General features: G+C 46.6%; 1 protein-coding gene across 1 annotated transcript; it reads right to left on the bottom strand.

The window, feature by feature from the left end:
- Positions 1–52,094: 52,094 nt before the first annotated feature.
- Positions 52,095–114,843, bottom strand: POLD2 (DNA polymerase delta 2, accessory subunit). The gene is made up of 11 exons (XM_085636119.1): positions 114,705–114,843; positions 110,386–110,640; positions 89,521–89,642; positions 80,928–81,051; positions 72,763–72,877; positions 63,842–64,040; positions 63,484–63,564; positions 61,282–61,439; positions 57,470–57,597; positions 56,939–57,040; positions 52,095–52,729 (listed from the first exon to the last, which is right to left on the bottom strand). The coding sequence occupies exons 2-11, from the start codon at positions 110,603–110,605 to the stop codon at positions 52,548–52,550; spliced, it is 1,431 nt and encodes a 476-aa protein (XP_085492245.1). The 5' UTR covers positions 110,606–110,640; positions 114,705–114,843; the 3' UTR covers positions 52,095–52,547.
- Between the last annotated feature and the right edge of the window lie 1,838 nt (positions 114,844–116,681).

Here is a 116,681-nt window from a genome sequence, read left to right as displayed (position 1 = left end):
GGAACAATTTTGTTTACCACAACCTTCATTGAAACTCACCGTCATTATTATGAAATCTTCCAAATTCTCTCCAAAGCGATATAGAGATATCATACTAAATAAACTTCAAATCTTACCAAAATTTAGCATAGGATTTATTCCCAGTTTGTTGAGTAATGTTTTCAATAATTATGTGAAAACCTCTGCAATATCAAGCCTCCCACAAATCCTCATCAAATTCACCCTATAATCACCATGTAATATTCCTAAAAAGCATAATAATGATCATTTCAAAATAATATTTTCATATTACTTAAATCCATGTTGCAATTTCTTCTGAAATTATCATACTAATCTCCAAGGTTTAGCGTAAAGTCCACTAAAACTTTCAATCTTGCCAAAAACCTTATTACATTCAAAACATTTTAAAATATTCCCCTATTCATCTTTTATTTTTGTGATTATTTATTATGGTGTTTAATAAAACACCAAATTGAGGCAAAATCATTCCAGAAAATAAGTGTTGCATCTTTTAAAATATTTTATAAAGTCTCAACTCAAAATCATTGTGAAATTCTCATCTGACATTACTTTAAAATCCTCATGAAGGATTCCTCAATATCATCCATCATTGCTCCCAAAGGCATCCAAATTCATCAACAATCTGATAATTCTGAAATTTCTCTATATTCATTAGGAAATCCTTCTAAATGTTCTTATGAGTTTTTCATCAGTAAACATATTGAAAACTCTACAGCGATACATGAAAATCTCCTGAAAAATCACAAGAAACAGTGATTGCAACATGAAATGTAAATTAATTACTTCAGAAAATAAATATTACTTTCTTTTACATGGACGTCAAATATCGGTCTAAGTACTGGATAAATGCCAAAAGTTTGGGATATCTGCAAGAGATAAATTGACATATTATTAGGCCTGGGTGAAAATTTCGTTCCGTTCGCGGAAATTGCGATAATTTGACATTTTCGTGTTCCGCGGAAAGCGCGAAAATGTAAAAATTTCCACATTCCGCAGCTTAGCGATAATTTGGTTCTTGCTCGCGCTGTAAAATAATACATTCTCGCGCGCGCGCGATCGCCTTACCTGAATCCCTGCGTTCGCCGATGATCCGATCGCGTTCTCCATGAGATGTTGTATTGTTTTTAGCCATTTGCGCTGTCTCGCGACAGTTCGCGCCCGCAGTGACGTCATGCGTCGTGCGATCACGTCTTTCTTCTCGCGATCATGCACCGCGAGACAACTGAAAACAAGATGGCCGCGCCCGCGAGCAACCACATGGGTAAGTTGGCGAGCCGCAACCATGCAGAAAATCTCGCGAACATGCGGGAAAAAAACTTCCGCATCTTCGCGATATTTCCACGTGTTTGCGATAATTTGTAACATTTTCGCGATAATTTGCGAAAGTGGATTTCGCAAATTTCGCCCACCCCTACATATTATGTGATTAAATGGAACTTATTTCAATATTCAAGGGATAACCTGAAAACAAGTCTTCTTTCAGCCTTCGTAGATGTATGTTACAAACCCCTGTTTGAGAAGCTTATCAACTGGTCAATGCAAACTAAATTTCTCTTGACCCAAAATAATTCATACCTGCCAATAAAAGTACAAATGATTACCCTTAAAGATCACAAATTTAGAATTACAGTTGTAATAAATGGCCAAAAAGAGTTCCTCTAATTAACCACAATTAGTTCCAGGAAATGTTCATTAACTACTTCTTGCAAGGCTCACCAATTAGTCAAGCTAGGCAACATGAATAAACTGGCTCTTCAAATACGTCTTACAAAAATCTCATTAAAACACTTGATAAAGATTAGGAGCATGCCCAAAGGAACACATAAAAGGCTTTATCTGAAAGAGCATTTTTTAATGTTGCACAGTAAATTTGCTCCCAGTATGTATCCAACTACAATGTCAAAAGGTCCTTTGAAAATCAGCTAAAAATATAATTCCAAACATGTTACCTGAGGGATCATAAATAAACTTTTAAAATGGCGGTAGTACACTGCCAAAAGAAGCCCAAGAGGGCATCTGAAATGTACCCAAAACGCCCCTAAAACATTACAAAATGTACTGTCAAAGTAGCTACAAGTATGTTGTCAACATTTATGAACCCGCTGATAAAAGTTGTCAGAGTATGCTGCCAATGTCCCCCAAATTATTTCCAATATTCCCTAATGTAACCAAACATGTCATTCTCTTGTATTTCAACATTTCTCTATAATATGCTAATCGGAGATTCCTGTAAATGTTATTTTGTTACTTCCTTAATTTAACCGAAATGTATCGAAATATAACTAGCATATAGTCCCCCAAAATATGCTGCCTATTATCCTAAAACATTCCAGGTTATTCGCAAGAAGTAATAACTATCACCCTTATGCATCAAGCCAAAATCCAGTCGGTAAAATACCGATTCCTTATTAGCTCCCGGTATTAAGTAAAAAATACCCAATCCCAATGCATCAACCCAAAAGCAGAAATCGGTATTTAAGGAATCCTTAAATAGCGATTCTTTAAATAGGGATTCCTTAAATACCGATTCCTTAAATAGCGATTGCATTTAAGGAATCCCAAAGTGAGATTCCTTAAATGCAATGCATCAAAGTTAAAAAATTAGCGATTTCGCTAATAAGGGGAGCAAATTACCATGAAGATGAACTGCATGGTAATTTGCAAAAACTTTGAAAAATGCACTTTTGTGCATTTTTCAAAGTGTCATGTTGCGCACACACATGCCCTTAGAGCATGTGTGTGTGCAACATATGTGCACATATCATTTTCAGGGGTGCAACAGGGTGTCCTTTTGACACCCTGGCACCCTTGAAAGTGCTCCAGCTATTAGCGATTCGGTAATACCGAATCGCTAATACAGAATGGCTTTACATTCATTCCTATGGGCCTCCAAGCCCATAGGAATGAATGGGTAGGTATTCCTTATTACCGATTCGGTATTACCGATTCGGTAATAAGGAATGTTAAGGAATCGCTATTTGAATAGCGATTCCTACATGCATAGCCTTTTGCTATTCCTTATTAGCGATTCCTTATTTTTCGCTAATAAGGAATCGCAAATGCTAATGTTGATGCATATGCCCCATTATTTCTAAAATACTGTTAAAATCTCCATACATACGCAAATAAAATGCCAAAAATACACCCCAAAAATATTCTCAAACACAATTGCAGAAAGTCCTTAAATATTCTTTGAAAACTTCCCCGTACAATGTCACCAATTGTCCAAAATATAGCCTTCCCCAACATGATATCCAATATCTCTGAATATAATACTTAAATAACCATAAACATGCGACCAAAGTTTCCCAAATATGCTGTAAAGTTGTACCACAGTATAGTGCCATAATGGTGCCAAGCATGGCTTAATGAAGGAATGGTTAAGAGTGTACTACTTAGGGGCGTGGCTAAGCATGGGCTGAAGATGGCCGTGCTGTGAGGGAGCTCCGTCCTCTCACCCAGCCCACAACTATCCTGAGTAAAGATCCGCTTTGCCCAGGAGTGGGAACATGAGCGGAGCCCATCTCGCCTGTTCCGGTGCTCGAGAGGTGCCCGGTGGCGGAGGAATCGCCTCCGGATGTACGGAATGCGGCAAGGCCTGAGGCCTCGACCCACAGTGTTGGGCCCGGCCGACTGTGGAGCTCCGCACTGTCCTCTGAGATCCGGCGGTGGCCCAGCGGTTGGAGGCGGGTGCGCTCTCGGTGGCGGTCGCCGCGGAGATTGTGGTGTGTGTCCACAGAGGCGGTGGCGGCAGCGGAGGAGAACTTGGAGCCGCGTCGGTGCTCCGCTGGAGGGAGAAACAAGCGGTAGAGGTAATACAGGGCGCACCTGCCGAGATGTGCAAGATGGCGGCAGCGCGTCCCTGACTGGAGCAGCCTCCCGCCGTCTCTACCATGGATGTTGACCTGTCTGCCCCCGGGAGAACTGGGGGCCGTTCAAACATTTAAGACCTACGCTCCCTGCTGCCTGCACCCCCCGGTGAGTTGTGAGTGGTGTGGCTCTTTCATTGCGGGGGCAAAGCACGGACCTGGTGCACGGCTGTGCTCTTAACTATGTGATCAATGAGCTGCGGAGCACTGGACTAGCAAGCTCTGATCTGGGACATACCCTGTTCGGACCATCCATTTCCCCCCCCCCCCTGTTCTGGACTGTGGGTCCCGGGCTGTGGGTGCAAGAGGAGCCACGATACTGGTACAGCCAAATAGGGCCGGGAGTGCTAATCGTGTATTACCAGCAGGATTGGTGGTGCTGCTGGCACTGGGGGTACGGAGCGGAGCGAGCTCGGCTGGACTGGGGCCAGGGGACAGTGTGGGGCCTGTGTTGGGGGCACCTCCCCCCTTTCCCTCTGAAGGTGCACAAAACTGCCCAGGTCCTGTGGAGAGGCCTGCTGAATCTGCTTCCTTCCGGCCCGTGCTGGCGGCGGTCGCAGACCTAGTGCGTAGACGGGAGCGTGCTCCCGTGACTCGCACAGGAGGATACATAACGGAGCAGTGGACTTTGGTGTCCGAGATCGGCTGGGCCGGGGGCAGTGAGGAGGACCGAGCCAGGCAGGGGCGTGCAGGTGGAGAAGCGGAACGCGGAGTAATTTGCCAGGTGGGTGTACGGGCCGTGCGGTGGCTATTGGTGGGGGCGCATTCCTAACGGCGTTGTTCATCCTCGGCGTGCATCGTCCAGGCCGCCCCTGTGTGCCCGTGTCAAACAGCTTTGCGCCATTCCCGGCGAATCCTCGACGCCTCTCTGGAGTTGGCTGGTAGGTGCGTGCTGGAGCGGGCCGCGATGAATCGCGTCAGGACCACGGGACCGCGTGGATCCAAGAGCACGCAATCAAACAAACTGGATCGCTACACTGTCCCTAAAGACGCACAACAGACCCGTGAGCCTAGGGATTCAGGCTCCGGAGGTCCGGGTGAGGAGGAGCAAGAAATCTCTCTCAAAGATGTTATGGCCGCCATCACTGGGGTCAAGACTTCTCTGGACACTTTGGCTATAGAGGTCAACCTCATTAGGGCGGATTTGGGCAAACTAAATGAAAAGGTCAAGCAAGTGGAAATGACGACAGCTAGCTTAGTGGACGATGTCACACAGCTCCAGGGCGCGGTCAAGGAACTGCAGGACATCCGTACCTTTGCAGCCCTCAAGTTGGACGATTATGAGGGTCACCTGCGTCGCAATAACATACGCATTCTTGGGGTTCCGGAAACTCCGAGGGACAAACGCCGGACCTTTTTGTTGAGGACCTGATTCTCAACCGCTTGCAACCCAAGGGCCTCAGTAAGTTCTTTGTTGTCGAGCGTGCCCACAGGATCCCGGGCGGCCGTCCCAAGCCGGGCGCTCCTCCGCGGCCCTTGTTGGCACGGGTCCTGAACTTTCGGTATAGAGACGTCATCCTTCAGAACTCCAGAGCAGGAGCCCCCCTGCGGTTTGAGAACTCGGACATATCCTTCTTTCCGGACTTTACCCAATGGGTGCAGCGACAAAGACGATCCTTCATGTCGATCAAGCGGGTCCTCAGAGATCGGGGAATGAAGTACTCCATGTTGTTCCATGCCCGCCTCTGGGTTGAGGCGGAGGGGAGAGTGTGGTTTTTCGAACATCCCGAGGCAGCTGCTGACTGGATTAAGAGTAGAAGTGCGAGGAATCCAGCCGATCGAGGTGGGGGTGACATTGACAATAGCCCATCGACCTGAGAATAGACCTGCCCAGGAGTCGGGCTTGTACCTTTGGCAGTACGTGGTGGGTGGGGGGTTTCAGGTGCCTCCGCCTTTTGGTAAGTGGACTTACATGGGCCAGTATGACTTGAGTAAAGTGGCTACACTGTAGATTTGCTGGGCTGGGTGGGGCGGACCACTTCCTCCCCTCCCTCCGAGGGTTTTTCTTTCTCTTTTGAATAGTTTCTAGGGCGACAGGCACTCTGCAAGTTTTTCATGGGCAGTTCTAAGCCCAGTGGGCAGGGCAGCGGGGTTGGGGGTAGTTGGGTGGGAGTGTTTTATGTTTGGTTTGAAGTAATGATTACGTCAGCAACTGCTATTGATACAATGCTCCGGGTAGTGGGCGTGACCGAGGGAAGTTTGGATACATTTCGACATGGCACCAGTGGAGGACAGAGGGGTTAAATTGTTGAGTTGGAATGTCAATGGGCTGGGGGATAAAATCAAGCGTAGTGTTGTTCTTCAAGGAATTAAGCGTCACGCCTCTGACATTATTCTGTTACAAGAAACCCATTTGGTCGGAAACACGTGCAGGGCGCTGCACAGAGAGGGAAATGTCTTATTGGCGCATGCAGGCTTTACCACGGGTTCCCGGGGGGTTGGTATACTGATGAAAAGGGCCTTTCCCCTTGTAGTGCAGAATACGTGGTTGGATACTAGAGGTCGGTATGTCGGGGTTTCGGGCATGTGGGAGGGCCACCCGATTACCTTTCTGTCCGTCTATGTACCCCCGGGCCTCCAGGCAACCACGTTCTGGAACTTGGGTACACTGCTGTTGGAGATCCCAGAGGGTCTCCTGGTGTTGGGAGGGGACCTGAACTCGGTGGTTTCGGGGGACCTGGACCGGCATCCCCCCCGGGCCTTACCCCGCTCGCACTGCTGGCTGCCGGACTTCCTGGAATCCCTGGGGATGGTGGATGTATGGAGGGTCTTTCACCCCGATGCTTTGCATTATACCTGCCACTCTGGGGCGCATGGGAGTCTATGTTGAATAGACTATTTCCTGGCACCTGAATCCCAAATTGCCCATGTTCGAGAGGTAAGACATCTGGCTAGGGACATTTCGGATCATTCACCGGTCTGGCTCCAGGTGGTACTAGGCCACCAGCAACAGGGGCGAGTCGCCCCCATCAATCCTTGGTATCTTCGCGATCCACATGTCCGCCGGGAGTTGTGTGGGGCCATGGATAGCTATTTAAACGAGAATGAAGGCTCGGTGGAATCCCCACAGATGCTCTGGGAGGCATTTAAGGCAGTGATACGGGGTCAGGTCCTTTCCCTAATATCTGGGAAGAAGAAGGAACAACGCAAGGAGTTGTTAGCGCTGGAGGTAGAGGTGGAAACACTGGAAGCAGATTTAAATGTAGCGGTCACGCCAGACAAGCTCCACATTCTCATACTTAAACAGCAGGAATACAGGGCAATTGCGACTCACCAGGCGAAGGCCACGGGGAGAGCGGTTCAGGGGCGTCTGTATGAGGTGGGTGATAAGGCCGGGAAACTTTTGGCCTGGTTGGACAAGAAAGAGTGGGCAAGCCGGCTGGTGCCTGAACTTCGAGGACGGGAGGGTGCTTCCCTGTCTGACCCGCAGGCCATAGCAGACTGCTTTGCGGCCCCCTACCAGACTGTCTATACTTCGGCAGCCCCCTACCCTATTGAGGACTCCCGCCAGGTGCTCACAAATATCACTTTGCCCAGGCTGTCAGTAGTCGACCACGATTTCATGGAAAGGGAATTGTCCGACGACGAAATAGTGGCAGCCATATGTTCGCTCAAGCCTGGTAAAGCCACCGGCCCTAACGGACTACCGATTGAGCTGTACAAGCTTAAGCCGGATAAGTTAGCCCCCTATCTGAGAGCCATGTATGAGGACGCGAGACAAGCGGGAATATTGCCCTTAGACCAACGTACTGCCACAATCATCACTATCCACCAAGAGGGGAAACCTAAGAACGAATGTGGCTCATACAGACCAATATCACTGTTGAACACTGAGCCCAAGATCTTGGCTAAGCTTCTTGCTACCCGGCTCCTGACGACGATTGGGTTTCTGGTCCACCCTGACCGATCAGGGTTCATACCGCACCGCAACACGGCGTTGAACCTGCGCAGGGTCCATGGGGTTCTGGGCAGGGTGGCCACCATATCGGAGCCGGCGGTGATAGTATCCCTGGACGCGGCCACGGCCTTTGACACCATCGAATGGCCCTACCTTTGGGCAGTGTTAGAGAAATTTGGATTCGGCCCTAAATTTATACAGTGGGTGTAGTTACTGTATTCCCAACCTATGGCCCAAGTAGTGGTGGTTAATAACAAGAAATCGACTGCCTTCGAGCTCGGCAGAGGGACCCGTCAGGGCTGCCCCCTGTCCCCGCTGCTGTTTGCCCTAGCTTTGGAGCCACTGGCAGCGTGAATACGCCAGGATCTGAGTGTACGGGGTATGCATTGGTTCCCAGACTGGGAGGACCGGATTTCTCTCTATGTAGACGACATCCTCTTGTACCTGTCCTCCCTGAGGAAATCACTGATAGTGGTCTTGGATATTTTCAGGACCTTTGGACGGTATTCAGGCTATTCCATTAATTGGACCAAGTCCCTCCTATACATGGTGGCGGGTGAGCCCCTGCTTCTACCGCCTGGGTGCCCACTGTAAATCTGCACCGAGGGGTTTACCTACCTAGGTATCTTTCTCAGTTTAGATTCCTCTCTTCGTTATTCTCGAAACCTTCAGCCCCCCCTGTTTCAGGTGCGCAAAGACATCACCAGGTGGAAGGCGCTCCCCCTCTCGATGCTAGGTAAAGCAGCCCTTTTTAAGATGATGTCTCTTCCCCGATTCCTGTATGCCTTTCAGAATTCCATGGATCTGATACCCCCATCATATTTCTGAGAGGTTGAGAGCCTCTTACGGGATCTGTTGTGGAACGGTAAACCGTGCATTGCTCTCAGTAAACTCTCCCTAAATTGGTATGACGGTGGCATCAGCCTCCCAGACATAAGATTGTATTATTGGGCATCCCATCTGTCTGCCATCAACCACAGCACATATGTTGTTCAGCCATGGGACCCGGGATATAACATGGATAGGTGGCTCCTCCCGGGAGGGACCTTTAGTAGAGCCCTTTATTCTAAGCCCCGGCGCTATCCTCTTACAGGCCCCACTAACCATTCAGTACACGTGTGGCATGCGGCCACCAATCGCTTAGGCTGGAGACGGAAGTTGACCCTAGCAACACTGCTATGGGATTCCGAGCAACTGGGTGACTTATGGAAGAGTAAGGGATTTGCCAAGTGGGATCTCACTGGTATTGCATGCATAGGGGATCTGTGGGATAAATCTGATATTAAGTCTTTTGAAGCGCTACAGCAGCAATATAGCCTGGCCGTATCCGAGCGCTTCCGATACATACAGGTTCGGCACGCGCTTCGCACACATTTATTGCCCGGCACCATGCTGCCGGAATCCTCTCCACTGGAAGATAGGATATTAGATGGCCATCTCCCAGACAGCACTATCTCTCTGATATATAAAAAGCTGGTAAATAACGTCTCGGATTCCTTCCTGGCGCTTCGAGAAAAGTGGACCAGAGATGGCATAGAAGTGGATGATGAGGAATGGCTGGAGGCAGTCTCCTCTCCCAGGGTGGTAGCAATATCAGCTCGCCTCCGTCTTGTCCAATTAAAACTCCTGCACCGTATCTATGTAACAGGGCCCTAACTGGTGCGAATGGGAAGGGCGGAAGAGGGAGCCTGCAGGCGTGGTTGCGGTCAGCTGGGGACCTTTTTCCATATACTTTGGGAATGTACACGGATCCAACCCTACTGGCATGCCATCCATGACATTATTAATACTGTTCTGTCAACGCAGCTTCGAGTGGCGGCCCGTAGGTGTCTCCTGAACATTTGGGAGCCGACTGATTTGAATGTCAGCCTGACGCAGTGGGTAACTCTGGGGCTAATGTTTGCCAAGAGGAATATTGCCCAACGGTGGGGAGCATCGGATCCACCCACAGCACGGGTTTGGGAAAAGGACATGGATTGGGCAATGTTCAGAGAGAAGACTGTATATGTATCACGAGGATGTCCCCAAAAATGGTCTCGAGTGTGGGGCTTGTGGAACTAACACCGTGGAGATATTTGTCAGCCCCCCTTAACCCCTGCATGTGATGATCCCCCTTCGCCCTAGACCTCACATCATGCACGATGGTAAGTGGTGTATTGCCTTCTGTACAGCTGATGCCCATTGGTCTGTTCCTCCTGTATGATCAAGCAACTGCTGACGTTTGTTTTTTGTTTGTTAAAAAATAAAAATATATTTAAAAAATAAGAAAAAGAGTGTACTACTTCACAATAAGCCACTTGCACTAAGTCTAATCATTGTGTCAATAAGATGAGAGGAGAAAAAGAAGAGGTAAATTCTATTAGCTGTTATCCTATACTTTTCACAATAGATGATGTTGATAGGTGCGGAGGATAGACAAGGTAGGGCTTTAGAAATCCATGTTCGAGGAAGGCAGATGCTCTTCCCCTTTTCCAAGATTGACACCATCTGTTTGGGGAAAGCAGAGTTTGAATGGCAGATTGGAAAAGAGCCACTGCTAAGGCAAGCAAAGGTGCAGGAGGAAGCACATAAAAGAAAACAAGCCTAGGCCCGGGAGCTAAAGTAGAACTTGAAGATGGGCACAGAGGCCATTGGGAGGCCTGATACCTAAAGCAAATGGGCATCCATATTCTGGACTAGTTGCAGTGAGGAAGAAGTCAGGAAGAAAAAATAAAAGGCATCCCCATAGCTAATGAAATTACTGCTTTGTTGAGCCAGAATAGCAAGCAGGTACACAGATTTGAAATGATGCGTGTGCAACTGTTTTTGGGCCAGATAAGCAAACTGATATACAATTTTGAAATAATGCTTTTACATGTGCTTTCGGGCCAGCATAGCAAGCATATATATAGTTTTCTTTAGCATCTAAGGGATGAAGAAATATAAAAAAGCCAATGTGCTAGTGTGAGGGCTTAAGAGCAAGTTTGGTATAATTTATTTAATTTATTTATTTATAATTTGTTACTGTCATTATAGAATCAACTTACATGTCACCTCACATTTAGCCATTTATCCCAGGCTCTTTACATTATCATACCAAGATTAGAAGCCTCATTCATCATATACAGGCTTCATAGGATCTCCAATATAATCCTTTTTTTCTAGCTGTATCATGTATCTCCATTAGCTGAAACCAGTTCTTTACAGCGGACATATATCAGTATGGCTCCCAAAAGTCTCTTGTGTGCGCTTTTGGGAGCATCTAATCACAATGGTCTTCCACCCTCACATTGCAGTGTGCCACATCTTGAGAGCTACTTACATCACCGCCTCTTCATCCCAGCTGCAGTTACTCATGTCCGCGCTCAGATTTCGGTCTAAATTGTTGTTGTTGAATGGGGCTCAGTTTTAGCCACTATTTTTATTATGCCCTGAGAGCTTGCCTAAAAGGCAGCCATTTTCGTTTGTTGCTCTCTAGTGTGCCCTTTCTGTATAATTTAAACACCAAATTCGTGACGGACAGGAGTAGTTGGAAGCCCCACATTGTTGAGCCAAGAGACCAATGAACGGAGGACAAACGATTACCATCACTTAGATCTTGTCTGAGTGATCTATTGAGAACTGGCCCTTAAACAAGATGTCATCACAGTTCTCCAGCATTGAATCATATATAGGATCATAAGAGTGTATCATTTCTTGTAATGGAGTTGGGTGTCCCCTGGTGGTATGGCTGTAGCAGAACAAATACATTGCATTAGTAAACAACTCATGACTACTGCATTTTAATAAATTCCTTGGTATAAATTCCCCAGATATGTTTGGAGAGTTGGCCATGGGAGAAGCATCAGGGCATTCAATTTAATGGCACCAAGGGAAGAGGTGACATCCACCAGATACAGCCTTATCCTGAAGAAACAACGATGTGTAGAAAGAGCCGTCTATATATAACAAATTTAAATATCAACACCAAATTTATTATACCCTATGACGCATGACCTAGGGGCAAAACTCAGTCTGCCTCAGGCGGTTGACATGGAGGAGGGATTTCCACCATATAACCTGGTCATGCAGAATCCACCCCTTCAGAGACGGAATAGCAACAGCATTCCTGGACGACATGTTGAACTTACGTCAAAGCTGGCACTACTGATCACTCAAGAAGATGAAGGCTTAACATGGTGTAGGAAAACTCTGCTTGGCTTTGGGATGGTATTGATAAATTGTGACATTGTGCAAAACTGAAGGATAACAATGGTGCCTAGTGCTGGGAAATGGAAGGAAAGCCTACATACTTGCCATTCGCTGCAGCACCCAGTCTGTGAAGCTCAAGGTTGACCCCCAAAAAACACAAAGATTTGGTAAAAAGGGATCCAGGGAGGAAAATGCAGATTAGCTAGACAAATGCATGGGAAGTTCTAGCAGTAAATAAAATGGTCATATTGACTGATATTGTGAAGAAATAGACTTGGAGAACTGTTATAAATGGTGATCTGAACAATCACCCTGGTATGTTGACCCGTCAACTATTATTATGTACTTTACTTTAAGAAATTATATAGACAGTAAAAATGACACAACTTTATTAGCACAATCACCTTGTTCGAAAAGTTCCAAACTTCGACTATTGAGAAGAGTGCACTGGTCTCCAGTTCCCCTAAACGCAAAAATAATTCAGATTTCTATGGCATGTCTTGGGGAAGGGAGTGCTATATAGAGCTATGCAGGAAGCTCTTTTTACACATCGTTTTTTCTACAGAATTCACTGAATTCCAACTATTTCCCCATTTCCTCCACCTCTGTCCCTGGAATTTGGTCCAATGGCCGCTGAAAAAATATTTTTCCTCTTCAGAGAATGGATGCCTCAACAAGGTCATGTGTCTTGTTTGGGACTAAAGTTTGGTTGCAGATTACCCACATACTGATGGTATTTATTGTCTTTGCCTGCAACATAAGCCTGACTATTGCATGATATGCAGGAATTTCTAGACACAAACCTTGAATCACCTGGATAGGTTTTACTTTGTTGGCTAGAGAAGAAGAAGGCCAATTCAGGGCTCATGCACCGTCTTCTCATGGCAGTCTTCATGAGGGAAAAATATCTTCAAAATGGCATTTGGAGGGTGAGTAACCTCTCTGTAAGGTGAACTCTGAGAAGAAACTACCTACCACTTCTGGAAAACCTCCTCAAAAGTCTTTGAAGAAAACCAACAGAAAGCTTTATAACTCATCTATGTTGTCCGTCATGGCACATTCTGAAGTCAGGTTTCTCAAAGCTACTGTCAATGACCACAAGGACTGTCCCTCCATCAACGGATACAACCATCTTCAGCCTGTCTACCTTCAAAGTGCCAGAAGTGTCCCCTGCCGTTGACAGCTCGTCAGCGACTGCCTCATCAATGACACCTCACATAATATCAACAGCGCCATCCTCGGCGACTCTACTGACAACCACTTCAATATTGATGACCAGAACTCTGCTGACAACATAGGCATCATCAAAGACAAAACCACAGTTGGCAGCTCCACCGTTAATGACATCATCAATGACACGAAATGTTGGCGCCATGCCCCTGCATCTTCTAAACATAATTTGGTCCCTGAGGATAAGTCTTCTAGAAAGACACTTCCACATCTGCCATGTGGGATCCTGGATGGAAAGGCCCTTTGGAGCGGCCACTGCGCAGTATACAGCTGAAAGTGCAGTATAATCAGAGTAAACAAGAGGAAAGACGAGAACAATACGAGAAAGGGAACGAGGATTCACGATGGGGTAACAGACCTTCCCTCAATGATACGACTATAATTAATATTATACAGGAGTTCTCTGTTAGGAGCAACCTTAATGTTCTTATTGGCCTACTTAACAACCTTCACCAGATGCTGCTAGATTGTTGTAAACAGGTTTCCTCCTGACACAGTTCCATCTCCGCCTTAGCTGGCTCCAGTACTACTGCCTTCTGTGGTACCTCTGCCTCCACATCCAATGATTCAGTCATATCACCCTGCACAGAGAGAGGCTAGCTCATCATATCAGTAAGACGCACAGGAGGTAGGAGACTTCCCAGGACAGCCACAGACCAGCATGGGGCGATTATGTGCCCCCCTCTACCCCAGACTCTTCCACAATTGCATTCTTTTGTAGAGAGAGCTTTGAAATACTTTGATCTGCCTGTATCCATCATGGATGTGACAGTTTCCTGTATGATTTTAAGGCAGCCCCCTGAAGTTGATTAACCCATTTCTCATTATTGGCCATATACGAAAAGAAAGGCTCAAGATTATGCTAGATGATACGTGGAAAGCAGGGGTGGCGGTTGGACCCCTGGAAACTTCATGATAATGAGGTAAGCAGAGGGCTCCAAATAGGCTCCATCCTCGTTTCTACATAAAAACCTAGGTACACTTGGCCCGGCCATAACACTGCAGGAGGCATACAAGACCGTCCCTTCGAGAGAAGGTCCAAACCTAATTGCAAAACATAAGAGACACAGGGTAAGACAATAAGGGAAACTCAAGGGAGAAATGGCTGAGAAACAGTGTACCTGGAATTTATCATACAAGGCACATTGACACACCACGAGAACTTGAGGGCTGGATACCACAACACAGCTCATAGCGCTGGCAGACAGTGCTACCTTGCAACAGAAATTAAACTCTATGGTGACTAGATGGGCTGCTTACCAGTGTGGCTAGGGAAACAAGTAGAAGAGAGCAGGTGGGTGGGGAAAATACCACAGGAAGATGGGACAGAGATTAGCGATGATAGGGAAACCACACAGACATTTGTAAGATACTATCAGACGCTATCCAAGACAAGGAAAACTGCCACAGAAAGAGATATTTCAGATTTCTATGGGGAACTGATTATGTCGACGCTGGGAGCAGAGGATAGAGACATGCTGAAAGAAGAACTAATGCTGGAAGAAATCTCGGAGGAAAATTCCTGAGACCAGTGGCTTCCGGTCCCAAGAGGATTCCACAAAAGACTGGCGAAACCCAGGAGGAGCACCAGCTAAACATCTGTAAAGAGGCCTGAGACTCGAGAGTCCTACCGCCCAACTTAAGAAATGTCATAATTGTGGTGCTACATAAAGGCAAAGCAAAAACCAAATGACTCATAAAAAACCATTTCACTTTTAAATATCGCTCTCATAATTCAGGCCAAAACAATTACTATGTGCCTCGTAAAGGTCATTACCACCATTGTACACAGGGTTTTTGCTGGTTGGGGCAACCCCGTTGAACATTAGCCGTTTACATACATGGTTAAATGAAGTTACAGATGTTAGGGATCCACTTGTCACCATATCATTAGACGCAGAAAAAGTGTTTGTCTCCATTGATTGGTCATACGTGCTTGTGACATTGAAGAGATCTGAGTTCGGCCCCAATTTCTGTAAATGGGTGACATTGCTATATAATGCACCAACAGCTTCAGTAAAGATAAACAGGGCGCTCTCGGGACCATTCGAGCTCAAAGTGTGGGATTAGGCAGGATTGCCTGCTCTCCCCCAAGCTTTTCACCCTCTGTGTAGAACCGTTGTCCTGCTGTGTTAAGACTTAAAGCGGACATAACTGGGTTTCCAGAATTACTGGAGGAACCACAAAAGATCTTTCTATATGTAAATGACATTTTACTCTGTCTCATGACCCCCGAAATGTCGATCCCATCTACCCTGTTAGTGATCCAGTGTTCAAGAAATATTCTGGATATTGCATCAATTGGAATATATCCATACTACATGGGATGGGGGGCTGCCAGGGGTGGAAATAGAGGCGATTTACGGTATAAACACGTCTGTAGATGGCTGTAAGTTCCTGGGTATAATAGTTGCGACAAACAGGCGCAGTTTCCTCGACAAGACATTAAAAATGGTTCTGTGAGATTTCCAAGTAGATGTGGGGCTGACAAAGAATAACTCAATTTTCAAAATGATTACTTTGCAGAAGGTACTATATGTGCTCCAAAACACCCTCTTTGTGACTCCAGAATCTTATTTTGTGAGGATTGACAAATTGCTCCAATTACTCCTGTTGGACGGGGGCACACCCAGATTAGGTGTACAGGCACTGCGTAGGTCAGTGTATAATGTGGACTTGCACTTCTAGACATAAGGGTGTGCTACTTACTTACAGACCATTAACGAATGGAGTTTTTCCCGAGAACTGACCGGGTGCTAAGACTAGAAAGATCCCATATGGAAGCAACCACATAGATCCAGTTTATATATGTAGGGGGTTCACGGGGACAAGCTTTTAGAACCCACCCAAACGACCCTGAATAGTTGGATATGGTCACAAAATATCTGAGTTGTCAAGGGGAGGTAACAAAAGAGACGTCATACTTCGAAGAAGCTCTAATAGACCTGGTAGGGGAATGAGGGACCATAAGAAGATATAGACTGGGAAGCGGCACTAATACATCCCAGGGAGGTGGCCATAAAAGCCATACTTGGATTCATCCAGTTAAAATCCTACCCAAAGTCCTAGAATTATCAGATTATTATTACTCACCAGTTGGGTCATGCAAGCTACAAAAAGGAGTAAGATATTTTTCTTATGCTTGGAACTTAATTGTAGTGCTGATCATCAAGATACTTTTGCTGTTACTAAGCATTCATGTTGTACCCTCTTTGTAAAAGGTTACCTGTTCTGCAATGCTAGTTACCACAGCAGTTCTACTATACAATAATAACTGTCCTTCATAATGTTCTCTGAATTGCTAACACTTACATGGTCACTGAATGTGCCCTTCAGACAATATTATCTCTGTAGGAAACTTGACCCCACTTACACTCATTTTAAACACTTCACTCCAACTAGATATGGTCATATACGTAAGTATAATATTGTCTTTGGCTCTTTATTCTTCAGAATGTTGTCTTTGATTGTTTACTTATCTTTAACTCTTTAACTGCTATGGATTTTCCACACCCACTGCGGAGCCCTTTTTGTTTTTTTGCTATTTGGGGTACTTCACACTTACGCCTCCATAACTTTCTTCCACTTAGGGTATCCATGCCAATTGTGCGTCCTTTTTTACCCAATATCCTTGGAATCCCATTGGTACCCATGGTTTGTAGATTCCCTTAGAGGGGACCAAGCAAATTACCAAAAATATAGCAATTTGTTTCGTTTTGGGGGGGAAAAGTGCGGTGCAAGAAAGTGCATTTTCCCCTAAAAATTGTATAAACAAAGGGGTTGCTGTGCTAAAATCACCAGCTTTCCAACTTTCAGGAACAAACAGAGCTGTAGCAAAAACATGTTTTTACCACAGCTTTAGCATTTTTCTAAGAGGAAATCCATTTCCCCTCATTTTTGTGATTTCACCCTATGTCCAGTTTGAAGTGGAACCAGGTGGGAAACTCATCGGTGTTACTGGAAAGCTATATGTTTCTGAAAATTAGAAAACATATTTAATTCAGCTAGGGGTCATTTGTGTAGATCCCTCAAGTTTTTCACAAAGAAACTAACTGTGGAAAAAACAGACATGTGTGATATCTGTAACTTCTTGGCATGATTGCTGATTTACAAAAGCAATACAACGTTATAGCCGCTAGACCCTTCTTGGCGTGGGTATATATAGGGTTTGTAGGTTCTCCAAGAAACTGAAGCACTCAAGGGCCAACAACTGAGCTGAACCTTACAATGGTTTTTCATAGCATACCAAGTATTCAGCAATTCTTATGATGAAATATAAAGAGTGAAAAATGGCAATAAATGTACACCATTTTCTGAGTTTGGAAGCAGTCGTTGTTTGTACCTCTCTGAATTTATAGGTACCAATTCTAGCATGTGATTCAGAGGGCATTTTGCAAAATGGCTTCTTTCTTGCACACTGGCTTCCCTCTGGAAGGCATACAGGCAGAAAAGCACAATTAAAATGTTTCTTCTATTTTTTGTTCCCACGTCTCCCGATAGGTACCTCACTTGTGTGGCTCGGCCTTCCGCCTGCGACACAATACACGCCAAAGCACAACTTGGAGACATCATATTTTGTTCAGAACGCATGGTGTGGATAGCTGTGCATTTTGGGTCCTAACTGAGCCACCACTCAGGAAAACCTACCATACCCAGACATTTTTGAAAACTAGACACCCAGGATGTTCAGGGTGGTGTGACTTGTGTGGTTCTAACATGCTCTTTTTATTTGTTTATTTGTTTAAACTGAAGCCCTTGCAATTTGCAAACCTCAAATAGTGCCCAAAACACACACACATTACCTGACATTTCTGTGAGGTCAAGTTCTGGAATATGGAGGGAGCCACAACATTTCTCACCACCCTACCTAGGGGTGAGCCTAGTGCATGTGACAGGCAAGGACCCAAAACGCAACATGGACCTATCAACATTTTTCACTGAAAACCAACATTTTTTTCCAGTTTGAGAAGCTGTGGATTTTGGGCCCTAGCTAGGTCGATACTCAGGAAAGCCCACCAAAACTGCACTTTTCTGGGAACTTGACAATCAGGGGAGTCCAGGGTCGAGTGACTTGCATGGTTCTCACCAGCTTGTTTTACACCAAACATTACCTGATTTGGCAATTGGAGTAGCTGTAGTATATGGGCCAGGGCTTGACAGCCACCATGTATCAAACCCAGACATTCATGAAAACTAAACACCCATGGGAGTCCAGAGTGGTGCGTCTTGCATGGGTCCCATGAAGTGTTCTAACCCACAATGGCCTGCAAACCTCAACCTTCGCTTAAAACCGCACATTTTCCTTACATTTCTGTGATGTAAACCTCTGGAATTATCAGGGTTCCGCAAAATTCCTATCAGCCAGCGTTCCCCTTACTCCACTTGTCCTGATAAAAAATGTGACCCTGGAGGAGGAGCCAAGATGGCGACCGGGACGGCAGCGTAGGCTCCCGGCTCCGTGAACCTCCGCGTCCCGCACAGATATCCTGCATGAGATCCTTAGCCTGCGCTATATGCCCGTGTTGGTGAATGAGAGCGGCAACCGATCGTGTGACTCCGAAGTTTCTGGCGGCGGTATCGCCGGAGAACTGTCTATTTGAAGTTTGCGGCCTGTGCAACCCTGGAACCGGGACCTCGAGTGGACAACATGGCCGGGCGGCAGTTCAACAACAGCGGCCTTTGGTGACTGGGTGGAGTCGGACTACCGGAGCGGTGCGAATATCGGCCTGCATTTCGCCGTGGTCGTTCCTACCACTAAGCGTGGCGGAGCGAGTGCATGCCCGAGGTGGCTAATCCAAGAGTCTCCGGTGATTGCCTCAGCCTTCGCCGGTGAGCTGCCCGGCCGCCGCCCGTAACTCGCCCTGATTCTTGCGGGCTGCTCCCGGATTTTCGCGGGCGCAGGTCCGTGGTGGGGATGACTGTTGCCCGGGACCACACACCGGATATATTTTTTGCCTGCCCCCGAAACCCTGTTTCCAGTGACATGGAACCTGAGGCGCTTGTCCCTGAGTCCTGGTCCCAATCTGGATTGGACCTACCCGGCGGCCATCTTGACAGGACGAAGTCTTCCATCCTGTACGCTGGGTCGCAGCACGATTGGAAGTGTGCGACTATGAGGAGCGTAGCGGAGCGAGCGCCGAGAGCTGTGCTGGGGTATGGTGATCTTCTCGAGGCTCTCGGTGCCCTTCATTCCACCTTGGTTCACGGCGCCTGGGTATTGGGGAGTAAGCTTGATGGGGTGGCATCAGCGTCGGGACAGTTGCTGCCTGCCTGTCCCCAGGTACACAGGGACTTCCTACACTGCACACAGGAGGACAGTGTCGTGGCCGCCCCTGTGAATAGTGACCAGCTGGAAACTCCGGACAGTATACTAACGTGTGATCGGCTGGCTGTGGGTCTGGTCTGTTCCGGAGGTCTTGGACCTGAGTGGGGGGTGGTGGCCTTGTCCCGTGCGCGGCCTCCGGCGACCCAGGCAATATTCAAGCAACGGTCGCCTGCTCTGGCTGATTCCGCCTTCTTGGACCCTGTGTGCAGTGCAGATCCTGGGGCAGCACTGGGAAAGACGACCTCCATACTGCTGACTGTGTTGGTATTCAGAGACTTCCACCCTACCTGTGTGTGTCGCTTCCTGTTCTTTTTTGGACGCTCCTCTTCTTGGTAACATTGGACATGGCACTGGGTCGATGGGTATGCATGGGTAGATTCGCAAAGAGTGGCCAAGGATAAGGCTGATCCTTCAGAGGTGGTCATCTAATAGGCGGGCGGGCTCAGGGGTTGCGTGCTCTCACGGCATAACTGTTAGTGTAATAGGCGCATAATGCTCCCCATTTTTCTTTGACATGATCGATTTTGTGTTGCTTATTGTTTGCTTTGGGGGAAAACATATTGTGCGGGAGGGAGAAGCCGGGGGCATGTTTTGAAGGCCCTCCTCCAGTTTATTAATATTTTCTCTACCCCCCCGTCTGGTGGGGTTTCTTTCCTTACTCCTCTTTCTCTGTTTCTTCTATATTTCGGGTCTGGTTCCGGGGCGACAGGCACACTGCTGGGGGGGGGGGGGGCCGTACTCATCTGCAGAGGTGCAGGGTGGGGGGTTGGGGGAGGGGATCCTTTAGTCTTTAAACCGTTTTTTTCCATGGCCTCCTTTTTCTTCTCTTATTCTTCGTTGTCTTTCTTTTCTGGGATCAGCATGGTAGAACTCCTTCGTTGTTAATCACTGCGTTTTCATGTGTGCCACAATTTCCGTGGTGTTTTCTGGGTTTTAGGGCAGGGGACTGCAGGCGCAAATGGCCGTGATATTCCTCCACATCCTGAACTTCCTGTTTCAGCGCCATTGATTAGATAAATTGCTGTTTATTGTTGACGTTTCTTATTCTGCCTGCCATTTTTTTTTTTTTGCTGCTGGGAAACTGTTTGGCACCTGATCCTTCTATCCTCTTTTATTATAAAATGAAAACCTTTTGTATCCTGGTCTCCTACTTGGGCTGTTCAGTGGCCGAGAGTATACTAGCATGGAGATTCTGCTCCCCGAGGTGCTGCCTGTGATGAATATTGATTTCTGTTACTCTGACTGCTTAACGGCCGGCCCGGGGGTTGTAGGCCCATACTTGTTATTGGTTGAAATGTCAATAAAGGTTTTTCAAAAAAAAAAAAAAATGTGACCCCACTGTGTTGCTGGGCTAGTATCGGCAACAGAAATGGATCTAACCAGGATCAATGGGAGTCAGTACTCTGAAACTGGTATTATCAATGGCACTCCAACTGAGGCATTAATAGCGTGGTGCCCCAAGGAGGGGAACGATTCGTCACAGGCAAAATAATTCAGGCCAGTATCTGTTATAAACATCGATTGTAAAATCTATGTGAACACTTCAGCGATCAGATTAGACTATTACTCCCAAACTGATGAGTCAATCGGAGGTTGGCTTTCTGAAGAACTGTCTCTCTAAAGCGACAATCTAAGACTGCTCTGTGGGTGTTACCTGGATGCGGAGAACAACATTCACCAAAGTATCATGGATCTTTCTGAGAACAGTACTTCATAGGTTTAATCTTGGCGATAACTTCATTAGAATGGTAATGTCCCCATGCTCTGATCCCAAAGCTAGGAGTCAGGACAGGCGGTCACATCTTAGACCCCTTTAACCTCAAACAAGGCACTTGAAAGGGTTGCCGTATATCCCCTGCGCTATTTCATCTAGCTCGCAAATCACTAATATAAAACATTCAAAATAATGACAAGATCTCTGGTATAAACTTCAATAACAGTACTGGGAAGATTATTGCCCATGCCGACGCCATTTTTATAGTCCCAGAAAATGCAGCTTCCTCAACCAGTGCTTTAAAGGGTACAGTAAAAATCATATTTAGTCATATCTAGATATAAATTAAACTGAGATAAATCAGAAGTCAAGTGATTAAATCATCTAGGGTCATTAGAACTACTGGGAGGCTCATGACAAGCATTACAAAGGAAACACCTGAAATCCTGCGTAAAGAATTTGCTAACAATCTAATAGACACATTTAGGTGTAATCAAGACATAACACTCCAAAAAGTAACAGACTTAAGAGAAATAGTCTCAAAAGCTCTTCTCTTAGTTGGGTAGAGGGGAAGCCCTAAAAATGATGGTCACAACTGTGATACATTACTTAAGTATGATTTTACTCATCCCATCAGATTTCCACCTTCAACTCGATCTTCAACCAATTTCGATGGCAAGATAAACACCCCAGAATTTCACTTAAAAAGCTTAGACTTCCAAACAAACTAGGGGGTGTTAATCTAGAAAACTTTAAGAACTTCCAAACCGTCTTCCTATTTAAACAAAGTTGCAAATGGTGCCCACCTTCACAACCATATGCCCCTCTATGGTTAGAGATAGAAAACCCTTCATCTAATGGTCCCAATAATACGTCATTCCTAACAATGAATATGCTAAACATTACTCGTTCTAAATACATCATTCGCAAAACTAAAAAAGCATTCAAGCAAATTGATGCTTTCTCTGGAATACAAATAAAGAACTCCAACCTGGCTTAGCTCTAGTGTAACAAAAACAAAAGAATTGATGGCAAACTTGGTCCAATTGATCAACCAAATGAATCTTTCTCATCAAACACCTAGGCACCAACAAAAATCCACTTATATTCACCAACGTACAATAAATTCATAAGCTTAACAATCTTGGCTCCTATCAATTTTAAAAAATAAAAACATCTGGGAATATACTCCCAAACCTAGATAAAAAGCCCTTCCTCATCCAACTAACAAACATATTAAATAGGAAGGCCATTTGGTCCCAAAGACTTACAAACATGTACTACCCAAAATAATGAAACTTCTACAGAATACACTCTCTAAACACAAAACAGATAACGTAGATCCAGATCAAAACAGTGATTGGCAGATCATCTGGCTATCCCTGTTCAGACATAAAATCACCCCAATACTAGCCAAAACTCAATTCATGCTTTTACACAGAGCCTTATATACGCCACAATGTTTACACACACTAAACAGACAAAGGAGCTCTCCAACATACAATATTCTATTGCTCTTTATTTAAACCCTTTTGGACCAAATGTTTCAACTTATTACCGACTTATTTAAAGTTCGCCCCAAAGAAGAGTTTGCATACCCAATATTGAGCCCTTTGGATCCTAATATCAACAATGATACTGCCAGATACCTCCTAGACTTACTACTCACACTGGGATGCAAGTTGATCCTTAGTAACTGGATAAACTCAAAAAGTTTAATTTCAAGCTTGGCTCTAGTTCACCGGAGTAGCAGCTAGCATTACCTTACAACAGTCCTCGTAGAGTCTCACATGTAACAGATGCAATCTAGATGAAGGCACGGTTATACACATGAAGTGGTAATGCCTAGCCATCAATGCCGTTTGGTAGGAAATAGTTGCGGAGTTGGTGGCAATACTGGAATCAAATATATGATTTATCCCTCAATTTGTTATACTCAGTATGCCTAGTGAGGTAGACTCTCCAATGGTTGGAGTTCTGTTTTCAATGTGATTCATAGTTGTTAAGAGAGACATAGCAAAAATGTGGTGCAGTCGATCAGCCCTGAACAAGCAAAAGTGGAAAATGGGTATGAACATATGCATGGACGCAGAAGGAGCAGTGTAAAAGAGCAGAGGATGGCCATGCAAATTGGGACAGATGGAGGGGGCAAAACAGACTGGACATATAGTGCACCAGGGGACGACAAGAATTTAACTGGAGGTGGGGGGGGGGGCACTTGTAGAGACGTGGGGAGGGGGTTGCATAGTCAATTAGAGTGGAAGATTTGGGCAGATGAAGATTTGAAAAGCAAGATCAGAATGATTTCCAGAATCGAAACTGCACTGTATTATAATGTTACTATACAGACACAGTAAATATATATATTTACTGGAGCTCTGTTCATCTTATCAGTGTACTATAGTTGAAACTGACGCCTGCGCTAACATTTTTTTAAAAGACCTTTTGATCTTTTAGAATTAGCATATATATATATATATATATATATATATATATATACTAATTCTAAATACACTTATAAGATGAACAGAGCTCCAGATGACACACGCTGGCCAGTTTGATTGGTCATCCTAAAGCGGACTGTGGTTATGCAGGCTGCACGGTGCGGATCCCGAATCCTGTTTCCACTTGCATGGATCCTCCAGATTGAGAGCCCTTAAACTGACAATTTGGGGAATTTAGTTTACATGCTTTCAGTGCCTTTCATCAAGGCTGCTAACTCTCTGTCCATTATTGCACATTTCAATTGTCAGATGTGGGCAGACATGGCCCTGTGCCTTAAGCTTTTTTTGCGGCTAGTGGAAAGTTTTGGTGGTCAGGATTGATGGATCAAATGAGGTTGTTGGCACTAGCTTCGGCATGGAAAGTACTGTGGTTGTAAGACAGCAAGGGTGGCTATGCTGTACTTCATTCAGACCAGAGGCGCAGCGCCAGATTTTGGATATATCGTCAAACACAGAAAACCTCTTCTTAGACATGTGAAAGATGCCCTGAAATCAATGTAATCAGATACAGACCTGCTTTGTTCTGAGTGTGCTGCAGTATCAGAAGCAGATCCACTTTCATGGGCCAAGAGGCAAAGGTGTATCCTCCTATTGAGGCAGTTTTTAAGCCTTATCACGTTACGCGGTACAAAAGGGGGTGGTGATGGACGGAGCATCAGAACCAATCAAACACTCACACCCAGTCAACAGATCTGGGTTTGATCCATCACCGTTCTTTAGCCCACTCTGCCACCCCAGTTCAGACATGGCCATATGCAAATCAGTCTGACCCTGTGCCTCATGGGAACAGTCCAGCCCGAACTGCCAAGCCATGCCTTCCCTGGACCGGAAACAAGCTTCCTAGGACCGGTTTCTGGAATTTCAGCCGTCTTCAGCCAGGCTTGCTTGAATCCAGTGGCAAAGTGAGCAAGGGACTCACGTCTGAGCATACCCTGCCAACTTATGGCGAACAAAGCGGTACAAAAGGGGGTGGTGATGGACGGAGCATCAGAACCAATCAAACACTCACACCCAGTCAACAGATCTGGGTTTGATCCATCACCGTTCTTTAGCCCACTCTGCCACCCCAGTTCAGACATGGCCATATGCAAATCAGTCTGACCCTGTGCCTCATGGGAACAGTCCAGCCCGAACAGCCAAGCCATGCCTTCCCTGGACCGGAAACAAGCTTCCTAGGACCGGTTTCTGGCATTTCAGCCGTCTTCAGCCAGGCTTGCTTGAATCCAGTGGCAAAGTGAGCAAGGGACTCACGTCTGAGCATACCCTGCCAACTTATGGCGAACAAAGCGGTACAAAAGGGGGTGGTGATGGACGGAGCATCAGAACCAATCAAACACTCACACCCAGTCAACAGATCTGGGTTTGATCCATCACCGTTCTTTAGCCCACTCTGCCACCCCAGTTCAGACATGGCCATATGCAAATCAGTCTGACCCTGTGCCTCATGGGAACAGTCCAGCCCGAACTGCCAAGCCATGCCTTCCCTGGACCGGAAACAAGCTTCCTAGGACCGGTTTCTGGCATTTCAGCCGTCTTCAGCCAGGCTTGCTTGAATCCAGTGGCAAAGTGAGCAAGGGACTCACGTCTGAGCATACCCTGCCAACTTATGGCGAACAAAGCGGTACAAAAGGGGGTGGTGATGGACGGAGCATCAGAACCAATCAAACACTCACACCCAGTCAACAGATCTGGGTTTGATCCATCACCGTTCTTTAGCCCACTCTGCCACCCCAGTTCAGACATGGCCATATGCAAATCAGTCTGACCCTGTGCCTCATGGGAACAGTCCAGCCCGAACTGCCAAGCCATGCCTTCCCTGGACCGGAAACAAGCTTCCTAGGACCGGTTTCTGGCATTTCAGCCGTCTTCAGCCAGGCTTGCTTGAATCCAGTGGCAAAGTGAGCAAGGGACTCACGTCTGAGCATACCCTGCCAACTTATGGCGAACAAAGCGGTACAAAAGGGGGTGGTGATGGACGGAGCATCAGAACCAATCAAACACTCACACCCAGTCAACAGATCTGGGTTTGATCCATCACCGTTCTTTAGCCCACTCTGCCACCCCAGTTCAGACATGGCCATATGCAAATCAGTCTGACCCTGTGCCTCATGGGAACAGTCCAGCCCGAACTGCCAAGCCATGCCTTTCCTGGACCGGAAACAAGCTTCCTAGGACCGGTTTCTGGCATTTCAGCCGTCTTCAGCCAGGCTTGCTTGAATCCAGTGGCAAAGTGAGCAAGGGACTCACGTCTGAGCATACCCTGCCAACTTATGGCGAACAAAGCGGTACAAAAGGGGGTGGTGATGGACGGAGCATCAGAACCAATCAAACACTCACACCCAGTCAACAGATCTGGGTTTGATCCATCACCGTTCTTTAGCCCACTCTGCCACCCCAGTTCAGACATGGCCATATGCAAATCAGTCTGACCCTGTGCCTCATGGGAACAGTCCAGCCCGAACTGCCAAGCCATGCCTTCCCTGGACCGGAAACAAGCTTCCTAGGACCGGTTTCTGGCATTTCAGCCGTCTTCAGCCAGGCTTGCTTGAATCCAGTGGCAAAGTGAGCAAGGGACTCACGTCTGAGCATACCCTGCCAACTTATGGCGAACAAAGCGGTACAAAAGGGGGTGGTGATGGACGGAGCATCAGAACCAATCAAACACTCACACCCAGTCAACAGATCTGGGTATGATCCATCACCGTTCTTTAGCCCACTCTGCCACCTCAGTTCAGACATGGCCATATGCAAATCAGTCTGACCCTGTGCCTCATGGGAACAGTCCAGCCCGAACTGCCAAGCCATGCCTTCCCTGGACCGGAAACAAGCTTCCTAGGACCGGTTTCTGGCATTTCAGCCGTTTTCAGCCAGGCTTGCTTGAGTCCAGTGGCAAAGTGAGCAAGGGACTCACGTCTGAGCATACCCTGCCAACTTATGGCGAACAAAGCGGTACAAAAGGGGGTGGTGATGGACGGAGCATCAGAACCAATCAAACACTCACACCCAGTCAACAGATCTGGGTTTGATCCATCAACGTTCTTTAGCCCACTCTGCCACCCCAGTTCAGACATGGCCATATGCAAATCAGTCTGACCCTGTGCCTCATGGGAACAGTCCAGCCCGAACTGCCAAGCCATGCCTTCCCTGGACCGGAAACAAGCTTCCTAGAACCGGTTTCTGGCATTTCAGCCGTCTTCAGCCAGGCTTGCTTGAATCCAGGGGCAAAGTGAGCAAGGGACTCACGTCTGAGCATACCCTGCCAACTTATGGCGAACAAAGCGGTACAAAAGGGGGTGGTGATGGACGGAGCATCAGAACCAATCAAACACTCACACCCAGTCAACAGATCTGGGTTTGATCCATCACCGTTCTTTAGCCCACTCTGCCACCCCAGTTCAGACATGGCCATATGCAAATCAGTCTGACCCTGTGCCTCATGGGAACAGTCCAGCCCGAACTGCCAAGCCATGCCTTCCCTGGACCGGAAACAAGCTTCCTAGGACCGGTTTCTGGCATTTCAGCCGTCTTCAGCCAGGCTTGCTTGAATCCAGTGGCAAAGTGAGCAAGGGACTCACGTCTGAGCATACCCTGCCAACTTATGGCGAACAAAGCGGTACAAAAGGGGGTGGTGATGGACGGAGCATCAGAACCAATCAAACACTCACACCCAGTCAACAGATCTGGGTATGATCCATCACCGTTCTTTAGCCCACTCTGCCACCCCAGTTCAGACATGACCATATGCAAATCAGTCTGACCCTGTGCCTCATGGGAACAGTGCAGCCCGAACTGCCAAGCCATGCCTTCCCTGGACCGGAAACAAGCTTCCTAGGACCGGTTTCTGGCATTTCAGCCGTCTTCAGCCAGGCTTGCTTGAGTCCAGTGGCAAAGTGAGCAAGGGACTCACGTCTGAGCATACCCTGCCAACTTATGGCGAACAAAGCGGTACAAAAGGGGGTGGTGATGGACGGAGCATCAGAACCAATCAAACACTCACACCCAGTCAACAGATCTGGGTTTGATCCATCACCGTTCTTTAGCCCACTCTGCCACCCCAGTTCAGACATGGCCATATGCAAATCAGTCTGACCCTGTGCCTCATGGGAACAGTCCAGCCCGAACTGCCAAGCCATGCCTTCCATGGACCGGAAACAAGCTTCCTAGGACCGGTTTCTGGCATTTCAGCCGTCTTCAGCCAGGCTTGCTTGAATCCAGTGGCAAAGTGAGCAAGGGACTCACGTCTGAGCATACCCTGCCAACTTATGGCGAACAAAGCGGTACAAAAGGGGGTGGTGATGGACGGAGCATCAGAACCAATCAAACACTCACACCCAGTCAACAGATCTGGGTTTGATCCATCACCGTTCTTTAGCCCACTCTGCCACCCCAGTTCAGACATGGCCATATGCAAATCAGTCTGACCCTGTGCCTCATGGGAACAGTCCAGCCCGAACTGCCAAGCCATGCCTTCCCTGGACCGGAAACAAGCTTCCTAGGACCGGTTTCTGGCATTTCAGTCGTCTTCAGCCAAAACCGGTCCTAGGATGCTTGATTCCGGTCCAGGGAAGACATGGCTTGGCAGTTCGGGCTGGACTGTTCCCATGAGGCACAGGGTCAAGACTGATTTGCATATGGTCATGTCTAAACTGGGGTGGTGTAGTGAGCAAAAGAACGATGGATTTAACCCAGATCTCTTGACTGGGGGAGAATGTATGCATTGTCAGCATTCCGTCCATCATTTGTTTGTTGTAACGCTTATCACGTTACGCAGCCGCAAAGCCCTGCAGCGTCCCTACTATAAGCAGCCAATTTCTCTCTCACCCTTAACAGAGTGCCTCCTCCCTCCTACATGAGGCAGCAGCCATAACAAACAGCAAGACCAAACACAGTCAATCAAATGGAGCCAGCCCCTGCTTGCTCAATTCTTTCTTCAATTTCTCTGTGTCTGATTGGTGAAAGGACACCTGCCTTTTTAAATCATAACTCCCGACAGGTGGGTTTTTGTACTTAATAAAGTAGCAGCATGGAATCAATTTTGTTCAAAGACCCCCACAGGTAAGACAACAGAAATTGACTCACCAACATCAACAAATTTTGCAGGCAGTACCCTGCCTCTGCTGAAGAAGTGGGCCCTAAAGCCCGTCCCCAAATCACAGTGATGCAAAGTATTTTCTTCAGCTTTTTTTCCTGATCAAGAAAAAACAAATCGCTAGAATGGTGTTCAAGTCAGGATGATTTTGGCCAGCTCACCAAGTACCTAAGAAAACAATTATTTTGGATGGTAATGATGCAGGAAGGGGAGTTTATGATTTCTCTGAATCTGCAGGACACTATTTTCCATTTCAGCATGCATCACAAGCACCACATGTTCATAACATTTGGCGTAGACGGTTGCCATTATCAATTTACGGTACTGTCCTAAGGCCTCAAGTTGGCTCCAAGGATCTCCACAAAGTGCCTGGCCCAGGTAGCAGGTTTCTTACGTCAACAATGACACAAAGTTTTGCAGCTCAAGAGGAACACCTGTGTTGATATGTGTGCACAAAGCTGTTCAACTGAATAAACCTCTTACTCAATGTGTCCAAATCACATTTGGGGCCCACAACATTCTTCCCATTCCTTGCTACCATCTTGAACACCAAGAGAGGAAAAGCCTATCTGTCACAAGAGAGAGTCCAAAATGTGCCGTTCCTTACACAGGGATCAAAAAACGAAAACTCAATGTCTGATCATCTCAATAAATCCTCAGAGCACACAAATCTTCCTTTGAGCTGGTGGTCCCATATTACAGGTTGCAAATATGCCCCCTACAAGAGGAAATGGACACCCAATGGCTCCAAGTGTATGGATCCTTTGACAATCACATTCTTGTGTCAAACAAGATAAAGAACACTCGTCACGGTGTAGAAAATAGGCCTCAGCTAGGCCTACCAGTGCAAGGGGTTCGCCCTTCTCTGCACAGAGTCCTCAGACTATTAGAAAGAAGTTGGCACAGAAACTGAAATAGAAAATACATAGTTTATTAAACCTCAGGAGGTGGAACCACATTCACCCAGCACCCTGTGGTGCTGAATGAAGGTAGCACCCAGAGTAGAAGAACCATGGGTCTTTTATACCCACACAGGGGCTCAGGAAAAGGACGATGCAAGCATACATGAGAAGAGTTACATACATAGATGGTCATACAGAAATGCACCGTAAATAGTATAGGAGGAGCTAGCAGTTGCTGACTCTGGTAGAAACAACCTCATAGTTACAGACTAAAAACAGATGCATGGACAGTTAGATATTCCTGCGCATGTGCAGGGTAGCAGAGTCTAAGTATAGCCAGTCCTTTAAACAGAGCACAAGGGAAGACAAAATGGCTGCCAGAAATACAAAATGGATTCCACAAAATGTACAGGATAGCCTGTAAATACCAGATGGATTCTGCTAACGCTAATTTAATCGCAGCCAATTTACGACAACGGTGGCTGGAATGAACCCATTTTACACCGAAACATAATTTCCTTCCTTAAGTTTCTCACTATGTCACTACAACAGATGTATTAAAAAAAGTGAATGCTTGAATTAATCTAAGCCACTGATAATTACTCTGGGCCACATCCCAGTCCATAGTTATTTTGCACACCATGCCACCTCTGTTTGGACCCAGACAGTGCTTAATCTAGGCCAGTGTCATCGCCACTTAGGACAGCCCTCAATATGGTGGCGCTGCTTGCAAAATTTTCAGCCAAACACAAAAACAGAGAGTTTAAAAATTCAAAATACATTCTTATTTTGGGTGGCCTGGATTAGTCTGAATTGTCACACTAACAACAGTGTAATAGTTAATAGTTGTCTGTACTGGCGCTTGCAGGGGCAATAGGCGGTGCAAGCTTCACTGGCCTCCTGAGAAGAACTCTAACACTTGCTTTTATACAAATAAAGCACTGGACCCAGCTATATGCAAATCAGGTTTGACCCAGCTCCAATAGAAACAATCAGGCCCAAACTGTCCTGCCAGGTCCTACCAGACCCGTAACAGAAGCAACCGAAGACTGGTTTCGCCCTGGTCGGGGCTCTTTAGTTTGGTGAAGCTTGGTTCCAGTGACATAGTGAGCACGGGAGCCTCCTTTGGGCATACACATCGTACTGAAGTATACAAAAGTAGATCTCCCAGGAATAAAGTCAATGATGAACATCTTTAGCATGACCTCGAGTATCTCCCACGAATGGGAGTTGCATCAGTACCTGGTGAACAAGATCTTTTGGCAGTGGGGCATCCAGCGGTGTGCCGGTTTGTGACATCGAAAAATAAATGCTGGTACTTCGCTAGCAGGTGGTGACACCAAGTATTGAGGAGAGATGCATTTTCAGTGTTATAGTCCAAGAACTTTAAGTCGGTCATTCCACTGCTTCCACTCCAGCTGAGAGATTTCTGCAAAGCCAGGAGAGAACTCTACTGGCAGGTAGTCTTAGTCACTGCTAGGGCATGTCCTTGTGAGGTCACCAACTTCCTTCACCTTTCTGAAGCTGAACCCATTCCCCTGGGACCATGTCGTAACCTCCTATCATAGAAGCATGGATGGATTCTCCATCCACAAATTGGCCTTCGTAGAATTATCAACATGGCTCCTGAGAAATCGAAGTTTGGACAGCTAGATACTCCTCGGGATTATTGGTAATTCTATTCAAGGCTAGATATGTATTTCCCACCGTCACCTATGAAAGAAGTGCTACTGCATCAGGTGTCAGGACAATGGCTTGCACCTAATATCGCCAAAAAACAAAGAAGGGAGTGAAGAGGTATAATAAGTTGTGGACTCGGCCTCCTCTACAAGTAATGAAAAAACAAAGGGAGTCCACTCTCAATTCCAAAGAACCGTGCTATCCTTACAAACAGTGACTAAACCTGAGAGAACCATTTAGTTTCTAGCATGGGATAAACAATATATGTTATAAACTAACCCTCACCCACTAAAAGGGCCCATTGGTGGCATGTTTCATCATCGGGTTCTTCCCGCCCCCTGCGGGACGGGGCGTGCTATGACCTAAGGATACATGGGAGCACTTTCAAGTGAAGTGAAATAATGTGTTTGAGGTGAGAGTGGAAGGGTCTGAAGATAAGTGAGTTAAAAAATACCTGGCTGCATGAAAAACTAAACTTTGATACTCCCTATAGCTGGTATTAATAAAAGTAGGGAAAAAGAGGAAAAAGTGCTATAATGGGCAGTTTCCTCACGGGTCTACATGTTTCGAAGGCTACCACTAATCTTCTCTTCAGGACCTAGGATGTTGATCCCTTTTACCACTCTGACTGTTACCTAGTGTGGTTAGCTTAGTCAATGTCAAAGGCTAATATGCATCTTTGTCAAAAATATATTCATCCAATACCTACTTGGTATTCTCTTTAAAAACGATACTTAGGTTGCCTAATTAGGGCCCCATGAGCTCCAACATGGGAGGGGAGGAGCGCTTGTAGTCAAACATTTGTCAAAGCATCTCCCTTGCCCAAGACACTGCCTGCCCGTGGCTCTGAAATCCAGATGCCACCAAGGGACCTTTTGGTGGGTGAGGGTTAGTTTAGAACACATATAGTTTCACCCATGCTAGAAACCAAATGGTTCTCTTGGGTTTAGTCACTGTTTGTAAGGACAGCACGTTTTTTTGGAATTGAGAGAGGACTCTTTGTTTTTTCTTTGCACCTAATATCTGCACAACTACATTGAATATGACTTTATGTACACTCTCCTGGTGACTCCACTCTGGGTAATTTCAAGATTTGTTCTTCTGAATTAGTAAGGATTATCAAGGAATTTCATATAGGCCTGTTCAGGGTGTTTCCACCTGTGCAATTCCTAGCTCCACATTTGGAGCTTACTACTATCCTCAGCCACCTAATGATATAGCCAGTACACAAGGCAGGTATCAAATTTGTGTCAAGGAAAACTGCTCTGTTGTCTTTAACGCTTCTAGACGAGTGAGCAAACTTCAGCCTTTCAATCAAACACCTCTCTAACGCTTTTGCAAGGACACTGTATTCATATGCAGCAATCCAAAGACCATCCCTAAATGTGGACTGTATTTCACATTATGAACTATTTCTGATTAACGCGTTCGTTCAGAACTTACCACATGCACAGTAAGTCTACTACATACATTAGACATACGCAAATGCTTGTAGTTCTACATCGTCCATACCAAGTCTTTGCAGTGATTAGATCTGTTCATTGTGTTTGCAGGTGAATATACAAATGTTACCAAAGCTTGCGCACAGTAGTTACAGATAACAGCTAACTAATAATTTCAAGTAGAATATTGGAAATGGAAATCCACTGCTGCAACGGTACTGTTCAAAGTGAGAATTTAAAGATCAGCAGATGCCTAAAAAGTAAGAGAAGTTTGAAATTTGTATTTGGATGGTAAAAATTTGCAAAGGTGATACATTTTCAAAACATTTCATCTGCAGCCGATGTTTCCAGAACAACATTTTTGTGGAATCATTCTTTCCTATAAGTAAGCTTTGGAGGGATGGAATGTTTTGAAACTTCTTTGACAATTCCCAACATAGCAAAATTTGCACATCTCAAATCGAAATATTTCACAGGACTCACTGAAGAGCCCTGAAAGACCCCACAATGAACAGGCCAATAATGAGAAGAGCGGTAGAGAAAGTGGCTGAAAATGGTTCTTTTAAAAAGAAGTAATCCAACAGTGTTGTGTCCTGAATGAGTAGGTTAAAGAGACCGTGAGCTGATATGGGATGGAAAAGCCACAGGAAAGCAGGGGTACAGCCACCTGCTACTCGAGTCAACCAGGAGAGTCATAAGCACTGATCAAGCGCCAGTCTGAAAAGGCCAATAGTTGCTTGGTAACAGCCTTTCTTCATCAGCAAAGCCACAGTTGGTAAACAAAAGTTACAACAGTAGTTTTAGATCTTATGGCCCATGAAAGCCTTCTCCAAGACAGGAGTAATCACAGCCCTCATGAACTCAGTTAAAACAAGACCCGTGGATAAAGGTCAATACAGAAGAAGGCAGAAGGAACATGCAACTATTGTACATACTATTTTAAGATATTTAATCAGGCAGGTCTCAAGAAGTGAACACCACCACTGATTAGTAGGAAAGAGAAGCGATCTTGGTCACCCTTGGGAGTGAAGGATTTATAGATTACCGTGATTGCATTCTGACAGCCAGAGGCGTGCCAGAGTGACTGCCAAATGTTGTGGGTCACTGAGAATTATTAGCTGGAATTTCATTGCATATAAATCACAGTTTTGGAGAATAAATATTTAGATAAGTATTCACAAATACCCATGGAAACTAGAATTCTATTATTGAACCATCAAGGGAATGGTGCTTCTTTGACGAATGAAAAATGTTCTTTTGTCCAACATGGAGGAATGGAGGATTCTATTTGAATTGTACCTCTCAGCAACCTTCCATACAGTCAACCATCCAATTCTCATTAACACATTGGAATCTCAAATGGGATTCACTGGCAAAAACTTTCACTGGTTCTCCTCCTACCTTTCCAAATGACATCAGATTGTTCAGAGGAGCCCATCCAGGTCCCAGAGGTCCCATTAACCTAGGGAGTCCCCCAGGATTTTGAACTGTCTCCTGTCATCTTTAAACTCTACATGTCGCACCTTGGTGCTCTAATCAGAGGAAACAGCATTAGGACTCATCACTATGCAGACAATGCACAACTCTACCTGGAAGTCTCCTCTGCTTCTAACAGCAAACACCTAAAACACTGCTTGCACTTCACCCGACCTGGATTACCAGCACCTACTTTAAGCTCAACGCACTCAAGAAAGAATTACTGTAATTTCCAAAAAACAGCAGCAAGAATTAGTATAAACTATAGCTTAACGGTTCGAGGATTAACAGCTTCAAGGTGTCACAACTTCGATACCCAAGTTTCAATGAATGCCAAGTGACTTGGACATCAACCTCTAACTGAGTTACTGAATACGTTGCCAATAAAACAACAAAAAAACAAAGACAGTCTGGTACTAAATTTCTCTTCTAAAGAAAGTGAAACTTCAGGACCCTTGAACATTTACATCTGGATGGTAGAAGTGCCCTGCTCCATGCCCTACCACCTTCCACACTGGCCCTTTAAGGGAATCAGACATCGCTGTGCATCTCATCCTGGGTCGGAAGAAATATGATTACATCACCTCATCCTGATGGAACTCCACTGGCTCCCTTTGTTGGCCCGCACCATCTTTAAAACCAGCTGCACCATTTACAAAGTCATCATACACAGCACCCCCGCTAAACTTGCAGGCAATCTCACCATCTCTGGTGGCTCTCAGCACATCCACATCCGCGCCACAAAGATACTGCTGGCTAAGAAGTTCAAAAATTAAAAACCAAGGCACCAGACCTTTTCTATTTAGGCATCCATGATCTGGAACACCATCCCTGCATCCATAAGAACTGCCTTAACGTTGCTCCCGTTTTGGAAAGACCTGTGGACACACCTTATTAAAGAAGACTACATAACAATGCAGAAATAATCAAATATGAAGCTACCTCTGGTATCACTCATTCGCTGTATTCTTGCCTTTGAACCTGGACACTGCCTGTTTTGGCTAGGTTTGCCCTACATAAATAGAACAAACATACATACATACTTTTTCTATACAAGGGAAGCAAAGACTTGTACTGCATAATTAGCACAGCTTAGCTATCCATGTCTTTATATGAGTGACATCTCCTCCACTCCCTTTCCCAATCTTTACACACTGATTTCAGAGCTTCAGCTATTACAAACGGTGAAACAAGGCTTTCCCTGCTCTTTTTTTGGAAACTAGAAATACTAAACGGCCCAACATAGTGTTACAAGAAATCATCATCTTTCACTAATATGTATGTCAGAATTTCTTTAACGGGGGTTAGAGTGTTCAAGTGGTCATGCTTGATCAGTATGTGGTCACTTTATGTCTATCAGAGGGCACCTTCCATATTATTGGTTGGAGTGGTTTGAATCAATTTCCCAAAATTGATATAAATAAGTATGCTCATATCTTAAGACCACTTTTTCAAATTGTATGTATCTGTAGATCACCGCTACCTGTTCTGCTTTGTAAGGGGCCGGGGTCTGCCGAATTCATTAAAATGTCCCTTTGCGCAATTATTAAGTCTTGGGCTATAAGAGGATTAGAGTATCTAGTTATACCTGTTTATATGTCCAGGAACACTGATTTTATGTCATGTTCAAATTCCTATTCCAACACTTTAGTGAACTCATCCAGAATAGTCTCCAAGTATATGTGTAAGTGTGTGGACCAAACTACTATGAAGGATATTTCCTTTCAGTTGTACTCCAGGGGGCAGCTCTCATTTTCAGTTCTTTCCATCTTATAAAGTCTATTCCTTGAGCATATATTTAATTGGACTGGGCCTCGTCTTCCTTCTCCAATTGCCTAGGATCTCCCTTTCATCCATTTTTTATATCTTGAAAGCTGCCCATATGGAAAATGCTACTTACCAGTATGCATCTGTTCTTGGCATGTAGAGCTGCAGAGTTGTACACTATGCATAGATCGCCATCTGGTGTTGGGCTTGGATGCTTGCCCGTTGTTGTCGTCTTGGAAGTCTTTTGTAGTCACGAGATAGGTGACTCCTCCCTTGGACGATAGTGCGCATGAGCATCGACTCCATCCTCAGATTGTTTTTCGCCATAATGGGAAATTATGGAGTAAGGAAGAAGTAAGAGATGTTCATGTGAATGTATCTAATTAAGATAATACTGGAACAGATACAGGTCCCGGGGAGGTGGGTGGGCGTGTACAACTCTGCAGCTCTACATGCCTAGAACAGATGCATACTGGTAAGTAGCATTTTCCGTTCGAGGCATATGAGCTGCAGATTGTACACTATGCATAGACTGTACAGCAGTGGTCACCTGAGTCTGTTGCAGTTGTTTGAAAAAGTGTTTTAAGAACAGCCTGGCCTACAGAAGCTTGTTGCTTAGCCTGCACGTCAACACAATAGTGTTTGGTGAAGGTGTGTGGTGTAGACCATGTTGCTGCTTTGCAGATGTCATCTAAGGGAATATTCTGTAAGAATGCCATGGAAGCCCCTAGTTTGTGTGTTGAATGCGCTCTAGGGGGATTTGTCAATGTGCGTTTAGCCTTTTGCTAGCATATTTGAATGCATTTTACTATCCATCTCGCGATCCCAGCTTTGGAGATGGGGTTACCTTTATGAGGTGGGGAGAAGGCTACACACAGTTGTTTTGTCTTTCTAAAGGGCTTAGTCCTGTCAATGTAATAAAGTAGGGCTCTTTTGACGTCTAGTGTGTGAAGAGCTCTTTCTGCCACAGAGTCTGGGTTTTTGTAAAACACCGTAAGTCAACTGACTGGTTAAGATGAAAAGCGGAGATTACTTTGGGAAGGAATTTTGGATTTGTTCTGAGAACCACTTTATTACGATGTATTTGTAAGAATGGTTCTTGTATGGTTAAAGCCTAGATCTCACTAACCCTTCTGAGAGAGGTAATTGCGACAAGGAAAGCTACTTTCCATGTGAGGAACTGAAGTTCACATTTATGTAGAGGTTCAAATGGGGGACCCATGAGCCTGGTAAGAACAATGTTTAAATTCCACACCGGAGAGGGTGGCAGTCTGGGAGGAATTATTCTTTTAAGGCCCTCCATAAAGGCTTTAATTGCAGGTACTCCAAACAGTTACAAGTGTTGTCAGTTTTGTAAATAAGCAGCAAGTGCTGCTAGATGTAATCGTATGGATGAATATGCTAGATTACATCTTTTTAAGTGTAGCAAATAGCAAATGATGTCTTGGATTGAAGCATCCAGCGGATTAATCTTATTGTTATTGCAGTATATGACAAATCTTTTCCATTTTGCTGCATAGCAAGCTCTAGTAGAAGGGCGTCTGGCTTCTTTAATGATGTTCATACAGTCCGGCGGAAGGTTAAGGTAACCGAACTCTAGGACTTCAGGAGCCAGATCGCTAGAATCAGTTGACCTGGATCGGGGTGCCTTTTCTCTCCATGGTTCTGCGTTAGCATTGTTGGAGAGAGGCGTAGTTTTTGGTGTGGAACTACTGAGAGTTCCAGTAGTGTTGTGAACCACGGTTGCTGTGCCCATGTGGGAGCCACCAGGATCATCTTGAGAGACTGTTGTCTGAGCTTGCATACTACTAGGGGAATCAATGTGGGTGATGGAAAAGTGTACGCAAATCTGCCTGACCAGTTCATCCATATCGCATTGCCTTTGGACAACGGGGGTGGAAACCTGGCGGCGAAGGTTGGGCATTTTGCATTTGCGTGAGTTGCAAACAGATCTATGTCTGGTTGACCCCACATTTGGAAAAATGGTTGAAGAACTTGGGGATGAAGTTCCCATTCGTGTATCTGCTGTGTCAGTCGACTTAGCAGATCCTCAATTTGATTGTGAACTCCTGGAAGATGTTCTGCCAGAAGGTATATGTTTTGTGGAATCGCCCATATCCAAATGGATTGTGCGAGCTGGGACAGCTGCAAAGAAAGTGTGCCTCCTTGTTTCTGTATGTAATACATGGCTGTCATGTTGTCTGTCCGGACAAGGACAGTCTTGTGCTGTAGATGTACTTGGAATAATTTTAGTGCTAGAACTATTGCCAGTAATTCTAGGTGATTGATGTGGAGCACTTTCTGCTGTGTGGTCCATTTGCCTTGAATCGTGTGGTTTAGGAGATGGGCTACCCAGCCAGTGAGTGATGTGCCTGCTGTTAGCACTATCTGTGGAACCGGCTCGAGGGACGGCAACCCTTTGGAAAGGTTTCGTGTGTTCCACCACTGCAGAGAGCGATGTGTGCGGCTGGTCACCAACACCAGATCTGTAAGTTGACCTCGAGCCTGGTTCCACTGACGTGCTAGGCATTCCTGTATGCGGCACTTCTGAAGTCTTGCATGAGGCACGATAAAGTTGCAAGAGGCCATCATCCCTATGAGTTTCATGAATACCCTTGCTGGGATGGAATGCTGTGGTTGAAATCTGGAAATTAATGTTTGCATACTGGCTATCCTGACTGGATTGGGATATGCTAGAGCTTTGGAGGTGTTTAATGTGGCCCCTAGATACTGATGGATGTGGGAGGGCTGAAGATTTGACTTGGGGTAGTTTACTGTGAATCCCAAGTTGTGTAGCAGCTGGATGATTTGATGAGTGTGATGAACACACTGGTTGAATGACTTGGCTTTTATTGGCCAGTCGTTGAGATATGGAAAGACATGGATTTGTTGTGCTGCTACCACTGCAAGGCACTTTGTGAACACTGGGTGCGGTGGTCACCCCGAATTGAAGGACTTTGAACTGATAGTGATGTCCGTCCACTATGAGCCTTAGATACTTCCTGTGAGCAGAGTGTATGGGAATGTGGGAGTAGGTGTCCTTGAGATCTAGGGTGGCAAGGAAGTCGCCTTGTTGAAGTAGTGGGAGGACCTGTTGGAGAGTGATCATATGAAAATGATCTGATTGGATATAGAGAGTGAGGGGCCTGAGGTCGAGTATTGGCCGTAGGGTCCCATCCTTTTTTGGGATTAGGAAATACAGCGAGTAAACCCCTGTTCCTTGATACTGTAAGGGAACTAGTTCTATTGCCTGCTTTTGAAGCAGTGAGAGAACTTCTTGTTTTAAGAGCGTGAGGTGTTCCGTGGACATTGGACGCTGTTTGGGTGGTATGGTGGGTGGGGTTGCTGCAAGTTCCAGGCAGTAAGCACTCCAGAAAAAATATACTGCGATCTACTATCACTCCTTCTAAGGCCCTGGAAACTGCAGGTTTCACAGTTTGTTATTTAAATACCCGCTCCTTGGTGAAACATCAAGCTGAAATTTCCCTGTTGCTACAATCAGAAGCCCCAGATTTACTCTTATTAACAGAAACTTGGCTAACCGATGACTCTGCCCCAGACATCCTAGCAGCCGTCCCTGATGGCTACTATATCCTTCAGGCTAACCATCCTTTGGGGAGAGCCGGAGGCGGGGTTGCGGCCATTATCCGCAAGGAACATCAGCTTTCTAGCCTAGAGGCCACTGGTCTGTGTCTAAACTTGATTCCTCACCGTCACCTTTTATCTGTGCTCTTTTTTACCGACCCCCTGATAATATGCCCAACTTTCCACAAGCACTGGGAGAGATGATTTCTCATCTTGTCATTAACCATGCCAGAATCCTCATAATTGGAGACTTCAATTATTGGCCCTCCGATAACCGGGAGAGTCCTAGTTCAAGAGAATTCACCGACCTACTCACAGGGATGAATTGTACTCCTCATGTGAAGACAGCCACCCATATAAAAGGGCATATCTTGGATCAAGTTTGGACCTCCAATTTGGAGATCTCTACCCTTTCAACATCCCCGTGCGCATGGTCCGATCACTATTTGATCCAATTTACTCTCCGATGTATCCCCTCTCCTAAACCCCAACAAATCGAGAACCAACTATCTAGGAACTGGAGACGAGCAGACCTGGACCAGTTCCGGTCATATCTGAAGAGCTCGGCTCCCTCTGGCCTAGAAGATTTCCAGACCCAGGCAACGAGTATAGAACTCTGGCTGAAGTCAGCTAGTGATCAAGTCGCCCCCCTAAAAAAAATCAAGTCTGTGAAACCCTATGACGCTCAGCGTTGGTTCTCGGAAGATCTCAAATTAAAGAAACTGGAACTTAGACAAGCTGAACGTCAATGGCGCTGCCATTATCTCTCTGAAAAAAAAGTTTGTTGATGAAAGAATACAAAAATTTGATCACTCTTACCAAGACTAATTACTTCTCGCAAAAAACAATAATGGCCTCCAACAAATCCAGAGATTTTTTCTATAGTGGAGCAACTCTCTAAACCCGATAGAGTCACGCCTAAACCTGTCCCCTCTCAACTTCTATGTGACTCTTTAAATTCATTTTTCATTGAGAAGATAGCCACTATTAAGGCTAGTATCTCTCATGATGCCAATAGCAAGCGGAGCCTACATCATCTTGACCATATTCCTCTTATCCCTGAGGAGACCTTCTTGACATTACTAAATAGGGTTACCTCAGGCTCTCCCCTGGATTGCTGCCCCCCTCATATTCTTCGGGAAGCATTCACTATATGCCCTGACCCACCCAGATCATTTTTGAACAACTCGTTGGAACAAGGTACGGTTCCAGCCTCCTTTAAAAGAGCCGCAATTATTCCTATCTTGAAAAAACCGGGCGCTGATCCTGCAGTTCTCAGCAACTATCGTCCCATCTCCCTGCTACCCTATTTAGGGAAGGTCCTAGAGACCTATGTAGCCAACTGCTTGAGCTCCTTTGTTGAACAGTCTCAGATCCTGGACCCCCACCAGGCCGGATTCAGACCTGCCCATTCAACCGAGTCAGTCATCCTCTCTGTTATGGATGTGCTCAGGGAAGGGGCAGACTCTGGCACTTCTCAAGCCCTGATTCTTTTGGACTTGTCAGCAGCATTTGACACGGTTGATCATGATGTCCTGATCGACCGTGTCGCCAATGTTGGAATTCGGGGCATGGCCTTGGGGTGGCTTTCCTCCTTTCTGAGAAATCGGTCTCAAGTGGTGCGCCTCGCCGGTTTTTCCTCTAAAAAAAGGGACATCACCTGTGGGGTTCCCCAGGGTTCCTCTCTCTCCCCGCTTCTCTTCAACCCCTATCTTCTTCCCTTAATCCACCCACTGAGGAATAAAAATGTTGAAATTTTTAACTACGCAGATGATCTCCAATTGGTGTTTAATATTAATACCTCCACCTCATCTGAAGCCAACGTCCAAGACACAATGGTTTTCATTAGTGACTGGATGAACAATAATCAGCTGAAGCTGAATCCAGATAAAACGGAGCTGATCCTGACAGGAGGTACTGCAAACCCTTGGCATTCCAATTTTTGGCCCCCTAAACTTGGTAATCCTCCTATGCCTATTGCCTCCGCCAAGAGCCTGGGGATCATTATTAGTAATGATCTCTCGATGAAGGCTCAGATCGGCTCGGTGGTTTCAGCTGGCTTCTTCCAGTTGCGTAGACTGAAGAAGATTAGTAAATTCTTGAGTAGGGAGGCTCTGATCCTGGCCACCCTCGCCCTCGTGATCTCCCGATTGGATTATGCAAACTCATTATATGTGGGCATTCCAGCTTATCAACTCAAGCGACTCCAACTGGTTCAGAACCAGGCAGCTAGGCTGATCTTCTCACAGCCTAAATGGCATCATGTTAGTCCTCTTATGAAAAGCCTACATTGGCTCCCAGTGAGCATGCGCGGCCTCTTTAAGATGGGTTGTACCATTTTCAAAGCTCTACAAGGCTTTGGTCCGATTTTTATCACGGCACGTTTGCATCGCTATATCCCCTCCCATAATCTTAGATCCTCCCATCGTAATTTGTTGAAAGTCCCCATCTCCAAGCGAAAGAAGCACGGTGGACTAAGAATCTCCTTTCTTGCTCCTCAATTCTGGAACTCCCTGCCGGTTGAGATTAGGTCTTTGACTTCCTTGGCCCAATTCAGAAAACAGCTTAAGGCCTGGTTGTTTACACAGGCCTATACCGATTGAAGCAATCCTTCTGCTCACTGTTGTGACCTTTTCCCCCGAGTGCCAAGAAACCGTTGGTGTATGTGCACTTAACAAATAATTTTAACATAACATAACAACCATACTGGATAATTTGTCTTACCCACTTGTCTGTTGTGATAGAATCCCAGACACACGCAGGAACTGTGAGAGTCTCCCTCCGACTGGAGTGGAATGGTCTGGAGGGAGTGGAGGGAAGTCACTGTTTATTAGTGGGGGAGGCGCGAGTGTTGTTGTTACCTCGGCTTCTCCCTTTGTTGTTATTTCCCCTGTATCCACCTCTAAAATATCCTCTGTTGGGGGATGTTTGCGTGGTGTTTTTGTAGGAAGAGGAGGCGGTGTCTATTCCAATGTTTTTGGATGCTCCTCTATAGAAAGAGCGACGAAAGGAACCACGTGTGGATAGAGACTGTAATGCTCCCATAGATTTAGCAGTCTCCGTGTCCTTTTTCATCTTCTCTAGAGTGGTATCTACAGCCGGTCCAAAAAGTTGTTCCTGACTGAACGTCTGGTTGAGGATAGTTGTTTGGACCTCCTGTTTAAATCCTGAGATGCGTAACCAGGCTGGGACGCAGCAACCTTAAAACAGTATATAAAAGTAAAACGAGTACCTAGGGGTTTAAGATCCCAAATCATTCCTACCTATGAAGATCTAGAGGCAGACCTGCTAGCAGAATGGGAGAAAGAACTTAATAATAATTCTAATAAACTCATGGGAATATTGATAGAGAACTGCGAGAGGAAAGTTGCCCAATTACAAAAAGACATTGAGAAACTAGAAACGGAAATCAAAGACTTGAATCTTCCAGAAATCATGGAAAAGAATTATGTAATCTTAAAGGACATCATACAAAAACATGTAGCGGATATCAAACAGCGCAAGATGAGGAAGCTTAAAAGCGATGAACGAGATTACTCCAGTGGCAGAGTATTTACTTTTGCCAAAAAGTATGATCACTTGGTGCCCAACACAATGCCTTCTAAAACAGGAGATGGTAAATCCACTAACTCCAGCACAACCTCATTAGACACTGTGCACACCAGTGATAGTGACTTAGATAGAACAGATGGCGCTACCAATATTTCCAGCAATGAGAGTAGTTTTTTTAATGGAGGTCAGGAGAATAAAGAAGGGAAATATAGAAAATCGCAGACCTATACAAGGAGAAAAACAATGAGGGGAAAACGAGGGGACAAGAGAAACGGAATGTCCAGGAGTGAGAACCAGATCATAGAACATGAGAAAATAAATGATGTTTCTGTTATGAATCTTACTGATGTTGATTTAACTGATGAAATGTTGTCTGTGTTATCCAAAAGAATGAATTTTTGTCTCAGTAGCCCTGGTGACGTCTGTGAAACAAAAATAGATTTATTTAAGTTCATAAGACGCATTAAACTAAAAAAACATTTTGAAATGAATAAATGTATGAATAAAAACACTCAGCAAAATCTTGGCTTACTGGTATCTAGCGAACAATCTATACAGGATATACTAGACACTAAGTTGTTGATATCCCTAACAGACAGTGAAGATGAAGTCATAACATCTGATTTAATCATGAGAGACCTTAACATAAATATGGATTATAGTATCTCGAGCAACTTAAAAGAAAAATCCAAATGGACCCCAACATTCTCAGCAGGTAACAATATAGATCTTTTCTATAAACTGGTAATTTCAGAGTTAGATAAACATGACAACAAAAATACTGCCTCTAGAATGAAAAAAGATAACATTACACATAAGGAAAGGGCAGCACTTAGAATACTTAGTGACAACAGGGATTTAACTATCAGAGAGGCGGACAAAGGGGGCAACATGGTGATTATGCGTAGTACAGACTACGAACAAGAGATATTATCACAACTTAATGAGGTGGACTGCTATGAGATTCTAACAGGTAATCCTATTTGGACGCTAACTAACTATATCAACAACCAACTGAGACGATGGCATGAACAGGGACTACTGGATGACAACGAGTTAATGTACCTAAAAGTAGATCGACCAAGATATCCCTGTATCTACACGGTACCTAAGGTACACAAAAATCTTCCCTTTCCCCCTGGTAGACCCATCATATCAGGAATAGACGGACCAACAGAGAGGATATCTGAATACGTGGATATCTTTCTAAAACCATTAGTGACAAATTTACCATCTTATATTAGAGATACAAAACACATCTTGGGCACCCTAGCGGACTTAGAAAGGACTAATTTCTGCTCTATATATATGTCTATTTGTGTTAACATACTGTACGTACCTTTTGTTCAGAATCATTACGTGTGCTAAGGATTGATTTCTATTGAAATTTTTAATCACGCAGATGATCTCCAATTGGTGTTTAATATTAATACCTCCACCTCATCTGAAGCCAACGTCCAAGACACAATGGTTTTCATTAGTGACTGGATGAACAATAATCAGCTGAAGCTGAATCCAGATAAAACGGAGCTGATCCTGACAGGAGGTACTGCAAACCCTTGGCATTCCAATTTTTGGCCCCCTAAACTTGGTAATCCTCCTATGCCTATTGCCTCCGCCAAGAGCCTGGGGATCATTATTAGTAATGATCTCTCGATGAAGGCTCAGATCGGCTCGGTGGTTTCAGCTGGCTTCTTCCAGTTGCGTAGACTGAAGAAGATTAGTAAATTCTTGAGTAGGGAGGCTCTGATCCTGGCCACCCTCGCCCTCGTGATCTCCCGATTGGATTATGCAAACTCATTATATGTGGGCATTCCAGCTTATCAACTCAAGCGACTCCAACTGGTTCAGAACCAGGCAGCTAGGCTGATCTTCTCACAGCCTAAATGGCATCATGTTAGTCCTCTTATGAAAAGCCTACATTGGCTCCCAGTGAGCATGCGCGGCCTCTTTAAGATGGGTTGTACCATTTTCAAAGCTCTACAAGGCATTGGTCCGATTTTTATCTCGGCACGTTTGCATCGCTATATCCCCTCCCGTAATCTTAGATCCTCCCATCTTAATTTGTTGAAAGTCCCCATCTCCAAGCGAAAGAAGCACGGTGGACTAAGAATCTCCGTTCTTGCTCCTCAATTCTGGAACTCCCTGCCGGTTGAGATTAGGTCTTTGACTTCCTTGGCCCAATTCAGAAAACAGCTTAAGACCTGGTTGTTTACACAGGCCTATACCGATTGAAGCAATCCTTCTGCTCACTGTTGTGACATTTTCCCCGAGTGCCAAGAAACCGTTGGTGTATGTGCACTTAACAAATAATTTTAACATAACATAACAACCATACTGGATAATTTGTCTTACCCACTTGTCTGTTGTGATAGAATCCCAGACACACGCAGGAACTGTGAGAGTCTCCCTCCGACTGGAGTGGAATGGTCTGGAGGGAGTGGAGGGAAGTCACTGTTTATTAGTGGGGGAGGCGCGAGTGTTGTTGTTACCTCGGCCTCTCCCTTTGTTGTTATTTCCCCTGTATCCACCTCTAAAATATCCTCTGTTGGGGGATGTTTGCGTGGTGTTTTTGTAGGAAGAGGAGGCGGTGTCTATTCCAATGTTTTTGGATGCTCCTCTATAGAAAGAGCGACGAAAGGAACCACGTGTGGATAGAGACTGTAATGCTCCCATAGATTTAGCAGTCTCCGTGTCCTTTTTCATCTTCTCTAGAGTGGTATCTACAGCCGGTCCAAAAAGTTGTTCCTGACTGAACGTCTGGTTGAGGATAGTTGTTTGGACCTCCTGTTTAAATCCTGAGATGCGTAACCAGGCATGTCGTCGGAGTAGCACACTAGTGTTAATGGACCTAGAGGCTGTGTCAGCTGCATCAAGGGCACACTTGATTGATGCGTTGGTTATTACTTTGTCTTCTTGAATTAAATCATTTGCCTGGGTTTTGTATTGGTCAGGTAAATGTTGTAATAGGGTTTCTAGTTGGTCATAGTGAGCCCTATCGTACCTAGCAAGTAATGCTTGGGTGTTGGCTATGCGCCACTGATTAGCTGCTTGGGCAGCAACTCTTTTGCAGAAGCATCTAGGAAATTAGATTCCTTATCCGGAGGTGATGCGTCACCGGAGGTTTGTGAGTTGGCACGTTTCCTAGCGTTAGTTACCACTAGTCAGTCTAAGGTAGCTGCCCTTTGATGTAGGTGGGATCATCGGGGGCAGGTTTATATTTGTCAATCCTGGGATTAAGAATTCTAGTTCTCACAGGGTCTTTGAATATGTCAGGGGCATGTTTAATGACCCCTTTTAGCATTGGCAGGATTTGGACAGTTTTATGTGACTGTTCAAAGGTGTCTAGGAGGAAGTCCTCGTCTGCAGGGTCTGAATGCATATGAACACCATGGTAGACAGCAGCTCTATTTACAAGCTGACCAAAGCCAATATTGTTATCTGGTGGAGATGACTTTGTTGGATATGGCTGGGGATCCGGGAGGTCTGGGGGATTAATTGGGTCATTATAATCGTCCCAATCGTCCGGTGGTACGTCCGTGTCGTCATCAGGGTCAGTGCAAGGGTCATTGTTGCCTCCCACACCCCCTAAATCATCATCGTCATCCTGCGGTAGCGGTGAATGTGGTGGAAGTTTTGGAGGCTGTGGAGGAGATACAGGCTTAGGAGAAAGAACAGGCTCAGGTGGAAGGACAGAAGAAGAGGGTCTTATAGGTGAAGTGGCACAGTCTTTTTTCTTCACAGGCACTGCAGGAATGTCTTGTGTGTCCAGCTTCCTCTTTTTGTGTGGAACAGCAGCCACATGTACTGTTTTGGGGTCTATATGGAGTTTTTTCTGCTTTGGATCGACAGGATCCGGTCGAAAAAGTTCTTCCTCCTCGGTAACCGCTTTTGGCGCCAACTTCTTTGGGTCCGAGCTGGGTTTGGACTTGTGCTCGGAGGCCTTAGGAGGTGTTTTGGGGTCCTTTGGCTTGGCTATGGAGACGTAAATCTTTTTTGGTTCCGAAGGCTTTGGTTTCGGATCCAATGGCTTTTTTTTCGGCGTCGAGGTAGTAGGTGCCGACTTGTTTTTGGGAGTAGGTTGCTCTCCCGTCTTCGGTGCCGAAGGCGCCTGCGGGACACTGAGATACAGTTTGCTCAGTCCCGAGCTACCGGAAGGCTTGCTCTTTATCTTCGGAGCCGGGCCCGGGGGCGGGGCTTCTGAAGCTTGTTTTCGGTCGCGACTAGGGCCAGCAGGCGAAGTCTTGACCAGGGTCTTCTTTTTTTCGGGTGGAGTTGGGGTAGGGGCAGTTGTACTCACTCGTTGACCAGGAGTGATGTGGTCCTCTGAGTCGTCTGCTTCGGACACGATTGCCAGGTCCTCAGAATCCTCCTCTGGGACATTGGGGCCTTCGTCGAAGATGTCCACTGGTGCCGGAGCTGCTCGCTGCGCCATGATGTGTCGTTGGGCTCGGCGATCACAGATGGTTTTCTTGGATCAACAGCAGGCCTGGCAATTGTTCTCGTCGTGCTCGGGCGAGAGGCACAGGTTACAGACCTTGTGATGGTCACTGTGTGGGAATTTCGCTCCACACTGGGGGCATTTTTTGAAGGGAGTCCTTTCCATGAGCTGTAGGCCCGAACGGCATCAATAGGCCCAGCGGCCCGCGTCGACAACTGGAATCGAGTAGCTCAGATGCACGTCGAAGATCACGCGATCAAAAACAATACCGTCGGGTTGTAGATCGTTTGCGCGTCAAAAAGGTTTGGAGAATAAGGTGCCGAACCAGAGCGCAAAAGTTACATCCAAACCCAATGGCGGAAAAAAACAATCTGAGGATGGAGTCGATGCCCATGCGCACTATCGTCCAAGGGAGGAGTCACCTATCTTGTGACTACTAAAGACTCTTCCAAGAAGACAACAACATGCAAGCATCCGAGCCCAACACCAGATGCCGATCTATGCATAGTGTACAATCTGCAGCTCATGTGCCTCGAACAAATATTTTCAATTTTTTTTTAAAGATTTTAATTTCTGCTGTAGTTTTTAATGTTGATCAATTTGTTGACTGTTGTATTATCTATATGTATTTCCCGCAAATAAATGTTTATGACAGGATATGGGTATAAGAGATCGTATCTGAAGATGAACTGCAAGAACAGTATGGCTATTATGACACAGAGAGGGGATCGGTTCCAGAGACTATAAAAACAAGCATTGCAATACAATGGGTCTTGCCTTTGGGACCTTATATGTTTTTAGCAATGAAGCACATTATCTTAGGAAAAGCAATTGTGGTATGTTACTGACCTCTGCTGGTTGTTTTCTATCAAGACAGTTAAATAGAAGCAGTTACTAGACCTTTTTTAGGTCGAGCCTAGCGGCAGCGCGCATGCTCTGCTAGACTGCTGTAGTAGAGTATGAGAGAGAAGCCGCACCTAGTCTCCTCCATTATTTTTCATTGGCTTGTGTCATTGTCTTTCGTAAATGCTGCCTTCGGATTTGTTAATAGGCTTGTTAGTCCCTCCTTAGTTCGGTCGTGTCCTCATTCGATTGTTAAACGGGACCGGTTATTTAGTCTGTAAGCACTATTTACTTTATTGAGTTTCTCTTACTGCAGGCCGGACATGCGCTGCTTCAGCTGTAACAGCTTGTGTTTTTTTAAGCAGCACGGCCGCCCGCGTAACACGGGCACCTGCTTTCAATCACTTTAACCCAACATAATCTCATGTCTATTTCAAACCCCGCCCCCCCCCCCCCAGTAAAATGGGCTTCAAGATGATTAGCAAATGAGGTCATGTGAATTCCAGGTAGCACATAATCCAGTGCTAATGGGCTGAAGCTGACAGCAGCACATCTGTGTTTCATGTCATCTACTAAAGCCACCTAATGGGTTGTTTTCAAAAGCCTGTTTCATTAACCCCTTCGGTGCTCATGACGGAATGGTTCCGTCATGACCCACGGTTGAGCTGTGCTCATGACGGAACCATTCCGTCATGACCACGCCCGCGCAAGATTCCGCCAGCACAGCGGCGGAATCTGCGCAGCATCGAAGGGGTTAACACCACTACCAATACCTCCACCACCAATACCACCACCACCACAAATACCACCACCATCAATACCACCACTAATACCACCACTGTCAATACCACCACCAATACCACCACCACCAATACCACCACTGCCAATACCACCACCGCCAACACCACCTCCACCACCTCCACCAATACCATCAACACCAATACTACCACCACCACCAATACCACTGCCATCACCAATACCACCACCACCATTAATACCACCACCAATACCACCACCAATTCCAGTACCACCACCAATATCAAGACCACCACCACCAATACCACCAATACCACCACCACCACCGCAAATGCCACCACCACCACCAATACCACCACGTCAGCGCCTCTCACTCACTAGTAATAGCAGGGGCCACTGTATGAGGCCGGAGCTGCAGCCGAGACCATCCCTCCCTCCCTCCATGCCTGCCATAAAGCACAGCCCGCCCTGCACCAGGAGGTGAAGCCAGGGCACTACTACAGCTGGAGTGTTTTTATTAGGATAAGATAGCAATGACATTACGCAATGACACACTGCATACTCAAATCACGGAGTGCGCAGGAACTACCCCCTCCCGCACTTCCTCATGAGCTGCAACAGTGTAATGACAGAGCGAAAGGTGTTGGAGCGCTTTGTTAGTGTTTATAGCTGGGATCATATGTAACTCTCACTTCACACTTTGTGTCTGTGTAATTTACATCACTTACACATGTTCTTCCCTGCACTATTTATCACTACTTTGAAGACGTCGCAGGCCGATCTCTTCCTCTGATATTTACAATCTAACAAGCGGTCGAGAAGGCCCTCTATTGCAATGCTATAGGCCTTGCAATTGCCAGAGTTTAAGCTATTAGTATTGTAAATGACAATGCCTTTTATTTATGTTTTAGAAACCAAAAAATAAATATAAGGCATTGTAAATTACAATGCCAATAGCTCAAACTCGCGTGAATGCGAGACCTACTGCATTGCAAATGCTTGTTTTAACAAGTCCCTGAACAGAAAGTGGTTCTGGTATTTCACTGACCTTTGCTTGTCATTTTCTATCAAGACAGTTAAATAGAGGCAGTTGCTAGAAAAAAAGTAGTCCTGGGGTAATGCTCCAAAGTTCACACAAAGTACATACAACAGATCTTCCAGACAGCGCAATCGCTGTCTGGGCACGACATAATGAATAGTTTATACTGCTGTAAGATTTCCTCTACGCACACTAGGCCGGTGACTGCCCTGTGAAGTGTTCCATTCATTCGTCCACCCTTCAAAATTGCATATCTTCGTTTTCTTTTCCCATTGACCTCTCATGTTGGTATGCTTTGAGTGTCAGAATGTTATAAGACAGCAGGCCAGCCTCACAGCAAATGACGCGGGCCACGACAAAGAAACAGAGAGAGAATTTGCTATACAACTCATCTCCACTTCTGTCTCAGGGCCCCTGTGCCCAGTGTTATCCAACCTCATCCCATTCACATGTTTTTGTTGAGATAGTGACTCTGCCTCATTTTGCATTTTTGTGCCTCAGCCAGTATTTTCCTCCTCACCTCCATGTTGTTTATATATTTTCCACTCTGTATATGCCGCAGTGTAGTTCCAGTGGTAAAGTGCTGAGGGTAAGGTACCATCCGGGGGAAAGAGGCAGCCGAATGACTGCATATTATTACAAAAGACCTCTCTTAACACCATGTTCCAGAAAGGCTTGAACTACTAACTTCTGCTGGAAAGTTAAGAGAGTTCCCATGGCGTGGTGTGGGTGGACATACCCGGCTGTGCATAGTGTAGGCTAGCGCACAGGAAGGAGCCTAAGATGGCGAGTTGTGTGGACGTGCAAGGATCAATGGCTCGTTGGAGGACGTTTGCAAGTGTTATATTTGAGGCTGTGCAATGGATGGTGCTGATGAGGAAGCGCAATCAGTAACATGACCTATGATGTGTACAGGAGGAGAAAGAAACTGATTTTGCCTTTTGCACTCAGGCACGAGTCAGACAATTGCCTTGTCATGAGTAACATGCCGTTAAGCCGGTGCAGTGAGGAGTAAGGAGAAGGCCCGCTTCATTGACCAGCAGCTCCTATTGCAGAGAACAATTCGAGGTTGTTACTGTACTAAAAATCTAAAGATACTTTTGGTTACTTAAGGTTAGTTAAGAAGCCCATTTTGCTTGTCACTGCCAGTCAATCACATCCATGTCCATCATACTCCAGGTGCCTTCTCACAATTTAGCAACTACTGTTCTTTCACACAATTTGTGTTATATGTGTGGTGTCCTAATACACAATAGAAAGGTGGATTTATGTGACTAGAAGCAGAATCTCTTGAAATTAACCTGGGCTCCTACATCCACAACAGAACCTGTCTTCCAGTTACACTGTACTGGAGCCAGCAACACAGCCATACTCGTATATATAAGCAAGATCTTAATATTTTAAGACTACAATGAAAGAAAACAAGGTGTCAATTTCAATCTGGTCAAGTGAAGTTTTTTGCACAAATTCAAGCTTGCATTTTCTGTAATCATAATGTATTTAATTTTCCTTGAGTTCTGAAGAATGTTTCTCTCAGTGGCTACAAGTACAGATGTATTAACAGGGAAAGAAACTCCCTAGAACCAAACCACTTAAACCCAGTGTCGCAGAATACCTTTTCGCTTTCCATAGCCAAGAAACTCCTGTGAACGTGGTGATCAGACACTTCTGGGACAGGGCATGTGGTCAAGGGGCGCACAGGGTGACTTGATGGCCTGTAGCATTCCAGGCTGCCCACAGCTGTAGAACACAAGCCTCACACTCCTCAAGCCAATGAAAAACACGTTCAAGTGAATCTTTCATGGAATTTATTTAGGCTACTTTTACAAACAATAGTATAAAAAATAAGCACCGTCAATGTTTCTTTTATTCTGTACATATTAGGAGCTCTTGTTCATTCACTGACACAGCCCCAGTCTTCTAGCAGGCTACTAAACCAACACTCCTTGATTGTTCCTTACAAAACTAGGCTTCACCAACTCGAAGATGTTTTGTGCTACCCAGGACCCTTTTGAAAATGTGAACATGTCAACCAACTACCAACCCCCCTTGTGTTGACAGCAGAGGCGTGTGTTTCTTGTCACTGATACTTCCAGCAGAGGTGGTTGTCACTGTGGTTCATTTGGCAGCCATGTTGACATTGCATAGGACATCCTGAGCAGACAGACTGCACTTCAGTAATAGTGAAATAGATCCTTGAGTCCTGGCCTTCAGGTCTTCCTGATCCTACCCAATGGCGAGTCCTTAGTGGCCAAGGTTCACGGCCTTGTCTCCATCCTTTTCATCACCATCATCATCATCCTCACCATTGAAGCTGGAGAAACAGATGGGCTGGCACTCCAGAGTGCGAAGGTTCAACAGGCAGGCCACCTGCGAGACGCTGAATTCAGGGACGGCGAGCAAGAGGACCCGCTGTCCATCCATTCCTAGCAGCCAATGAAAAAGACAAAATCAGGCATCTTGGTAGTAGGGAGCAGCCGGCACCACAAGACCGCAGAGAGGCAAACAGGGAGGTGCAGCTTTAGGGCAGTGCGACTGGTGCGGCCGCACTGGGCCTGACCTGTGGAGGGGGGCGCTGACCTCAGTAGGGGCGCTCTTTTGAGTAATAACTTATGATTAGAGAGATGAGGGGCACTTTTGCCTGGTGATATGAGCAAATCCGAGGAGGCAGTCATGGGGTATGAGGGCACCAAAAATGATGATCGCACTGGGCGCCCCCAGCGCTAAAGCCGGCCCTGAGCACCAGTACGGCTGTGTGCGGGCCCCAGTGCAGGAGCAGGCAGGGGGTGCATCGGGGAGGAATGAGCTGCATTTGGATAGTGGTTCAATACTACAATAGGTGGTGGTGCTTCTGGTCAGGCATGAGGGGCAGAAGGGCACTGCAGTGGAATATTCAGGAGCGTTCACCAGTCTGTGTGTAGCTGCTGCATCTGCAGATCTGGGTGTTCGTTCTAAAGCTGCTGGCCAGTGTAGAGATGCATTAAAGGGGTGTACAGGGGTTCTAATGGGGAATGAGTACTGTGTTTCATAGAGTCGTTCAGTGTTGAGGTGCATTGAAGGGGTGTACATGGGCTGTAATAGGGGGAATAAGTACTGGTTCTCATAGTGTAGGTCAGTGTAGAGGTGCATTGCAAGGGATGTACATGGGTTCTCATAGGGGAATGAGTACTGGTTCTCATAGTGTAGGTCAGTGTTGAGGTGCGTTGGAAGGGACGTACACGGGCTCTAATAGAGGAATAAGTACTGGTTCTCATAGTGTACGTCAGTGTTGAGGTGCATTGGAAGGGGTGTACATGGGCTGTAATAGGGGAATGAGTACTGGTTCTCATTTTGTAGGTCAGTGTTGAGGTGCGATGGAAGGGATGTACATGGGCTGTAATAGGGGAATGAGTACTGGTTCTCATGGTGTAGGTCAGTGTAGAGGTGCGTTGAAAGGGATGTACATGGGCTGTAATAGGGGATCGAGTACTGGTTATCATAATGTAGGTCAGTGTTGAGGTGCGTTGGAAGGGATGTACATGGGCTCTAATAGGGGAATGAGTACTGGTTCTCATAGTGTAGGTCAGTGTTGAGGTGCATTGGAAGGAATGTATATGGGTTCTATTAGGGGAATGAGTACTGGTTCTCATAGTGTAGGTCAGTGTAGAGGTGCATTGGAAGGGATGTACATGGGTTGTCGTAGGGGAATGAGCACTGGTTCTCATAGAGTCGTTCAGTGTTGATGTGCATTGGAAGGGATGTACATGGGTTGTCATAGGGGAATGAGCACTGGTTCTCATAGTGTACGTCAGTGTTGAGGTGCATTGGAAGGGGTGTACATGGGTTGTCATAGGGGAATAAGCACTGGTTCTCGTAGTGTAGGTCAGTGTTGAGGTGCATTGGAAGGGATGTACATGGGCTGTAATAGGGAAATGAGTACTGGTTCTCATTTTGTAGGTCAGTGTTGAGGTGCACTGGAAGGGATGTACATTGGCTGTAATAGGGAAATGAGTACTGGTTCTCATTTTGTAGGTCAGTGTTGAGGTGCACTGGAAGGGATGTACATTGGCTGTAATAGGGAAATGAGTACTGGTTCTCATTTTGTAGGTCAGTGTTGAGGTGCACTGGAAGGGATGTACATTGGCTGTAATAGGGAAATGAGTACTGGTTCTCATAGTGTAGGTCAGTGTTGAGGTGCATTGGAAGGGATCTACATGGGCTGTATGAGGGGGATGATTACTGGTTCTCATAGTGTAGGTCAGTGTTGAGGTGCGTTGGAAGGGATGTACATGGGCTCTAATAGGGGAATGAGTACTGGTTCTCGTAGTGTAGGTCAGTGTTGAGGTGCATTGGAAGGGATGTACATGGGCTGTAATAGGGGACTGAGTACTGGTTCTCATAGAGTCGTTCAGTGTTGAGGTGCCTTGAAGGGATGTACATGGGCTGTAATAGGGGACCGAGTACTAGTTCTCATAGTGTACATCAGTGTTGAGGTGCATTGGAAGGGGTGTACATGGGCTGTAATAGGGGAATGAGTACTGGTTCTCGTAGTGTAGGTCAGTGTTGAGGTGCATTGGAAGGGATGTACATGGGCTGTAATAGGGGACTGAGTACTGGTTCTCATAGAGTCGTTCAGTATTGAGGTGCCTTAAAGGTATGTACATGGGCTGTAATAGGGGACCGAGTACTGGTTCTAATAGTGTACGTCAGTGTTGAGGTGCATTGGAAGGGGTGTACATTGGCTGTAATAGGGGAATGAGTACTGGTTCTCATAGTGTAGGTCAGTGTTGAGGTGTGTTGGAAGGGATGTACATGGGCTGTAATAGGGGACTGAGTACTGGTTCTCATTGTGTAGGTCAGTGTTGAGGTGCACTGGAAGGGATGTACACTGGCTGTATTAGGGAAATGAGTACTGGTTCTCATAGTGTAGGTCAGTGTTGAGGTGCGTTGGAAGGGATGTACATGGGCTGTAATAGGGGACTGACTACCGGTTCTCGTAGTGTAGGTCAGTGTTGAGGTGCGTTGGATGGGATGTACATGGGCTTTAATAGGGGAATGAGTACCGGTTCTCATAGTGTAGGTCAGTGTTGAGGTGCATTGGAAGGGACGTACACAGGCTCTAATAGGGGAATGAGTACTGGTTCTCAGTGTAGGTCAGTGTTGAGGTGCATTGGAAGGGACGTACACGGGTTCTAATAGGGGAATGAGTACTGGTTCTCGTAGTGTAGGTCAGTGTAGAGGTGCATTGGAAGGGACGTACACAGGCTCTAATAGGGGAATGAGTACTGGTTCTCATAGAGTACGTCAGTGTTGAGGTGTATTGGAAGGAATGTACATGGGATCTAATAGGGGAATGAGTACTGGTTCTCATAGTGTAGGTCAGTGTTGAGGTGCATTGGAAGGAATGTACATGGGTTCTAATAGGGGAATGAGTACCATTTCTCGTACTGTAGGTCAGTGTAGCGGTGCACTGGAAGGGTTGTACATGGGCTCTAATAGGGGAATAGGAAATAGTACTGCAGGTCAGTGTTGAGTACTGGTTCTCATAGTGTAGGTCAGTGTTGAGGTGCGTTGGGAGGGGTGTACATGGGATCTAATAGGGGAATGAGTACTGGTTCTCATAGTGTAGGTCAGTGTTGAGGTGCATTGGAAGGAATGTATATGGGTTCTAATAGGGGAATGAGTACTGGTTCTCATAGTGTAGGTCAGTGTTGAGGTGCATTGGAAGGAATGTACATGGGTTCTAATAGGGGAATGAGTACCGTTTCTCGTAGTGTAGGTCAGTGTTGAGGTGCATTGGAAGGAATGTACATGGGTTCTAATAGGGGAATGAGTACCGTTTCTCGTAGTGTAGGTCAGTGTAGAGGTGCATTGGAAGGGATGTACGTGAGCTCTAATAGGGGAATAGGAAATAGTACTGCAGGTCAGTGTGGAGTACTGGTTCTCATAGTGTAGGTCAGTGTTGAGGTGCGTTGGAAGGAATGTACATGGGATCTAATAGGGGAATGAGTACTGGTTCTCATAGTGTAGGTCAGTGTTGAGGTGCATTGGAAGGAATGTACATGGGTTCTAATAGGGGAATGAGTACCATTTCTCGTACTGTAGGTCAGTGTAGCGGTGCACTGGAAGGGTTGTACATGGGCTCTAATAGGGGAATAGGAAATAGTACTGCAGGTCAGTGTCGAGTACTGGTTCTCATAGTGTAGGTTAGTGTTAAGGTGCATGGACCATAGGTCCTCATATTGGGATAGCCTGTGTCACTTCTGGGTTCTAATACTGCAGGTCAATGTTGAGGTGCACTGGCAAGCCTGCATGAGCTGTGTGTGGTCTCTGTCCTGGAATAGCAGAGAGTGCTGTAGACCAGGTGAGATGTATTTGCTGCTCTACTTTACTACATGTGTAGAACATCTTATCCTAGGTACTAACCTTCGCACTTACTATCACACATGTATGTTTCAGTTCCAGCTGCTGGAAAGGAAGCCACCGCTCCCCCCAAGCCCAGAGCTGCAGCAAGCTGAATACATAAGATGCCTATGATCACTTTGTGCCCCCCACCCCTCTTTTTGGTAGGTCCAGTACCCCATGGATATAAGACATTATAAAGCTTAAGGATTATTAGCTTGGCAGCAAGGTCACTGACAGGCCTGGTTCCTCACCTTTGACTTCCTTGGATTTGAAGGTCGGTGCATTGCCGCAGAAATAGACATCTGGACAGTCTTGCAAGATGAACGGGTCGGACTTATAAAAAGGGTAGCACCCTGGGGAGGAGAAAACATACACCAGAGTCAAATCACAAGTGCCAATCTCTATTCTACCCACTGGATGGATCAGGTAACTCATGAAGGTGAAGAGGAGAGCTTGATGTACAAGCCTGGATCAGCAAAAGGTTTTTAGCGAGGCCTCTCTATGAAGGGGCAGGGTGGTCACGGTTGGAAAGGAGAGAGTTGGGTGTAAGTAGTGAGGCCCTGAGGTACATAGTGAGATCCAAAGAGAAAGGAAACTGGCCTCTAATGGGAGGCGAGAATTTGAAGGGTAGAAGAGAGGCCTTTCACAAGAGGGAGGGAGACCAAGGGACTTGAAAGAGGATCAATGATTGGTCCCGCTGGCAACAGGGAGATAGCCTGTTCCAGTGGCTAGAGGATGGGAGGCGAGGCGGCGAGGCACTGTCCGCGCCCCTTGGACCTCACCTAGTGTGTCTGGAGAAGTAGGGCTCAGGTGTCCGATTCTCAGAGTCCACTCCAGGATCTCCAGATGGTCCTCCATGTTGCTGTACTTGTAGATATCGCTGACATTCTGTCCTGAAGTTCCAAGGAACCTAAGGAAGCAACAAAGAGGCATGATTACCAGGACCATGGATGGCAGGCGTGCTCACTTAACCTAGAGGCAGGATCAGCACATGCATGTAAAAACAAGTTCATGCGACAGAGGGCAGGATTAGCACATGTATCATGTGAAAGAGGGCTTGAGGGACATGTAGGAAAAAAACCAAGTTCATGTGACGGAGGGCAGGACCAGTGCAAGTATGTGCTCAGAACACGGGGGTTGAAAATATGGTCATGTGACAGATAGAAAGGATCAGAACATGGCAGCAGAAAGCAAACTTGTGACAGAGAGCTAGATCAATACATGAATGCCGAAAATAAGCTTTTGTGACAGAGGGCAGGATTTGAACAAGGACGCTAAAAACATTATAGGAACCTGGAAGTAGACAACAAGCTCAGGTGACTGACCACAGGATGAGCACATACGTGTAGAAAACAAGCGCATGTGACAGAGCAGAGAATCAACACATGCATGTAGAACACAAGATCATGTAACAGAAGACAGGATCGACACATATGTAGAAAAATAGTAGAAGGGTAGGAGAGGGAGAGGTAGGCAATGGTGGTCTTATTGCTGGGCCCAAACAACTAGAGTATCTATGAGCTATAGACATGTGCGACTACACGGCAAGTATTTGCTTCACGTTAAGTACACACAACATTTCAAACTCAGTATAAGCCACGAAATGTGGGAGGGCCAGATGGCACATTTATACACTTGGCACAGCAATGCCCAGATGGGAGCACATAGTGGAAACAAGATTTACTTGCGATGGTTGAATACACCGTAGAGATATCAATACTGTGGCGCGCTTGGGAGGGGTCTACCCTCCTCCAGGATCCATCAGGTGGTCTGTGGCAATGGCTTTACTGGTTGCTAAGCATACGGTGGCACTAACATGGTTCAAAGGCCCCGCACCCCAGACCGGACTAAGGATATGAGCACATACCACGATAGGGCGGAAACATGTTACACCCCACCCTGTTAAATCCAGACCAAAAGACATATGTGGACTCTTGAGATTCTACCTTTCATCCAAACAGGAAGTGACCGGCCTTGCAGAGCAGGAATGGTGTGCTGGAGGTCTGGTGGGACCCCTCCCAAGCAGAGACCATGCATTTACTATACTGACGGGATTGGGTGTGGGGTTAGCTTGGGGGCAGTAAGCCGAGTTAAAAGGTCGCCAGTACGGAGACAAAATAGGGTCTACATTATGGAAGCGCTGATGCCAATGAGGTAGAGGGCAGGGATATTGCATTGAGGTGTTCCTATACTCTCCATGCTTATGGATATTGGGACAAAGATATGGGCTGTCAACATGCGACTATTGTTAGAGGTACGATCCTTAGAATATGCGCGTCAACAGTTTATCATATGGCGACATGTTTGTAATAGTGATTTTGATGATTAAAGGAAAATAACATTTTTAAAAAACGTATCTACTGAATATGCTACAACTGCAACTATAGGACCGATTATCTTCCTCTGAACATTACAGTTCAGTGGATGACAGAGGAGGAAAGCATTAAAACATGCATTTCCGACCCAAAATATGCATCTGTAATTTAGAGATAAAACGATCTGCAACGAGGGTGATTTCACATACTGATTAATGCAGGTCAAAGACAGGGACGCTCAACTGCAAAGGAGCCTTGGGGAAAAGGAACCCTGGAGACAAGAGCTGTGGTGGAAGAAGGAAAATGAGGAGGCAAAATACATGGGTGCACTGGACATGGGTTGGCCTAACGGCTAGGGCGCTCGGCCTCGGACCTGGGTTCGAGTCTCGGTAATGACGCTAAAACATCCTGTGATTCTGGGCAAATCACTTAATCTCCCTGTGCCTAACAAAAAAAAAAAAACAAAAAAAAAAAAATTATGTGTGTCCTCATGTAACGTAACTGGTGTTATGTAAAGTGCTTTGCTACCTGGTTGGATTCGGGTCAAGTTTGCGCTATATAAAACTTTGCAAAAAAAAAATCTAGACATTCAGCCTGGCAATATCAGCCACAACAGGGAGTGAAGACAATATATCTGCCCTAACTAGGGATACAGCGGGGAATGAAGAAACCAGGACACTAGTAGCCTCAGACACTAGCCTTAGAATTCAAATCAGGAACAATACAGGTCAAATACGATACAAGATGGCCATTAATATTTTACTACAAAGAATGCCACACAGCCACTACGGTTGCTTGGAAGGGCGCAGGTTAAATCGCTTGTACAATAAATCACGGCCATAGCTGGATTAGGTCAAATGCAGGATCTAAGACACAAACCCATCCTGCAAAGCCCGTAGTGGGTTAATCCATGGCATAAGCAGTACTCACAAAAGTTAGGGTGGGTCACAGAAGATGTGTACCTACTCACTGAAACAGAAACCGAGGTCAAATAAACACCCTACAAGCCACATCGTGCAAACCATCATCTTCTCCCACGGAAAATCTTGGTGTTGTAAATCCAAAAGGCAAGTAAAGAAGCTGTGAATGAGGACCCAGCCCCGTCAAGCGTTGTAAGACCCTGGAACTGGGGCATATTACTCATATAACATAACGCCGAATCATGCGCAGCCTGTCTTCAGCTAAAACATTACTCTGACCTCTGCGGGTAAATTATTTTTTGTTGTTGCTTAAAAAAGACACTGGAAATTTTACTGAAAATTATAACACTCTACAGGTAATATTTCGTTCAAATATCTGACATTCTCTGATCCACAAGATAAAGTTATGTCTTGTGAACCCTTAGGTACAACATTATTTCAGAGAAAACATTTTCATGAATAAAGAGAAAAGCAAACATATAATAAAAGGGGAACTAACTTTGCACTAAAAATATCACACAAGTTGAAAAACGCAATGGTACATTTAGAAAGACCCATCTGATTCATATTTACTTTTTGTGTTTTTTCACCCGCACAACGTCTTAGTACACCATGGTAATATGTGGTGTCACATCAGCTAGTTCTGTGGCTAACGGGTTTTGCCACAAGGGGGCAGTAGGTGACGGCAGCAATTAACTCGAAAAGACCAGAGCAAGAGCCAAGGTGACACCAGCAATAACCAGACGTTACCGAGCAAGGGCATAAAAATAACCAATTGCCATCACCAATACTGAAAACAGCTGTTTTAGTGTCTTCACAACTCTTAATGTGACTTCATGAAACAGAGATGATATAGAGACACTGGTATCTCTCAGATGAGAGCAGCAGACGTTGCTGTGCCTGCAATCATGTCCATGATGTATAGTTGTTGCGGCAGTGATAAAAGATAGAAAGCATCAAGCATTTTAGAATATGTTCATCAAATATATTAATTAGAGAATCAGGCTCCCATAAGCCAACTATTATACCAGGAAGCATGCACCATCAGAAAGTGATTGCAAAAGTGCAAGTAATCAAACACCCATTAGATACTTATAGTGTTGGTAATTATGTACCCAGCAGAAATAATTTAGGAACAATAAACTGATGCATCAACATTACTTGTTAAATTGTTTTCTGTAAGTATTTTAGAGTATTTATCAATTGTGGTGAAACAGACAGATCCATACATAGATTAGAGTGAAATGGAGCTGTGGGCTGTGTGTGCTCGCCGGCCGTGGCCAGAGCTTTCCGTGGCAGAGCTGTATGCGGAGTGAGAGAGTTCTAGGTACCAGTGCGGTGAGTGGTGGGTCTCCTCACCTGACGCCATCGATGACTGCCTGGTAGGGGTTGGTGACCAGCTGCAGCGTGGAGTACACCGCAGCCTGTGGGAACATGCAGTGGTGCAGAGGCTGCTGGGGGAGAGTGTAATTGGTGGGGTCATACTGCCCGGGCATCACGTCCACGGGTACGGAGGCCTGAAATGTAAAACAAATACATCACAATAACCACAAACTCAGTCACAGCTCTGAGTGTCTGCAATGACAGCTACCAGCTTACTACAGAACTCAACCTCAAAAACAAATTCCTGCCCTTGGAGTGTGAGAGATCTCAGCCATGACATGTCCTTGGTGCAACAGCAGTGCCAATGTCCATAACGCACCACACCGACTGCGATGCCCTGATGCAAGGAGAGCACCACAGCTAATGGCAATGCTTTAGCTAAACAAGTGGGGTGAGGGGGATGTCCTTACCTCTGCAGGCACCTAAAAATAAACAATGCTATTCACTGTTTTTGATCTGCTCGTTTCATCAAAAAGAAGCTTGGTGGTCATACTTCCGGTCATCCTCATATTCTGATGTCACTGCTCAAAGTTACCCCTCTCCAGCCATTTCCAAAAACACAGAATTCTTTTAAGTCATGAAAAGATTTTCCCATCACTATGTCCAACTAATTGATAAAGAATATTGATTTACTAAATGAAACCAGAGAAGAGTTTTCTATGTTTGATAAAGGCCTAGATGGAGCATAAAAGAGGTGACGAGCTAGAGACTGACAAATGGCTTGAAAGGAAGAGGCCCTCACTGCCCAGTTGCCCAGATGTTAGTAGAGTGGGTACTCTGAATCTTGAGGAAGGCTGCAACAATGCCCATCACCTTGATGAAAACTTTGGGAGTAGTGTTAAAAGAGAACCGCAGAACCTTGTACTGAAAGTGCTTACTGCATTCCAAAAACCAGATGGATTTTCTCAATTGGTCATACGGAAACATGCAACATAGATGCCACTAAGACTGAGAACAAATAACTTACTTACCTTCAGTAACCCCTTTTCTGATAGAGACTCTGTGTAACCATAGCTTTCTCACCTTAGAATATTCCCCAGGCGTCAGACTGGACCCGGAAAACTTTGAAGCAGTACCCCGATGTGCCAGGAGGTGGCGCCTGCAGCTATGCATCAAAGTTGTGTGGGCCAATGGCGTGTGCAGGCCTATATAGGAGCCACCCATCCATGCTAACATGAGTTGCTGTCATGACTCATGCCTGCAGACACAGAGCAAAATCAAGTTGGTCTTGACCAATGTGTGATTCTCTTTTTAGGGTACAGTCCAATTCACAGAATGGGGAGGATGGGTGGGTCGGTGGAGAATCTCTACCAGAAAAGGTGCTACCAAATGTAGGTTAATTGTTCTTCTGATAGAGGCTTCTAACCGCAGATTCCTCACATTACAATAGTTAACAGGGTAGTACCTCCCAAGGGGTGGGTCTGTAAAGTGGTTCAAACCAAAGTGTGCTGCAGACCGTCCCAGTGAATATGGCCGATGAGGGGTCTTTCAGTGTCACTGATAAGCTTCGCCTCCCGCTCCCGGATGGCTTTCGAGTGAATCTGGGCGCACTTGCGGAAGGCCGCAGAGTCGACGAACCAAATCACAACAAACAGACCAAGTGGGGATCAGTGACAGCCATTTGCCAATGGCATTTCCCGCAAGGTTTAAACCCTGCTGACCTTCTGGGGACAGGTCCCTTGCACACTGGTTTGAATTTGGAAATTTAGAACAAGAAAATCTCACAACTTCAAGGACAAAAACTGTCTCTGAGAGACCAGGGGAGCTCCGGATCCACGTCTGTAGCCGCAGACAGAAAGGAACTGATGTCAGCATGTATGGGTGGCTTCTCCATAGGCTCGCGCACAACATATCCAGGGTGCAGGAAGTTGAACGGAGCCGCAATCTCCCACGCACAGGGGTTCTGCTTCAAAGTTTCCTGAATCCAGTCAAACCCGTGGGGAATATTCAAAGGCGAGGAATCTGCCGTTAGAAGTCTCTATCAGAAAAAACAATGTACCAGCCTGAGTGTTGACTGATGCCAAGCCAAAGGCGTCATTCGGAATTGCCCCAGGCACTGCCCACGCCCATAAGCCCTAGTACAAGTTTGGGCATTGAATGTCGGAGTCCAGTGCGGAGTGAGACGCTCTTTTAACAGGCAGTAGAGGACCAGCATCTACCGGCCGGGCCTGCACTCACACTCAGCTGCAGCAGAATCTCATCCAGCATCTTGATGGACTCCACACTAGCAGCCTGGGTCTTTTTTGTCAAGTACTTGGCCTGAAAAACACAAGATGAGGCCACTTGGTAAATACATAGACACTTGTGTCATTACACACAGCTGCCACATAGACACAAGACACTCAAACACACAGGACAGATACTTCAGCAGCGGTTATCTGCTATGTATCACTCACACAGAGCACAATCACAACAGATAGCAGAAGTGTGCCTAACAAATGGACACAGTACAGTCACTAGCAGTGCGAGCTACCTTCAAAGAGTGCATGGACCGAGGCACAAATAACCGCGATTTCCATGCCCCGTCGAGGTTTACCTTATTCAGAGTATCCTTGCTCTGTGTGCTCTTGCTCAGCAGGTTGCCTGCCAGGATAACGCGGGAAATCTGGGCGGCACTGGTCTGCTCCCCTTCGTCGCCCACCTGGCCAGTGACCACATCCAGCAACAGCTGCAGGCCGAGGAGGCTTTCTCCACTCCCACTGCCCAGTCCCAGGCCTGAAGCCAGCAGCACAAACCTGTTCCAGCAAGAACAGAGAGTGAATGAGACCCAACACCAACTCTCTGCAATGTAGCTGCTCCAAGGGCACATCAAAGTCTCTGGTACTACGTGGGTCCCTCTGCACTCTTTTCCATCACGAGGGGAACCCATAAAGAGAATAGAGACCAGTGATGGTTGGGCGTGCTAGTTATCTTTCTACCTCTCTCCAAGACAGTGAGTCAGTTCAAGTCCTGCTTTCCTTAACACAACCACAAGTGCAGGAAAAGGCTATTGACCAATGTTAGAAATGAAGAGGAATTCTGACCACGTCCAGACTGACCGGACTGCCCAATCGAGTCTATATAGAGGTATTCTCTTAGAAGACATGAGTCAGTCATGCCCACATCTGGGAACATGTTAAAAGCAGAACTTTAAGCATTCGATTTTAACTTGAGCTCTTAATGAAACAAGTTGCAGTGGACTCTCCCAGCTCATGCCGCTTTGGCTTCTCCCTAAAAATGATGCATTTTGAAAGCTTTGGTATTGTTCTCGATTACTCCACATGTACCAGACCAAAGTTGACTGTAGTATTACACACTGTCCTCTCCATCTAATTAGAACTGTGTCCAGTTTCGGTCTTATACATGTTTTAAAGTATATCCATAGTCCAAGGGTGTTGTATAACAAAGTTTATGAGAAAGGGTTCCCTGAGCAGCCTTCAGTCGAGTGGCAGGAGTAAAACTGCCTTACAACTCCAATCATAATAGAATTTGCCATGTTTGTTAAAGACACAATCCAAAGACTGAGTTCCTCAAGGCACTTTATAAGCACCTGAGAGCACTACAATATGCAAGCATCTCAATAGTCAGTAAATAAGTATGTGTTTTTCTTAATTTGTCAGAGACTAATGTCATTGGTTTAAACGTGTTCATATCCATTCAATATTCAGCCCCCGGGACCTGACGGGCGCCTGTTGAACTTTTCAAAACCAATTTGGAGTTATGGGGACCAATATTGACTCCTTAATTGTCCCAATTTTCGAGAAGGGCGAAAGGGGCGATCAAACCTGCTCCCGGCCAATCTCCCTTCTGCATTGACTTGTGAAGGTGGCGGGAGAATAATACTCTCAAGCTTGGAGAATTGGGCCGAGGAAAACACAGTTAAGGCAGCGACTCAGCATGGTTTTAGGAAAGGGGTGGGAAATGTAGAACAGTCTCTTAATTTAAATTTACTCAAACACTGTAGCGGGAAGAGGTCCGGTATGTGTCGTTCATGAACCTCTCCAGTGCTTTTGACTGTGAAAATCACGATACATTATGGTATCTGATGATTAAAATGAGTAATGATTTTACTTAAGTGAATTTTATTAGTAATATCCATTTGGATGCCAAGGCCAGAATTAGGTTTGAAATTAATGTTAATGTACAGAAGAAATCGATATCAGACAAGGGTCCGGCAGGGTTGTGCTTTGGCCCCATTTTAATTTACTCTTTATATTAATAACCTCTTTTGTTTTTTAAGAAGAAAGAAGTTATGATGTTCTCCAGATTGGATATACAGCTTTAGCAATATTACGGTATGTGGATGATGCAGTGCTCATGGCCCGTTCCCAGAGACCTACAAACCGTAATTAATCACATTGTGGACTATATGGCCAAATTAGATTTAAGAGTTAATTTGCCCAAAACATTTATTATGAAATGTGGCTTCAAGGTGGCTAAATCCTATCAATGTAGGGTAGAAGAAATTAAACTCGCAACACTTAAAGAGCTCTGCACCATTTACTAAGCAAAATGTTCCTCTCTTGGCCCAACATGGGGCTGATGTATGGGTTACGCTAATTTAGAATAAATACAGCTTGTGGAAAATGGCTAAGAAAGTATCGTGCAGTCCCACAAAGTGTATCGACTTATGTCAGCCATAAAGGAGTTGGGTTGTCTTTTTTAGAAGATCTTATTAGGATACGCTCTCTTTTATTGTGGCATAGAATTAAGTCACAACCTGAGACAGTATTAAATAGGCTAATAATTACAGACTGTCTGTCTCAGGATTATGCCTTCAGAATTCCATGATTTAAATATATCAAGGCCTTTTTCATAAACAGGGAAGATCAAATTTTGATTATGTTAATGGCCCATCCTCCCTACTGGAGGTCTCTAAAGCTGAAATTAAATACCTAGCAAGAACATGCACGAGGAGGATAGATTTATTAAGGAATGTGGAAAGTCTAATGTTGCAGATTAGACCTTGCTGCTTGCAAATATTGATATACAATTCTATCTGGAGCATGTGCACAACCTTCAGCATAGATTTGTGTTAATGTGTTTTTGATGCTAAATTATCAACCGTTTTGTTTCTTTTCCCAGAGTAAATGATTGGATGGCTAAATTGGTCAGCTGCCTGTGTGAAGGTGTTTCGGAACATCCACTTTGCACTTTACTCTGTTTTTGTAAATATTATGAAATTCCTCGACCACAAATTTGACAGCCGATATTGCGGAAATTCAATTTTAGACACTTTAGACCAGCACTGCTTTTTCTGCAACAACTGCATTCTAATGAAGACTGTTTTGCTGTATCCAAGTTTTTGTGACAGGCTATTACAATACATTAACAGATGGGTGTGTAAGCTGTTTTCAATGAATGCTTCTTGATCAAAGCTTGTTCTTCTGTAGCATAATATTTTAAATGTTATGACCGCTTATGGACATTTTTATCCTTTTTAAACACCTTCGATGGATTTGATGTGTTATTGTATTCTGTTAACCTTTATGTTTTTATATGAGAAACCTAATAAAGCATGTTTTGACTCTGATTCAGTCGGAAGGTGGGGGCGGGGGGTTTAGGCATGGGTTGCTTCATAAGTAAGAGGACTGGGTGAAAAGATAGGTTGCAAACAGGATGGAGCACATGAGAAAAAAAGACCATTAAAGGCACCCCTTTCAAATAACTGCTCAAAGTTGTTATAGGCCAAAGTTTAAAGTGCATGGATTCCCAATCCCCTAACTCTAGCCTTAACAGTGTTTTCACCTTTTCATTTGGAAAGGCCCATGGTCTTTGCTGACATTTACCATAGCAGATACATCAAACCCAGACAAGAGGTAGGTGTGCTAAAATTACATAGATGATGTGTGGGCCAAAAACGATGCTCTAAATAAGAGGAGAGAACTAAATTAGCCATTTGATCTTTTTCAGCTTGGATACGGTTTAGTGTGGACCAATGGAAACAATGGTCTACAGATTTCAAAACATCCAGGGCAATCCAAATGCTTTATTTTTTAATTTCAATTGCACCTAAAATGGGGAAGTGTATTATTGTTTTTGATTAACATAGCCAAACCTCTGCATGAGGTTGTTTGAGACACACCGTCACAGTGATCTCACTCAAAATATCCTGCACCCAGCTACCTCCTTTCTTTCTGTTAGCAGGCTTTTCCAGTGACCCTCTTTCAGTGATCTTTCGCCCCGTCTGGTATAACACCACCTTGCTATAACAACCACAAGTATGCGACAATAAAGCGATATCTGTTCACAAGCAGGTGCAGAATGCAACTTATTCCAGTAAAAATTAAGAATGCATCTCAGAAATTGTGAGGTATTATTCCATAATTTCTGAGATGCCTACATCACCTTGCATGTCATTATGAACGAGATACCTTTAGAATATGCATGATATATATATGCATGAATGTGTATCCCTAAACCTCATTATTTGCTGTCAAAACACAGATCTATGCCTTATTTTAAATACACATTAAGCAGAATATAACAGACAAACAAAGGCATTAAAAAAGCCACCACAACTAGAATCAACATGATAACTAATACTCATTTGCAGAATGGCCTGGGAAACAAAACAATGGATACAGAACTCCTGCTATATTTCCAACATTTTGACCTTATCCTCTTACAATAAATCTGTCTAGACCAACTTTTGCATTTACATGGTTTCAAAACACACCATCTGCCAGCAGTAAACAGCGCCAAATTTGGGCACCTAAAAGGAGGACTTACAATTTACTTCTCAATTAAGAGCATAAATGTGATCAAGGATGAGGATGCCAAGACAACTCCAATAAATGCAAGAAAGTCACTCAGAGTGGACATAGGAGGTGGCATCAACAAGCAACAACTAATATTGTTAAATATATACCTCAATCCACATGACAAAATCAATGGAGTTAAACTTTTGGGATCTGAAATAACAAGCCTATCAGAAGAATCAACATCTAATTTTATGGTAACGGGCAATTTTAGCATGCATCTAATGGTGCCCCGAGAAAGAGATGAATTACTGGAAGAACAATTTTTGGCATGGAACATCCCCCAACAGTAAGAATGTAACTGGAGAAAGCAATCTAGGCTAGCTCAGAAATTTATAAGGGATATGGAACATCTGAGCTTCTGTGCACTAAACGGGCGTTTCACAGGAGACCAACCTCCGGTGGCAACATTTCACAATGCATCAATCAGCACGTTAATAGATTACACCTTTGAAACTTTACCCCGATCAGTAAAATCGCAGAGTTTCAGATAGGTACATCAGATCAAAGTGAGCACTTACAACAAGAAATTACAATGAACATACAAGGCACAACACTAACTCACCCAGTGGAGGACCCTAGCTCTATTCATACAGTCAATTACAGAAGGATAAAATGCAAAACTCGTCAACCAGAAAAATTGCTTGCCTCGGCATAGACACTTTGGGATGAATTCAAGGGTGCAGATACAAACGTGCCAACATGCTGGAAGATTTTTACCAAAAGGTTAGGAGACACACACTCAGAAAGAAAAGGGCTTCGCTCATCGTTAAGAGAAACTCTCTAAAAACGGATTTCTCCTCTACCGTCAAATAAGCCAATCAACCACATATCCACCTTGCAAAACTCCCATTTAAGGAATCTCAAGAAAGCAATAAACAGAACTTACGGAGGATCCGGCGAATCGGCCCAGCCCCTAACATCCAGAAGTAGCTAATGCAACTAAAAATAAACAAGAAAAAGATAGTCTGGCAAGTAAAAAGGGAAGCGGTGAAGTTGAGGGCCAAGCTCTTGCACGATTCAAAAACTAAGATCAGCGCAAGATTCTGGACACGATAAAAAGCTTACAGAATCCCAGTGCGCACGGAGTCAATTCACATCTGACTGAAGAAGCCTGGGCATCCTACCTCTGGCACCACTTCAACAAAGAATCTGAAGGATTCACGATTGGGAAGCCCAGACCCATTTATATATCTGGGGATAAATTGCCTGACCAAAACAAACCATTGGCATCGCCTCTTTCGTATTTACAGCCAAACAGATTAGAAACAGTATAGCAAAAGGCAGGCTGGAGGACGCGCCGGAACCAAACGAGATCACTCCAATCCTGTTTAAACAAGTCCCGGTCTGCTGGGCGGCAGTAATAATACCACTTTTTGAAGAGATCTTGGGAGCAGAAAGAATACCGGCTTCTTGGAGGGGGTCCATCATATCCCCACTATCCAAGAGAGGCAATAAGAACCAATCAAAAAGCTACAGGCTGGTAGCATTAATAGATGACAATGCTAAATACCATGCCGGCCTTCTCTTGGAAGAACTTACAGATTGGGCAACCGAAAAATCAGTTAATCCCCTTAACCAGATGGGATTCTGCAAGGGCATAGGAGAGGATGTAACCTAACTGCTAGGGCGGTCGACCTCTAATCTGGGGAACCGGGTTTGAGTTTCGGCAACGACGTTCAACATCATGTGAAATCACTTAATCTCCCTGTGCCTAACAATAATTAATGTATCTGTCTGTAACACAACTGGTGCTTACGTAAATCAATCTGATACCAGATACCTTTGGGTCGAGTTCGCGCTATATAAAACTCAGAAGAAAAAAAATAACAAACTACTACTACCTCTCTCTTCTAATAGATGCTTTAAAAGCCGCAAACCTGCCACTTTACGTGTGGTCCATCGACTACTCATCGGCCTTCGATAACATAGATAGAAAGAAGCTGTGGGCTAAACTCACCAAGAGAAATATACCATCTGCTCTCTTGAATCAGCTGATCCTTTTACATACCGACACCTGGGTCCAAGTGAAGCTTGGAGTTGGCGACTGCCTGCCCAGAAAAATACCAACTACAAAGGGGCTGAAACAAGGGTACGTCCTGCCCCCGACTTTGTTCAACCTCTTCATGGCAGACTTATCTACAGAGTTGGACAATTGTAACTCACACGCCCCAAGGATGGGTGAACTTGCTCTCTCCAATCTACTCTACACGGACGACCTTGTACTGATCAGCCGAACTTCGACTGGTCTCCAACCTTTACTAGACACCACTCAAAACTTCTCTTCTAATAATGGTCCAAGCATCAACTTAGGCATGTCTAAAGTGATGCGATTAAACCAAAAAAGAACACATCTAGTTCTCGCTGGCATCTGTCAGGTCAACCATTAGAAATAGTCAAAGAATCCAAATACCTGGGGGTCATACTAGATGACAAAGGCACGTTTAGGCCACAAAAAGAGGCCATCAAGAGAAGAGGAAACTCAATGGCGGTAGCATTAAGAAACATCAAACACAAAACTGCTGGCCCGAGCCTTATACTTCTGCTCCAGGTGTTCCAAGCAAAGCTCATCCCAACCATCACTTATAGGAGCGAGTGTCTGAGGGGAAGGGATGCGGGCACGCTGGAAGGTATAGTTTCAAGAGCATTAAGAATGATATTCAAGCTACCTAAATATACTTCGCCAGCCCAAATATGATTGAAATTTGGCCTGCAGATGCAAGAAATTACCTGCAAAGGTGCCTATGTCAAATGCTGGCATAAAAATCAAAAGTGTTCAGTCTGGGTCACAGATTGCACATTTAGGGAAGGAACTACAGTCAAAAACGAAAGTGCAGCCATGACCTACTTGCTAGCATCGATAGACCGACTGGGCCTATGTGAACTTTGGGAGGCCTTGGGACGCATAACAGCTTCAAACATCTCGTTAATAAGACAGTGAAAAGGGTCTCCTTAGTGTAAGACAAGGCAGCGATAAAAGAAAGGACCCACTCATGGTTCATCATGCAGAGCTACAATAATCCCTCCTTCCAACCTTACTTAGGAGCAGGATTTACAAAGGCAATAAATGAAAAATATCTTCACTATCGACTGAGTATTCTTCTGACCATGCAACACCTTGGAATCGAATACAGACATCGACTAACTGTTGTCTATGTGGGAAAGCAAAAGAGGATGTGCTTCATCTATTGTGCATCTGTGGGAAGTTAGAATATGAATGCCGACTGCTATTAAAACCCATTTTTAAGATCAAGGGGATAAGAACATGCAGCCAGGCAGTGAAGGAATGTTTTGAAGGTGGAGAAGTTCAGTTGAGCTGCCGTTTTGTACGATTCACAGCTACAGTGGGGAAAAAACTTTAATGACTAGCAGCTGATGGGTTAATATCTTTCTGCTATGCAATTAAAGGTTCTCTGCAGAGATGCTGATTTGACAACAACTAGCAGCTAAGCGGAATGATCCATCCTCCTTATCAAGCTGCATAACCCTTATGCTCATTTCCCCCATCCCATATCTGATATACGCCCCTTTCTCAGCAATTGGGATCCATGAGTCTGCCGTCTTCACTTTTATGCTCTGGTCAACTCACTCTGAGACTCTCAAACATTCAACAGGACCTGGAGCTAGAGACCAACTGAACTGTGGTCACCAGCAAACATCACCTCGGTTGTCAAGAGAACTATTTAGCACAATGCTGGCTCTTTATCACGTACTGTTTACCGCTGACTTCTACATCATCACATATTGGGGTTTTCTATTCATCTCCTTTTTTTTTAATGCAGATTTATATAGCGCAAACTCGACCGAAGGCATTGGAGTGCTTTACATGAGCACTGGTTACGTTACACAAGGACACATTCAGGCACGGGGAGATTAAGTGATTTGCCCAGAATCACAGGATGTGGACGCGACCCCGAGGCTCGAACCTTGGTTTCCAGCACCAAAGTCGGCAATCTAGCCGGCGGACCACATCCTCTTTTTAAAACAATTTTAGTTACAACAAAATTCTTTTTTAACAACTTCTTTTCATACAGGGTGCAAATCCAGTATAATCTCTGGTATAAAAATCAAATTGTAACTTTTGGTCTTAATTTTGGAGAAGTTAAGGCACTACTGTTTCTCTTTTACTGAAATGGTTTTAAGTAATCATGCAAATAAAGTTATCTATGTTTAATACTCATTTGCAGAATGATGTTCCTAACAGTGTGACCACCCCCCAAACAAAATATTGCCATATATGGAATGTGCACAATTTTACAATAATATTTATGAAAATAAAAGAGTAAATTCATGACACTGAGTGCACACAGCATGACTAATTAAAGCATTTATAAATGACTAAATCACCAACACTGACCTCCCACAAAGCAGTGTGCTATTATTCTGAAAATGTGCTTCCGCACCTCGTCAGGTGTAGTAAGCACTATATAAATAGCAATGCAATATTTGTAATCCATCTATTATCTCATTAGACCCAGGATTCTTCAATTCCTCTAGTCCCAAGAGTCTCAATCTGTTATTTATTGTCACACTCCTTTTGCATATCCTGGCAGGCTTCTTCTCTCGTTTGCCTGCAGTATCCTTTCATCCCCCTATTACCAATGGCAGTCTCATCCCATCGCCTTCTGTCCACTTCAGACAGTGGCAGGTATCTTGCCCGTTAACCCATTTCCTGAATCTTTTTCTCCTCTCCATATGTACACTTCTGACCTCTCACCTGTCACTCTCGAGGACTGGTCGTGGCACCTGAGGGGCCATGTCCGCAATGCAGTAATCATCCACCATGAACCGCCCAGCTTCGTCCTCTTTACCAAACACAGCGAGGATGGTACCTGGGTAAGAGAAAGCAAACAGCGTGGACACTAGATCCCACGGGCAAAAAGGCAGCAGCACAACTGGACCAAGAGGGAGTTTAGTTAGGATTACAGCTTCCGGTTTTATGTTTAAACGGATCTTTACATATAAATACAGACGGAAAACAATTTATCTTTTGTATTTATAAATTAGAAATGGGAAAATACTGACAAATTGTGCGGCACAGCCCCGCTCCAGCCCAGGGTTACCGTGCCACGCCCCTCTTCCTGATCTACACCATTACGGCCTATTTAAGATAAGCTGCTCGTACTGCGCGTCAGCAGGTGCTGCATGTTAAGGGGTGAGAGATGCTGTAAGTAGTACAAGTACCTGATGTTTAAAGCAGCACTATGTACCTCCTAGAATGCCTAATCGCAGAGCGCGAGGGGCTAATATGTGCATTAGCAGTCCGTATCGCTGATAGAAAGTTTTAGTCATCATCTGGCAGGGCCTGCTGGGGTCAGCGCTAATAAGGTAGCCTGTGAATCCCAGTGGCGGCAAGGCGGAGGCCTGTTAGCAGGAAGAGGTGTGCTCGGCTGCAGATGGCAGGCGTTGAGGGAATTAAAAAATGAACATACCAGAAGTGTACAAACATGATGGTGATCCCATTTAAAGAAAACATGACATTCTTTCATTTTTTTAACTATTTGCATGTGGAATGCCAGCTGCTTCTGTGCAATTAGCCCTCTCCAGTAAGATGTATGGATCGCAGTCTCTTTCCTTTCTACTGTTTCCTTTGCAAAAGTAATTTCCCATTTGCTTTCATGCCTTCTTCATTCTTCTTCCTCAATACCGTTGCGCTTGCTCTTTGCATCACGAAGGATGCGAACAGGTTGCAGGTAACTTTGAGGAGAGATTTTGTAACAGTGCTTGTTTGATGCCATCACAATAACAAATATTTTAAACATTCCCAAAAGAGAGTCTGCATTTCCCATCACCCCTTCTCAGAATGTGCTGCTGAACGTGCCCCGGATGTCGGTACAATAAATGTGCACTTTTTGTTTAAAATAGAACATTCTGGTGCCGATTACGATCCGGTAAAAACCGGGTACGAATCGTCGGTCGGAGCGTTTTCCCCGTCCGACTCGTACCCGGTCGTAAAACTTTACAAACATGGAATTACGATTCGCACGGAAACACCATTTCCGTACGAATCGTAAAAAACACCGACCGACGAAAACATACATACGAATGTGATCCGGGAATGCTGCGACGTGACGTCAGGACGCTTTCAGGCAGCGTTTCACGACCCAGGAATTACGATTCGAACCGACAGCAGTCCGGACGGCAATATTTTCACGGCACCCAAAAAGTGCCGGAAAAGCGAAGTACGGCGCGAATCGACCAGAGTAGGTGGCCCGGTACGCACCGTACCCCCCCCCAGCCCCGGTACGTACGCGCCGACCCCCCCAGCCCCCGTACGTACGCGCCGACCCCCCCCAGCCCCCGTACGTACGCGCCGACCCCCCCAGCCCCCGTATGTACGCGCCGACCCCCCCGTGTATGTACACCCGTGTACGTTCGAGTCGTACCCCCACCCGTGTATGTACGGTGCGTACCTCCAGCGCGTAGGGGTATGCACCGTACATACACGGGTGGGGGTACGACTCGAACGTACACGGGTGTACATACAGGGGGGCTCGACTCGAACGTACACGGGGGGGGTTCGACTCGAAAGTACACGGGGGGGTTCGATTCGAACGTACACGGGGGGGTTCTACTCGAACGTACACGGGGGGGGTCGGCGCGTACGTACGGGGGGCTGGGGGGGGGGTCGGCGCGTATGCGGGCACGTCTCCATGGTTGCTATGGGAGTTCGGTGCGGACGGTGTTTTTTCCATCCGGTTGTAACCTCGGACGCACGGGATGGATCGTGATTCCTCGGTCGGACTTCACCTTTCACATTTGTACGGTAAATCGTACGAGGACGTGTCGGACACATTTTCCGACCCGAGGACGTGTGGGGAATGATTCCCAATGCGGTTCGTATGGACTTTTTACCATGCGAATCGTGATTGCCAGTTCGTACGGCACTTGTACGATTCGTACGGTAAAAAGACCGGATACGAGTCGCACGGGGAAATTTTTTACCGGATCGTAATCGGCACCTCTGTCTTTCAGTGTTTTCAGTTTTGTTTGGTAACTTTGACAAGTGCGTGCAGTCTTTAAAATGTCTCCATGGTCCCTCTCTCGCATGCATTTCATTTGTTTATTGCGCCTCTCTTACCAGTGTAGGGTGCTGGAGGACTTCACATCACACACACAAAGAAAGACAATGCATCATACATGTGTAAATCAGTGTATAGACATGCTATATAAGACAAAGAGTGTAGGTGAGGGATTCACATGTCAACCATACTGGTAGGCATTTTTTAAGAGTGCTTGGTAGGGGAAACCTAAACTCAGCATTTTTAACGTAAAACAGTGGTTAGGGTTGACTTTACTAATACAAAAATTATTTCTACCCAAACAAACCCTTAGTAGCAGAGTTAGGATAATCAAAGACTGATAAAAAACACAGATGAATGCATTTTCTTTACTTAATTTGGTGTATGTATAGGTATAGCTTAACTCTTAACACACAAGTGCAAGTGTAAATAAATATGAACAAATACTAGCTGCAGCGTCTTCTTTTGCATGGGACAAAAATAAATGTGGATAAATACAGATAAAATGAACAAAAAATAAATATGGATAAAATACAAATGGAAATGGTAAAAAAATAAATACTATAAACCGGGACCCCTTGTTATTATTACTGGTAACAGGGACATGAAGGAGAGAACTGCATCAGACAAAGGGACACTTTAGCACAGGGCTGAAGGAAGCCAAGAAAGCCAGAACTAAGCTGAGGGAAGCCTGGGCACTGGGCTGAGGGAGTCAGCAGTAATTAACAGTTATAGAAAGCAGTAGAGACGAGACCGAGGAAGGAGCAGGACAGGGCAGAAGATGCTGGGTGTAGCAGAGGCAAAAAGCTGAGTAGGGCAGTGTCACTGATTTGTGAATGGACCGAGCCAAACACAGTGCAAGAAGCAATGTGGAGCCTATATGGCAGCAGCACAGAGTGGGTGGAGTGGCAGAACTGGCATAGCTCAACAACAGAACTGGATCTGGCAAAGTAGTGGCACAAGGCAGCAGGTGGCACTAGCACTGGATCAAGGATGATGGCAGTACCAGCCGGCAGCGAGAGCCAGGCAAAGGGTAGAAGCAATATGGGTAGAAAAAAAACAGCAGGTGAAGGGAAAAAGCAACGCTGTGACAATGAAGGACGCAGGACTTGAGGATTACAATCCCACTAGGATAAGGGATGGGACAGCACAAGGCTAAGGAAGGTGGCCACCCGTCCGGCAACCAGCACGACAGAATCGAGGAGCACAACAAAAGGGTTTGATGTCCACATTACCACCTCAGGGTGGCAGCAGCACCAGCCTGAGAGGAGGCAGCATCAGTGGGTTTATGTCAGCTGTATCGGGACCACGACTGCAGCAGCACAAGGCATAGAGCATCAATATTGGGATTTGGTAATAAGAACACAAATGGCGTAGATTATTCATCAATCTCCAAGTTTGTTTATTCCGCTAACGCAAAATAATACTATTTTAAAATAAACAAGACCTACCTTTTCCTTCAGGTAACGGAACACGTCCAATCTACCTAAAGGACTCTACACTGTCATTAGGGAGCTCCAAAATCCTATTTCATCACCGGCTCAAGTCCGTTTAGAGTTTGGTTTGACCAATCAAATACATCGGCGCAAAAGTGCTTTGATTAAATTACGTGGAAGGCTTAGAGCAGCCACAATTGATTGTATTGAGAATTTGTGCTGGAAAGAAATAGAAGTTCAGAGAGAGAAGAAAACACAAGGTTCCTGGGGCTGTTACTTAGCAAAAGTTATTGAGGATCTTTGTGTTCAAGAAATTTGGAACTCGGGCATGGAGAAACAGCCCTTTAACAAAGCATTAAATCAGTCAACAAAAATCCTGTCTAACATAACAGATGAAAACAGCTTATTACAAAGACGTCATGCATGGATGGTGATTAATTCATATGGCACCAGGAAACCGCAGGTTTATTTATCAGCGTATTTCACAAAAATTTTAAAGAACCAATTTATGAATTTACGCTTTGGTATGTGGGAAGCAAAGAATTTGATCCCCTCCAGGAAAGACCATTACCAAAATCAAGTCTGCAGATTGTGCAACTACAAACGTGAATCTCTATCACATATTCTCTGTGCATGTCCGAAGTTATTAAAAGAAAGAAAGATACTTCTGAAAATAATATTCACTAATATGAACATACGAACATGCAGGGAAGCGGTAACCACCTGGTTAGGTGGGTCTTCGATTCCGATGGTCTGCAGGGGGGTTAAATTCATACATTTGTATCTGAAGGAATTAAGAAGAATTGTAGAAGAAAACCAAACAATTTAATATACAGTTTTAGGATGATAATGGTTTTTAAGATGAGGATGATGTTATGGTGCAGCACTTTTTGGACAGGTATTTGATTTTAAGAAGTGTAGAACAATGAATGAAGATTTTAATCTTTTTACTAAATGTTCTTTTTTTACATATAGGATGCTTTAAGTAATGTAACCGATATTATATAGTGTAATGGTTTTAAAAGACCGAACATTTAAATAAATTTGGCTTTGACTATTTCAATGTAAAACGATATTCCACCCGCTCATGAATTAAATGAGGTACCCTCTTAATATTTTTCAGAAAAAATCACTATCAGTAGGGAGTGGATTTACGTTCTAACCCTTTACGAGACTATTTTGTTATTGATTCTGGTTTCCCTAGGTAAGTAAGGCTGATGCAACACTAAAGGAGTTTTATCCTCAAAAAGGTTCATATCTTGATAATCTGATTTGAACCCCCACCCACCCCAACCGTAGCAAGCTGGCTCACTATACAGTGTACCAAAGTGAGGTGCACTGGGTAGAGTCCAGGTATCCATTACTAAGTGTAAAGGGGCTTGCTTTAACAATCCCAAGGTGCTCTATTTTTAGCAGTGTAGTCGAACAGCCTTAGGCTTATCAGAGGAGAGTGTTAGACATTTGTTACTCACAAAGAGTCAATAAATGATAAATACACTCATTAAGACAATCTGACACCAATTTGTAAAAATAACACAGAGTTTTATATATTTTTAGATACCAAGATCTTTGGGGGTCAGTACTTTCTAAGTTAGAGATTTTAATAAACACAGAAAATACAGCTGTCAGATTTGAGGCATGAGCCTCAAACGCTGTAATGTTATCCTATGGGAGAAACATACACTGCATAGGGTCACTCGCAAACAACTTACAAGACTGTTCTTCTAGACTTAAAATAAGTAGGGACCAAGGTCCAAGTAAGCACCAACAATTCAAGTTTATCCGGCCCTGGGGGGTCTGGATGCAGAGGTTCACTACACATTGAAGTCAATGAGGAACAGTACCTGAGAAGAAAGGCTGCAAGTGGGGACTGGGGGACCAGAGGGTAAAACCCAAAGGGGGGCTCTGATCTTGAGGGTCTCAGGAACACGGAGGCACCGTTTGTTTCAATGAACACAGGCTGGGGGGCTAGGGTGCATTGGTGTTTTGTCTAGCGGGTCGCATCTCTCAGAGTTCTCGGTGCCCCTGCAGAAGAGGGAAAAGAAACAAGGCAAGACAACTTCTGGCGTGGAGCTGGCCTCTGTCGAAGTCTCCCGACGTGCAGGTAAGTTTTGGTGGTGGTGGTGTTTGGAATGGACACAAACAAGCCTTGGTACTTGCAACAGGCTTCGGTAGCCTAGGTATTGGTGCAGGGAGCCTCCGGGGTGGATCAGCATCTTGAGGACTTAGAGGATCGACAGGGATGACCCACTGGATACTCGGTGACCTCCTCCTGGGCTGCAGCTGAGTCAATGAACCAGGTGGTCAGCAGATCGGTGAACCGCACTGTGTGGTCGGTGCCTGCAAGCAAGTGGCTCCTGCACTTCAAGGGAGATGCTGGCTGATTGGCAAAGTGCTAGCAGCTCTCCAAGGCTTTGGGAGGATGCACAGATGCAGGACGAGTCGGATCTTTGCAATTGTCGGGACAGGAGCATGCAGACAGGGTTTGGTGCCAAGTCCACAGCTAGTCCACAGTTCTCGCTTCTTCGGCTCTTCTATGTCCTTCTTTGTCTTTAGTCAGTCGAATCTAAGTTTCTGGTGTCAGGGGCCACCTAAACACTAAATTTAGTGGTGTTAAGGGGAGTGCAGGGTAGTGGGTTACTTAACCTTGGCGTCTCTATACCCCCTAAATGACCATTTCCTGCGGGGGATGGGCATAACTCGGTCCCATAGTTCCTTATCCCACCAAAAACAATATGGTGGAAGCCTTCTTTCGTGGAGGACATCAGGTAGCCCACTGTAGGGGTGCGACTAGCCTGATGGTGCAACATGCCTAATCGCATAGCTAAATTTCCACCTGTCCTGGTGCAAAATAGCATTCGGGCAGGGGGTGGCCTCTTCCAGGTCTGGGGGAAGCCGGGGTCGCATATCAAAGGCGGCAGGGGCTTTGAAGCCCTTGGCCTTGATATGCTAAATCACTAGCCGTCCTACTGGAGGAGGTGTGAACACATTCCCCTGGAGCAGGTATTGCTTCTGACCTCTTAAAGCGTTGGCTGCCCCTAGCAAGGGGGCAGAAACGCATCTGTGGTGGCAGGCTGGAAGAGTCCGGTCAGCCAGCACACTACGAGACTAGTCAAAGTTTCAGGGGGCACCTCTAAGGTGCCCTCTGGGTGCATATCATAATAAATCTAGTACTGGCATCAGTACGGATTTATTAAGACAATGTATTTGGTACCAAAAAACAGTATTTTCAGTGCAGCCATCATGTAGCTGGGTAGTCGTAACAATCAGTGCCCAGTACATGTCTTAAGATGGCTTTCCTGAGCACCAGCAATATCTAGTAGTAGAACTAGGCACCACAGGGGCATATTTGCTTATGCAGATATGTCCTTATGCATATTATAATGCGCCCTGCCTTAGGGCTCTATGGCCTCCTCTAGGAGTGACCTACATATAGTACACGCAGTGCATTTTTGCATGGCACAGGGTGAGTGTGCTATGTCATGTTTTCAGAATGGTTTGCCCCATTTCACGTAGCCTGCAATGGCAGTCTGCATGTAATTTGTGTGTGGGTCGCTTAGGGTGGCATAATACATGCTGCAGCCCGTAGGGACCCTCTTTGGTACCCATGCCCTAGGAACCAGGGGTACCATTTTCTAGGGACTAAAGTTCTTGATAAATGGATTACAAACTGAATTTCATTTACTAGGGACTAAAGTTCTTGACAAATGGATTATAATTTGAATATAACTTGTTTTAGGGGAAAGAGCACTGGCACGGAGGTCTGGTTAGCAGGCCTCGGTGCACTGTCAGAGTTGAAAACCAGCAGCTAGTAGTAAACAAATGGGGTAAAAAGTGAGGTGACAATTCCAACAAAATTGTACCCCCCCCCCCCCCCCCACGCAACTCCTTTTGGGTCACCGTAAGGTCTTATCCCAGCAAAACATATGCATTAACTTGCAGATGTGCTGGCAAAATGTAGCCTTTTGAATGGCTGTGTTTTCCTGCCAGATACTGCTTCCATGCACTGCATGCAAACTGATTTTTTTTAAAGTTCTGCTGAGAAGGCAAATTTCAAGACAACACAATCCTACTTCTGTACCCTCTCAAAATAGAGTGAAAGGCACCCGACTGACTGCTAGCTTGAACATCACAGAGTTACTATTTTAACATGGCAGTGACTGAGTGAGTAAACATTCAACACTGGATTTTCTTTTGGTTGCCCAGTCAAGGGCATTCTTCCATGGTAGTGCCTGCACTCCAGAAATTAGACATGGTCTACGCTTCATTATCTGTGTAAAAAATACCTTCGGCAAAAGCCTACTTATAAAAAGAGTTAAGTCAATTTTAAAATGGGCCTTGCAGCCCACAAGGCCTAGATGCAAGATGGTTAGAACAGAAGCAGGCTAACCCCGATTAGCATCACCTGCATCCAGAAAACGTACCTGTGACAAACTTCTGAATGTCTATGTTTCCCTCCAGCTTGATGCGCTGCAGCTCATCCTCCAGGATCAACTCATCTGTGGAGCTGATGTACTTTGAACGAGATGGTTGTGGCAGTAGGTTGTGCTAGATACAAGCATGGAAAAGGAATTTTATACATTTGTTTCCTCCAAATCTTGGTAGAAAAAAAATACTATGGGTTATATTTAAGGCTCCCTGTTTTCCGTTTTTACAGATTTTTACAGATAAATACAGACAGAAAACATTTATTTTTTTGTATGTATTTATTTCTAAATGTGGATAAAAACGGAAATTGGGGTGCCTTTTGAGTAATTCTAAACAATGTTTGCCATGACTGCCAGGCCAATAGATGTGTGGACTGATAGATAAAGGGGTTAAAAAAGAAAGGAATTTTAACAGCAGTAGATATGCACAAGGTTGATACTGAAATTCACATATTTTCATATAATGTACTGATTTATCTCCTGGAGGTGTTCACAGCACTGAAACCTGGCAGACATTCAAGCAAAAGCGCATATTTATTGATTAAATAAATGTGGAAATATACTAATTTCAGCTTAATTTTTCCCACGAAACCCAAAATAAATATGGATAAATACAGATAAAATTAGCAAAAAATAAATATGGATAAATACAGACGGAAATGGCAAAAAAATAACTACCATAAAACCGGGAGCCCTAGTTATATTGCACTTTCACAGCCCAGAATACAAGGGTGAGTAGTGAGAAAGCACTCTTCAAGCTGAACTACAATTCTAGGAAGCCCACAGTGCTGCTCTCTAGCTACCGGCCTCCACTCAATGTCCGTGAAACCTGACGCAACCAGGTTTATGGTTTAACTCTCTTTATTAATTTCTCACATACAACAGAAAAGAAAATCAAATCTCGACTCCTGAGTACAATATAGATCAGACACAAGTGCCGCTACTATTCACATTACCAAGGTAAAGCATGGAGCGAGGTCTCGGTGAAAGACAAAAGAAGAAATAAAATATGAAAAGTAACAAAAACATTAAAAAAAAACCCCGAAACATGTCCCGCCCCCACCCCCTTCTCGTCCATCCCCTATACACCACACTAAGGAAGGGGAGTGCCTGTACCCACAATGGATCATCTCCGCCTAGCAGAGCTGCCTGGGAGGGCCTTCTGCGGTATCTGAGTATCTTCCAGCCGCAGCAGTCTGAGATATCGAGGGCATGTTAATTCCCTGAATTCAGTTCTGAGGAGCGTGAGGAAGGGACGCCAGAGCTCTGGGAATTCAGAGCCCCTGCCTGCAAGAGTGAGAGTAAGCTTTTCCATCCCCAGCACCATCCACAATCTATGCAGCCAACCTAAGCCGGATAGGGGTGAGGGAGAGCGCCAGTGCGCCAGTATGTTCTGTGTGGCCGCCCCCAAGGCTATAGCGATCAGGCGCCCCCGTCGGGAGTTAAGAGGGTACATCAGTGGATTCGGTAAGCCCAACAGTATATAGGCAGGGAAGCGGGGGAGCTGTGTGTCCAAATGAGTATCTATGTCATCCAGGATTTGGGCCCAGTACGGCCGAATATGTGTACAACTCCACAGTAAGTGCTCTAACGTACCCACCTCCCCACAGCCCCTCCAACAGAAAGCACTCTGGCGGGGTCAAAACGATGGAGGCGCTCCGGCGTGTAATACCAATAGGTGACTACCTTGGTCATCGTCTCGGTAAGGCCTGCGTGGTGTGCTGAGTGCCGGGCTCTGTAATATATGTCGTCCCACTCCTTGTGGGTGAAAGATCTGCCAATCTCGCGTTCCCAGCGTGTCCAGCCCGCATTATATGTGTGTGCGGTAGTGATTAGGAGATGCTTGTAAAGATCAGAAATAGGTTTTTTATCTGATGATCTAGTGATAAGCCATTTCTCGAAAGCGGTGAGGGAGCGCTGGGCACCGGACTTCACCTGGGGTTGCAGGACCCAGTGTCTGAGCTGGAGGTAAGGAAGCCTCTCGGTCTCAGGGAGGCCATAGTCCATACGAATCTGTGGGAAGGGGAGAATGCCCTCCGTGTCGAACAGATGTCCGAGGCATCGACACGGAGAGGGCCGCCATTGTGCGAAGGCCTTGATTGACAAACCTGGTTGGAAGTCTGGGTTGTTAAAGAGTGGCATCAAAGGGGAGGGAAAGGTCGTCAGAGCATGCGTGACAGCGGTGCGGTCCCACGCCTCCAAAGTCGTACCCGTGATATAAGAAGCATATAGATTGGGTGGTCTGTGCGCTCTACGTAGGAATGGGATCCCCTGCAGGGTCGTGGCCGCAACCGCTTGGTCTTGGAACAACCAATGCTTCTCAGACTCCAACCGACTCCACTCCACAAGGTAACGGAGCTGTGTGGCGTAGAAATAAAGCTGCAAATCTGGGACCCCCACTCCTCCCCGGTCGGGCGGTAATATTGCTAAGGCATGCTTAAATCTGGGTTTACAGCCCTGCCAAATGAATTGCGCCAGATCTGCCTGAGTCTGCTGGATCCAACCAGCTGGCGGGCGAAGAGGAAGCGTCTGAAAAAGATATAGGATCTGGGGGAGAATGGTCATTTTGGTGGCCGCGATTCTGCCCAACCAAGAAAGAGTATGGTGCTTCCATTGTCCCAATTCCCTGCGGATGTGCGCGCGGAGCCGATTATAATTAGCGGTAACTGTGTCTCGAATGGTAGGGCCCAACAGCACTCCCAGGTAGGGGACCGTAGAGTCCGCCCACTGTATCGGGTGCTCCTCTTGTAGTCTAGCCAGCGTGTGTTGGGTAAGGGAGATATTAAGCGCCGTCGATTTCCCCATGTTAATTTTAAAACCGGACGCCTGCCCAAAACTATGAAGTTCAATGAAGAGCGCGGACCGGATCGGTGAGAGATAAAAGAATATCGTCTGCATATAGGCTGATGGTGTGTATATCTCCGCCAAATTTAATGCCCTTTACAAGGGGGTGGTGCCTGATCCGGTGGGCTAACGGTTCCATATATAACGCAAATAGGAGGGGGGAAAGGGGACATCCCTGCCTCGTGCCCTTGCCAATGGGAAACCGGGAGGAAGTCTGTCCATTTACCCGGACCGAGGCCATGGGCAACCGGTAACAGTTCAGAATCCGCGTGCGCAGTTTCTCCCCTAGTCCAAACCTCTGCAGTACCTGTTCGAGATATGGCCAGTCCACCCTGTCGAAGGCCTTCTCGGCGTCTATGGCCAATAACATGTATTCTCCGTCCGTGTGCGACGCTTTTTCAATGATGTGGAGGACTCTCTTGGTATTGTCACTCGTCTGTCTCTGCGGTATGAACCCTGCCTGATCCGGTTCCACGAGCTGGGGCATGTATGGACCCAGTCGCGTTGCGAGGATACTCGTATATAGTTTAAGGTCAATGTTGAGCAGGGAAATCGGCCTGTACGCACCACTCACTGTCGCGTCCTTCCCAGGCTTAGGAATGACCACAACCGATGCCTCCAACATCTCCGCCGGGATGGCGCCATCCTGGGAGAAGGTGTTAAACAGGTCTCTCAACAAGGGAGCCACCTGTGCGCAGAAGGTTTTGTAAAAGGCTGCCGAATACCCATCCGGACCAGGCGATTTGCCTAATTTTAGGCGCGAGATTGCCGCTATGCCCTCCTCCGTCCCTATATCGCCATCAAGGTGGCTAGCCTGCTCCGGGGTAAGCGCCGGTAACTGCGCTGCATCTAGGTAGGCAGAGCAGAGGGACGGGTCCAAGGAGTCGCCTGCATATAGAGTCGCATAAAAGTCCCGGAAAGCCTCCGCAATTTCCCCATCCTCCGACGTGAGGTCGCCCCCCGTACCCCGGCGGATGGACCGCACTCCCTGTTGCTGTCTGGCCGCCCGCAGCCTGTGGGCCAATAAACGGCCGCATTTATCACCGCCAACGTAGAAGGATTGGCGCAGCCGCAGGGCCGCGTATTCGGCTCTGTCCTGGTCCAATGCCGCTAGCTGCTTTCGCTCCACACACAATCGCCGCCAGGCTCTGGCTGCACCCGTTCGCTGGTGCATCTGCTCCAACTTCGCCACCCTCTGGGTGAGCTCTGCCCGTTTGCGGCTGCGTTCCCTATTACTGGCAGTCGAGATAGCTATGAATTCCCCTCGTAGGACGGCTTTAAGGGCCAGAGACGTATCCGAGTTCGCGTTAAGGGTGAGGTAGTTGGCAATAGCCGTCTTGATTTGCTCGACCGTAGCCGCATGGTGGAGTAGCGAGTCGCGGAGGCGCCAATGCCGCACCGGTTGTTGGGCCTGGGGGAGCTGGAGGGTGGCCACCACCGGGGAGTGATCTGAAAGGGACGCAGTGAGGATCTCGGCGCCCGTCGCGAGCGCCTGCAACGGTAGGGAGCTAAGGAAATAATCAAGTCTGGCATATGTTTTGTGTGCTCCCGAAAAGTGTGTGTATGCTCGGCTGCGGGGGTGAAAATGGCGCCAGAGGTCAACCAGCCCCAGCTCGTCGAGGCGGGCCTTTCCCGACTGGGAGAGAGCTCCCACCTGGGACGTACGCTGCGCCGATCGATCGCATATGTTATCGAAGACTAAATTCAGGCCCCCCCAGCAACAGACGTCGTTCTGTGTTGGCTGTGGCCTCAGTGAGAGCAGTGTGGAGGAATGTATCCTGACCTTCATTAGGGGCATAAACCGAACCAATTACGAGGGAGATCCCCGCAACCAGGAACTGATAGGTAAGTAGTCGACCCCTTATCTCAGCCTCCCTCTGCAGGACCCTACCCGGAAAAGAACGAGACACTAGGATAGCTACTCCGGCTGTTTTGGTGGGGTTAGAGGAAAAGAGTTGTGTGGGGAAGGCGCGCGATTTCATTCTGTGGTGATCTTTGGGGGTGAGGTGTGTTTCCTGTAAGAGGCATATGTCTGCGGCTGAGTATTCCAGGAAAGAAAGGACCGCCCTGCGCTTAACCGGATTGTTAAGTCCCCGCACATTAAGGGTCAGGATGTTAAGTGGTTTCTGGGGCATTCAATGTGTGAGGGGGAGGCACTCCAAAGCGTAGCGCGTAGCGCCTAAGCTGGATTACAACACCGAGACATCTAGGATACCGCGTAGGACTGGAAGGACACCCCGCTACGGAGGGGAGGAGGATGGACGAGCGTAGCAGTTCCCAACTCAACCCCAAAACCCCAACAAAATTAAGAGGGAAAGTCCTCCCCGACAACCTAAATAACCAACAACCAAAATGCAACAAGAGATCTAGTCCGTTGTCCCAGGACAACTGGTCAGTCAGTGAACAGGGGTCCATCTCGTAGCCTCTGGAGGAGCACACTCCCCCCCGCCGCCCACCCAGCACCAGCACAGAAGCTGAACAGGAGCTCTCGCCAAAGGCGCACTCTAGCTACTCGTGGCCGTGTGGTCGCTTCCAGCAAGCGCCTCCGTCGCAGCGGTCAGCGCCGCCCGCTGACTCAGTACGATCTCCGAATGATCCGGCCTGCGGGAACGCCGCCGTCTAGACTGCCTCTGCCATCCAGATGAAGGAAGCTCTGGGCCCGACGCCTCCCCACCGTCATCATCCGCATCTTCCAGCGACGCCAGGCCCAGCAGTCGGCACGCCTCCATCAGGGAGCGCATCTGGTGGAGCCTCCCTTCGTGACGAAATATGAGGCGGAAGGGGTGCCCCCATGAGTACGTGATCCCCCGCTGTCGGAGGTGCACCGTGACGGGGCGGAACTGCCGGCGCCTCTGGAGGGTGATCAAGGCCAGGTCCTGATAGAGGACAGGGGCATGGCCCTGTAAGGAAATGGGATGAAGGGCTCGGGCCTTGGCCAGAATCAACTCCTTGGATTTAAAGTCCTGTACACACACCAGGATATCCGCCGGCGGAGCGTTGGCACCCCGGTGCGGGCCCACCCTATGAGCTCTGTCTAAGACTACGTCTGTGTCCGGGCCGCTCCCCAGGACGTGCCGGAAGAGGGCCGCGGTGAAAGCCAGCAGATTCCTGGTGTCGTCAGTGGTCTTGACCCCCCTAATTCTGATATTATGTCTCCGGGACCGGTTTTCGAGGTCCTCCAGATGCAGTTGAATGTCCATGTTCTGATCCCGCAATCTAAGGACTTCCTGTTGAAGCAGGGCTGTGTCGTTTACTGCCACGTCGCTTTTCTCCTCAAGGGTGGCCACTCGTTCTCCCACGCCATCTACATCCTTGCGTAGGTCCTTGAGCTCAGCCGCAAATTCTGCTTTCACTGATTGGATATCTTCACGTAGGGTGAGGAACAGAGACTCCAAAAATGCCTTCGTGATGGGCTCCTCTCCGGTGCCTGAGGGAAGCCCGGCGGGCGCAACGGCAGGTGTCGCGCCGGCCATCGTCGCGGGCGACTGAGGCCGACCGAAAATGTCCTTCGTAGGCTTCCCCTTGGGGGGTCGGGTCTTGGACATGCTCCCCTCCTCCGCCGCCTCTCCGGGGTCCACGATCAAAGCCGTCGTCAGGAGGAGTGCGCGGGGGGGGGTTCCCGCCGGGGCACCCCTAGGGGCTCCCCTGCCGCGTGCGCAGACCCCCAGCAGCGGGACCCACCTCAGCCAAGTCCAGCGCTCAGGCCGGTCGCCGGCAGCGGAGTGCAATCCACCACAGTATCCCAGAAAGTCCCCCTCCACTATGAGGGCCGCTTCACCCCACCGCTCGACTGCAGCGGCCGATCCTCTGGGCAGTAAGGCGCACGTGAGCACGGGGTGCCCCCGTCCGGCAAGTCCCGGGGCGCCGCACCCCGGTGGCCTCCTCGGTCCGAGCCCTGCCCCGACTGTGTCTCCTGCCGGGTGAGCTCGTCGCAGCCGGCGCCACCAGCTTGGCCTCTCAGTCTCTGCTCCCCCCTCCTGTGGTGTCCGCCCTCCTGCAGCCGATGCGTCCCCGCGCTGCGGCTCCAGCTCACCCAAGCTCCAACGGTCGCCACCTCCGCTGCCAGCACCACGTTGCAGGGCCGTTCTCACCGCTCCTCCGGTCCCGATCTCCTCACCTTGACTTCGGCAGTCGCGCTGAGACTTCGCCGCTCCCAGAGCCTCCTCAGACCCCAAAACCGTCGTCCCACAACTTCGGGGGAGCCCTTTCAAGGGTCCGAGGGTCTGCCGCAATCGGCGCGCTCACCTCCGCTTTCGTTTTGGCCAGTGCGCCACTCCTCCATCCAGCGATCCCCGCTGTCACCGCAGGCCGGCTGAGTGCTTCGCCGCACAGTCCGGCGACCCCCGGGCCGGGCAGCACGCCACAGGCGCCCGCGCTGCTGGGGCCCCCACGGGCAGCCCCGCCGAGAGGTAGAGCCGCAGCCGCGAGCTCCGACGCTGGCCTCGGCTCCGCCCAGTAGGGCCCACCGCTATGCTGAGGCCTCCCAACACCGGGGAGGCCGGTGCTAGCTCCGCTTGGCGCCGCCGGGTCTCTGGCCCTCTGTCCGTCTCCTGAGCGCCGGAGGCCCCCCACCGGCCCAGGGCCCAGGTCAAAGTGAGCGATTCGCACGCCTCACCGGCCGCACGGTGCCTCTCCGGGCGGACGGCGGGCAGGAGCAGGAGAAGCCGCGTCCTACCGCTCCGCCATCTTGGCCACGCCCCCTATAAATATATTTTTTAAGTGTTAAAATGTTATCGGTGAACCTTTTAGAAGCATGTAGATGAGCATGTACATCTCATTGCAACTCAACACTTTAAAACATGCTCTCACATCATTAGATAAGCTCACTCATTACTGCTAAACAACATCCCCTGATATCACTCTGCAGTGTTTGAAAAATCCCTTTAAATGCTGTCTGTTCGCATGACATAAAGGGTCAAAAACCTTGAGGCTCTACTCAGTCTTTCACGTGGTGACTCAGAAAAATCAAAGAGACCATAGAATCTGACACGGTCCTCCTGAAAAGTGGACTTTTTCAAAAACTGTTGCTGTTTTTCACGTTTTTGTTGTATGCCCTGGGGTCTATGTTTCAGTCAAAATGGCTGATTGATGCCCTGAGTCAGCCAGGCCGTGGTAAATGCTAGCCAGATAAGAACCCGACAGGGCTGAGAGGTGACTGACATGGACAGGTTGATGCTATTGTCTCTTAAAATGCAGAAAGGCATTCGCAGTGCATATGATATGTCACTGGCACTGCCTGGTTGTTTAGAAACAGACCGCCTGTACCTTGGCCTAGCCATGCTGCCCAGTGATGTCTGGGTGTTTATGAAGAGATTACTGGTGGTGTGGTCTTGCCAGGCTATTATTAAAGGACCAAAGTAGGCTCAGAAGACCTGGCAAAGGCTTCTTGGTGGCCAGTATGCTTTGGCAAGGTTGATAATGGCAGAGGCTAGACCAGGCTGCCTCCCATTCTGTCTGAGTGTAGATTGGGAGTGTGGCATCTTTGGTAGAATACCTGCATAGCCCAAATGTAGAGGGTCTGATGTATTCAGTATCTCCTTCAAACTGCTAAAAATAAAGGACAATAGAGGGGCTGGTAGGGCTCCGGCTATGCCAAGCAGGCGACCTGCTGCTCTACTGTGGAAGAGCAGGAGGTCTGTGTGGCTTTGGCAAGCTCACTACACTTATGTGCGATTGTGAATGTGGTGATGAGTGACGTGGCTATGAAAAGTTGCCTTTGCTGTTCCCTGAGGGATGCTGGACTTACCTCCTCACTGATCTCCCTCAGGATAGAAGGCTGCAGCTCCATGGATTTGAACAAAGTACCCACAATACAACACTTCTCGGATCCCTGCAGCTCACACAACTTCCTCACCACAATATCGCTCCCTGGAATAGAAGGAGAAAATCAAATACATAATTTAACATAACAAAAAAATTACCAAAACCTTAATAGGCCTCCAATGCAATCTTGCTGGATGCTAGTTATTAACATAGATTGGCTTGCTGGATGTGAGAAGTTGGCCTGATGTATGATGTCACTAGTTCTAGTGTACACCTTATATCAGTCCAAATACCCTTATGGTGATTGGTTGTAAAGTCAACCTTATAGACCAGCTATCCTAGTGGTAGCATGGACAAGAGCAGTCTTAGGCTAAACTCTGAATGGCATGTGAAGCCAGCTGTGATACCATATATAATCCCTTGAATACCAAATGAAAGGACACCACACCAGATATATATATAAAATAAAGTGTATTTATTCTAGACAAACCCTCAGCACTCTTTATGAGATTAGAGGTAAGTACAACACAGTCTTATTTATGCATACATTAAGTCACACAGGTAAGTAATACAGTTAGGCCCTAGGGGCCACGCAAACCATATACTAAGTAAGTGGTATAAGGACCACTGTCACGGAAATAGGATAGGCCTAGGGAATCGCTGGGGCTACACTATACTACCAAAGGTTAGGAAGTGGGAGGCTCACGGGATTCAGGTGCAGAGTGGAAACACTCACGCGTAATGCGTAAAAGTCACTAGCAATAGTACAGTTTAGAAATAGATAGATTTAGGACACTTCCGGAGTAGCTAGGAAGTCGAGACTGGAAAACTAGACACTAGGATAGTCACTATCCTGATGAGCACCGGAGTACCCAAGTTACCTAGCCCACAGGCTGCGGGTGCATAGGGGTGAAGTTGCGTCGGGTTTCGTCGTCGACTCCTATGGATGCCTGTTCTGCTCGATTTTCCTGGCCTTCTTGTGTTAACAAGTGATTGAATGTGACTTCAGTCTCTTACCATTCAAGCCTAAGGGTTAGAGTAGTGAATGGAGCCTATTTACTAGGCACTTCGACATGATTCTGTGCTCTTCCCCATAGATCAGGGCTTGCACACATAGCCTAGGGGATAGATTCGTTAGTATTAGGGATAACCTGTCCTGTAGTGAGGGTATTTCATGGAGCTGTGCTGAATTCAGGCCTGGTAGGCCTCAAACGGGAGAGACTCCATCTTTCTTTCTGCTTCGACAGCTTGGGATGCTTCTAGGCCAAGAGTAATGTTTTAGTTATGAGGTGTTATTCGCTTGGAGAGAACCGGTTCAGGCCGGCCCTTATCGAAGGATTGTATTTTTCTTCATGCCGAAGACACTACATCAGGCCGGCCGGCTGGGAACGTGTCCTTGGTACGGGGAGGTACAAGAATTTGGTGGGCGGCAGGTTACGGGCCGGAATTTTCCATGGGGAAATGCACCTCTATATTAGTGAAAGTCTGAGGCAGTTACATGTTCAGTCTGTAGGCGGCATCTAGCCGTTAGCAGTAAAGCTACTACTTATTCCAGGGAAGACAGACGCCATCTTGAAGGCGGAGAAGAACCGAGAGACAGATGCTTTCCTAACAGAATAGCCAGAGAGGAGAGAGTAGCCGATAAGGAAGAGGTCCCAGTGACTCGGAGAAGGGTGATTCCAGGCGAGCCGAGGCACAGACGAGAAGGGAACCTAGATGACCACTGAGTGCAGGCTACATACTACTAAGGTGATGTCGACCCTTTCTTATTAAAGTGTACAACTTAATCTTTCACTTTTCTTTGCAGGTTATGTGTTATATCGTAATGTTATGTGATTGTGTATGTAATGAGTAATAAAGTATCCAGTTTGTAGTGAACCGACATGTGATGCGTGTTCTTGTATAAGAGGGTAGCCTATTCTTCTAGTCAGCTGTGGCTACATGAACAGATGTTAACCCTGATCAGGTAAGTGGTAACTGAATAGAGGAAAGAGGAGCCCCTCGAACCTGAGAACAGGCTATGCCCGAACTGGCAATCCTTGTGTGATCTGATGAATAGTGAGACTGATTCCCTTTTTGTATGTTATGGTGATCATAGGATGAACTGTCGTATGAGACTGCCGTCTAGGTAGAGAGGTCTGGATTCGTAGGGGATCGTGAGGCCGCCGATTGTGCTGATACTGTCGTATGGGCAGAGAGGTCTGGGTTCGTATGGGACCGCGAGGCCGCCACTTGTGATACTGTCGTATGGGCAGAGAGGTCTGGATTCGTAGGGGATCGCGAGGCCGCCGATTGTGCTGATACTGTCGTATGGGCAGAGAGGTCTGGGTTCGTATGGGACCGCGAGGCCGCCACTTGTGATACTGTCGTATGGGCAGAGAGGTCTGGATTCGTAGGGGATCGCGAGGCCGCCGATTGTGCTGATACTGTCGTATGGGCAGAGAGGTCTGGGTTCGTATGGGACCGCGAGGCCGCCACTTGTGAGACTGCCGCCTGGGTAGAGAGGTCTGGGTTCGTATGGGACCGCGAGGCCGCCACTTGTGATACTGTCGTATGGGCAGAGAGGTCTGGGTTCGTATGGGACCGCGAGGCCGCCACTTGTGATACTGTCGTATGGGCAGAGAGGTCTGGGTTCGTATGGGACCGCGAGGCCGCCACTTGTGATACTGTCGTATGGGCAGAGAGGTCTGGATTCGTAGGGGATCGCGAGGCCGCCGATTGTGCTGATACTGTCGTATGGGCAGAGAGGTCTGGGTTCGTATGGGACCGCGAGGCCGCCACTTGTGATACTGTCGTATGGGCAGAGAGGTCTGGATTCGTAGGGGATCGCGAGGCCGCCGATTGTGCTGATACTGTCGTATGGGCAGAGAGGTCTGGGTTCGTATGGGACCGCGAGGCCGCCACTTGTGATACTGTTGTATGGGCAGAGAGGTCTGGATTCGTAGGGGATCGCGAGGCCGCCGATTGTGCTGATACTGTCGTATGGGCAGAGAGGTCTGGGTTCGTATGGGACCGCGAGGCCGCCACTTGTGATACTGTCGTATGGGCAGAGAGGTCTGGATTCGTAGGGGATCGCGAGGCCGCCGATTGTGCTGATACTGTCGTATGGGCAGAGAGGTCTGGGTTCGTATGGGACCGCGAGGCCGCCACTTGTGAGACTGCCGCCTGGGTAGAGAGGTCTGGGTTCGTATGGGACCGCGAGGCCGCCACTTGTGATACTGTCGTATGGGCAGAGAGGTCTGGGTTCGTATGGGACCGCGAGGCCGCCACTTCTGATACTGTCGTATGGGCAGAGAGGTCTGGGTTCGTATGGGACCGCGAGGCCGCCACTTGTGATACTGTTGTATGGGCAGAGAGGTCTGGATTCGTAGGGGATCGCGAGGCCGCCGATTGTGCTGATACTGTCGTATGGGCAGAGAGGTCTGGGTTCGTATGGGACCGCGAGGCCGCCACTTCTGATACTGTCGTATGGGCAGAGAGGTCTGGGTTCGTATGGGACCGCGAGGCCGCCACTTGTGATACTGTCGTATGGGCAGAGAGGTCTGGATTCGTAGGGGATCGCGAGGCCGCCGATTGTGCTGATACTGTCGTATGGGCAGAGAGGTCTGGGTTCGTATGGGACCGCGAGGCCGCCACTTGTGATACTGTCGTATGGGCAGAGAGGTCTGGATTCGTAGGGGATCGCGAGGCCGCCGATTGTGCCGATACTGTCGTATGGGCAGAGAGGTCTGGGTTCGTATGGGACCGCGAGGCCGCCACTTGTGATACTGTCGTATGGGCAGAGAGGTCTGGATTCGTAGGGGATCGCGAGGCCGCCGATTGTGCTGATACTGTCGTATGGGCAGAGAGGTCTGGGTTCGTATGGGACCGCGAGGCCGCCACTTGTGATACTGTCGTATGGGCAGAAAGATCTGGATCCGTATGGGATCGCGAGGCCGCCGATTGTGAGATCTTGGTATGCATAGTAGGAATCCCCTGTCCTTAGGTGATAGATATATGTGGTTGTAGGATTGTAAATAGGTTCTAGGGAGGGGGTAACGTTCTGGCTGGGTTAGTAAGGCTCTGATGAGCGGGTTCTATCTGATCCGAAAACCCAAGCAGAACATTTGGCGTCACAAACCGTTTACGAAACCTGTGTGCGTTGTGGTTGTATCGTGTTTGTCTTCGGCGCGTGCGTGGTTTTGTTTCTATATTATTTGTATATACCTGCGTGTAGTTTTCTTTTCTCTTTCTTCTTTTTCTTTTTCTCTTTTTCTTTCTTTTCAAAGATGTTTTCTAGAAAGTCGAAATCTACTTTTAAGTTGCCCGTTGATATTCCCGGCTGGGATTCAACGCCTTATGAAGCCTTAGCCCGTGAGTGGGCTGATTCTACTGGTTTGAGTGAGAATTGGAATTCTTTTTTGGAGCTGGCGGAGCCGGCTAATGTGATTACTTGTTTACAGAAGGCGCCGGTATCTAAGGGTGATGAGCTTCCCGTTTTGGGGCGCAGAGGTTGGATTGTTCTGTCTGCGTACAGGATCCTGCATGAGAGGTTGTTGAAGTTACAGAATGTGCATAAGGATGTGGAAGCGAACTTTGTTGAGATTCAGAATGCTCATACTTTGTTGCGGTGTCAAAATAAGTTGCTTGCTGACAAACTTGAGACGTACCAAACTATTGCCGAGAGGGCGGCTGTGCGAATTGCTCGTTATAAATACAAGAATCGGCGTGGTCGGGTTTCGACGCGGAAGGTGCGTCTGGTCGTGGCGAAAGCCGGACTGGATTGGAATCCTGATGAATGGGATGGTAATATCTGGAACTCGAGTGATTCTCCTTCCTCGGGTGAGGAGTCTGCCAAGCGCGAGTCCTCTCGCTCCGGCCGTGCTTGTAAATCTGCTTCTTGCGCCTCTGATGGTGCACCCCGTGATTGCGCTCGTCCTTCGAGAGGGGTCGATGCTTCTTCCACTGATTGTTCCTCTACGTGTACTGGTCGAGCTCCTTGTGATGCTCATCCCGCGGTCTCGGCGCATCCAGTTTTTCGACGGAAGGTGCAGCAGGCTCCCGGTGCTCCGAATGGTATTGCTTTAGACTCTTTGGAGGATTTTACTCAACAAGAAATTAGTGATATTTTGCAGCGATTTCGGCAGCGAGTTGGTGAGCCCTTGCTCACATGGATGGTGCGCCTTTATGAACTGGGCGCTGCTGGCATTATGTTGGATGCTGGCGATTGTTTGAAGTTTTGTTCCTTGAGTTCGGATTCTACTGTACAGGATCATTTTCGTAACTTTAATGGTGGTGGTCAAATTTCTTTGCTTCAATTGGCGACTGAGGGTTGTAATCAAAAATATCCTACTGAGTCTGACTGGACTCTGAATGACAAACCGTGGTATACTTTGCGCGATGCTGCGCAACGTCTCAAAGAGGAGGTGATGAAAACGGCAATTTTTCTGAATACTGCTGACCGGTTGCTTGATGGTTTCTTGACATCTTCTGTGCGGAATCGTATTATTCGTTCTTCCCCTGTTGCTTATAAGCAGGTCATGATGACTTTATTGATTAATCAGACTGGTAACATGTTATCTGTGGTGCTGGAATCAGTACGCCAACTCGGTGAGTTGGGTGAGTGGTTTACACCTGAACGGCAATCCCGGCCTGACACTCGTACTCCTGGTGACAATAAACTTACTAGACGTGATATGTTTTTTGGTCTTATGGCCGATGGTGTGCGAAAGGAGGACATTGATGGTGAGACTACTTCTCGTTTGTGGGAAATGTTTCGCAAACGTGGCTTGGATCGAAAGGAGGGTGCCCGGCGTGTTCGGACAACTGAGTGTGATCGTGGTTTTTCTGACGGTAGCGGTGATGACGACCGCCGTGGGCGCTCTGATCGTCGTGATGATCGACGTTATGCGCGTGATTTGTCCCCCCGTCGTGACAGAGACAGGGAGAGAGAGGGGGAAAGAGAGAGGGGGAGAGATGATTATGTTAACAGCAGACGTAGAGATGATAGGGATCAATCCCCTGAGTTGAGAAGGAGAGAGGATCGCCACATATTGGCCGATCGAAACCCGCAGTACAATGCAGGGAACAGTAATCCATTTCGTAATGGAGATGGATATGAACAGGAGGTATCGATACCTAGGAACCGTGAGAGTCTTTATTCTGATTTATCCTGGTACACAGAACACAATAAAAAGGACTAGGAAATAGGTCAAGCTCCAGTACACAGATGGGCTCACAGAGATAATAGACCCTATGTAGATATTGATATTTATTGGAGACATCGTAATATCCAAAGGGCCCGAGCATTGGTAGATACAGGAGCGGAGGCCACTCTTATTCATGGAAAATCAAAGAAGTTTAAAGGTCAGCCTTTTACAATTACCGGATTAGGTGGAAAGGAAACTCCCGCAGTTCAAACCTTACTTGAAATGAGAATAGGTAGAATTCCTAGAAAAGAATACTCTGTATTAGTGGTGCCACTCTTAGAATTCATAATTGGAATTGATATTTTGAAAGGAATGACTTTGCACTTAGATGATGGATGTTACCAATTTGGAACTAAACATTATATATCGTCCAGGCCTGTACGGGTTGGTCGTTTAAGAATGCCCCCCATAAAAGTTCCCAAGGCGACAAAAGTGGTTCGTCAGAAGCAGTATCGTATTCCAGGTGGTCATGAAGAGATTAGTACCACTATTCAGGAGTTGGTGGATGCAGGAGTTATAACCCCAGTTACTTCTGCTTGGAATAATCCTGTTTGGCCTATACGTAAGAGTGATAATTCTTGGCGCATGACTGTTGATTATCGAGAATTGAATAGACACACACCCTCTTTGACTGTTGCAGTACCGGATGTTATTACCCTAATTGAAAGAATCCAGAAACATCCAGGTACATGGTATGCGTCCATTGATATTGCTAATGCTTTCTTTTCGATTCCGATTGCCCCTGAGTGTCAGGAACAATTCAGTTTTACGTGGAACGGGCGTCAGATGACGTTTAGAAGTCTTCCTCAGGGCTATGTGCATAGTCCTACGATATGTCACCGGCTGGTGGCAGAGCATCTGGCTGAGGTACCAGTTCATCCACAAATTCAGATATGTCACTATATTGATGATATTTTGATCCAAGGTGAATCACAAGAGGAAGTTCAGACCCAATTGGATAGAGTCATTGAGTGCTTGCGTGAGAAAGGTTGGGAAATCAACCCGGATAAATTACAAGGTCCGTCCCAGGCTGTGAAATTTTTGGGTATTAATTGGCATGAAGGGCACCGAGAAGTGATCCCTCAGGTTAAACAGAAAATTCTTGATTTTGCAGTTCCGAGAAATAGGAAAGAAGCCCAAAGCTTCATTGGTTTGTTTGGATTTTGGCGCCAGCATATTCCTCATTTGAGTCAAATATTGGCCCCTTTGTACCAGGTCACTCGTAAAAAGAATGCATTTGAATGGGGTAAACCACAGCAAGATGCGTTCAGTCTGGCTAAAGAACCAATTCAGCATGCTCTGGATTTATGGCCTGTATGTGATGGTGATGTGGATTTGAATGTGTCTGTACAAGGCCTTTATGCGAATTGGAGTTTGTGGCAGAAACAAGGCAAGAGTAGAGTACCGTTAGGTTTCTGGACCAAAAAGTTACCTGATGCTGGTGAGCGTTATACACCTTTTGAGAAACAGCTACTTGCATGTTATTGGGCTCTGGTGGATACCGAGCAGTTGACTTTGGGACATGATATAGTTTTGCGACCTGAAATTCCTATCATGCAGTGGGTTATGAGTTCGCCGAAAACTCACCGAATTGGACACGCTCAAGAGGCGAGTGTGATTAAATGGAAATGGTATATACAAGACAGGGCACGTGTGGGACAAAAAGGAGTTGCATCTTTGCATGAGCAGGTGGCACGGGCGCCATCAACTGAAACTGAGAGTGAATGTTCCGTACCTTTAGTACAGGAATCTCCTGTTAAGTGGGGTAAACCTTTTGATGATTTGTCCGCAGAGGACAGAAACCATGTCTGGTTTACGGATGGTTCAGCAAGGTTCATAGGGACGAAACGGCATTGGAAGGCAGTGTCCTATAATCCGATCACACAAAAATTGCTGAGTACAACTGGTGAGGGTAAGAGCAGTCAATTTGCTGAACTCTATGCTGTTTATCAAGTTCTGAAACAAGAGTTACCTGGCACATGTCATATTTTTACCGATTCTTGGTCTACTGCCAATGGACTGGCAGTTTGGTTACCGACTTGGCATTCCCATAGTTGGAAAATCCATTCCAAGGAATTGTGGGGAAAAGAATTATGGCAGGAGATTTGGGAAATGCTCCCACAGAGTACTGTTACAATCTTCCATGTGGATGCTCATACCCCGATAGACTCTCTTGACAAATTCTTTCATAACATTGCAGATGAGAAATCTAAAATTGCTGAGGCAGTGGTGGACACGCAAGATTCTGATATTGCGGGATTGGCGAAATGGGCCGACCAGAAAGCAGGACACTTTGGAGAGAAAGCCACTAGCAGGTGGGCTGCTGATCGAGGAATTTATATTCCCCTAGATTTAATTAAAAATGTTATTCTACATTGTCCCATTTGTCAGCATATCAGGCAGCGCAAAGTGCCCCAAATTGTTAAAGGTCATTTACATCGCGGGAAATTGCCCGCTCAAATTTGGCAGATTGATTACATTGGTCCACTTCCTATGAGTAGGAATTGTCAATATGTTTGCACCATTGTTGATACATACAGTGGCCTGTTGGTGGCCCTTCCCTGTAAGTAAGCTACCCAATTGAATACTATTAAAACATTGGAATTGATTATGATGTATTATGGTGTGCCATTCCAAATTCAATCCGATAATGCATCTCATTTTCGTGGAAGATTGGTACAGGAATTCTGTGTGGAAAACAATATTGAATGGGTGTTTCATATACCATATTATCCACAGGCCTCGGGTCTTGTGGAGAGGTTGAATGGCCTGCTAAAAGACCAACTGCGCAAATTAACAGATGACAAGTATAAGAATTGGCGAGATTTTTTGCCTCAAGCGCTATGGATTTTGAATAACCGTCCTTTTCTAAATGCTGAATCCCCACTTATGCGTTTGTTTCCTCCGAATGTTGTTGCTAAACCCAATGAGATCAGAGAGACTGTGATGTACTGGGAGATTACTCCCGGAGCTTTGGCTCCATGCAGAGCGACCCCAGGGTCGGCAGGTTTAGACTTGCATGCCATGGATGACACCATTATAAAAAGTAAAGATCGAGTCATCATTGAGACAGGTGTTGGTGTTCAGATACCACCTGGAAATTTCGGATTAATTGCCCCTAGATCGGGGCTGGCTGTAAAAGGCATTCAGGTGCTTGGAGGAATCATTGATAGTGATTATCAGGGAGAGATTAAGGTGCTCCTGCTGAATAGCAGTGAGGTTGACTTACTGATACATAAAACTGACCGAGTGGCTCAATTGCTAATAATGCCTGTGTTCAGCGGTGAGATCACAAAAGGCACTGCCCCAACGTTGCTAACGGTACGAGGCCAGAAAGGTTTAGGCTCCACAGATAATCCTGGGGCCAGAGTTTGGGTGCAGTCGCCTAAGAATCCCCCTGAACAAGCAGAAGTGATTGCAACCGGTCAAGATAATACCATTTTAGTTATGAGACCAGGGAAAGATAGCTGGGAAGCAGTCCCGGCTGACAAATGTTACTTACGAGAATGAATAATGCCTGTATTTGATTCTCTTTCAGATCATTCTTTGGACTGTTGCTGCAGGATGTGTCGGCGTTGGACTGTTTTTGGGCTGGTACGACGAGAGAGGAGGGATCCCATCAACCCGGGATGAGTTGAGAACCCGAGTGTCGCGTTCCTTCGCTGCGTGGGATTCGTCGTCGAACTTTTGGATTTCACTAGCGAAACGGGTGACTAACGCCCCTCATTTCTGCTTGACACCGATGAGATCAGTGAATGACATTTTGGCAACTTGTTTGGTTGCTGTCCCTGCTTCGTTGGAAACTCTGACTCATATTTTCAATATATCAACTGCTCGCCCCAATGTTCTTCTGGGCGATTTCGCTACCCACGAGTATTGCCCCTTGTGTACTGAACTGTCAGACCCGATACCCCCCATCCAGTCCCAAATAGTTACCTATAATATCACACAAGGTGATTTGTGTTTTTTCCTTACGTGTAATCCTAGTGCAATTTCGGAATGTATGCGTTTAAAATTGAAAGGGGCCACCTCATTCACCGCTCATGAACGAACTTTGTGCCTTCAAAGGACGCCGAAAATATGTACTCCTGTTCAGAATAACATGACTTGCAAGAGTATGGTAGTTGCCCCCAGCCATTATCGCACGATGTTACTACCTGCCGGATGGCTTTTCTCATGTGGTAATACTTCCTGGCCATATGTCCCCGCAAATATTTCTGGAGGCCCTTGTGCCATTACTAGGTTGAGTTTATTGATATTTTCCTCACATCCGAATGCCAACTCTCGTGTGATTCGAGATACAGTGAGGTTACAGGAGGATTGTGACTCATCTTTGCATTTATATTCTAAGTCCGAATACCTTAGCCTGGCTATTTCAATTATTGGTGTTCCTGCTTTGGCAGTTTATAATGCCAAATCTATTGAGAAAATGGCCTGCTGGATGGTGAAATCCATTAATAATACTTCTACAGTCCTGTCGGACATGCTATTAGACGCCCAGGGTGAACGAAGGGCTATCTTGCAAAATCGAGCGGCCATTGATTATCTTTTGCTTAAACATGGACACGATTGTTCTGATTTTGAGGGTCTTTGTTGTTTTAACTTGTCTGATCATACACAATCCATTCAAGCTCACATTAATAAGCTACATGACTTGACAGAAGAAGTTAGAAAACACATTGATCAGGGCTGGTTTGACTGGCTCTTTAATTGGTTACCTGATTTGCATTTGTTACGTCAAATATTAGGAGGTATTCTGATTACTATCGCCATTTTGATTTCCATCTGTTGCTTTATTCAGTGTATTCCTTCACTACTTCAATTCTGCACACCTGGTACTAGACATAGATCAGTTAGTTTTGTTTCATATTATTCTTCCACAGATGTTAGTTCTGTTTAATGAATGTATAATAGACTGAAGTCAAGGGTGAAATGTTCTGCTCGATTTTCCTGGCCTTCTTGTGTTAACAAGTGATTGAATGTGACTTCAGTCTCTTACCATTCAAGCCTAAGGGTTAGAGTAGTGAATGGAGCCTATTTACTAGGCACTTCGACATGATTCTGTGCTCTTCCCCATAGATCAGGGCTTGCACACATAGCCTAGGGGATAGATTCGTTAGTATTAGGGATAACCTGTCCTGTAGTGAGGGTATTTCATGGAGCTGTGCTGAATTCAGGCCTGGTAGGCCTCAAACGGGAGAGACTCCATCTTTCTTTCTGCTTCGACAGCTTGGGATGCTTCTAGGCCAAGAGTAATGTTTTAGTTATGAGGTGTTATTCGCTTGGAGAGAACCGGTTCAGGCCGGCCCTTATCGAAGGATTGTATTTTTCTTCATGCCGAAGACACTACATCAGGCCGGCCGGCTGGGAACGTGTCCTTGGTACGGGGAGGTACAAGAATTTGGTGGGCGGCAGGTTATGGGCCGGAATTTTCCATGAGGAAATGCACCTCTATATTAGTGAAAGTCTGAGGCAGTTACATGTTCAGTCTGTAGGCGGCATCTAGCCGTTAGCAGTAAAGCTACTACTTATTCCAGGGAAGACAGACGCCATCTTGAAGGCGGAGAAGAACCGAGAGACAGATGCTTTCCTAACAGAATAGCCAGAGAGGAGAGAGTAGCCGATAAGGAAGAGGTCCCAGTGACTCGGAGAAGGGTGATTCCAGGCGAGCCGAGGCACAGACGAGAAGGGAACCTAGATGACCACTGAGTGCAGGCTACATACTACTAAGGTGATGTCGACCCTTTCTTATTAGAGTGTACAACTTAATCTTTCACTTTTCTTTGCAGGTTATGTGTTATATCGTAATGTTATGTGATTGTGTATGTAATGAGTAATAAAGTATCCAGTTTGTAGTGAACCGACATGTGATGCGTGTTCTTGTATAAGAGGGTAGCCTATTCTTCTAGTCAGCTGTGGCTACATGAACAGATGTTAACCCTGATCAGGTAAGTGGTAACTGAATAGAGGAAAGAGGAGCCCCTCGAACCTGAGAACAGGCTATGCCCGAACTGGCAATCCTTGTGTGATCTGATGAATAGTGAGACTGATTCCCTTTTTGTATGTTATGGTGATCATAGGATGAACTGTCGTATGAGACTGCCGTCTAGGTAGAGAGGTCTGGATTCGTAGGGGATCGCGAGGCCGCCGATTGTGCTGATACTGTCGTATGGGCAGAGAGGTCTGGGTTCGTATGGGACCGCGAGGCCGCCACTTGTGATACTGTCGTATGGGCAGAGAGGTCTGGATTCGTAGGGGATCGCGAGGCCGCCGATTGTGCTGATACTGTCGTATGGGCAGAGAGGTCTGGGTTCGTATGGGACCGCGAGGCCGCCACTTGTGATACTGTCGTAAGGGCAGAGAGGTCTGGATTCGTAGGGGATCGCGAGGCCGCCGATTGTGCTGATACTGTCGTATGGGCAGAGAGGTCTGGGTTCGTATGGGACCGCGAGGCCGCCACTTGTGATACTGTCGTATGGGCAGAGAGGTCTGGGTTCGTATGGGACCGCGAGGCCGCCACTTGTGATACTGTCGTATGGGCAGAGAGGTCTGGATTCGTAGGGGATCGCGAGGCCGCCGATTGTGCTGATACTGTCGTATGGGCAGAGAGGTCTGGGTTCGTATGGGACCGCGAGGCCGCCACTTGTGATACTGTCGTATGGGCAGAGAGGTCTGGATTCGTAGGGGATCGCGAGGCCGCCGATTGTGCTGATACTGTCGTATGGGCAGAGAGGTCTGGGTTCGTATGGGACCGCGAGGCCGCCACTTGTGAGACTGCCGCCTGGGTAGAGAGGTCTGGGTTCGTATGGGACCGCGAGGCCGCCACTTGTGATACTGTCGTATGGGCAGAGAGGTCTGGGTTCGTATGGGACCGCGAGGCCGCCACTTGTGATACTGTCGTATGGGCAGAGAGGTCTGGGTTCGTATGGGACCGCGAGGCCGCCACTTGTGATACTGTCGTATGGGCAGAGAGGTCTGGATTCGTAGGGGATCGCGAGGCCGCCGATTGTGCTGATACTGTCGTATGGGCAGAGAGGTCTGGGTTCGTATGGGACCGCGAGGCCGCCACTTGTGATACTGTCGTATGGGCAGAGAGGTCTGGATTCGTAGGGGATCGCGAGGCCGCCGATTGTGCTGATACTGTCGTATGGGCAGAGAGGTCTGGGTTCGTATGGGACCGCGAGGCCGCCACTTGTGATACTGTCGTATGGGCAGAGAGGTCTGGATTCGTAGGGGATCGCGAGGCCGCCGATTGTGCTGATACTGTCGTATGGGCAGAGAGGTCTGGGTTCGTATGGGACCGCGAGGCCGCCACTTGTGATTCTGTCGTATGGGCAGAAAGGTCTGGATCCGTATGGGATCGCGAGGCCGCCGATTGTGAGATCTTGGTATGCATAGTAGGAATCCCCTGTCCTTAGGTGATAGATATATGTGGTTGTAGGATTGTAAATAGGTTCTAGGGAGGGGGTAACGTTCTGGCTGGGTTAGTAAGGCTCTGATGAGCGGGTTCTATCTGATCCGAAAACCCAAGCAGAACAATGCCTGAAGAAAGATGCTGACAGGCAGTCAGTGAAGAGTGTCCGGTGGATCCCAAGGCTGGGATCAAGAAGAGAGGAGACCTGCAAGCAGAAGGGACAGAGTCAAGGTCACTAGCCAGTGACCACGTGGAACCAGGAAGAAACCAGGCGATGTCGTGAAGATTGCAGGTGAAGGTGAAGCTTGTCGCTGCAGCCACGAGGACCAGGGAACGTCGAGGACGACCAGGACCAGGAGGCGAGCTGTCCCAGGAAGGCTCTTGCTGTCGGCGGCGTCGAAGTTGGACTAGGACTCACCAAGCCTTGGCAAGCGGAACCCACGAAGAACGGAGGACTTGCTTCTGGTGCAGACCAGGAAGGTCTGGGGTGCTTCTTCTTTGCAGAGAAGCGGGAGCCAGTCTGGAGGAGCCAAACCAGCGCTGAAGATTTCAGGGTGCGTCGTCTCAAAGTCCACTAGCCAGCGGGCAAGCAACCGGACAGACGCGGCAAGCAGGAAAATGCAGAAGGGCCCCACGCAGGACTCGTGGAGTGTGGGGGGCTGGTCTTCGGTGCAGATGGTGCTTGGGGTTGGGGCTTCTCAATCCCCGGTGCACAACTTCGAGGGTGCCTCAGAAGCTGCGCTTGAAGATACTAGCCACTTTTCCCAGGTAGCCGGTCCCACGTCTCTCGTCGCCTCCACGGATCTCAGCACGGCTGTGGATGTGGATCAGGGTCGGAGAAGTCTGGAAGTCAAGGCTCTGGTCGGGCTCTGCAGTCGGTCCCTCGTAGAACTGGAGCAAAGCAAAGGGTAGTCTCTTGATGGTGCCTGTTTGCACAGGGTAGCCACTCCTTGGCCACAAGGGAGATTCTTCAGTCTTCTTCTTTCGTCGAATGTCGAAGGTCCAGAGTTTCTGTTCAAGTTGCAGGTTCAGGATAATCCAAAGTCTTGAGGCCCAACTCCCACTCTTATACTAATCTGGGGGGTTGGGATACCTGCTAGGTCACGCCTTATGGGTGGGACCTGGGAGGGGGTGGTTACACCCACTTCCCTTTGTCCAGTTTCGCGCCAGAGCTGGGGCTGGAGTGCCCCAGCGCCGGTTTGAACTGGACTATGCAAGGAACACCTTGTGTGCCCCAGGCATGTCTCATTCCTTTCAGCCCACCCTGCCCCAATACACTAAAGGCTGTCTGGGGAGGTGCTAGCACCTCCCCAAGCAGGAAACCTATTGTCCAGGCCTCCCTGGCTGGGATCACTCCCAGCAGCAGGAGGTCAGACTTGTGTCGTGGCAGCAGCATCCATTTTGTGATGCTGAGGCTTTGGTCAGAGGCTAACAGTGAAGTATGATTTTAACATGTCTCTCCCTCTAGAAGGGGGGAATAATATCCTCATGTCCAGAAATGGTATGGGGGTATTATTCCACAGTGTTAGACACCTTACACGACATGTTTCGATAAAACCAAACCATAGTTACCATAACCGTTTAAGATTATAAGGCACTTTAAGAGTATATGGTAGGCTATATCATAGAACAGCTATAAGGACATGGTTCCGAAAGCTGCAGACAGGCTCAGCTCCTGCTAGAGCACCATCTCACATGTTACCAAGCACTCTGCCTCCAGGATTGTTAAGGCCTGCCATAGGAGTGACTGATAGGTACACATGTTTCTATATGTAAGCTAGGTATAGGAATACTACACCTAAGCAAGGGGTGATTACACGACCTTGCCCCAGCTGAGTGATCAGCCAGTTGTGTCAAAATGGAAGGCCAGGCCAGGGGTGGCATAATGCATGCTGCAGCCCCTGGTAGGCCTAGGGTACACCTATGCCCTGGGTACCTAGGGTACACTGTGCAGGGTCCAATAAGGTGATCCTTACCAATTGGTTATGTACCTAGGGTACATGGAGTCCATTTTAAAGAGAGAGCAGACAGCCTGAGACCCTGAATGGCAGGATCTCAGGCCAACTAAGTCGAAAAACCAGCTAGACACTAGGCAAAAAGTTGGGGGTAACCATAGTCAGATATCCACCTTCCTACACTGGACAACTGTTAATATTTATTAAAACTTATGTTGCAAGACCCTTGGTATGGATGGTTTTGTATTACAATGAAAAGCTAGACTATATAAGACAGACTGAAGATGGGAAAAACTGGCACACTGTTAAAATTAAGGACTTCATACCACAGTGTTATTAAATTACTAGGAGAAAAAACATTGCCAGCCACCTATTTAAGAGACAAAGTCTCGAACTCTCAAAGATGGAAGGTATGGACATTTTATTCGATTTGAGTAGCTTCCCTAAGAAAAAGGGTGGTTTCTAAAAGGCAATCTCCTTCCTGAGGTGGACTGTCATGCATCACAGTTTGCCCAATCGATTTAAATGTGTCCATGTACAGCACTGTTTTGCTCACAATGATGCTCCTGCCAATACTGCTTCTGCCATTTCAATTCTCTTGTGGCAGCCTTAGAGTTGCAAGGAACTCACAACACTCTTTTAGGAAAAGACACAGCACTAAACTTAAAACCAAAATGCTTTCATTCGCGGTGGGTCCTACGTAGATTTGGATCTTAGAGAGTGCATGTACGTTAAACCTCACGGCGTGTGTAAAGATATCAAACTTCTGTTGACACCCCAAGTTCCTAATGTGCAGAACCCTCAGGTCCTCATTATTAGATGTGTGAAAGAACCAAATTGGTAATTCTGCACCAAGTAGTAAAGATATTGTAGAAGGAGGTAATTCGAGAATGCAGAATTATGAGTTTTGCATTTGTGAATGGGGACTGATTCTTCTAGTTTGGTCTTCTTTCCCTATGCACATTTCACCAGGATTTTCTTGGCGAACTGTGGGCACTGAAAGAAAAACACACTGTGGTCTAAACACACAACTTGCAATTTTAATGTGGGCTAATACTCCAGTTCCAGCTCACATTGCAAATGTAGCAATCAATCAATATTTGTAAATGTGGCTGATCACCCCTAGGGGTATTCAGGCGCTGGGGTCTCTAGTCATAGAGCCAGGTCTTGAGTCCCTTTCTGAAGTAAAAAGACCACTGTTGTGGCTGGTAAAGAAACATTTCCAAATCCTCCATTCTTCCTATTATCCACAAAAACAATGGAGCAACTATGCAACAAATGAGGTGCAGCAAAGGAAGATATTAAGTTCATATGGGTTTGAAATTTGAAAGATTTAAATAGCTTACATGAATTTAATTGTACCTTAAAGTCTACACTCAAAAAAACGCTTAAGAAAGATGTCTGGAATTGGAAAATAGTGACAAGAAGATAAACTACAGAAGCTCTTCACAGCTTCTGGTGAGGATCCCAGAGATTTTGCTTGGTGAGACAGATGCCATGGGCAAGAAGGTTTTTTAGGCAGAAAGGTGCCTGGGGAAACTGCACCTTAACCTTTATTGACTCAAACGGCACGGCTGGAGAGGTGGGTCCTATCCAGAGAGCAGAGTTTACTATGGACCGGCCCAGCACAAGGTCCGGGTTGACAATCTACAGGATGGAAGCACAAAGCAATAAGAGGCTACAGCAATTCTGCAGTGCACACTATAAAGTGAAGGACGTTCTCAGGGCCCCCAAAATAGAATATATATATATTTTTTTTTAAAGAAGATTGTTCTCATCCAGTGCTAGGGACTTAGAAATATCTATGGAAGGAAAAAAGCCTGTTACTAATCTCCAACAACCTGTCCTTCTCTGTAGAGCTTGCCTTTGCAGTCATGTTCCTGTAGTATTAACAGTATTTGAAGTAGTTTGGATGCGGAAAGAGTGGCAATTGTTTAAAGGAGGATTATTTGCATGTTTGCATTCACAAATTTTCAGGTCTCCCATAAATGACACACAAGCCTAAAATTCTTATTTCACAAATATAATGCCTGGTATCTGGCAGACAAAATGTCTCGTAGCACTGACTAAAAAAGGCACATATTGGAATTAAGTATCTGCTAGGGTCACAAATCATTCAGCCTCCCAAAGTGTGATGGGTGGCTGGTGCAAAAGCATTGTCGGAGATCATTATAGCCAGTTAGTTGCATATACAGGCTGAGCTGGGTGTGCCATGAGTGTGTTATCAGCAGGGTTTGATGCCTTATTGAACTAATGTACCCACGGCAGGAATCTGTGTTTAACCTCATAGTCAAAGTATCGAATACCTGAATGTCTACTCAGCCTTTCACCCTTCTGAGGTCAAAACTATGAGTACAGTTCACGTTGGGTAAAAATAAACACTGTAGAACTACACGTCATGTAAGGTGTCCTGCTGTATGATAATGTATGTTGTGCTTTGGTAAACAGTACTGTTGTGAACTATAAGATGAGGGCAGACATAGTGGTGCTACACCTCAGAGAAGGTGTGAGAAAGTGCCTCTTTTGCATGGTTATCCCCCCACGTTTTGCCTGGTTTTGATGTGGTTTCAAATGTAGTGCACAGGGTCCCTGCCAACCAGGTCCCCTGTGCCAGTGCTCCTTCCCTAAAAACAAAACCCCTAATTGGCACTTCTGCAAGTCCCTAGTAAAAGGTACTCTGAGCACCTAGGGTCTGGGAGCTGAAGAAGGTCCCGTGGGACCCCTCCCCCCCCCCCTCACTGGGACCATGCCACTGCCTTTGCAGCTTGCATTCCCCTCTGAGGGAGAAAACGACCAAGTCGACATGGCACCCTGCCTGGGTGCCATGCCAACTAGCACTGCCTGAAGAATAGATAAGTCACCACTCTAGGAGGCCTCACAACCCTAAGGAAGGGTGCACTATACCACTGGTAAGGGTATATCTGCATGAGCAGATATGCCTCTACAATATTGGGGTCCATTTCCAAATATTGTAAGTGCCAGTGAAGCCAAAGAGAGTACATGGGCTGGAAACTCGACTTCTACAGAACCATGATGGCTTCACTGAACATAGGAGTGTTTGGTACCAAACTGCTCCTTTCAATAAATCCACATTGATGGCAGTGTGGGATTTATTGTACCACATACCCAGATGGTATGGTCTCAGACTGGCTGTAGGCAGCCAGCCACCACTATACATGCTTCTGGACCCCTGTGTAGAGAGCCCCTGCTCTCTGGGACCAGAAACAATGCACATCCTGGGCAGAGGTGTCACACCTCCTCCCCCTGGATGGACCAGTGCTGAAGAGGAAGCTTCAAAGGCCTGCCGCCTTTGTGATGTGACCCCCAGCCTCTGCTGCTGGCAACAGACGGCAGACCCATGTTTACACCCCCACTTTGGGCGGGAAAAATTTAAAAGAATAAGAGGTATTTCCACCTCTGCAAACCCCACCCCTAAGATGGGGAAGGCGAGGTGAAGCACAACGTTCAGTCCCTGCCATCTTGAAGCTGGGGAGACCTCTCCAATCAGGGATAGGTCTATGACCCCTCTCCCACAGGAGGGTGGCATAATAGAGGGTGTAGTCACCCCAGGTAAGATGCCCATTGGCCATACCTGCTACTCCCCTAAAACACCACCTAAATGTAGTATTTTGGTGCGCCCCCTCCCCAGACCTGGAACTCAGATCTGCGACGACCTAAGAAGAAAGAAGACAATCCTGCAGAGAAGACTGAAGATGATGACTGCCTTGGCCGCAGCCCTACCGGCCTGTTTCCAGCCTCTGTGAACCTGTGACCTGTCTTGCAGCCAGCGACTTCTGAAACCCCTGGGAGGACTGCTGCCTTAAAAAAAGACTCCAATCTCCTGTGTACAGCGGACCTGTCCTGAAGAAACCTACTCCAAGAACTCTGGATCCAGGCGGATCCACGCCTTCTGCCCACTCTGCACCCGACGCCCATGGCCCAAGTGGCTCACCTTTGCAGCGAAGTCTCCCCATCCTGACCTCATGTCCAGCTTTGGCTGACCTCTCCTGATCCCCACAACAGCGCCTGCAGTGTGAATCCAAAGGCTCTGCCTGAACGCGACTGGCTCCGGTAAGAAAACTACGATGTCGAAAGGCACCCCTGCACCCGAAGCACCTGGGCCTTGTTGAGCTGAATCGATGGTTCCCCTACAACCCCCTACATCCTACTTTCCTCTGCTGTCGTTGGTGATCCTCTTGCAACCTCCGGTGCCATGCCTGCAGCCTCTTTGTCGTAAGAAGAATACTCATTGAAAGCACTGGGCAGCAAAGAAAATTGGTTTCACCTTTTACACCTACTGGTTTTTAGCCAATGTTTATTGCTGATGCTGTGCACTATTGGTAAAAAGCAAAATGTATTTAGCTGATGCTGTGTTTGGAGTGGTAAATTAAAAAATAAAAATGTAGTTGCGCAAAAGTGCATTTTTGTAAGTGGAGTGGTGCATTTTTGTAAGTGGAGGGCCCAGTACCAAATGCAGCTGCCGGGACCACCAAACATCAAAAAATGTAAAATAAAGTACTTAATTTTAAGGACCCCAATGGATATGGGAGCAAGAGAGTCGCGGATTTAGGGCAGAGGGTTAAGCAACAGTGAGTGGGTAGGTGGATCAACAGATAAGCTCTAAGCTGTAGGGCGTATAAATAAAATGCTATGGTGGGGCAAAGATTGAGCAATGTTCGGGAGAAGAGATCAACACAGAGCGTGTGCAATTGAACGAAAGAAGCAGCACACAAGGGAAAGAAGAGAGCAACATGGAGAGTACAGGTGTTTGAAGGAAGCAGAACACGAGAGAGAGCAACAGAACAAATGCACTTTCATGGAGTGCTTAAAGAAAATGAAAAAAAGTATTTCCCTAAGTGTGAATGTTGGAGGGATACAAGTAATGCAATCAAAAAGATGGTAAAGAAGCTATGCTCCACAGGAGGAATAAACTTACGAAGAGTAAGGAAAGACACTGAATAGGAAGCAAGCAAATAAGAGTGATAAGAATCAGATTGTAAACAATGAGCAAGCTCTAAGCCCACTGTAGTTTTGGTATGGTCTACAAGAGGTCTTTCAGTAACAGACAGCTAAAAGCTGCTTGTAGACAAGACCTAAAAGGCTCCAAATACTAAGGTGATCCCTCCTTTAAATGGCCATATAATATCTGCCTCCTTAACTTTAATAAACTCTAGATTGTTTTGCCCTGTGGTCTGAAAAAATCTCTTTTATGACCTAAGAGTTTGGTATCAGCGACTGATCAGATTGCACCCTTTAATAGAAAAGGGGCACTTTTCTGCTTGATGACTCACCCCATTTTTTGAGTGCTCGCTCTATCATTCTGGGTCTCATCTGAAGTAGTCGGGTGGCGTAGATGTGGGCATACTGGCGGGTAAAACTGCGTTCTCCCAGAGTGAAAATGTCAGAGCTGTTGACATAGCTGCTCACTGGTACCCTGTGAAAAATGGCAGACTCCTCAGTGGGCGGAGCAAGCAGGCTGTGGACTTTACTGGCTGCCTGATCAGAGAACATGACAACAGCTTGGATATGGTAACTGGACGGGACAACTGGAACAAGATAGAGAAGAAAAAAATTACATCAGGAAAAAAAGAAGAATTGTACAGTGCCTGTCAGAAATCATTCAGATCTATGCAAATGACCAGATACACTTATTAAAGAGCATGGGTGATTTCTCAGAGAGCGATACGCATGCAGTACTTAAAAAGGAGCAAGGCACCAATTGCAAGACCTCCCATAACTTGGTGCAAGCGAGTGGACCTTGTACAGCGAAGGTCAGCAGTATCTTTCAGATGCTGGTGCTTGAGCACAGATTCATACCAGTGAGCTCCGCATGGATATGGACAGCAGCGCCTCTGAGCAGTCTGCTTGTACCCGCTTACTCCTTAGAAGAACACTGCACAGTGAAAAGCAGTCGTATTTCACTGTTCTGTTTGTGAGCTGTCACTTATAAAGAAGCACTTCAAGAAGAGCAACAGCAGCATCATAGTTCAACTATCTGAATATGTAGGGACAGTCAAAGAAGCAATGCACGGTGACCAATGGCGAGTTCTGCACACATGTACCAAAGGTTAAGAAGGAGCACGGCAAGGTGACTGAGAAATGTTACAATGCATTACATTATAAAGAAGGACTGCTTTATGACCATACACCCATACCAGCTCACACAGCTATACACATGAGATATGAAAGAGCAATGTGCATGTATGCAGACATTTACAAAGAATTGCTGCAAACTGACTGACTGTAGAATTATCAACATGCTCACACTAAAACACAGCCTTACCATTGTTTAGTGTCAAGCACTCTAAAAGCTGCACTCAGATTAATGACAGCATTTTGCCCTTTGATTAGAGCTTAATGTGATGTCAAGTTTATGAATGAATACGCTCTACTTGTTATCCCCTAACGAGAGGTCAATGCTATAAATGCTGACTTCCTACTGAGACAGCAACAACAAAAATTATGAATGGTAATATCTGAGCCAATGCTTATTATTTAACTGCCATTTCTCAATGCTGCATTCTATTCAATTGTATGTAGGTTGTATGGGCTACCCAGCCGTGGCCCGTGCAGGTAAGTGCGGGGGGGGGGGGGATTTCGACAGACGACCACGAGGGAAAATTATTTATTTAATCTCACCTCGTGGACATCTGTCAAACACCCCCCCCCCCCCCCAAACCCGGCCCCACCGCTCTTATTTGCACAGGCCATGGCTGGGGCTACCGCAAATGGAGAAAAACTATCTCAAAATCAGCCTTGGCTTGACTGCAGAGTACCAGGGTCCCAAACTTCCTGTCTGGAGAATGAAACTGCAGCTCATCGATTAAACCAAATGAGGCCGTAGGTCAAATGGTCTAGCACTGTTGACTAGACTGCTCTGTTCCATAAACTGTCAGATGAGGATTTGAGCTATTCACATTGTAAATGACAATGCCTTTTATTTATGTGTTTTGAAAACCTGCAAATGGTGCGTAAGCATACAACTTGTACTTATAGGGGCTCATTTACAAGGCTCTTGCACTTTTAAAATGGGAAAAAGTGACGTATCGGCAGCGCAAGGGGCTTGTAAATAAGCCTTATAGTACTTGCTTACGAGAAGCAAGTCTGGCAGTAAAAGAGGAGCAGCTATTGTCAGCTTTGCTTTTCGTAAGCAAGTTCTAGAAGTACAAAGTGCACGTTTATGCACCGCTTTCAGGTTTTCAAAACACATAAATAAAAGTCATTGTCACTTACAATGCTAAGAACTCAAACCCTCGCAAATGCGAGACCTATTGCATTGCAAATGCTTGTTTTATAAGCGACGCTCACTTGTACAGACACCTCAACAAAACACGTGAGATGCATTGGATGCAGTACGTTTTAAAAATGGTCTCAAGGAAGAGAACTACACTACAGTTAGAGAAAATGTGAAGTGATCGATATATGAAAAGTTCTAAATGCCTAAAAAGATTCCAACTCAAACATAGCTCACAAATGCATTGAACTAAAACTGTACACTATCGCCAGTACCTAAATCTAGCGCTTTCAATTAAAATTCAAGACATTTCAAAAAGGTTTTTAAAGCGCACGCAAAGTGTTTATCCTTGGGCCATCTTAGATATCCTCGAATACAATAGTTTCAGCACAGCCTCGTCGCCATTCAACAAATCACAGCAACGGAAAAAGTTTAATCTTTAAAGACTCACCGGCTTAGGCAAAGGATACTCATTCAGAACAGCAACCTAGCCAAACATTCCGTCCTGGGCTTTCATGCAACAACTTAATGCCTTCTGGGACTTGTAGTCTTTCATTGCTTCCATACAGCCCTGCTGGTCTTGCACACCTGATAACACTGATTTGTAATCCAGCCCCCCCCTTGACTCAACCAGTGCAGCTAATAGGTGTGATCTGATTCCAACGGCCCCTTAAACAATTCTCTTTCTCTTCTCTCACTGATTCGCTGTTTCCTTTCTCTCTGCCACTCTCTTCTCTCTCTTGCCCTCGCTCACTCACTCTTTTCTCTCTGTCTTTTGATAGTTCCTATTTGGATTTCTTGACACAGCACTTAGAGTTAACTCATTCACACTGGTGCACTTGCACAATCATTGAGTTTATGGTATTTTCACATCTCCATGTAAATCACGAGGGGAAGGCCCGCATTTGTGACCGCTGTGACTGAATCACCCGGGATACATTTAGATAAAATAAACGACACGTGTCATGCACTCAGAGCGCTTTGCAGCATCCAAAAAATGCATGAATACGTTCATTTTCAAACATCTCTTTTTATTCATACTAAATGGAATGCTATTTGCCAATTAGAAATAAGAGACTTCTCTGCTTATCAGTGTCAAGTTGAACTATAGCAAGTTGCATTGAAACTTTTTTTTTTATTGTTTGACAAGAACCCCTTTTTTGCTTTTCTTAGTTATTCCATTTTAACAGAATTTTCTTTGAGAAACTGAATATAATTGAACTTAATAAATGTAACAGCCTTGAAAATGGTACTGAAATACAAGGGACCTATGGGCCATTCTATAAAGTTTAATTTCTAGTGGTAAAGTTCTCTCTCTGTCGCACTAGTGCATGTGAATTCAGAGAAAAATGCGGATTTCTACATTTAAAATTTCACATGAATATCAGGTTTACTCAACATACAGGTATACTTCCAGGAAAGTGGCTAGAAACAAACCCCATCAAATAATCCTAACGTAATCAATTAAAAAAAATGCTGTAACATATTTTAGAATGTTATAGCACTTGGATGCAAGGCAAGTGAAACACGTGCCACTTCTGGTTGTATTATTCACATACATAAACAACGGATATAAAATCGTCAGACTGACGTTGTTTTCTAGTTAATAAACGTAATACTGAGGGCCTATTGATGTAGCCTTATTTTAGTGTCTATTGATGCGGTCAGCCATGATTGTCATGGCAACAGCTATGCATTCTGACAGCACTGAGTTAAATAGGGATGGCATTTCCTCGTGCAGGCTACTGAACTGCAGAAGTGTGCATGTGCTAGTAAACTGTTTTGTGCACTTTGGGACCTGCAGGAGAAGCAAGCCGTTGGATCTCACGGTCCCAAGACATCCGGAGAGGGGGCGTCTCCTGAGATACGAGGGTGCAAAGCCTCAGACACCCTTCAACCACAAAGGGGCTCGAAGTTTACCACCTCAGAGACGGGGAGCCCATGCAATGGTGAATCTCACGAGAAAAGCCATGTTTGTTGACCAAGATGAAACTGGCTGTATAATGAAAGCACAAGTGGCCTGATGAACTGTGGGAGAGAGCGAGCAGGGGGGCCCAACGGAGGGGGGGGGGGGGGGAGGAGTGAAGCGAAAGCACGCCTTGTGCTCGTTCTGCTAAAACGCCATCGGAGACGTGGGACAGGAGATGTGCGCGCGTCTGAGCACAGGAGATGTACGCGCGTTCTGCTAAAACGTCGTGACCCATACCCGTGCACATCTCCTGTCCGGCTGTCCCCCATACGCGTGCGTGCACATCTCCTGTCCCCCTTCCGAAGCCAAACCGACAATAGATCTGGCCAAGGCGAGCAACGCATGCGCTGCGTCCCTAGGCGAGACCTAAAAACGCCTCGGCATTAAACCTACCACATACTATGTACCTGTAAGTGTCTGGGAATCTCGCTGTCCAGGACTATTGATTTTGTGTTCCCCGCTCCTTTTCCGGAAGCGTTGTACACATTGTTACAGGGGCACCACTACGCATGCGCAGCCAGGGAGCTTCTCATTGGTCACCTTCCCTTTGAGCCTTTGCTGCGAGCCTGAAACTGAATCGTGCCCCAAAGACAGCGACGAGAAAACCTGGCTGCACCCGAAGCGGTCATGTGTTATGCAAAACTAATACTTTTAGCTAGATTTGTGTATCTTCCTCAATTTGTGTTTTTCGGGCTCACCCTGTTGTGGCTGTTCGTGCGTATCACAGCAGCTGCCTCATATATGGATTTCTGTGCCCCGGCTCTCTCTTAAGAGTAAGGCTAGCGTATAATCTCTTGGGAGAGTGGTCTCAGGCCCGTGAAATGCTGGGAAGGGGGTCACGTAACTAAGAAACTCATTGGCTTTTTTTCGTACTTTGATTTATGCGCGTAACTACAGCTGACTATTACATTAGATAAAACAAGTGATGTCATTACAGTATCATTGCCGTTGTGTGGGTTGACCTTGTTTACGATTTCTTTTCGTAGTCGGTTGCGCTTGTCCTCTGAGAACATCCTTTGTACACTTGCATATTGTTGCAGAGCATAACATGAGAGAGTCGTTATTCCTCGTTTTAAACACACGGTTAGAAGGTGGCAGGGTCTGAGATGTCGCACCACGACCTGTGTTTATATAAAATACAATGGAAACCAATGATTGTTAATTGGTCCTGAATACGATATCAACACAATCAATCATAGCATTTGTAAAGCGCACTACATACCCGTGAGGGTCTTAAGGCGGGGGGGGAAGCTGCTACTGTTCGAAGAGCCAGGTCTTGAAAAGTCTTTTGAAGGTCAGAAGGTATTCGGTCTGCCGTAGGCGGATGGGGAGGGTGTTCCATGTCTTGGCGGCGAGGTGGGTGAATGATCTGCCGCCGGCGGTCACTCTTCGGGTGCAGGGGACGGTGGCGACGGCGCAGTCTGCGGAGCGGAGCTGGCGGGTGGGGTGTAGAGGCTGAGTCGGCTGTTGAGGTACGTTGGTCCGGTCTTGTGTGCCTTGTGTGCGTGGGTGAGGAGTTTGAAGGTTATCCTCTTGTTGACAGGGAGCCAGTGCAAGTCTCTCAGGTGGTGTGTGATGTGGCTGCGGTGAGGGATGTCGAGGATCAGGCGTTTGGAGGCGTTCTGGATGCGTTGAAGCAGTTTTAGGAGTTTGGCCGTTGCTCCTGCGTAGAGTGTGTTTCCGTAGTCCAGTCTACTGCTGGCGAGGGCCTGGGTGACCGTCCTTCTTGTTTCGGTGGGAATCCACTTGAAGATCCTGCGAAGCATGCGGAGGGTGTTGAAGCAGGAGGAGGAGACGGCGTTGACCTGCTTCGTCATGGAGAGGGTAGAGTCGAGGATGACCCCTAGGTTGCGTGCGTGGTCGGTGGGTATTGGGGGTGTTCCTAGTGCAGTCGGCCACCAGGAGTCGTCCCAGGCAGAGGGGGTGGATCCGAGGATGAGGACCTCCGTCTTGTCCGAGTTCAGCTTCAGTCGCCTGTTCCTCCTCCAGTCGGCGACGGCCTTCATTCCTTCGTGGAGGTTGGTTTTGGCGGTGTGGGGTTCCTTGGTGAGGGAAAGGATCAGCTGGGTGTTGTCGGCGTAGGAGATGATGTTGACGTCATGCCGTCGTGCGACGTGGGCGAGCGGTGCCATGTAGACGTTGAACAACGTTTGGCTGAGGGATGAGCCTTGGGGTACGCCGCAGATGATCCCGGTGGCTTCGGAGCGGGAGGGGGGGAGGCGGACGCTCTGTGTTCTACAGGAGAGGAAGGAGGAGGTCCAGTCCAGGGCCTTCTCCTGGATTCCGGCGTCGTAGAGGCGTGTTCGTAGTGTGCGGTGGCAGACCGTGTCGAAGACGGCTGACGGGTCCAGGAGGATGAGGGCCGCGGTTTCTCCGTTGTATAG

This window comes from Triturus cristatus, chromosome 11 (genome assembly GCF_964204655.1).
Source record: "Triturus cristatus chromosome 11, aTriCri1.1, whole genome shotgun sequence".
Taxonomy (NCBI): Eukaryota; Metazoa; Chordata; class Amphibia; order Caudata; family Salamandridae; genus Triturus; species Triturus cristatus.
Note: the sequence above shows the minus strand (reverse complement) of the source record. Positions and strands in the feature narration are given on the sequence as shown.

What these genes read in the sequence shown, in the direction of transcription:
- POLD2 (XM_085636119.1), bottom strand. Translation starts at nt 110,605, where the DNA reads ATGTTCTCTGATCAGGCAGCCAGTAAAGTCCACAGCCTGCTTGCTCCG. An exon ending in GCAAGGATACTCTGAATAAG is followed by an intron (nt 63,565 to 63,841) that starts GTAAACCTCGAC and finishes TGTGTTTTTCAG; the next exon opens with GCCAAGTACTTGACAAAAAA. An exon ending in CAAATCCAAGGAAGTCAAAG is followed by an intron (nt 52,730 to 56,938) that starts GTGAGGAACCAG and finishes ATTGGCTGCTAG; the next exon opens with GAATGGATGGACAGCGGGTC.